A 144,179-nucleotide genomic window follows, 5' to 3' on the forward strand; every position below is an offset into this window, starting at 1 on the left:
TGGCTCTCCACTGGTTTTTATTATATAATTGGTGGATAATCAAACAAAGCAGGTGAAGCAACTGACCATAGTGTGTAAGGCCAGTGTTGAAATGCAAGTGTTCTATATTTATCATGAAAAATCTCTATAGGAACTGGACTTATGGAATGTTTTGGTCCTACTATGTAGAAGTTGCTTGTGGATCATTTAAATTTCTACAGCATCTAACTAAATTTGAGATATAGTGTGTCATTTATTGCATAGGACAAATATATTCAATTCCAGCTCAGTAGAATAACTGACTTAGTGTCATGGTATTTGTAATATGTTGGTTTTATTCTATTTAAAGACAAATTTTAGAGAATGATATTACTAGTAGAATGTCAGTAGCTAACTAATATCTCAACAACCCAGGTTGCAAATGGAAGGCTCAGAGTTGAGGGTATTAGAAGGATAGCATTAGTGTTATGTTAGGGTTAGTGGGTATCAAAGCAACTTAGCTTGAAAATGGAAATGCTTTAGCAATTTGACAAATTTTAAATTTGACAATTTAAAAAAATAATCCTGTTACCAAGGAAGGTATGAATCACCTGTGAGTTGTTTGATCTTCCACTCACTCCTTTAGTCAAAATCCAACTTCCACTATTGAAATAATGTTCAGGGCTTGGGTGGAAAAGAAAGCTATAATAAATTTTTTATTTTTCTTTTGGAAAAATAGATTCAGTTCAATAAAAAAATGAGATGTTAAAACACAAGCAGTTTTTAAAATGAATTATGTGTCTGTATTTGGCAAACCACAGATTTTTACCTGTCTGATGATCATTGTTTAATACCTCAGGATCAAATTATTTCTTTCTATTTCGTATTTTCAAAAGTTACCTGTGGTGATGTAAAATTATCTCTTAGAAAACTAGAACTTTTGAACCTCACAGCCAAAGTTAATAATGGTTTACCTTGAGGTCACTTAAACTTGAGATTGCCAGCATTCTGTGTACTTAGCCTTCTTATTTTACCTGCCTTAAAGAGAAAAAGAAAAGTAATATCCAACCTTACATGCCTTGGACTTCCTATGTAATTAGCTTTTATAGCCAAAGCTATTGCATTTCTGTAATCTTAAGTTATGCACTCTTCCATGCTGCTGACCCACAGTAATGCTTATGTATCAGCATAAAATACAGAAGATGAAAACAATGTACTCAAATCTACCATGAAGGCCGAAAGCAACCATTTAACAATATTGGTTGATAAACAATGATTGTTTTTTTTTTGGTTGAGTCACTTGGAATCTGTTGGAGCTAGTAACTAATCCCTTGTGAAATTTTGTTAAAAATGTCTATTAAATATCCCCTCTCATCTCCATGTGATGCTTTCAATGCTGTTCAGTATATACATAGTAAAGCCCTTTGATAGGGCCTGATAGTACCACATATGCACAAGCAAAGACACAAACAGACACATACAGTTCATAGTTCATAGAGCAGTTAGGACAGAAACAGACACATATTCTCGGACACACCCATATCACATACAGAAGAGACACCATATCACACACAATCATACAAAAGACAGGCATACAAACAGTCATTGAGACATATATACTATATACTCAGATTAAACTACAACAGACATATCAGACAAAGTGACAAGCACATCCCTCGGGCAGGCAGAGACAGATGCATAGAGCAGACTGAGGATAGAAGACACAGGGAATATGAAGTAAATAATTCAAAGTTGGACTCACTCTTGGTTAAATGGCTATAAAGGAGAAGTGCTGTTTTTTCTTTCTGTACTGTTAAACCAACACAGTATTGGTGACTAAGTTAATCACTAATTTGTATAATCTATACACATACCATGTTACAGCTTGTTACAGATGTCTGCATCTATCTTTAATGTAGTATTTAAGTATTAAATTCATTTACTTATTCAAGACAGATTCTTGAATGCTACTTTAAACACATTCATAGCCATGTGGGAGAAATCAAAATAATTAGATACACATCCTGTCACTGTCCTTATAAACCTTACAAATTTTCATGTGGAGAGATGAGGAGAACTGTCATTTTCCTCAACACAGCCTTACAAATTAAGCCAGTGGTTAGTTATATATATTTTTAAAAAAACCCTAAAAACTGTATTAATGTTGATCTAAACTGTTGTAAGAGAATACCTGGAGCAGGGGACTTTATAAAGAACAGAAATCTGGGACAGGGGACATGGCTCAGAGGGAAAGAGCACACACCGAGCTTGCAGAGCACTTCTAGACTTCCACACTCACACTTGCCCAAACACTCCCACAAAGATGCAAATGTTGATCATATCTCTGTTTTTTCAGACATGACATTTTATTATGCCCCTTTGATTATGTTTCCCCAGAAAATTCTGCTCTACAAAAAAATGTAATGAGGTCAATGCCAAAATGCCTTTATAGTAATGAGTTAACATTATCTGTTTGGTACCCAAAATGATAGAGAAAAAATTGGAATTCCTTCTTAGTGTCTTTAGGGATGATTGTGTTTCTGTTCCTGCAAAAGCTTAGGCTATGCTCCCAAAGTGTGACATAAGATTCTTGGTATTGTAGACATTCCAAAACACTTTCATGATGTTCTCAGATAGAAATTATAGAAATTACACAATTTAGTGAGGAAACATAAGGAAAAATATATTGAAAATTATGTATAGACTATTCCATTGCAGCAGAGTATCTAATTCTCCTCTAGAATTATGTGGCTATAAACACAACTTTTGGAAAGTTCATCAATGAATGACTATAATGTCCTATTTTCCAACATTAACATTCGTGAGACAGGTATATAAAAGAAAGACAATAAGAAAAGATAAAATATTGAAATCATAAATAATTTCCTACTTTCTGTAAGTTTTAATATGTTTTATCATTTCTGTCTCTTGTTATAACTTTATTCTTTAGGAACTAAACTAGAAAAATATCCCATTACACAAACAATGAGTTGAACAAGACTATTTAATTGCCTTTCTTTTGTTTCAGCTGTGTTTGCTACAGCTTTGGGATTCAAAGATATAGTTTCATCCTTTCAAAAAAAGAAGGTCATGTTTCTTACAGAGAACTCGTATGACTTTGCTGTTCTATCCCTCTATCTGTAATACATTTCACCTTGTACTGATGCATAATTGCAAGAAAAACTTTCAGAAGAGCAAGATGGGACAGGAAATTGGCAGGAATATGGATTTATATTGGCAATTTAAATTGTATTTATTACAATACAATTATTGTATTAATGAAAACACAAATGTTTGTATCTATCTAAAACCATCTTTGACTAAATAAAAAAAAAGTACTTACAATATTAGTCCATGATGTAGAGGCTTCTATGAAAAGCAGGTAAGATGCTAATTGACCATCTCATTGTTTTTTAAATTGTACCTCAATAGTACTTGACATGTTTCCTAATATCCTAATATGTTTACTTATAACAGTGCTAAATGTATATATTTATTTATATAAAATTTTACATAGATAGATAGATAGATAGATAGATAGATAGATAGATAGATAGATAGATATAGATATATATTAGTGAGGGCTCTCTAGAGGAACAAAATAGAATGAATATATATGCATATATATATATGCATGTGTATATATATATTCAACATATATATTCAACAATCATTCTCTTCCAATGGGTACATAGAAGATCTATTAATTCAGTAGTTCTTCAGCCTGTGAGGTTGGGTGTCTCAGCTGGTCTTCAGACCAGCATACATCAAAACCTTAAAAAAGTGGGCTCTCATCCCAGGGAGGGAATGAACTAGTCAATGAAGGTGAGATCAAGCAGGCAAAGTGCAAGCATTTGCCTATTCCTTTTCCATTATGTAAGCTGCCCCCAGATTTAAGGTGGATCTACTCATAACAAAAATCTGTATTTAGCACAGGTCTTCTTATGTCAAATGAGTTCATTTAAAAGTCTCCTACAGGTATCCTCAACTACCCAGGCTTTAGTTAATTCCTACTGTATTTAAGTAGACAGGAAAGAATAGCCATCACAACATATAAATTTATGTATATTTATACAATCAACTTTTCTATACAGGAATTATAAGGGAAATATGTATGGGTAGACAATTGGATGATGAATTCTTGAGGATACACTGATAAGTAGATATGTAGATTCACAACCATACAAGTATTTAGGCTGATGATAGCCAGGAGTAGGTAAAACATGATAAAATTTAATCAATATCATTTAGTGGCATGTCAGCTGTATTGGAGATTTGAGAATGATTTAAACACTGTGACTAAGTGGTCTGTTTCAACTGAGGGTTTACATTTGCATACTATCTTTTGGAAAATTCTGGGGGAAAAAAAGAAAACACCTAACATTACTGAGTTGTACAATTAATCTGATGAATCTGAATGTCATGTAAAAGTTTAGAGGAAGGAAAAAGTCATCATTCATATATAAATATGTACTATCACATATGTGACTGGAATCCTAGCATACATAAATACATACTACATAAATAGCAAGGGGAAACTGAACAGTTTTCATTCCTCACTGCTCCATTCTGGTTATGTGGATGCAAACAGTTGCTTCAAGGTCCTGCCACCTTCTCTTTCTTACTGTGATAGGATCTAGCATTAACTGTGAGTGAAAACAAACAAAAAATCAAAGTGAACAAAAATCTTCTCTTCTTAATTTGCTTTTGTCAGAGCATGTTTTCATAGAAACCAAAAAATGAAGCCAAGACAACATCTTAATAAAAGATAAATAAGATTCTTCCAAAATCATAATAAATTATTTACATATTAGGAATGTTAATATGACTCTACACAGTAAAAATAGAGCATTGGTTTAGGAATGTTTGAAACATATCACTTCTCCCAAATATTCTTTATTGTTTTACCCAGTGCAGATAAAGTTTATTTGCTCCCAGTACTGAGAACTTGACCAAACAACCATTTAATTTATACAGAATAACAATCATGACAGGACAGTCACCTTCCAAATGAACTTCTCAGAACTTAGCACAGATATAATAAAGTGATGACCAGTGAAGTAAACCAGCATACTTATAAGGAAATTTGTGCATAAATAAAAGCATAGAAAAGGAATGAGCACTGAAATGGAAATTCAGAAATTGATGTCCATGAAAGGAAAAAATAATATTTATTTCATAAAATATTTTCCAAAAACTACAATATGAAATATATGAATCAAAAGCTGATATTAAAGATAAATGAATATCTATCATGCCTGGACAGAAAAGTATTTTATAAACAGGACCACAATGTCAAAAACCTTCCACTAAATTTGATTCTATTAAAATTTAAAATAATTATTCACCAAGATAAACAATGCAGACCTTTAAACATTCAACGAAATGTATTTATGTAAAAATGATTATCTAAAAATGTATAATATGTCATATATAAGAATATTCTGTAAAATGTGAAAAAGGAATACAATATAAGTAAATTATATAAAAATGAATGTAATATATAACTTACAAACTTTTTATAATGCCATAATTGCTTTAGGCTACTATCAATTGTTATCTTCTGCACAATCAAATTCAACAGCAAGTAATTTGAAAAATGAGTTTTTCAGCCTTTAGGATATATCAGGTATATATATTACACATTTTTGATAGATCTAGATTTTTACACATAATAGAAACAATTATTCAGAAGCCAATTTCTTACATTGTACACTTTTATGAAAGGTCTAAGTAATCTGGCTTTTCATTTGATCATATGAACATAACTTCAAGGTAATGTGCTAATCTTTTGTGGACAACTCCTTGTGATAAAAAAAAAAAAAACCTCTAAAAACTAAAGCATAGGAGGTGATGCACTTATTAGGAAAATGAAAAATGAGAAGTAGAAAAGGGACCAACACTAGATTCAGATCTTCAAAATCTGGTGTCTCAATCCTGGAATGATTCAGTTGGATGTTAATTGATTTTCTAAGTAATAAACCAGCTAATCTGCATATAGCTTTAAGGAAAGAAAAACAAATACTCATGATCCACAGATAATTTCCCAGGATACTATAGCTGGTTTTTCAAATCGTGAGTTAATACTTTGATTTACAGAAAACCAATTATTTAACCAGGTTATTATTCCTAAACAAGAGAATCAAGTTGAACAAATATAATGAAATGTTTATTAGGAATTTGGTGATCTGGTTGTGACTTCTCCCCTGGCTGTTGGTGATGCAGAACGGACATATGCCCAACATTCAACCATTATAAAAATCCTTCAAAAGTATTCTGATTTTTTGACTGAAAATAGCAAATGCTCTTAAAAATAAACTCTGTGAGGCAAGAATCAAATAGATTTTTAAAAACAGGTGTTTAATGTGGAGGGATGGGGTTACCACCCCACTGTCAAAAACTCTGACCCAGAGTTGTTCCTGTCTAAAAGACTACAAGAACAAAACTGGAGAGGTGACTGAGGGAAAGGCAGCCCAGTGACCAGCCCAACTTGGGATTCATCTCAAGGTGAGGTTCCAATAATTACTATTATTGATGGTATAGTGTGCTTACAGTCAGGAGCCTAGCATGGCTGTCCTCTGAGAGGCCCAACAAGCAGCTGACTAAGATAGATGCAGATACGTATGCTCAACCAGTGGACTGAAGTCAGGGACTGCTGTGGTTGAATTAGGGAAAGGCTGAAAGAAGCTGATGAGGAGGATGACCCCATAGGAAGACCAGAAATCTCAATTAACCTGGGCCCCTGAGATCTTTCAGACAGTGAGCTACCAACCAGGCAGCACACAGGAGCTGGTCCAAGACCCCTGACACTTATATAACAGAGGACTGCCTGGTTTGGTCTCAATGGGAGAAGATGCCTCTAATCCTCAAGAGACTTGAGGCCCTAGGAAGTGGGGAGGCCTGGCAGGAGGTGGGGACATCCTCTTAGAGACAGGGAGGAGGAGAGTAATGACTAGACTGTAAAAAAAGGAAAATAATAACAAAAGTAATTAAAAATAGGTAGCAAATAGGTCAACCTGTTGGAAGATAATGGGACTTTAATCAGGAGGAAGTCAGAAGAAACAACAAGAAATGGATTATAGAGAGGATCAATAATATGCTTTTGTTGAGTTGAATGTGAGACACAAATGAGAAGAAAAAGATAGTCTCAAACCTTTTGACAAAAAGATGAATGGAGGTGTTGCCTCTGACTCTGTGCCAGCCTAGAACAAGGGGAATTTGCCTTAATGAGACTGGAATTGATCCGTGACTCTCTGCCTTTTGTCAAACACATTTTGGAAAAAATATTTAATATTATCTGTGCCTTGACTCCCTTGATATCAAACCAAGTTAGTGATATTATCCTATGAAGTTGTGGAACAATGTAATGGTATGCCCATATGATTTCGTACAGGACATGGTCCGTGGTAACTATTTAATAAATGATCTTCTTTAATAGATTCCTAGATCCATCCTTAGATCAGAGTGCTTAAGGTCCCTTTACAGAGGACATGGTTTTATTGTCAAATGTGGAATTCTGATCTTATAGTTAACAGACCATGGATCACTAAAAGTTAGCAAAATGAAACCACTAAGAACACTTCCTGCTTAATCAAACTGTATTTTGGCTCAGGCAATGCAGTAACTGGTTGCCATGAGGTTTATTTCTAAATGAACTGTGACTAATTGACATGAAAATTGATGGGTTAGTGGCAGACTTTAGAATTCATAGGCATTATGTAGAAGAGAAACTTCTGAGTCTCCCATTCTTGTGTTTTCTAGCCAAAATAGTTAAGAACAGCTGTCCAGCTCAGGCTCAGGCAGGACTGCTTTCCATGAATCCCTTCATAATTGTGGTGTGAAACAGTTCCTTACTTCACAAATGGACACAAAGATGCTCACGCATGAGATTTTCCAGTGCATTAATTAAAATGAAGAGTCTAAAGCTCTTCACATGATTCTGGGGATATGATACAGTGATTGCTCAGTAAATGCAGGCTGTCATTGTCATGATGTAAGAAATTTAGATGATGGTTAGATCGTTAACAGAATCATGACACGTGATCTGATCATCATAAATTGATAAATGAAGAAAATCACATCAAAATCATTTTCTATGCCATCCATTTGTTTATGCTATAGCAGCTTCGAAAAGTTCAATAAGTGAAGCAAATTTTCCACATGGGTTTAATTGTGAAATTAGTCTCCGAAATCCCCACAGTACCAAAATATATTACATTTTTATTTGGCCCCCAAACAACACACCTCCACTTTCTTTCTCTATTCTCTTTCTAAGAAGAATAACATATTCAGGTTTATGTATATGTTCACAGTCCGTTAGGAGTCTTTAATCTCTTTTTGAAGCACCATAACAAGTAATGAGATCCCCAAAGTAACCCTGAAGGGCCTCTAAATAACCAGAAAGGAAGAGCTCATCTCACTCAACCAAGCCTTGTAAAAAAGCAATTTGTTAGTTAATGATATAAATACAACATCCTCACTTGAGGATGTGTGCCATAAAACAAAATCACCTTCCACATACGTCAGAAAACATGCAGAGACTAAGCTGGAGTTAGTGGAGTCAGCCTTGTGTAATGCATCATCCTTAATAGTGCTGTTAAAATTATTTTAAAAAAATAAAAAGGAAAGAAATAAGAAAAATCTCATTAGCACCTTATCACATGTAGCACTTAAAGGTAATCAGCAAGGGAAGGGGGTCTCACAGTGCAATTAGTGGCCGTTAAATTTAGACAAAACTAGAGGGGCTATTCTCTACCAGGTTCCTAGTCAACTGTGAATCACTGGGCTGAGCATTATAAGGGCTGGTTCATTAAGGAGCAATCACAGCAGGTGTGGTTTTCCAAGTTAAAGAAAGAGGCAGCATATTTCATCTCTCTAGTCAAGACAGTGGGGCTCTAAGGGGCCGCTTCCTAACCCTGCACATTTATTTGAATTTTTTGTTATTGTGTTTACTTCTGAGATCCAGGAGGATTCAGTTCCTGACATATTACATATTTGTATCACACTTTGTGCTTGATTTGTAATTTGTTCTTATCTCACATAATATACCATGTTGTTGCCACACAATTTTACTTATAGGGTAACATAAAATCACTTATTTATACTATGGTAGCATTCTAATGAAAATGAGACATCACCTATTTTAAAGACAACTTTGGCCAGCTCCCTTTAATTTTTCTGTCTGTTATCTCTCAATGTATCAATCTATCATGTATTCATCTGAGTATCACCTGTATATGTGTTACAAGTGACATTTAAATTACATGTAAACCTACTTTATATAAATATAACTAAGCTCACAGAAAAAAAATGACTAAAGTAAAATATTGAGCTTCATTCTCTAAAACAGTTTCCTTCCTTTCATGATTGCCCTGACATTTTTAATTTTTAATAATTGTAGACAGACATACTTCATTCTATATTCAGATTTGTGTTCATTCTCTCTTACTGTGTGTGTTGTTATTGTTGTGAGTTTTCTTTTTCTTTTTAGATTTACTGACTGGTATAATTATGAGGCAGCCTCATCATGAGTTTGCGATGTTTCTGCCTCAGCCTCCCAAGTGTTGCAATCATAAGCATGCCCAACCATGCCCTTTCTGCCTCCCAATGTGACACATCATAATGAGTTTCCAGCTCAAGATAAATCTTCAATAATCTAAAATATACATGTACAAAATTACACAAAATAGCTGAATCTACATGGAGACAATTAGCCCAAAGGCTGTAAGGGGTGTAGTTGTACATCTGGAGATTATAATTTATAGAGGAGTTTTAATCCAGCAACATGGATGCTGTGACAAGGGATAATATCCAAAGACCTTCTAGGTCTGCGCAATGCAGCTGGAATGACACAGGTTTAATTGCCCTGGCTGGAATACAGACACAACCTACTACACATCTTTCATCCCAAACAGTGAAGGTAGGTTTTCAAGTCAAGTCTAAATGATGGACAAAGTGATGAATTAGAAAAAGATTTCAAAGAATGAATCAGAGATAGGATACACCTAACTCTCATGAAAAGAGACAGGGAAAAGAGGCTAGTTAAGAGAAGTGAAAAAAAAGAAAGAAAGAAAGAAAGAAAGAAAGAAAGAAAGAAAGAAAGAAAGAAAGAAAGAAAGAAAGAAAGAAAGAAAGAAAGAAAGAAAGAAAGAAAGAAAGAAAAAAAAAAGAAAGAAAGGTGGTTTGGTGTGCTATGAATATATGGCAGTTTTACAGAGACAGGTTTCATAGAGAACAAGGTAGACACAGATGATGGCAGAATGAGTCACAGAATGAGAAGAAGCCAGAGGATTAGAACATAATGCCAAAGTTAGTATGAGGACAGACAGAGCAATTTAGTCAGAAGCCAAGAGAAGGTTGATTTAACGACTCAGTTTGGAAGATTAGATTGTAATCTTAGAGGCTAGAAGATCCCAGGCCTCTACTAAAAGATAGAGAAAGAAATGCTCTTGGCTCAGCCCAAGCTGTCTTATAACTTGGGTATGGCTCTCATCTCATCCTATCATCTGAGGGAATAAAAATATCATTTATGTCTGCAACCCAACATGGTTGGAAGAAAAATCCAACATGATTGGAAAAGAAGAAAGCCCACCAACCTTGAAGAAAGTAGATGATACCTGACACAAATATCACAGAGGACAGAAAATATTTGACAGAAAGCCACAGAGCAGAAATTTACCTGGGATTATCTCCAGATGGAGCATCAGGTATGATGAGTTTGCCTGGATACCCAGAGAGACTTGGGAGATTCCAAAATGATGGGACCCTGGAGCACAGAGCAAGGAAAAGACAAAGGAAATTCTGAGATATTGAATCAGAGTAAATTATCCCAAAAGACAATTTTAATTATATAGACAGACTTTTCCTGAAATAGAAAAAAATGGGAAATGCCATTTCAGACCCCTTAACACCAAGAGTAGTGGTTGACGTGATAGAAAAGTTACCTAAAAATCCATAGAATTAATTATTGCAACTGTGAGCACTGTAGTAAACACTTCACTCATTTCAATTACAGTGTTTATACATTTTCTCTCAAAATGAGTGAAAATAATAACTGTACAACAAGATAAAACCTCAAAAGCACTGAAAAACTAAGTGTATAACAACCAAAATAGTTGTACAAGAAAACATGGTTATGATAGAACAAAGGCTTGAGAGACAAAAGACAAAGGGAGTAAGGGGACAGGAGTGGCCTAATTGTGAACCTATTGTACCTGAGGACATTATGGATCAAGACGGATGGCCCACTGAGCCCGGAGCGCCACCTCTTAATGCAACTGAGGAGAGGTGACAATCCCCTCTAGCTTTCCCACTTACCAGGAAACAAATGCCCCAGATGGTGAAAATTCACAAAATGAACAACTAGACTGGAATCCTGTTAAAATAGAAGTTGTATTAAACATGTTAAAGAATCAATAGTACTTTCTGAAAGACACTCACCCTATGAAGACAGATGCTAAATAACCAGGCTACCCAAAATGGGATTATCCCCCCAAAATGGAAAGATTAAGCAGCAGCTTAATGGAAGACATTTCTCAAATACAGTGGCTGACATGGTGGCAAGAAGAAGACGCTGCAATTCATTGAGATAGGTCTAAAGGTATTAATATTGGGAAAGACCAGTTCAGTTGTTATGTGACAGTAAATTTCATGATTTATGATAGCAGATGCATTTTGATGACTCTATTATTATACAGTGTTCTGTAGTAGCTTTAAGAGCCTAGGATAAGGCAGAGAAATAAGGAAAAAGGTCTGTGTTATTCACAAAGATTTTGCAAAGCCCCAGAGGGTATTTTACTGACTTCTTACATAGATTAATGTCTGCTATAAACAGAGAAATGTCAGATCCAGATGCAAAAACAAGTACTAATTAAAATTTTAGATTTGAATTTGCAAATACAGAGTGTAAAAAAGTTCTTAGACCTTTAAAAGGTCAATCAGCACCCATGGATGAATGGATTAGAATTACTGCTGTTATTAACCCTAATGACTATCTAATTGGACAAGCAATGGCCAATAACCTATCAAAATGCTGGTTGCTTTGTCTGTGGGAAACAGGTCATTTGAAATTTGATTCTAGATAAGGCACCCATAAAGGCTTCTGTAGAAGACCTCAATCTTCTAGGTTTGTAGAAGGAGTGATAAGGTTAGGCATTGGACTAATAAATGCAGATCTGCAAGGGATATTTGAGGCAATCCTTTACTGAGAGGAAACTCTGTGAGAGGTTAGCTAATACCCTGCCAACAAACAATACATGCCAGGCATTTTCTGTCAGTAATTCACAGAGAAAACAGAAAACTAAACTAGGTATTAGAGAATTAACATCTTCTGTAATGTGGCATGATTGCTTCAATGTTTAAATGGGTGAGATATTCAGCATGGCGGCCTGGAACCAGGCATGGAATGTCAGTGACTACATGTTTAGTTCATATGAGGATTCATAAAGATATAATTGTACGTTGATAAGCAGAAAGGGGTAATAATATAAGTTGAAAGATAATGGATTGCAGACAAAACTGCTGGGTGAGACTAACCTGTCTATTTTAAAGATGATTTGGCATCAGAATGGAAGTCAGGGAATATGTTGCATTGGGGAAGAAGTCTTATCTATATTTCCACAGCTGATGACAGACTGGATTCCATCAAAACTGATAAAAGATACAATCAGATTCAGACAAGCTTCCACATGAAAGGCATGACCCAAGGAAGGAAGAGAAAGACAGCAACACAGATGACATAGACTACTGACCCCACCTGCAAGGGGACAGTTCAACAAAATGTCTTAAAAGGGAGAGATCAGTCATCAGACTGGCAGATTGGAAAACCTTTGTGCTTGAATGCACATTTGCTGAAGAACTGATGATCCTGACCATAGTTGTGAAGGACCATTGCATCAAAGGATCTTCATTAGAACATTTGGACAGCTAAGATTATGAGATTGATGATAATTGTTTCTCTTGTAATTGTTAAACTATGTACTTTGTTTATTGGTAAATTTTAATCTAACAACATGACTGTTCTGGAAAGGTTGCATATCCAAAGACCTTTTATGTTTGTGTGATCCAGTTGGAATGACACATCTCTAACCCCTCCAGCTACAGACATGCCCTTAGTACACACCGTTTAATCCCAACCAATGAAGGTAAAGTTAGTTTGTAGAGGAAGCAGCCTCATGTGCAAAGTGATGTCTAATTGAGTGGCACAAAAAAGTGAGGAATCAGAGAAAGATTTGACAGAATAAATCAGAGATAGGATAAGCCCAACTCTCATGAGAACAGACAGGAAAGGAGGATGCTTAAAGACAGCATAGAGGATTCTCCTGGCACCTCTTCTCCTCCCTTCATCAGACCTGAGACTCCTGAACCATACAGGTTAATTTCCCCTTTCCCACCTATGTTAGCGGCTCTCTGAGTCCTCTGGGCCAGGCAAAATTGCCCTAAGCATCCTGCTAGACCAGAGACTCCATTCCCGTATCCCCTCTCTGGCCCCCTTTATCAGATCTGAAACAGAGAAAACAACACAAAGAATCATAGAAACCAAGAGCTGATTCTTCGAGGAATTAACAAGATAGAAAAACCCTTAGCCAAACTAACCAAGAGACTTTTGCTTTAACTTTAAGTAGCTTGTAGTCTTTTTAACAGAATTAGAAGTAGGAAAATAATGATTTTTTTATTTACTTGCTCTCCACATCCTGTCTTATTATACAACTTACCATCTGCTGCCATTAGCTTTCTGCCTGCAGACTATCCTTTAGCACTTCTTGTAGTGCATTGTGTTAACAATTAATTCTGTGAACATTTGCTAATCTCAGATTGTCTTTTTCCCCTCATTATTATTGCTGATTATAGTTGGAGCTACAATTTTGTTTTTCTTTCTTGTATCTAAGTTTCTCCATAAATTTCTTCTAGTTTATCTATGATGAGAGGTTAGATATGATATTTGAATGTTTCTCCACAAATAGGACGTGCCTTTTCTCTCATTTCTCCTTTAAGATTTTGTTTTCAACTGAGTCACTTGAAATTTTTCTATGAAGGATAGCTGTAAATATAATTTCATGACTTTTCCTATCCCTTGATTTCCTAGGTGTGGCTCTTCCTGTACTTATAAAACTTTCTATGTGTTTTGGTTTATACTATATTAAGTGATCTTTGAAAGTCCTAGATATTCCCTAAACTTTAGACTTAATGTCTGATTTCTCTCTTGTGGGACTTGTAGAGGCCTACTTTTGGCTTGTTAGGAATGATCTAAAGGAGATATTACTTGGAAGCCCTGGCTTTCTCTCTCTCCAGTACATTCTTTCTGCTCTCTCAGATGGATGCTTACTACATATGGGGTAGTTTAAGATGTTGCCTGTGCTTTGGGTAGATTGGAGGATTTTATTTTTAATACGGTTTATTATGTGTCTGTGCATTGAAACACACACATGAACAGAGCTGTTCAGAACAGAAACACTGGATCTTTCTGAAGCTGGAGATGCAGATGTTGTGAACTTCCTGATTTGTGGGCTCAGAACCAAACTTGGATCTTCTGCTAAAACAGCCAGGAGACATTCTCAACAGCTGAACAGTCTCTCCAGACTGTTCAAAGTCTTTAGTGATGTTCATTTTCTAGTTTTTGTCTCAGAATATTTGATCAAGCTTTATGTCATTTTACCTGCAGATAGACAACTAAAATTTCTTCTGGAAAGAACTCATGGGTTTAGGACAGGGACACCAGAGCATGTTCTCAATGCATCTCTCTTTGTCCCTCCATTTTAGACTCTGTCTTCCACAGTCTAACATTATATACTGTCCTAAACTATGATAACTGCCTCATAAAACTTTTTTCTTTATACTCTAGATCAATACCAACATAGTCAAGAAATTGTTCTAGACTAAGGTAAATACATGAGATATAAATCTTATCTATTCATCTATTTCTATGATATATATATATATCATCTAATCTATATCATCTATAGCTATCTATATCTACATATCTTGTACACTGTGTCTTTCAAAAACTCCCATTAGCCCACTTTCTGAATTTGAAAATTTAAGATTGTGCAGTTTATTTTTGGCAGTACGTTTCTATATTCTCCATATTAACTCCAATTGTCTCCAATGAGAGACAAATTTTCTCTCATTCTATAAGTTTGGTCTCCACTCTGCTGATTGTTACCTTTACGGTGCACAAGATTTTAAACATCATGAAATCCCCTTTAGCAGATCTTGGGATTATTCCCTAAAATATAGAGACTTTCTCAGAAACTCCATGAGTATGTCTGTGCCTTGAATTCTTTTCACTGTTTTTCTCTAGAGGCTTCAGGTTTTATATCAGAAGCATTAAACAATTTGGATTGATTTTAGAATTTCAATTATCTGCTTATGAATACCCAGGTTTCTCAGCAGCATTTACTGAAAAGCCTGTGTGCTATTTATATATTTGCCAAAATAATAGGTGGCATAGCTGTGGAGAGGCATTTTTGGATCTTTATTGATCTATGTGTCTTTTTGGCAGTAGTAAATTGTTATTGTCACCACAACACTGTCATATCATGTGATGTGAGGTGTTATGACACCCTTAGCCTTCTTCTCATTGCTATTCTTTTGATCATTTGGGATTTATATTTGAATTTTAGTATTTTTATTCCAATCTAAAAATAGCACCATTAGACTTTTATCATAGCAATAATAATATTCTTGTTCCTAGGGCTAGTGACCAGTCTAATCACAGTTTCTTAGCCATGATAACTGTGCTGAGTATAAGTGTTAACTTGAAGAGCAGACTTAAATCCAATAACGTAGTGATTGTGTAAATTTTTGTGACATGTTTGCCCCTTGCGCATCGGTAGGCATGTCTTGCCAGCTTGACTTAGCTTGCAGGACTCAGCTGAATAAGACTGGTGATTCTGGTTGTTCTCTATGATCATTCATAGCACTAACAGACCTAGTTAGTAAGGATGATGTTTGCAGGAAAGTATCAGCTTGACACCTCTGTGTTCAATGAGTCATAGATGTAGTGTCTTCAGTAATAGGTTCTCACCAAGAAGTACTAAAGGGAACCAAGAGCACTGACAATATCTGTACTAGCTGGTTGTGTGTGTCAACTTGACACAGGTTGGAGTTATCACTGAGAAAGGAGTTTCAGTTGGGGACATGCCTCCATGAGATCCAGCTGTGGGGCATTTTCTCAATTAGTGATCAAGATGGGAGGGCCCCTTGTGGGTGGTACCATCTCTGGGCTGGTATTCTTGGGTTCTATAAGAGAGCAGGCTGAGCAAGCCAGTAAGAAACATCCCTCCATGGCCTCTGCATCAGCTCCTGCTTCCTGACCTGCTTGAGTTCCAGTCCTGACTTCCTTTAGTGATGAACAGCATCACAGAAGTTTAAGCTCAATAAACCCTTTCCTCCTCCCCAATTTGCTTCTTGGTCATGATGTATGTGCAGGAATAGAAACCCTGACTAAGACAATATCTTACAATGTTTGGGCATCACATACATGACTTAACTTGATAACGATTCCAAAATAGGCATCCAGTTTTGAGCTCTGTTATTTTTATTTGTTCTCCTATGGGGTCTAGTTGGTTATTGTTGCTTATGTTATCATAAAAATCAATTTAAACTCATTACATAAGTTTATATATAAACTATATAGTTTAGGAACATTCCACACTAGGAAATTTCCATGTGATTTTTTTAAAAATGGCTTTAGTTTTATTTATCCATTGTTACATAATCTCATCCCTCCTGCCCTCCAGTTTGTCTTCATTTAAATGTTTTATATAAATATTTCCCATTAGCCCTTTTTATGAATGAATTTTTTTATCCTTTCTGAAAGTCCCTCTCCAATAGTCCCTTTCTAGTTAACTAATCTCTATGGATATATCAAATGGAACACATACATCCAAAGATTCTTGGATAATCATGATAAGTGAGAGAGAGACTATCTTGAAATCTGTGAACTGTTTTCTGTAACCCAGCAATGAATTCTGCCATTCCATAAACAGAGAATTTCTATGTGCCTAGTGTCTCCTTAAAGGTTTTCATAATGTACAAAAATCTTCATTTGAGAAGTCAGCCAACTTCTTGATTAGATCTATTTCAAAGTATTTTTCAACTATTATGCATATAGCATTTCACAGAATTTTTCCTGGATTTTAAAATTGTACATAAAAAATTCTACTTATCATAAGATGTATTTTTTTTCCTTTAGTTGTGACTGAGAGTTTTTCTGGTTATAGTAGTTTGGGTTGGCATCTGTGATCTTTTAGTGTTTAAGCTATCCAGGCCTTTTGGCTTTTCTAATCTCCATTAGAATGGTAAGTGTTACTCCAGTAGGCCTGTGTTTATATATGAATTGGTCTTTTCCCATTGTGGCTTTCAGTGTCTCCTCTGTTCTATAATTTGGTATTTTGATTATTATGTGTCTTAAATTTTTTATCTGACCTGTCTATCTGGTATTCTGCATTCTTCTTGCACCTTGATAGACATTTCCTTCTTCAGATTTTGAAAACTTTCTTTGATTTTGTTAAAATAATTTTCTATGCTTTTGACTTGGGTTTCTTCTTCTTCCTCCATATTTATTATCCATTAGTTTGGTCTTTGTATAGTTCCCCTCATTTCCTGGATGTTTCTTGCTGGCATCTTTTGTTGTTGTTATTGTTTTGAGGTTTAATATTTTCTTTGGTTATTGATCCATATCTACTTTGTCTGCAAGATCTGAAATTCTTTCTTCCATATTTTCTTACTTGTTTTTGCTCGAAACCCTTAGATTTTCAGTTCAAGTTTTATTGCACTAAGGTTTTTCTATAGTGATTCTATTTCTCTGTTAAATTCTACTTTTATGTCTTGAATTGGTTTCACTATTTTTTCAACTGTTTGTGTTTGAGTGGTCTTTGTATGTATTCACAACTGCTATTTGGTTTTTTTTATTTATTTTTATTTCATTCGATATATTTTTTATTTACATTTCAAATGATTTCCCCTTTTCTGGTCCCCCACTTCCCAAAAGTCACATAAGCCCCCTTCCCTCTCTCTTATTCTCCCACCCACTCCTTCCCACTTCCCTGTTCGGGTTTTGCCTTATACTGCTATAGTGAGTCTTTCCATAACCAGGGTCCACTCCTCCGTTCTGCTATTTGTAAAGCGTTTTGTCTTGTGTCTTATACTCCAATTAAATTGATTTACTTGGGGAATTTTACAGTAGTTTTTTGCTTCCAGAAGATGTATATTGTCTCCGTTTGTGATTTTCGTTCTTGCAATGGGATCTAGCCATCTGAAGTCACAATGTTTGTGTTACTTCTTGTGGCTATCTGGCTGAGGCTGTTCAAATCTTTGCTGCTACCCCAATGTGTCAGATTGTGGATCAGTGGAATGGTGCTTAGTTTTTAGTCTTGAGCTCACCCTGAGTTTCAGGGTTCATATACCAAGTGGTCCCATTTGGTGCAGTGTGTAAAGTGGCTCAAGTTCTAGGTTTGGGAGATAAACAACTCCATATTGATGTAGTGGGAGGGATGGGGAGTAACCTATAATTTTTGTATTCTGACTTTACACTTTGTTCCTTTGATAAATTTTGTTTGTATCAAATCTTAAGAGAATTATGGTGGGATTTTAGGCCCTTTCAAGACAAAATAGTGTCTTCTGCAAATGGGGATTATTTGATATCTTTCTTTTATGTATACATTTTTACTTCTCATATTGCTCTAGATAAGATGTCAATCATTACGTCGAAAAATAGTAGCGACTGGACACCTTGACTCATTTAATATTTAGAAGAAATGCTTTAAATTTCCCCCATTTAGAATAGTGTTGAGTATAAGTTTGTAATATATACTATTACTTGTGCTGCTATGCTATTTATATTACTAGATTCTTGAGAATTTTCTGAGGAAAAGATAATGAATATTACCAAAAGCATTTCTTTATCTATTGAAACTGTTATCATAATTATATACTTAAATTATTTATACCTTGTATAATTATTTTTGTGTATATATGTATATATATATTTGACCCTTATATTGTATCTGTGGATAAGACCAAATTAAATGTGATATATGACCTTCACCATTTGTTGTCAAAATTAATATTCAAGTATTTTGTTGAGATTTTTGCTTCTAATAACATATATAAAAACTCCTTGCTAATAATCATTTTACTTAATAAATTTGTATGAAGTCACATGTTTCATACTTGAAATTTAAAATACTAATGTTTACTTTGAAAAGGAAAAACAGATAAAATTAACCCAATACATGTAGGGGAAAATTCAATAAAAGGGGGTAAAAGGAGAACAAAATTAAATAAAATGCCCACTTAATTTTTTCATATGTATGGCAATATAAAGCTCTAAGCATACAGATTTTTCTTTAAATTTGTTATATTTTGGTTTGGAATTGCAGATATATTACCATCCTTTATCATGGGGAACTTGGAAAGAGTCCACCTTTGTCCTGTGGGATGAATGAATTACACTGAATGGAAGAAACCCACACTATTTCAAATTTTCTCTCAGGGAGTGAGAATAAGCTGCAGCTGCATTTCCTTGTCATAATTAATTCCTGTTGGAAAACTTGATTACTGGGAGTTGGAAGGCTAATGTACCAGGCTTGGCTTCTTGAGGCCAAATTTTATCTGGAGCATATGCAGCTGTGGAATTCCAGGAAGTATGGAGGGTGTTCAGGAAATGATGAAGCAAACTCACAGAACACCAGAGAGAACTCTTTGGCAGTTTAGCAGAGCACTCTATAGTCTCCAATTTGAGCTATTGGCGCGGGGAGGAGGGGTAGGCGGGGGGGGGGCAGGAGGAGGGAGAGAAGAGTAGATCCCACTCCTCAGGCTTTGACAATTTTTTGGCTGCTTATGAGGTGAGATGGATAGCACATTGCTGTTCTTGTTGATCAGTAGACACCAGTGTTCAGAATCTAAAGTTTTACTGCAATAAGAAATTAAAGAAGATTGACTTTTCCATACTAAAAAGCATTTCAAACATAATGCCTCCCAAAAATATTCTGATGAAAAACATCAGAAGGAATACACGGGAGGAGGTGTCAGGTCAGTCATTCTGTAGTGAATGCCAGCTTATAGACTATGCGCCATGAACTTCTCTTAGTCTTTCTGTGAACTCAAACTACAGTGTTCATGCCAAGAACTAAGTCAGGCTCAGTATGATGACCAATTTGGAACTCCAATTCTTATGCACCATTACAGTTGTAGTATCTCATGCTTAAAAAAAAAGCAAAGAATTAAGGTTGAAATCTATCATTGCCTTCCATCCAAGATGGTGCTATTATGAGGTAAGTTTTCCAAGTGATCCTTAGAGAAAGAAAGAAAGAAAGAAAGAAAGAAAGAAAGAAAGAAAGAAAGAAAGAAAGAAAGAAAGAAAGAAAGAAAGAAAGAAAGACACAAAGGCTGCATAAATACACTGAGAGACTTTTAGAGATACAAGCGGGCCTTATTTTCAAAATTAAATTGAAAAGTAGGCTGAGAAAATCGCCCTGGGAGAAGGCCCTTGCCATAAATTCTTAGGGCCTTAAGTTCAGTTCTCAGTTCCACGAAGTGAAAAAGAATTAGAAAATCCATAGCTATGACAAACAATTCTTGCAAACAAAATTGAAAAGCAGAGAATGCACAAAAATATGCATAAGATCAAATTCTGTGGCATTTAAAGTAGACAACACTAGCTATTATTAAGGGAAGACTGCAGGAAATATTCAAAAAAGAACCTGCCGGCTCCCCTGTTTGTGCCTCTGCCCAGGCTGCCTGGCTGGCCATGCACTGGCATGCAATGGCCGACCTGTTTTCTCTGGTGGAGACTCTCTGGCCCGCAGCTCTTGCAGTTTCCACCCAGCTCACTAGGTTCCCAGGGGCGGGTATCACCACCATACCAACTCTGGGCTTCAAATTCCCCACAGCCTTTGGGGAGCACTCAGGCAAACTCACACTTTGCTGCACCTTTCTCTCTTGAACCCAGATGAAGGGTTCAAGAGAGAAAGGTGAAGGAGAGAAAGGAGAAGGTTCAAGTCACGTGAAGGAAAACACAAGCAGTTCAGAAATGACTGTAACTCAATCACTGAGCGTGTGAACTGAAATCCTAATCTTGTAAACCTTATTAAATGTAAATCCTCCAGTGGAGAATCCTAATATATCCACCATATATGAAACCAGGAAGCACTTGAAGCTACATCTTGTCCTTAAGGTATCCCTGTCCAAAAGGACCACTCTCCTGCTTCCTCTCTTCCCCTCTCCAACTAGGAAGTCCCACCTACTCGCCCAATGATTGGCTCCTTTATTCATTAGGGGATTGGTTCACAAGAATCACCTGAGCATGACTTACTTCTTGTCTCCCCAACCCCTGCAAGAAGAGTGGAATTAGCATCAACCTACAAACAGTACCAGGCCCATCCACATCAGGAAGACAACAAACTTGATAAAATAAAAATAATAGAAAATGACTCACAGTGTGAAAATCAGGAATGGTTTATTCAGACGTTAAGAACAATATTTTGCAAGCATGCAGACCTGGGTTTGAATCTTCAGCAGTCATGTAAAATGCCATCCGTGGATGCATGTGCCTAAATCTCAGCATTGAAAAGGAGGAGATAGACAGTTACTGGCAGCTCCCACCCAACTGACCTTAGCCCAAAGACTGTTTGACTAACAAACCCTGTCTCAGAAGACTTAGAGAGGAAGCAGTAGAGAAAGACACTCGACTTCCTACTTTTGCTTCCATAGGTGCATCTTGTGTATCCGCATACTCATATGCATATAACACACATGCACATACAACCACACACACAGACACACACACACATAGAAACACCATTTTAATAGTGTTAAATAAATACTCAAATATGTATACCTTCTTTAATAATTGATTCAGAATCAATTAGAAATAAGAATAAATGGGAGGGGTAGGATAAAGAATGAAAATCAGACAGAAATGATTTTCCCCGGTAGTGCTAGGATGGAAAAATAGGGTTTTCATATAGTAGTTAAACATGATAGTTTTGAGCAACATTCCCAGCTCTGATACCAATGACTGTGTTAATATCTATATAAAATTGGGATATGTGCCAGATAATATGTTCTAAAAAGTAAGTATTGCTTTATAAAACTAGAAGAAACCATAATACATTGCATATGATACATCATATAACACAAAATGAATAAATTCCTTTGAAAATACTGACCTTTCTAAACCGTTATAAGATTTTCAGGAACATATGCTCTCAATTTTAAAAGGTGAACACATGATAAAAATGAATTGGTCAACTACATGTATACAATATGAAATTAATTTAAAGTATTCATATTAATTTCTATATTTGTTGTTAAGGGCAGATTTCCACTGTGTAGTTTAATTCACATTGAATTTGCCATCTCCTTGTCTTAGCCTTCTTAGTGCTAATATATAGACATATATTTCTGTGCCCAATTACTGTTTTAAAGTTTTACCAGGTGTATTTCTAAAACATTCAAGACTATGGTGTTCAGTAGGTGATTCTCATTTGTCATTGAATTACTTTATAGTTTTTCACAGAGGTACTGCTGTGTTCTTTCAGAATAGGTGCCAAATATTCAGCCTCTGTTTGTATTTTTTTTTGTAATACACAATTCTATGTTTTGACAAGATGGAAATTACTTTGAATAAATCATAAATATGCTACATTGCTGAGAAAGGAAATAAATGGTTTGGTTTCATCATGACTATATAAATTAAAAAGGGTTGAATATGCCTTTAACAAAGTTCAATATTTCTATAAATGTTACTCAATATGTATATAGACATAAGTATATATAAGAGATACATATATAAATATTTTATATTTCCCTTATACAAACATGTGTACCAATAATAATAGAAATTATTCACACAATCCCAGTGCCTCTAGCAATAGCAGAAGGTTGAGATTTTTACAATAAATTTGAAAAATTTGAAAAATACACCTTACCATGAAAATTATATTTATTGGTCTATAGATATTACATTTTAATCTGTCGTTTGCTTTGTATTGTATGATTCATTTGTATTACATGGCTCATTAATTTAGTATTATAATCCTATTATGAAGATTCTTCTATCTCATTTCTTTCCTTTTTAATGTATTGGCCATGAGAGTTCTCAATGCTAATTCTTCAATTGTAGTTATTTAATTCTCACTGGGTTATAGCTTTTTAGAAATCATACAGCCCTTGAGAAAAAGATTCTTAGTTTTGCAACCAATTACACCTTTTTCAATTGGACTATTATATCAACCTCATGTATTAATATGTCAACATATTTCAAATAACTATTCCTTTATGCCATAAGCTGTTTCTAATGTTTATTCCATGAGCCACTCAATGCCTATGCCTATTTTGTTTCTTCAGTATGTGAAACTACCTCCTAATCAACAAGGTAAGCATATTTATCGATTTTCTTGGTTCTGAGTTACCAGGCATATGTAGATTAAGTCATGAGAATAAATAGCTGAAACATGCAAATTTTAATCTGAGTTCTTGAATCTTCAGTAATTGATTCTGGGCCTATAGTTTCTATTCACCTTATTAAATTATTTCCCTAAATCATTCATATTCTGTATAATTTGATTATTTTCTAAAATATGGAACCATTACCCTTTGTGTTCTTTCATCTCTTAACAATTTTAACTGGGGGATAGTTTTAGGCTATATTTTCTATTTCTGTTAGGGATTTTAAAGATGGATTTACACTACTCTATCAGTTATTGGGAAATACAAAATTATTATCTTAAGAACTACTAAACACTGGTATATATTCTTAAATATGGTTCTCAGATTAATGAAGAAAAAAGTCTGCTACAACTTTTAACAATTATTTAAGACTATACACAGAATGTGTGAATTTTACTCTAATAGTACTCTCTATAACTTTATTAAATAAAAGATAATTGTGTGAATATTCAGAGAAATAGTGTAAATACCAGTGTTAGGTTTGTTCAAACCACACACTATTTTGTACCTCCTTTAAGAATAACAACAGTAGCAACAATAACAACAAGAAGAAGAATAAACTAGAAGACAGGATACTGGCCAGAGAAACAATAGAATATATTTACTATGTCATGTTAAATGACAAAAGCAAGCTCTGAACATTTGTGTGGAAGATGTAAAGCTCACTCACACTTCAGAAGGGTGAATAGAGTGGCATTTATCAGTGACTGAAGATGTGGAATATGGAAAGATGGTAGTTAAAGAAAAAAAATAAATATTATACAGAGGGGTAAGGTAGCCATAGTTACCAAAACTTCAATGACTATTAAAAATCTACAGAGAGAGGAAATTAAAGGCTCATATTCTAAAATAGAGAACTATGTGTGGAGTGGTCGCATAGTATCTTTATGGTAGAAATAAAATCTTCAATGAATACACTCATGCTAAAATATCATTTCTCTGTCTTAAATGTAGATTATATTTGTTTGTACTATATTTTTCAATGTAGTTGGAAAAATAATAGCACCTAACTTGTCATTCAAGCTTATCTCTTAATCTCTAGCTGCTGCATTTATGTTAAAAATTATAGGGATGGGGCTAGAAAAATTACCCCCAACCTCAGTAAGGCGTTTGATAAATATTAAGGCAAGAGACATCTAGGTTTTACAAACTTTAACTCAAAATATTTTCTATGGGTAGTGTGATATAATTACAAATAATTTTTACTATTTCCTAATGCTTGGCAGGAATCTAGATGTTTAGTCAGAAATTAGGGGTTTGCAGGGGCTGAGGATATGCTTGAGTCAATAAAGGCCTTGTAGCACAAGAGTGAAAACTAGAGTTGCTTTCTCTGAACCCACCCAAATGCCAGATGAGCATAGCCTCCTGCTTGAAATTTCAGCACTTGGGAGGAGGAAGCAGATTCTCTAGAGCAATCTAGGTAGCTAAATTATCTGGTCAGTGAACTCTGGGTTCAAGTGAGAGATTCTTCTCAAGGATATGGAAGTGAGAAGTTGAAGTTTCCTAATGTCCACTTCCAGCCTTCACATGCATGGACATATACATGCATATGCATGGATGCAAACCTGCTACATGCATGGTCATATACATGCACATGAACTCCCCTCAAAAAAGATACACATACAATTCTTTTAAAAAGAGGTTAATGAATATAACACTTTTGGAAATGTTTGTTTTAGTAATACTATATTATCCCAGGATAAAAATTATAAATGCTTTTAATTATTTTCTTTCAATTTACCAAGGCTGAGCAAGCAATCCTCATGTGAGTATTTAATACAAATACAACAACTTCTCATTTTCTCAATAAAAGTTTTCATATTTTATTTCCTGTATCATCTCTGACATAGTCTTTCCACAATATGGGGCCATAACAGTGACAAGGTCTGAGAAATGCATCAGTAAGTGTTTTATCATTGTGAAGAAAGCATATGGTGTTTTAGACATAAGTAGATACTGCAGATCAACCATCCTATATCACATTAAGATACAATCAAAAGATTAAGTAGCCGTAAGTTGAGGCTTCTGAATGTGCTAATGTTCCTCTTTTTATAGTATAACCTGTTTATTAGCACCAAAATTAACATTTCAAACAACTGTAGAGCTAGGGTATTGGCTTAGCAGGTCTGAAAATTTTATGTTGAAGCATCAGAATTAAAGTTCAAAGCCCTAGTTTTTGAGCACAAAGTCAAGCTTGGTTCTTTACTTGTGACAAGTCAAGCTTGGTTGTTTACTTGTGACCCAACCATCATGAGATTGAGGAAGACCAATCACAAGAGTCTGATTGCTAAAACCACAAGCCAAAATTAAATCACATAGCAATTAGTGACTGTGTCAGAAAATAATGTGGAGGGTCTGTGTGGTGGCTTAACTAAAACTTGTCACCATGGGCCCACAGGGAGTGGCTTTGAGTTTGTGTCTCCTAGAAATGTCAGGAAAGCAACACTTATGAAGTCTCACCAATAGGGCTACTGAAATAAGACTAGAATAAGCAAGGAATATACCAGCAGACATCTTAACATAGAAGAGGAAAACTCAGAGGCCCAAACCTAGACAAAGAACTGCTTGGGGGGATTGAGAAGACTCAGAGGAGCCTAAATAGGCTTCCTCAGTGTGATGGCTTGTATATGCTTGCTCCGGGGGTGGCACATTAGGAGGTGTGGCCTTATATTTTTGGTGTGAGAATAGCCTTTAACAGCTGGGCCACCTCTCTAGCCCAATGGCTTAGTGGTTAAGAGCACTGTCTGCTCTTCAAGAAGTCCTGAGTTTAATTCCCAGCAACCACTTGGTGGCTCATAATCATCTAATGCCCTCTTCTGGTGTCTAAAGCCAGGTAGAGTTTACTCATGTACATATAATAAATAAATCTTTATAAAACAAAAGATGTGGCCTTGTTGGAGTAGGTGTGTCACTGGGTGGGTGGGGGAGCTTTATTAACCTCATTCTAGCTGCCTCGATGTCAGTATTCTGATAGCAGCCTTCAGAGGAAGGCATAGAACTCTCAGTGCCTCCTGCACCATGCCTACATGAATGTCACCATGTTCCTACCTTGATGATAATGGACTGAACCTCTGAACCTGTAGCCCAGCCCCAATTAAACTTTCTCCTTGTAAGAGTTGCCTAAGATTGCATTGATGGATTTCTGTATATTGAACCAACCCTGCATCCCTGGGATAAAGCCTACTTGATCATGGTGGATGATCGTTTTTATGTGTTCTTGGATTTGGTTGGCAAGAATTTTATTGAGTATTTTTGCATTGATGTTCATAAGGGATATTGTTCTGAAGTTTTCTTTCTTTGTTGGATCTTTGTGTGGTTTTGGTATCAGCGGAATTGTGGCTTCATAGAAGGAGTTGGGTAGTGTTCCTTCTGTTTCTATTTTGTGGAATAGTTTGAAGAATATTGGTGTTAAGTCTTCTTTGAAGGTCTGATAGAATTATGCACCCAAACCATCTGGTCCTGTCCTTTTTTGGTTGGAAGACTTTCTAGGTCAGCATGCAGAAGAATGCGAATTGATCCATCCTTGTCTCCTTGTACTAAGCTCAACTCCAAATGGATCAAGGACCTCCAAATAAAGCCAGACACACTGAAGCTAATAGAAAAGACACTGGGGAAGACCCTTGAGGACATCAGTACAGGGGGAAAGTTCCTGAACAGAACACCAAAAGCTTATGCTCTAAGATCAAGAATTGACAAATGGGACCTCATAAAATTACAAAGTTTCTGTAAGGTAAAGACACCATCAAAAGGACAAATCGCCAACCAACAAATTGGGAAAAGATCTTCACCAACCCTACATCAGAGAGAGGTCTAATATCCAATATATACAAAGAACTCAAGAAGTTAGACCCCAGAAAACCAAATAACCCTATTTAAAAATGGGGTACAGAGCTAAAGAAATCATTTTCTCCTGAAGAACTTTGGATGGCTGAGAAGCATCTTAAAAATGCTCAACTTCATTAGTCATTAGTGAAATGCAAATCAAAACAATCCTGAGATTTCACCTTACACCAGTCAGAATGGCTAAGATTAAAAATTCAGGAGACAGGAGGTGTTGGTGAGGTTGTGGAGAAAGAGCAACATTCCTCCACTGCTGGCAGGGTTGCAAACTGTTACAACCACTCTGGAAATCAGTCTGGCGGTTCCTCAGAAAACTGGGCACCTCATTTCCAGAGGATCCTGCTATACCACTCCTGGGCTTATACCCAGAGGATTCCACAGCAGGTAATAAGGATATGTGTTACACTATGTTCATAGCAGCCCTATTTATAATAGCCAGACACTGGAAAGAACCCAGATATTCCTCAACAGAAGAATGGATGCAAAAAATGTCATATATATACACAATGGAGTACTATTAAGCCATTAGAAACAATGAATTCGACTCGGCTTCCCGCCAGTCAGGAGAGACTCACCTCCATCTTGATTCCGGGCTCCAGAGATCGGACAGACTGAGGTACACAAACATAATCCTAGGCCCAACACCGCAGGGGTCTGAGCCTGACGGGTGTTGGCCTGCACCCAGGCCCTGGGCTGTTCGAGTGGCCATCGGGGCGCCAACCCAGCCAGGAGTTTTTTTTTGCCCTGGCTGGCGCACAAGCCGCCATTTTGCCTACAGGACCCAGAGTGCTCGGGAGGGCAGAGACTGCTAACAAGTGTAGCCTGAGGCTAACAAAACGGGGGTCTAGGCCCCAAAAGGCACAGGACTGACCCCAAGAACTGGGCGGCTTGGTAGGCCATCTGTGTGTCAACCCGCCCAGGAGGTTATTAGCACAACAGACTCTCCCGGTGCTTTCAGGGAGCGCGGACGCACACGCCCGCCATCCGGATCACCTGGCAGACCCAATTAACAGTCATAGCCCTAGGGGAACTTTGCTCGGACCTTGGCCTCCCAGGCTTTTTCCTGGACTCAGGGCCTGGGTGACAAGGCTAACCTAGTGTGCGCCAGCACGGTTGGGGAAATCGGCTGCCCAGCGGAGTGAGCAGAACACAGGGGAGGTCACAGCAGCATACACCTTCGGAGCTCCCTGGGGGTGCACACGGGTTCCATCTGGTCCACAGACACAATCTGGGGCAAGGCCTCAGGCAGAAGCCCTCAGGTCAACTCTCTCCACTTCAGATCAGCCTGGGCGGCCACACCACATCTCCAGGTCCCTCAAGAGGCTAGTGGGGGCTTCCGGGCGGCCAGCTGGGAGAAGTCGGTGTGCTCCAATAAATCCTGCGGGCCCCAGCGGGAGCCTTCAGGTGCCTGCTTCGGATCTGAACAGCCTGGACAGCAGCACCCTGTCTACAGGCAGTGCAGGGTGTAAGCTGTGCACCAGAGGCCAACGGGGAAGGGGCAGCTTGCACTGGTGAGTCCAGCACTGACAAGACCAAGTAACACCAGTGAGAGCTAGATGGCAAAAGGCAAACGCAGGAACGTCACTAACAGAAATCAAGGCAATATGGCAACATCTGAACCCAATTCTCCTCTACCAGCATGTCATGGATACCCCATCACACCAGTAAAACAAGATTTGGATTTAAAATCACTAGTCATGATGCTGGTACAGGAACACATGAAGGACATACATAAAGAAATTCAGGAGAAAATGGATCAAAAGTTAGAAGCCCTTGCAAGGGAAACACAAAAATCATTGAAAGAAATCCAGGAGAATACAAAAGCCAACAAGGAGGAAATGCAAAAAACACTTAAAGAAATACAGGAGAACTTTGGTCAACAGGCTGAGGTCATGAAAGAAAAAACACAAAAATCTCTTAAAGAATTACAGGAAAGCACAAACAAGCAAGTGAAGGAGCTAAGCAAAACCATCCAGGATCTAAAATCAGAAGTAGAAACAACTAAGAAAACTCAAAAGGAGACAACTTTGGAGATAGAAAGCCTTGGGAAGAAATCAGGGGACAGAGATGCAAATATCAACAACAGAATACAAGAAATAGAAGAAAGAATCTCAGATGCTGAAGATTCCATAGAAACCATGGACTCAACAGTTAAAGAAAATGCAAAATGCAAAAAGCTTGTAACCCAAAATATCCAGGAAATCCAGGACACAATGAGAAGACCAAACCTAAGGATTATAGGCATAGATGAGAGTGAAGATTTACAACTTAAAGGGCCAGCAAATATCTTCAATAAAATTATGGAAGAAAACTTCCCTAACCTAAAGAGAGAGATGCCCATGAATATACAAGAAGCCTACAGAACTCCAAACAGACTGGACCAGAACAGAAATACTTCCCGTCACATAATAATCAAAACACCAAATGTTCTAAACAAAGAAAGAATATTAAAGGCAGTAAGAGAAAAAGGCCAAGTAACATATAAAGGAAGACCTATCAGAATCACAGCAGACTTTTCACCTGAGACTATGAAGGCTAGAAGGTCCTGGGCAGATCTCATGCAGACTCTAAGAGAACACAAATGCCAACCAAAACTACTATATCCAGCAAAACTCTCAATCACCATAGATGGAGAAACTAAGATATTTCACGACAAAACCAAGTTAACCCAATATCTATCCACAAACCCAGCCCTAAAAAGGATAATAGGAGGACAACACCAATACAAGGAGGGAAACTTCACCCTGAAAAAAGCAAGAAAGTAACCTTTCATCAAACCCAAAAGAAGTTAAGCAATCAAATTTAAAAAATAACGTCAAAAATGACAGGAAGTAACAATCACTATTCCTTAATATCTCTTAACATCAATGGACTCAATGCCCCAATAAAAAGACACAGACTAACTGAATGGATACGTTAACAGGACCCTACATTTTGCTGCTTACAGGAAACACACCTCAGGGTCAAAGACAAACACTACCTTAGAGTAAAAGGCTGGAAGACAATTTTACAAGCAAATGGTCTCAGGAAACAAGCTGGAGTAGCCATTTTAATATCAGATAAAATTGACTTTCAACCCAAAGTCATCAAAAGAGACTCTGAGGGACACTTCTTGCTGGTCAAAGGAAAAATACAACAAGAAGAACTCTCAATCCTGAACATCTATGCTCCAAATGCAAGGGCACCCTCTTACATAAAAGAAACTTTATTAAAACTCAAAGCACACATTGCACCTAACACAATAATTGTGGGTGACTTCAACACTGCACTTTCCTCAATGGACCGATCAGGAAAACAGAAACTAAACAAGGACACAATGAAACTAATTGAAGCTTTGGACCAATTAGACTTAACTGATATATATAGAACATTCTATCCTAAAACAAAAGAATATACCTTTTTTTCAGCACCTCATGGTACCTTCTCCAAAATCGACCATATAATTGGTCACAAGACAGACCTCAACAAATATAAGAAGATCGAACTAATCCCATGCCTCCTATCTGATCACTATGGAGTAAAAGTGGTCTTCAATAGCAACAGAAACAATAGAAAAGCCACATACACGTGGAAATTGAACAATACTCTACTCAATGATACCTTGGTCAAGGAAGAAATAAAGAAAGAAATTAAAGACTTTTTAGAACACAATGAAAATGAAAACACAACATACCCAAATCTATGGGACACAATGAAAGCAGTGCTAAGAGGAAAACTCATAGCCCTGAGTGCCTCCAAAAAGAAAATGGAGAGAGCATACATTACCAACTTAATGACACACCTGAAAGCCCTGGAACAAAAAGAAGCTATTTCACCCAGGAGGAGTAGAAGGCAGGAAATCATCAAACTCAGGGCCGAAATCAATCAAGTAGAAGCAAAGAGAACCATACAAAAAATCAACAAAACCAGGAGCTGGTTCTTTGAGAAAATCAACAAGATAGATAAACCCTTAGCCAGACTGACCAAAGGGCACAGAGAAAGTATCCAAATTAACAAACTTAGAAATGAAATGGGAGACATAACAACGGAAACTGAGGAAATCCAAAAAATCATCAGATCCTACTACAAGAGCCTGTACTCAACACAACTGGAGAATCTGGAGGAAATGGACAATTTCCTTGACAGATACCAAATACCAAAATTAAATCAGGACCAACTAGACCATCTGAACAGTCCCATAAAGCCTAAAGAAATAGAAGGAGTCATAGAAAGTCTTCCAACCAAAAAAAGCACAGGACCAGATGGTTTCAGTGCAGAATTCTACCAGACCTTCAAAGAAGAGTTAACACCAATACTCTTCAAACTATTCCACAAAATAGAAACAGAAGGAACACTACCCAATTCCTTCTACGAAGCCACAATTACGCTGATACCAAAGCCACACAAAGATCCAACAAAGAAAGAGAACTTCAGACCAATTTCCCTTATGAACATCGATGCAAAAATACTCAATAAAATTCTTGCCAACCGAATCCAAGAACACATCAAAACGATCATCCACCATGATCAAGTAGGCTTTTTCCCGGGAATGCAGGGTTGGTTCAATATACGGAAATCCATCAATACAATCCACTACATAAACAAACTCAAAGAACAAAACCACATGGTCATTTCATTGGATGCTGAAAAAGCATTTGACAAAATTCAGCATCCTTTCATGCTTAAAGTCTTGGAGAGAACAGGAATTCAAGGCCCATACCTAAACATACTAAAAGCAATATACAGCAAACCGGTAGCCAGCATCAAACTAAATGGAGAGAAACTTGAAGCAATCCCACTGAAATCAGGGACCAGACAAGGCTGCCCCCTTTCTCCTTATCTTTTCAATATTGTACTTGAGGTACTAGCTTGGGCAATTCGACAACATAAGGAGGTCAAAGGGATACAAATTGGAAAGGAGGAAGTCAAACTATCATTATTTGCAGACGACATGATAGTCTACCTAAGTGACCCAAAAAACTCCACTAGAGAGCTCCTACAGCTGATAAACAACTTCAGCAAAGTGGCAGGTTATAAAATCAACTCAAGCAAATCAGTGGACTTCCTATACTCAAAGGATAAGCAGGCTGAGAAAGAAATTAGGGAAATGACCCCCTTCACAATAGCCACAAACAGTATAAAGTATCTTGGGGTGACTCTTACCAAACATGTGAAAGATCTGTATGACAAGAACTTCAAGACTCTGAAGAAGGAAATGGAAGAAGACCTCAAAAAATGGGAAAACCTCCCATGCTCATGGATCGGTAGAATCAATATAGTTAAAATGGCCATTTTGCCTAAAGCACTATACAGATTCAATGCAATACCCATCAAAATCCCAACTCAATTCTTCACAGAGTTAGAAAGAGCAATTATCAAATTCATCTGGAACAACAAAAAACCCAGGATAGCTAAAACTATTCTCAGCAACAAAAGAAAATCTGGGGGAATCAGTATCCCTGACCTCAAGCAATACTACAGAGCAATAGTGTTAAAAACTGCATGGTATTGGTACAGTGACAGGCAGGAGGATCAATGGAACAGGATTGAAGATCCAGAAATGAACCCACACACCTATGGCCACTTGATCCTCGACAAAGAGGCTGAAAACATCCAATGGAAAAAAGATAGCCCTTTCAACAAATGGTGCTGGTTCAACTGGAGGTCAGCATGCAGAAGAATGCGAATTGATCCATCCTTGTCTCCTTGTACTAAGCTCAAATCCAAATGGATCAAGGACCTCCACATAAAGCCAGACACTCTGAAGCTAATAGAAAAGAAACTGGGGAAGACCCTTGAGGACATCGGTACAGGGAGAAAGTTTCTGAACAGAACACCAATAGCGTATGCTCTAAGAGCAAAAATTGACAAATGGGACCTCATAAGGTTACAGAGTTTCTGTAAGGCAAAGGACACCATCAAGAGGACAGATCGGCAACCAACAAATTGGGAAAAGATCTTCACCAATCCTACATCAGATAGAGGGCTAATATCCAATATATATAAAGAACTCAAGAAGTTAGACTCCAGAAAACCGAACAACCCTATTAAAAAATGGGGTACAGAGTTAAACAAGGAATTCTCACCTGAAGAACTTCGGATGGTGGAGAAGCATCTTAAAAAATGCTCAACTTCATTAGTCACTAGGGAAATGCAAATCAAAACAACCCTAAGATTTCATCTTACACCAGTCAGAATGGCTAAGATTAAAAATTCAGGAGACAGCAGGTGTTGGAGAGGGTGCGGAGAAAGAGGAACACTCCTCCACTGCTGGTGGGGTTGCAAATTGGTACAACCACTCTGGAAAGCAGTCTGGCGGTTCCTCCGAAAACTGGGCACCTCACTTCCAGAAGATCCTGCTATACCACTCCTGGGCATATACCCAGAAGACTTCCCACCATGTAATAAGGATACATGTTCTACTATGTTCATAGCAGCCCTATTTATAATTGCCAGATGCTGGAAAGAACCCAGGTATCCCTCAACAGAAGAGTAGATGCAAAAAATGTGGTATATCTACACAATGGAGTACTATTCAGCCATTAGAAACAATGAATTCATGAAATTCTTAGGCAAATGGATGGAGCTAGAGAACATCATACTAAGTGAGGTAACCCAGACTCAAAAGGTGAATCATGGTATGCACTCACTAATAAGTGGTTATTAACCTAGAAAACTGGAATACCCACAACATAATCCACACATCAAATAAGATACAAGAAGAAAGCAGGAGTGGTCCCTGGTTCTGGAAAGACTCAGTGAAACAGTATTTGGCAAAACCAGAACGGGGAACTGGGAAGGGGTGGGAGGGAGGACAGGGGAAGAGAAGGGGGCTTACGGGTCTTTCGGGGAGTGGGGGGGGGGGGCTAGAAAAGGGGAAATCATTTGAAATGTAAATAAATTATATCGAATAAAAAAAAAAGAAAAGAAAAATAAAACCAGAATTTGATCATGTCAAAAAAAAAAAAAAAAAAGAAAAAGAAACAATGAATTCATGAAATTCTTAGACAAATGGATGGAGTTGGAGAACATCATATTAAGTGAGGTAACCCAGTCTCAAAAGATCAATCATGGTAATTGGTTTTCTCATTTTGATATAGAGAAAACTCACTAATAAGTGGATATTAACCTAGAAAATTGGAATACCCAAAACATAATCCACACATCAAATGAGGCTCAAGAAGAACGGAGGAGTGGCCCCTTGTTATGGAAAGATTCAGTGTTGTAGTATAGGGCAAAACCAGAACAGGGAAGTGGGAAGGGCTGGATGGGAGAACAGGGGGAGAGAAGGGGGCTTATGTGACTTTCAGGGAGTGGGGGGCTGGAAAAGGGGAAATTGTTTGAAATGTAAATAAAAATACATTGAATAAAAACAAAGAGTTGCCTTAGGGAGAACTAAGAGCAGAACCCAGGAGCAGCAGAACAGCTGTGTCCATCCAGGCTGTGCCTGCATCCAGGGGCTGGGTGGCCACACAGTTCTCTGTGTACTGATCCTGCCACAGGAGAACGGCTCTGCAGGGAGTGATTTGACTTCAGGCTTGGAGGTCAGGCCACCACCATCTTCTCCCCAATGACTGGGTGGGAAGGTTCAGCTAGGAGTGCAGGGAACATTGGAGTGGCAAAGCAACTGGGACAGAGTCAGTCCAGGCTCCACCTGCACCCAGGAGCTGGGCAGTGCCACATCACTTTGTGCCAGGGGAGAGCTGGTCACCCAGGGTTGCTGAGATAGGCTTGCAGACCCACAGGAAGGACAAGCACCCACCAGAGACAGCAGGACCAACTAACACCAGATATAACCACATGGCAAAAGGCAAACATAGGAATGTTACCAACAGAAATCAAGGCAACATGGCACCATTTGAACCTAATTCTCCTACAACAGCAAGTCCTGGATACCCCAACACACCTGAAAAGCAAGATTTGCATTTGAAATCACAGCTCATGATGCTGATAGAGGACATCAAGAAGGTCATAAATTACTCACTTAAAGAAATACAGGAGAACACAAGTAAACAAGGAGAAGCCCTAATAGAACTACAGGAAAGCACAACAAAACAGGTGAAGGAATTGAACAAAACCATGCAGGATCTAAAAATGGAGGTAGAAACAATAAAGAAATCACAAAGGAAAACAGAAGTAAAAGAAAACAACAACAAAAAAAAATGCAAAAAGCACCTAACCCAGAACATCCAGGAAATCCAGGACAAAATGAGAAAACCAAACCTAAGGATTATAAGTATAGAAGAGAGTGAAGATTTCCAACTTAAAGGGCCAGTAAGTATCTTCAACAAAATTATAGAAGAAAACTTCATTAACCTAAAGAAAGAGATGCCCATGAACACACAAGAAGCCTACAGAACTCCAAATAGATTGGACCAGAAAAGAAATACCTCCCAAAACATAATCATTAAAACACCAAATGCACTGTAAATGAAAGAATATTAAAAGCAGTAAGGGGAAATTGTCAAGTAACATATAAAGGTAGACCTATCAGAATTACACAAGACTTCTCACCAGACACTATGAAAGCCAGAGATCATGGGTAGATGTCATACAAACCGTAAGGGAACACAAATGCCAACCCAGGCTACTATACACAGCAAAATTCTCAATCACCATAGATGAAGACACCAAGTTTTGTTATTCTGCTATAAAAACAAATTTACACAATATCTGTCCACAGATCCAGTACTTCAAAGGATAATGAATGAAAAACACCAACAAAAGTTGGGAAAGTACACACTAGAAAAAGCAAGAAATTAATCTTCTTTTAACAAACCAAAAAGAAGAGAACCACACAAACATAACTCCACATCTAATAGCAAAAGTAACAGGAAGCAACAATCACTTTTCCTCAATATTTCTTAATATCAATGGACTCAATTCTCCAAAAAAAAAAAAAAAAGGACAGACTAACAGACTGGATACATAAACAGGACCCAACATTTTTCTGCATACAGGAAACATACCTCAGGCACAAAGACAGACATTACATCAGAGTAAAAGGTTAGAAAGCAATTTTCCAAGCAAATTGTCCCCCAAAACAAGCTGATATAGCCATTCTAATATCGAATAAAATCAAATTTAACCTAAAGTAGTCAAAAAAAATTAAGGAAATTTCATATTCATCAGAGGAAAAATCTACCAAGATGAACTCTCAGTTCTGAACATGTATGCTCCAAGTACAAGGGGGCCCACATTCATAGAAGAAAATTTACTAAAGCTTAAAGGACACATTGCACCTCACACAATAATAGAGATTTCAACACCCCACTCTCAACAATGGTCAGATCAGGGAAGCACAACCTAAACAGAGGAACAGTGAAACTAACAGAAGTTATGAACCAAATGGATTTGACAGGTTGATGACTGATCTTTTAAGACATTTTATCCTAAAACAAAAGAATATTCCTTCTTCTCAGCACCTCATGGTACCTTCTTCAAAATTGACCATTCACTCCATCACAAAACATACCTCAGCAGAAGATTGAAATAATTCCACTTACCCTGTCAGATCACCACTGACTAAGGTTGGTCTTGAATAACAACAAAAACAACAGAAAGCCCACATACACATGGAAACTGAACAATATTCTACTCAATTATAACTTGGTCAAGGAAGAAATAAAGAAATTAAAGACGTTTTAGAATTTAATTAAAACAAAGGCACAACATACCCAAACTTATGGGACACAATGAAAGCAGTGCTAAGAGGGAAACTTACAGCTCTGAGTGCCTCCAAAAATAAACTGGAAAGAGCATACACTAATTGCTTAACAGCACAGATGAAGGCTCTACAACAAAAAGAAGCAAATACACCCAAGATAAGTGGGCAGAAGGAAATCCTCAAATTCAAGGCTGAAATCAGCCAAGTAGAAACTATACAAAGAACCAACCAAACCATGATCTGATTCTTGAAAAAAACAAGATAGATAAATTCTTAGCCAAACTAACCTGAGGGTACAGAGAGACTATCCATGTCAGCAAAATCAGAAATGAAAAGGGGGGCATAACAACAGATATTGAGGAAATTCAAAAAAATCATCAGATCCTACTACCAAAACTCATACTTGACAAAAGTGGAAAATCCTGAGGAAAAGGACAATTTTCTATACAGTTACCAGGTACCAAAGTTAAATCAGGATCAGATAAATGATCTAAACAATCCCATAACCCCTTAAGAAATAGAAGCAGTCATTAATAATCTCCCAAGTAAAATAAGCCCAGATCCAGATGGGTTCAATGAAGAGTTCTATTAGACCTTCTAAAAAGACCTGATAACAATATTCTTCAACCTATTCCACAAAATAGAAACAGATGGAACACTACCCAATTCGTTTTATGAAGCCACAACTACTCTGAGACCTAAACCACACAAAGATCCAAAAAGAAATAGAACTTTAGGCTAATTTCCCTTATGAATATTGATGTAAAAATACTCAATAAAATTCTTGCCAAGAACACATCAAAAAGATCATTGACCATAATCAAATAGGCTTCATCCCAGGTATGCAGGAATGGTTCAATATACAGAAATCCATCAGCGTAATCCACTATATAAACAAACCCAAAGAAAAAACCCACATGATCATTTCATTAGATGTTGAGGAAGCATTTGACAAAATTCAACATCTCTTCATGATAAATGTCTTGGAAATATCAGGAAGTCAAGGCCCATACCTAAACAGTAAAAGTGATATACAGCAAACCAGTAGCCAATATCAAACTAAATGGAGAGAAACTTGAAGCAATCTCATGGAATCAGGGGATTTCACTCTCTCCCTACCTGTTTAATATAGTACTCAAATTCCAAGGCAGAGAAATTAGACAACAAAATGATGTCAAAAGGATTCACATTGGAAAGTAAGAAGTCAAAGTATCACTATTTGAAGATAATATGGTAGTATACTTAAGTGACCCCAAAAATTCCAACAGAGAACTTCTAAACCTGATAAACCACTTCAGCAAAGTGGCTGGATATAAAATTAACTCAAACACATCAGTAGCTTTCCTATACTCAAATGATAAAGAGGATGAGAAAGAAATTAGTGAAATGACACCTTTCAAAATAGCCACAAATAATATAAAATACCTTGGCATGACTCTAACCAATCAAGTCAGAAATCTGTATGACAAAAACTTCAAGTCTCTGAAAAAAGAAATCGAAGATCTCAGAAGATGGAAAGAGCTCCCATGCTCATGGATTGACAGAGTTAATATAATAAAAATGGCCATCTTGCCTAAAGCAATCTACAGATTCAATGCAATCCCCATTAAAATGCCAACTCAATTCTTCATAGAATTAGAAAAAGCAATTTTCAAATTTGGAATTTCAAATCTTGAATAATAAAAAACCCAGGATAGCAAAAACTATTCTCAACAATAAAAACACTTCTGGCAGAATCACCATCCATGACCTCAAACATTACTACAGAGCAATAGTGATAAAAACTTCATGGTATTGGTTCAGGGACAGGCAGGTAGATCAATGGAATAGAATTGAAGACCCAGAAATGAACCCTTACACTTATGGTCACTTGATCTTTGACAAAGGGGCTAAAGCCATCCAGTGGAAAAAAGACAGCATTTTCAACAAATGGTGCTGGGTTATCTGGCAGTCAGCGTGTAGAAGGAGGCAAATTGATCCATTCTTATTTCCCTGTACAAAGCTCACTTCCAAGTGGATCAAAGACCTCCACGTAAAACCAGACACACTGAATCTAATAGGAGAGAAATTGGGGAAAAACCTGGAGCACCTGGGCACAGGGAAAATTTTCCTATATAGAACACCAATAGCTTATGTTCTAAGATCAAGAACTGAGAAATGGGACATCATAAAATTGCAAAGCTTTTGTAAGGCAAAGGACACTGTCAATAGGACAAAGGCAACCAAAAGATTGGGAAAAGATCTTTACAAATCCTATATCTAATAGAGATCTAATATCCAATATATACAAAGAATCAAGAAGTTAGACTCCAGAGACCAAATAATACTATCAAAAAATGGGGTAAGGAGCTAAACAAAGAATTCTCAACTGAGGATTACTGGATGGCTGAGAAACACCTAAAGAAATATTCAACATCCTTAAACATCAGGGAAATGCAAATCAAAACAACCCTGAGATTCCACCTCATGCCAGTCAAAATGACTAAGATCAAAAGCTTAGCATCACATGCTAAGCAAATGCTGGATTGGATGTGGGGAAAGAAGAATGCTCCTCTATTGCTGCTGGGTTTGCAAGCTAGTAAAACCCCTCTGGAAATCATTTTGGCGGCTTCTCAGAAAACTGGATCCAGCTATAACTCTTCTGGGCATATACCCAGAAGATACTCCAACATGTAATAAGGACACATGCTCCACTATGTTCATAGAATCCTTATTTATAATAGCCAGAAACTGGAAAGAACCCAGATATTCCTCAACAGAAGAATGGATACAGAAAATGTGGTACATATACACAATAGAGTACTACTCATCTATTAAAACCAATGAATTCATGAATTCATCCAAACAGATGGAGCTAGAAACTATCATCCTGAGTAAGGTAACCCAATCACTAAAGAACACACAGGTTATGAAATTGCTGATAAGTGGATATTAGCCCAAAAGCTTGGAATACCCAAGATACAACTCACAGACCATGTGAAGCTCAAGATGAAGGAAGACTAAATTGTGAAACTTTGATCCTTATTGGAAAGTGGATGAAAACACCCAGGTCTCACAGCTGACCAATAGAATGACAGTAGGGTCCCCAATGGAGTAGCTAGAGAGAGGACCCAAGGGCTGAAGAGGTTTTCATCTCTGCAGGAAGAACAATAATATGTACCAACTAGTACCCCCAGAGTTGGAACAAAACCACCAACCAAAGAGTGCACATGGAGGGTTCCATGGCTCCAGTTACATATTTGTCAGAAGATGACCATTTCAGATATCATTGAAAGGAGAGGCCATTGGTCTTGTGAATGTTCGATTCCCTAGAATAGGGGAATGCAAGTCAGGAAATTGGGGAGGGGGACAGGGGAAGGAGGTATGGGATAGTGGGTTTTCTGTGGGGTAATGTAGAATGGCGTTAACATTTGAAATGTAAATAAAACAAATATCTAATAAAAAAGAAATAAATAAAAAATAAGAGTTGCCTTGATCATGGTGTCTGTTCACAGCAATAAAACCCTAAGACACCCACGGAAGAGCCTTTAAATTATGTACAAACAGGTAATATTAAATGTATCTGCAACACTACTTGAACGAAAGAGGCAGAAGCCATGAATCTGAGAAAGAATGGGGAAAGTGGTTGGAGGGAATAAATGGGAAAAATGATACAATAACATTTTAATTTGAAATAAATAAAGATAAATAAACAGATGATACAGTAGAAGGATCCTTCACTAGTTGGCTCAACATGCAAAGATACTTGGCCACAACCTAATGACCTGAGTTCAGCACCCAGGAAGAACATGGGGTGAGAAGGAAACAAACTTCTCCAAGTTGTTATCTGATTTTCACATGGGTCTGAAAGTGATCGAACCTGGGCACATGGTTCCCCCCTACACACACACACACACACACACACACACACACACACACACACACACACACACATACACACACGGGGGGGAGAGAGAGAGGGCGTGGAGAAAAGAACATGAGTAAATATATTTTTCAGTTACAAAAAAAGATAAAATATAATTGAAGATGATGTCTGGACATCTCCATCTGACCTCCAAATAAATACCTAAACAGAAATACTTAGCACAGTTGTATGCTGTACCCAGTTGTATGAACTATCCCTTTGCGAAGGGGAACAATGTTCTCCTTCAGCATTGCCATAGGGATATGACTGTGTGACATGAAAGGACTGTGACACTGTGACCATCAAGATGGTCTATTGCTCACTGAATTGCTAGACAGTAGGAATAAAGTCATTCTTTAACATCTGTGAGAGAAAAATATAAACAGACCATGCATGCCTAAGTAATCTGTAGAAGCTGTCTCTTCACCTAGAACACATGTACTATTAACACACTTATCATTCACTGAATATTACTTCTACGGTAGCGTTTCTGCCTTCTGACAATTATTCATGCTCTTTGCAAAGCTGTTAATAGAAATTAGAGAATGCTATTTGTTTTAAACACTATATTTCATATTTAATAAAACTGTTAGGGATTGAACAGCTTACAGAACACTATATAATTTCATATTTATTTTCTCAAAATAATGTATAGTTTCCCACCTATTTTGAAAATTCTTTTTGTAAAACATGTGATCTACACATCATGTGGTACACATCATCTTCATACAACACTATGAATTTGGCAAGTGGGAAGCCATAGCACTGTTACTTGAAAACCCTTAAAATACTTAAATGTCTACAAAAGCAATAAAATGGTCACAGGATTCTATGGTGATATTTAATTTTTTGTACAAGTTAAATATCACTGATAATTAACTGTTAGGAGTTTACTTTGAAGTGACATTTTCTTGGAATATCAGACCTTTATAGCATAATTAATGGTTTTCTCATTGTAATGGTGTCCTATTGCTTATCTAAAAGTTCTTTAAGCTTGGGTTTTCTCCTTATAAAATATCATACATGCACAAAAAACCATGCAATTTGTTGCACTCTCATGAAATGCTTCTCTCCAGAGATTAAGAAATAATGTTTCCATTTCTTGGACTGCATTAGAGAAGCCTGCGGCAGGGGTGTGATTTAACAAAGTATCCTGAGCAAATCTGTGTATTTAAAAAATGAGCATGCCACTCATTTCTCCATAGGGACACTAATCATTTGCCAGGAAAACACTTTGTTAAATTTTATTGCAGTGTGTACATATCAACTATGGATATGCCATGAAAATCATATGGAGGTCAGAGGAAATTGTGTGGGGGTTGCTTTTCTACTTCCAGGAGAAGAAACTGAACTCAGATGATCAGTCTTGGTAACACGAGTCTCTATCTACTGGGCTCTCTTGTAAGGCCCTGTTTTAAGACCTGACCAACCAAAGGATATCTCTACTGTAGCAGACTGTGGCCTATAGAAGAATTCTTTCTATCTTATCAACAAACATGATAATATCTAAAAAGAACCTCTAATTAGTCACTTTGATACATTGCTGAAAATTCTTTATTAGCTATCAACTTTGAATTAGGGGCATAACTTAAGACTAAAAGAAAAAATATGGCACAGAATTAAGGCTGTATCATAATGACTGAAGCTGACTTCCAGCTCTATGATAAACGTGCACCATTGATCATACAATCATAAGAGTCTGAGGTCAAATATCAGAACATCCACTTAAAGCCAGATGCAGTTGCACTCGTCATAATGCAATTGGTCCTAAGGCAAGTAAAAGGTAGGGACAGGAAAGTCTCATTATTTCATGGGCTAGTTAGCCTGGGGTACACAGACACAAACAGGAAAACCTGCTTCAAAGTGAAACATGACAGCTGACATCAGTCATTCAATGACCTCTACAAGTGTGCCATGTGCTCACATTCACAAACAAATAATCATGCACACATATGTATGTATCACTACATGTATACAAAGCTAAACATACAAAGATTAACCAGGGCAGTGGCCACACAGACCTTTATATATCCCGCACTCAGGAGGCAGAGGTAGGCACATCTCTGAATTTAAGACCAGCATAGCCTACAGAGTGAGAACCAGGACAGTCAGGGTTATAAAAAGAAATCATGTCTTCAAAAATGAAAACATGCTGACCACCAGCTGAACCAGAACCATTTGTTGAAAATGCTGTCATTTTTCCACTGAATGGTTTTAGCTCCTTTGTCAAAGATCAAGTGACCATAGGTGTGTGAGTTCATTTCAGGGTCTTCAATTCTATTCCATTGATCTACCTGCCTGTCTCTGTACCAGTACTGAGCTGTTTTGATCACTATTGCTCTGTAATACAGCTTGGGGTCAGGGATGGTGATTCCCCCAGAAGATTGTTTATTGTTGAGAATAGTTTTTGCTATCCTGGGTTTTTGTTATTCCAAATAAATTTGCAAATTGCTCTTTCTAACTTTATGAAGAATTGAGTTGGAATTTTATTGGGGATTGCATTGAATCTGTAGATTGCTTTCAGCAAGATGACCATTTTTACTATATTAATCCTGCCAATCAGCATGGGTGATCTTTCTATCTTCTGAGATCTTCGATTTCTTTCTTCAGAGACTTGAAGTTTTTGTTATACAGATTTTTGACTTGATCCATTAGAGTCACACCAAAGTATGTAATATTATTTGTGAAGGGTGTCATTTCCCTAATTTCTTTCTCAGCTTGTTTATCCTTTGAGTAGAGGAAGTTTTCTGATTTGCTTGAGTTAATTTTATATCCAGCCACTTTGCTGAAGTTGTTTATCAGGTTTAGGAGTTCTCAGATGAAATTTTTGGGGTCACTTAAGTACACTATCATATCATCTACAAATTGTGATATATTTTTTTAAAGATTTATTTATTTCACTTATATGAGTATACTGTCGCTATCCACCACACATCAGACAAGGGCATAGGATCCCATTACAGATGTTTGTGAGCCACCATGTGGTTGCTGGGAATTGAACTCAGGAGCTCTGGACCAGCAGTCAGTACTTACCCGCTGAGCCTTCTCTCCAGCCCAGGTCAAATTGTGATATTTTGTCTTTTTCCTTTCCTATTTGTATCTCTTTGACATCCTTTTAGGTTGCCTAATTGATATGGCTAGGACTTTGAGTACTATATCGAATAGGTATGAAGTGAGTGGGCAGCCTTTTGTAGTCCTTGATTTTAGTGGGATTGCTTACAGATTCTCTCTACTTAGGTTGATGTTGGATATTGATTTGCTCTATATTGCTTTTATTATGTTTAGGTATGGGTCTTAAATTCCTGCTCTTTCCAAGCCTTCTATCATGAAGGGGTGCTGGATTTTTTCAAATGCTTTCTCAGCATCTAATGAAATGATCATGTGTTTTTTATCTTTTAGTTTATTTATAAGTGGATTACATTGATGGATTTTTGTATATTAAACCATTCCTGCATCCCTGGGGCGAAGCCTACCTTATCATTGTGTTCTCCCCACAGCACTCGAGCAGGAAATTCAAATTTCAGTGTTGGCCACCATCACTCACCTAGGGTGGAGCTCTAGGACCTAGAAGAATTTTATTGTTCTTCCAGATCTGCAGCTTCCAACACTGAGCCATCTACCCATTGAGCAGCTGTTTTCCTGACCAGGCCCTGGCATTTTGGTGGAAGGGTTTCCCCCAAACTTTAAATTTGAAGCTACCCATTAAACATCGAGCCTTGATCAGAAAACTTGTCTTGACTTCATTATTTCTCCCACCCGACCATTCTCCTTTCAGCGCCAGCTGTCCTTCCAGATGAATCTGGTTCTCCATGGTAGAAGGACAGCTACAGATGATGATGGATGATCTTTTTTTTAATAGATTAATACTTTTATTATTACTGTGTTTATCGCCATTCATGACTGAGCAGATCTCCATGGTCCCCTTTTTAAGTATTTCTTTTTTTTCTGGATAATTTTTTTTACTTGATATATTTTTTATTTACATTTCTAATGATTTCCCCTTTTCTGGATTCCCACTCCCCAAAAGTCCCATAAGCCCCCTTCCCTCCCGCTGTTCCTCAATCCACCCCTTCCACTTTCCTGTACTGGCATTGCCCTATACTGCTGCACTGAGCCATTCCAGAACCAGGGGCCACTCCTCAGGTCTTCTTGGACATCATTTAATATGTGGATTATGACTTGGGTAATCCAAGTTTCTAGGCTAATATCCACTTATCAGTGAGTGCATACCATGGTTGATCTTTTGAGACTGGGTTACCTCACTTAGAATGAAGTTCTCCAGCTCCATCCATTTGTCAAACAATTTCATGAGTTCAGTGTTTCTAATGGCTGAATAGTACTCCATTGTATAGATATACCACATTTTTTTGTATCCATTCCTCTGTTGAGGGACACCTGGGTTCTTTCCAGCTTCTGGCTATTATAAATAGGGCTGATATGAACATAGAAGAGCATATATCCTTATTACATGCTGGGGAATCCTCTGGGTATATGCCCAGGAGTGGTATAGCAGGATCTTCTGGAAGTGACCTGCTCAGTTTTCTGAGGAACCACCAGACTGATTTTCAGAGTAGTTGTACCAATTTGCAACCCCACCAGCAGTGGAGGAGTGTTCCTCTTTCTTCACATCCTCCCCAACACCTCCAGTCTCCTGAGTTTTTAATCTTGGCCATTCTGACTGGTGTAAGGTGAAATCTCAGGGTTGTTTTGATTTGCATTTCCCTAATAACTAACGATGTTGAGCATTTTTTAAGATGCTTCTCAGCCATCCGAAGTTCTTCAGGTGAGAATTCTTTGTTTAGCTCTGTACCACATTTTTTAATACGGTTATTTTGTAATTTTATGAGGTCCCATTTGTCAATTCTTGATCTTAGAGCATACAGTATTGGTGTTCTGTTCAGAAAATTTCTCCCTGTACCAATATCCTCAAGGGTCTTCCCCAGTTTCTTTTCTATTAGCTTCAGTGTGTCTGGCTTTATGTGGAGATCCTTGATCCATTTGGAGTTGAGCTTAGTAAAAGGAGATAAAGATGGATCAATTTGCGTTCTTCTGCATGCTCACCTCCAGATGAACCAGCACCATTTGGTGGAAAGGCTATCTTTTTACCACTGAATGTTTTCAGCCCCTTTGTCGAAGATCAAGTGGCCATAGGTGTGCGGGTTCATTTCTGGATCTTCAATCCTATTCCATTGATCCACCTGCCTGTCACTGTACCAATACCATGCAGTTTTTAACACTATTGCTCTGTAGTATAAGTCAGGGATATTGATTCCCCCAGAAGTTCTTTTGTTGTTGAGAATAGTTTTAGCTATCTTAGGTTTTTTGTTATCCCAGATGAATTAGAGAAATGCTCTTTCTAACTCTATGAAGAACTGAGTTGGGATTTTGATGAGTATTGCATAGAATCTGTATATTGCTTTTGCCAAGATGGCCATTTTAACTTATTTATTAATCCTGCCAATCCACAAGCATGGCAGATTTTTCCATTTTTTCTGAGGACTTCTTCCATTTCCTTCTTCAGAAACTGAAGTTCTTGTCATACAAATCTTTCACTTGTTTGGTCAGAGTCACACCAAGGTACTTTATATTGCTTGTGGTTATTGTGAAGGGTGTCATTTCCCTTACTTTTTTCTAAGCCTGCTTATCATTTGAGTAGAGGAAGGCTACTGATTTGCTTGAGTTGATTTTATAACCTGACACTTTGCTGAAGTTCTTTATCTTTGAAGTTGAAGCTGTAGGAGTTATCTGGTGGAGTTTTTTGGGTCACTTAAGTAGACTATCATATCATCTGCAAATGGTGATAGTTTGAATTCTTCCTTTCCAATTTGTCTCCCCTTGACCTCCTTATGTTGTCTAATTGCTCTAGCTAGAACTTCAAGTACTATATTGATAAGATAAGAAGAGAGGGGGCAGCTTGGTCTAGTCCCTGATTTTAGTGGGATTGCTTCAAGTTTCTCTCCATTTAGTTTGATGTTGGCTACCGGCTTGCTGTATATTGCTTTTACTAAGTTTAGGTATGGGCCTTGAATTCCTGTTCTTTCCAAGACTTTAAGCATGAAAGGATGCTGAATTTTGTTAGATATTTATTCATCATCGAATGAAATGACCATGTGGTTTTTTTCTTTGAGTTTGTTTATGTAGTGGGTTGCAGTAATGGATTTCCTTATATTTAACCATCCCTGCATCCATAGGATGAAGCCTACTTGATCATGATGGATGATCATTTTGATATGTTCTTGGATTCCATTGGCAAGAAGTTTATTGAATATGTATGCATCAATGTTCATAAGGGAAATTGGTCTGAAATTCTCTTTCTTTGTTGGATCTTTGTGTAGTTTTGGTATCAATGTAATTGTGGCTTTGTAGAAGGAGTGGGGTAGTGTTCCTTCTGTTTGTATTTTGTGGAATAGTTTGAAGAGTATTGGTGTAGGTTGGAAGAATTTCTATGACACCTTCTATTTCTTTAGGGGTTATGGGACTGTTTAGATGATCTATTTGATCCTGATTTAATTATAGTATTTGGTATCTGTCTAGAAAATTGTCCATTTCCTCCAGATTCTTCAATTGTGTTGAGTATAGGCTCTTGTAGTAGGATCTGATGATTTTCTGAATTTCCTCAGTTTCTGTTGTTATATCCCCCTTTTCATTTCTAAGTTTGTTAATTGGGATACTGTCTCTGTGTCATTTGGTTAGTCTGGCTAAGGGTTTATCTATCTTGTTGATTTTCTCAAAGAACCAGTTCCTGGTTTTGTTGATTCTTTGTATGGTACTCTTTGTTTCCCCTTGGTTGATTTCAGCCCTGAGTTTTATGATTTCCTATCTTCTACTGCTCCTGGGTGAATTAGCTTCTTTTTGTTCCAGAACTTTCCCATTTGCCATTAAGCTGCTACTGTATGCTCTCTCCCATTTCTTTTTGGAGGCACTCAGGGCTATGAGTTTTCCTCTTAGCACTGCTTTCATTGTGTACCAAAGATTTGGGTATGTTGTGCCTTCATTTTTGGTAAATTCTAAAAAGTCTTTGATTTCTTTCTTTATTTTTTCTTTGGCCAAGGGATCATTGAGTAGAGTATTGTTCAACTTCCATGTGTATGTGGGCTTTCTGTTGTTTTTGTTGCTATTGAAGACCACTCTTACTCCATAGTGACCTGATAGGAGGCGTGGGATTAGTTGGATCTTCTTATATTTGCTGAGTTCTGTCTTGTGACCAATTATATGATTGATTTTGGAGAAGGTACCATGAGGTGCTGAGAAAAAGGTATATTATTTTGCTTTAGGGTGAAATGTTCTATAAATATCAGTTAAATCTAATTGGTCCAAAACTTCAATTAGTTTTACTGTGTCCCTGTTTAGTTTCTGTTTTCCTGATTGGTGCATTGAGGAGAGTGGAGTGTTGAAATCACCCACAATTATTGTGTTAGGTGCAATGTGTGCTTTGAGCTTTAGTAAAGTTTCTTTTATGAATGAGGGTGCCCTTGCATTTGGTGCAAAGATGTTCAGAATTGAGAGTTCTTTTTTTTTTTTTTTTACATTTTTTTATTCGATATATTTTTTATTTACATTTCAAATGATTTCCCCTTTTCTAGCCCCCCACTCACCGAAAGTCCCGCAAGCCCCCATCTCTCCCCCTGTCCTCCCACCCACCCCTTCCCACTTCCCCGTTCTGGTTTTGCCAAATACTGCTTCACTGAGTCTTTCCAGAACAGGGGGCCACTCTTCCTTTCTTCTTGTACCTCATTTCATGTGTGGATTATATTTTGGGTATTCCAGTTTTCTAGGTTAATATCCACTTTTTAGTGAGTGCATACCACGATTCACCTTTTGAGTCAGGGTTACCTCACTTAGTATGATGTTCTCTAGCTCCATCCATTTGCCTAAGAATTTCATGAATTCATTGTTTCTAATGGCTGAATAGTACTCCATTGTGTAGATTTACCACATTTTTTGCATCCACTCTTCTGTTGAGGGATACCTGGGTTCTTTCCAGCTTCTGGCAATTATAAATAGGGCTGCTATGAACATAGTAGAGCATGTATCCTTGTTACATGGTGGGGAATCCTCTGGGTATATGCCCAGGAGTGGTATAGCAGGATCTTCTGGAAGTGAGGTGCCCAGTTTTCAGAGGAACCGCCAGACTGATTTCCAGAGTGGCTGTATCAATTTGCAACCCCACCAGCACTGGAGGAATGTTCCTCTTTCTCCACACCCTCTCCAACACCTGCTGTTTCCTGAATTTTTAATCTTAGCCATTTTGACTGGTGTAAGGTGAAATCTCAGGGTTGTTTTGATTTGCATTTCCCTAATGACTAATGAAGTTGAGCATTTTTTAAGATGCTTCTCCACCATCCGAAGTTCTTCAGGTGAGAATTCTTTGTTTAACTCTGTACCCCATTTTTTAAAAGGGTTGTTTGTTTTTCTGGAGTCTAACTTCTTGAGTTCTTTATATATATTGGATATTAGCCCTCTATCTGATGTAGGATTGGTGAAGATCTTTTCCCAATATGTTGGTTGCCGATTTGTCCTATTGATGGTGTTCTTTGTCTTACAGAAACTTTTTAATTAATTTTATGAGGTCCCATTTTTCAATTCTTGATCTTAGAGCATACACTATTGGTGTTCTGTTCAGAAACGTTCTCCCTGTACCGATGTCCTCAAGGGTCTTCCCCAGTTTCTTTTCTATTAGCTTCAGAGTGTCTGGCTTTATGTGGAGGTCCTTGATCCATTTGGATTTGAGCTTAGTACAAGGAGACAAGGATGGATCAATTCGCATTCTTCTGCATGCTGACCTCCAGTTGAACCAGCACCATTTGTTGAAAAGGCTATCTTTTTTCCATTGGATGTTTTCAGCCTCTTTGTGGAGGATCAAGTGGCCATAGGTGTGTGGGTTCATTTCTGGATCTTCAATCCTGTTCCATTGATCCTTCTGCCTGTCACTGTACCAATACCATGCAGTTTTTAACACTATTGCTCTGTAGTATTGCTTGAGGTCAGGGATACTGATTCCCCCAGACTTTCTTTTGTTGCTGAGAATAGTTTTAGCTATCCTGGGTTTTTTGTTGTTCCAGATGAATTTGATAATTGCTCTTTCTAACTTTGTGAAGAATTGAGTTGGGATTTTGATGGGTATTGCATTGAATCTGTATATTGCTTTTGGCAAAATGGCCATTTTAACTATATTGATTCTACCGATCCATGAGCATGAGAGGTTTTCTCATTTTTTGAGGTCTTCTTCCATTTCCTTCTTCAGAGTCTTGAAGTTCTTGTCATACAGATCTTTCACATGTTTGGTAAGAGTCACCCCAAGATACTTTATACTGTTTGTGGCTATTGTGAAGGGGGTCGTTTCCCTAATTTCTTTCTCAGCCTGCTTATCCTTTGAGTATAGGAAGGCCACTGATTTGCTTGAGTTGATTTTATAACCTGCCACTTTGCTGAAGTTGTTTATCAGCTGTAGGAGTTCTCTAGTGGAGTTTTTTGGTTCACTTAGGTAGACTATTATGTCATCTGCAAATAATGATGGTTTGACTTCTTCCTTTCAAATTTGTATCCCTTTGACCTGCTTATGTTGTCGAATTGCCTGAGCTAGTACCTCAAGTACAATATTGAAAAGATAAGGAGAAAGGGGGAAGCCCTGTCTAGTCCCTGATTTTAGTGGGATTGCTTCAAGTTTCTCTCCATTTAGTTTGATGCTGGCTACCGGTTAGAACACAATGAAAATGAAGACACAACATACCCAAATCTATGGGACACAATGAAAGCAGTGCTAAGAGGAAAACTCATAGCCCTGAGTGCCTCCAAAAAGAAAATGGAGAGAGCATACATTACCAGCTTAATGACACACCTGAAAGTCCTGGAACAAAAAGAAGCTATTTCACCCAGGAGGAGTAGAAGGCAGGAAATCATCAAACTCAGGGCCGAAATCAATCAAGTAGAAACAAAGAGAACCATACAAAGAATCAACAAAACCAGGAGCTGGTTCTTTGAGAAAATCAACAAGATAGATAAACCCTTAGCCAGACTGACCAAAGGGCACAGAGAAAGTATCCAAATTAACAGACTTAGAAATGAAAAGGGAGATATAACAACGGAAACTGAGGAAATCCAAAAAATCATCAGATCCTACTACAAGAGCCTGTACTCAACACAACTGGAGAATCTGGAGGAAATGGACAATTTCCTTGACAGATACCAAATACTAAAATTAAATCAGGACCAAATAGATCATCTAAACAGTCCCATAATGCCTAAAGAAATAGAAGGAGTCATAGAAAATCTTCCAACCAAAAAAAGCACAGGACCAGATGGTTTCAGTGCAGAATTCTATCAGACCTTCAAAGAAGAGTTAACACCAATACTCTTTAAACTATTCCACAAAATAGAAACAGAAGGAACACTACCCAATTCCTTCTACGAAGCCACAATTACACTGATACCAAAACCACACAAAGATCCAACAAAGAAAGAGAACTTCAGACCAATCTCTCTTATGAACATCGATGCAAAAATACTCAATAAAATTTTTGACAACCGAATCCAAGAACACATCAAAACGATCATCCACCATGATCAAGTAGGCTTTATCCCAGGAATGCAGGGTTGGTTCAATATATGGAAATCCATCAATGCAATCCACTACATAAACAAACTCAAAGAAAAAAACCACATGGTCATTTCATTGGATGCTGAAAAAGCATTTGACAAAATTCAGCATACTTTCATGCTTAAAGTCTTGGAAAGAACAGGAATTCTAGAGTTCTTCTTGATGGATTTTTGCTTTGACCAGCAAGAAGTGTCCTTCCGAGTATACTTGGTTGACTTTAGGTTGAAAGTCAATCTTATTTGATATTAGACTGGCAACTCCGGCTCGTTTCCTGTGACCAGTTGCTTGTAAAAATGTCTTCCAGCCTTTTCCTCTAAGGTAGTTTTTGTCTTTGACAATGAGGTGTGTTTCCTGTATGCAGCAAAATGTAGGGTCCTGTTTCTTTATCCAGTCTGTTATTCTATGTCTTTTTATTGGGGATTGAGTCCATTGATGTTAAGAGATATTAAGGAATAGTGATTATTACTTCCTTTCTTTTTTGATGTTATTTTTATATTTGAGTGGTTATTTTCTTTTGGGATTGATAAAAGAAGGTTACTATCTTGCTTTTTCCAGGGTGTTGTTCCCTTCTTTTATTGGAGTTTTCCTCCTGTTATTCTTTATAGGGCTGGGTTTGTGGAAAGATATTGTGTAAATTTGGTTTTGTCATGGAATATCTTGGTTTCTCCATCTATGGTGTTTGAAATTGGTCTTAGAGTCTGCATGAGATCTGCCCAGGATCTTCTTGCTTTCATGGTCTCTGGTGAGAAGTCTGGTGTAATTCTGATAGGTCTTCCTTTATATGTTACTTGGCCTTTTTCTCTTACTCCCTTTAATATTCTTTCTTTGTTTAGTAAATTTGGGGTTTTTATTATTATGTGACGGGAGGTATTTCTGCTCTGGTCTAGTCTGTTTGGAGTTCTCTAGGCTTCTTGTATATTCATGGTCATCTCTCTCTTTAGTTTAGTGAAGTTTTCTTCCATAATTTTGTTGAAGATATTCGCTGGCACTTTCAGTTGTAAATCTTCACTCTTATCTATACCTATAATCCTTAGGTTTTCTCATTGTGTCTTGGATTTCCTTGATGATCTGGGTTACAAGCTTTTTGCATTTTGCATTTTCTTTGACTGTTGAGTCAGTGGTTTCTATAGTATCTTTGGCATCTGAGATTCTTTCTTCTATCTCTTGTAGTCTGTTGTTGATATTTGAATCAATGGTCCCTGATTTCTTCCCAAGGTTTTCTATCTCCAAAGTTGTCTCCCTTTGTGATTTCTTAGTTTTTTTTTCTACTTCTGTTTTTAAATCTAGGATGGTTTTGCTCAGTTTCTTCATTTGTTTGTTTGTGTTTTCCTTTAATTCTTTAAGAGATTTTTGTGTTTCCTCTTTCATGATTTCTGCCTGTTGACTCAATTTCTCCTGCATTCCTTTAAGTTTGAAGTTTGTTTGTTTTTTTTTTTTATTTCTTCTTTATTGGCTTCTATCTCTTGACCCTTATTCTCCTGAATTTCTTTAAGTAATTTTTGTGTTTCCATTGTAAGGGCTTCTAACTTATTCATGTTTCCCTGTATTTCTTTAAGAGATTTATTTATGTCCTTTTTTTGTTCCTCTAGCAGTATCATGACCAGTGATTTTTAAATCCAAATCTTGTTTTTCTTGTGTGTTGGGGTATCCAGGACTTGCTGTTATTGGAGCATTGGGTTCAGATGCTGCCATATTGCCTAGAGATCTGTTAGTAATGTTCCTACGTTTGCTTTTGCCATCTTGTTATCTCTGGCATTAGTTTGTCTTGTTGTCACTGGCTGGTGTTTGAACCTCCTGTGAGCCTGTAAGGCTATTTCCACAACACTGATTGACTGGGTTTCCCCTGGAACAGATTGCTGATGTGCTACCCTCCTCTTGGCATAGCCAAGATGGTGGAGCATGCCCCTGCAAGTGCTGGGCAGTCTGCAGGGCAAACGACCTCCTGGCCATGTTGGCACACAGATGGCCCACTGAGCTGCCCAGGGCCTGGGTACAGGCCAGATCCCGACAGGTTTAGACCCAAGCAATGTTAGCCTCAGACTATGTCTGCATACCTGTCACTGTCAGATCGCCCTGGCGTCTGGGAGACAAAATGGTGAAGTACCTCTCATAACTGGCTAGCAGGCGGCAAAGGTCTAATGTGGCTCCAGTGAGGTAAAAAGTGATGTAACTCAGCCACCGCTCATGGCCCGGCTGGCCGGTGGTGGTCAGTGGTATTCTGGATGATCGTTTTGATGTGTTCTTTGATTTGGTTTTCGATAATTTTATTGAGTATTTTTACATCGATACTCATAAGGGAAATTGGTCTGAAGTTCTTCTCTTTCTTTCTTGGGTCTTGTGGTTTAGGTATGAGCATCATTGTGGCTTCATCATCTCCTAGTACAAAGCTCAAGTCCATGTGGATCAAGGTCCTACACATAAAACCAGATATACTAAAGCCAATAGAAGAGAAAGTAGGGAAGAGCCTCAAGCACATGGGCACAGGGGAAAATTTCCTGAACAGAACACCAATACTATATGCTCTCAGATCAAGAATTGACAAATGGGATGTCATAAAATTCCAAAGCTTCTGTAAGGCAAAGGACACTGTCAATAAGACAAAATGGTAACCAACAGATTGGGAAAAGATCTTTACCAAGCCTAGATCCAATAGAGGGCTAATATCCAATATATGCAAAGAACTCAAGAAGTTCGACTCTAGAAAATCAAATAACCCTATTTAAAAATTGGGTTTAGAGCTAACCTAAGAATTTTCAACTGAGGAATACCAAATGGCTGAGAAGCACCTAAAGAAATGTTCAACATCCTTAGTCATCAGGGAAATGCAAATCAAAACAACCCTGAGTTTCCACCTCACACCAGTCAGAATGGCTAAGATAAAAAAAATGCAAGTGACAGAAGATACACTTCAGAGGAATACTCCTCCATTGCTGGTAGGATTGCCAGCTGGTACAACTACTGTGGAAATCAGTCTGGAAGTTCCTCAGAAAATTGGACATAGTGCTACCAGAGGACCCAGTTATACCATTCCTGGGCATATACCAGAAGATGCTCCAACATGTAATCAGGACACATCCTCCACTATGTTCATTAGCAGCCTTATTTATAATAGCCAGAAGCTGGAAAGAATCCAGATTTCCTTCAATAGAGAAATGGATACAGAACATGTGGTACATTTACACAATGTACCACAATAAAGTACTTCTCAGTTGTTAAAAACAATGAATTCATGAAATTCTTAGGCAAATTGATGGAACTAGAAACTATCATTCTGAGCGAGGTAACCCAACCACAAAAGAACACACATGGTATGCACTCACTGATAAGTGGATATTAGGCCAAAAGCTCAGAATACCTAAGACACAATTCGCAGACCAATTGAAGCTCAAGAAGAATGAAGACCAAAATGTGGATGCTTCGGTAGAAGGGAGAACAAAATACCCAAGGTAGGAGCTACATAGACAAAGTATGGAGCAGTGACTGAAAGAAAGGCTGTCTGTCTAGGGACTGCTCCACCTGGGGATTCATCCCATATACAGTTACTAAACCCAGATACTATGGTGGATGCCAAGAACTGCTTGCTGACAAGAGCCTGATATATCTATCTCCTGAGAGGCTCTGGCAGAGCCTGACAAATACAGAGGTGGATGCTCACAGCCAACCATTGGACTGAGCTCTGGATCCCCACTGGAGGAGTGAGTGAAAGGACTGAAGAAGCTAAAGGGGTTTGCAGCCCCATAGGAAGAACAACAGCATGAACCAACCAGACCACCCCAGAACTCCCAGGAGTCCATCCAACAAAAAGTACACCTGGAGGGACTCAGGGTTTCAGTCTCATATGTGACAGAGGATGGCCTTGTGGGACATCAGTGGGAGGAGAGGCCCTTGGTCCTTGATGTCCCAGTGTTGGGTAATGCCAGACCAGGGAAGCAGAAATGGGTGGGTGGGTGGGTGGAGGAAACACCCTCATAAAAGCAGGGAGAATGGAGATGGGATATGGGGTTTTCAGAGTGTAAACCAGAAAAGGGGATAACATTTGAAATATAAATAAAGAAAATATGTAATAAAAAATTTTTAAAAAGAAAAAAAAAACTAAAATAAAGAGGAGAGAGTGAATCGATGGGTCAGCTGTTAAGAGTAGTGACTTGCAGAGATTTTTACCATTACCAGAATCCAAACGGCAACTCCAAACTGTCAATTCCATATTCAGGGTATCTAGCACTCTCTTTTGCTCTTTATGGGTACCAGGCATGCACTGAGAACATGTTACATACATGCCAGCAGATCATTCATTCATGTTAAGTTAAATAAAATAAATAAATCTTTAGAAAGGAAACAAGAAGCCATTGCTGTCTTCCAATGTGGGGCATCTAGATGTCTTGTCTGTCTGTTTGTCTGTCTGTCTGTCTGTCTGTCTGTCTCTCTCTCTCTCTCTCTCTCTCTCTCTCTCTCTCTCTCACATACTGTTTCTAGTGTTCTTCCTGTTTCTGTTGAATGTGCACACTTTTCAGGTTGTTACTGTGTACGGTGCTTTTCTGCATAATTGACTGGATGCTTTTCACTCTTTCTTCTGTTTTTGAAAGCCAAACTACTAAAAAGAAAGATCAAAATAAAGCTTCCAGGTTGTCACAGTGTATGTTGAAGGACAAAGTTCTGATAATTAGTTATGTGGATGCCCCAAGAGCTCCAGATGAGTTGCCAGAGTATAGAAGCTTTATTTTTGTATTCTAACTGTTACTGTTATCACTTCTAGCTATGTGTGTGTCTCCAGTGCTGTACTCAGATGTGGGGCCCATCAGCTCCCATTGGTTTACAATAAACACTTGGCTCTCACGCTGCACCTCTCTCTATAGCACTTTATAAATGTCAGCTAAAATCTCACCCCCTCAGGAATTATTTGGCATTGTCATTTGAATCATATGTATTAAAATACCAATATTCAGTGTGGTTAAAAAGCCTCAATAAACACCTCACAGAAGTTGGTATCAGAGAGCAAACCAAAAATCCCTCTGGGCTTCATTTCTTAGCACAATATTTGAAAACTAGTATCTCTTTGATGAGCCTATAAAAAAGATCATTTGGATTTACTTTTTCATAGAGTCTTTGGACATTGGCAATGAAGCATCTTATTGATTGATACCGTTGCATTCGTGTTGCCACTGGGGGATACACAGAGTTCATGTAGTTCATCTGGAAGGAAATCCTCACATCCAACAGTTGACTGCACTGATACCATCATGTTGTTTTCCTACAGTCCTATCGCCTTCGTCAATAGGACTGCATTCTATTGATTCTCAAGACCAATTGTTATTCACATACATGACTTGAAGGCCTGTACCTGAATATAAGAATGACCTTCTTGGTAACCTGTCTATCAAAGTGTGGTCTTAGGTCTTGGAACAAACTGTTTCAGTCTGCTATAAGAATTTATCTACAGTCTCCGGGGAACAGAAAAAGAACCATAGTTATTATAAGTCAGGGCTCTGGGACATTCCTTTGAAGCAAAGCAAACACACTAAAAATGTATTTAGGGGTTCTCAGAAAGATCTTCATCCAGAAATTGTGGATGGAATATCACATTTCTTTATGTTTTATGCTCTGTCATTGTAACTGAAAGCTTGCCCTTCCCAACCTTTTTTGTTTATTTTAGCAAAGAAATTTCAAAGTAACTAGCTACATTTACTTGGGATTTTGGCAACTGTTTCAAAGGCTTTGTTTTGGAGGCCCATTATCAATTCACACATTTCTGTAACCCAGTAACATCATTGCTAATATAATGAGAATAAATACTTATTAACACTCAAAGCAGTAATTGCTGTGAATTTTGCATGCATAGTGATTCCAATCCACCAATATAAGAAGGTCAGCTAATATAATAAGGGGGAAAGAGAGTATAAAATTACAATATGAACACACTGAGAACAACATATTAAGAACCCAACACAAAATTATATGTTACAAATAAATTCACAATGAAACTGTAAAGGTTACTGTAACATTCACATTCTGAGACAAAATGGTGTATGGATATGTTGCAAGTCTGAAGTGCTTTTAGAATCGTAAGACCTAGCCATGGTTTGAATGTTTTCCAACCAGAGGTCTACACATGAAGGACTTGGAACAAAAGTTGGCATCTTGGAGATGCTGTGGTCCTTAGTAGGTGAAGTGTCACTACAAGCCATTAGTTGACCCAGAACATCCTCTCTCTGGTTATGAAAATATCTTCATCTTTTTCTCTCTTGTTTTGCTTTCTGGTTTATGTGGTAATCAGTTTATACCCCTCTGAGCTCTTTCTAATGTAGTCTCAAATGTCAGAGAAGAAATCTATGAGAGAAATTAACCAGGGCTTACACCTTCACTTCTAAAGTGTGAGCTAAAGTTTTATATAATAGTTGATTCAGGTGTTTCATTTACACCAGGTAACTGATCAACATAAATCTCATTCTTTGTAAAATGTGTTAGCATCTGCATGTGCTCTGGTGAGTCCGGTAATACCTCATGTTTTTTCTTGTAATTGAGTATATCAACAAGTTAAAACTATGAGTTTTATAAGGAGAAAAGTTTGACACTGAAAGTGCCTTAAAATCCAAACTAATTGTCAGAATGACATATTGTTTTTCATTTTATTTCTCCTCTTGTCTTTTATAAATGCCACTTATAGCACTAGGTAGACACACTGGACAGATCAAATATTTCTGCCCCATCTTCATCACCGCCAATCATTATACTGACTGTAGGTCCCCATCCAACAGCATACTAAGTCCCAAGGGAATATGTGCAAGGAAAGAAACAAACAAACAAACAAAAGAACAAAACACTACTCCTTCGCTCGAAAATTTTAAATAGTGAAGTTCAAGTTTACACAAATGAACAAGGAAGAGCTGGGTGATGTCTCCTGCATAATGTTCAAAAAGTACAAAGCACAATGGAAATTTGACTTTGGACCTCTTCTTTCTGAAATAGTGAGATTATAAATGCTTATTGTTCTAACTTTTCTTATCTAGGGTACTTAAAATAAGCAACTAAAATACTATTTAGAATCTGTGACTACTAAATATTTAAGGAGAAAATGTTAATCTGCATGTGTGACCCCTACAATAGCAGTGAAACAATGTGTGGTAAGCAAATAGAAAATTAATATATTAATGCCACATATTGAAAGGTACAATAGTAAAATAAAACCCTGCTGTTGACAGCTCTTTCTATCAGAACTGGAGCAGACTCTGTTTTTTACCATTTTTAAAAATCAGCAGTTTGATTTTCAGTGAACATTGGAGTTCAAATGAGTAGCAACAGAAAACCTTTTAAAACAATGGAGATAGGAAGTTTGTCCTAGCCAATGTCAAGGTTTCCTATAGAGTTAATTTGTACATAATGAATACCACAGTATGAATAATAATATAGATGATTTGCTTAGTGGAATAGATGATTTAGAAATGGCTTTAATAGATACTTGATATTTCAAAAACTTCACAGTAATAGTTGACTTTTGATATTTATGAAAAACATTGAGAGAGAAAACTAATGGAGAAAATAATTATTTTAGCCTTGTAATTTCAGACTTTGTAGTTTTGTTCTTGATATTTTTTTTTATCACAGTCAGGGTCTTGCTGTGCTGCCCACACTGCCTTCGAAAGCATTCTGTAGTCTACCAAGCTGGCTTCCATCTCAGCATCTCTACCTCATCTTCCCAAGTGCTCTGGTTTCAAAGATGGGCCTCATTGCTGCATATGTGAGGCCAGATTGAACATCACAAGCAAGTAGAAGACCAAAACAAAGTAGACAAACGTTAGAGTGAAAGGGATGTGCCAAAATATGAGGGAAGCCATGTGAATTTTCCTTTGGTACCTTGTTAGGCGTTATTTCCAAAAGATTGTATCATTTTCAGTAATACGTCCATTACTATAAATCCATTGTTTATGTCAGAGCTTTACTGATATAATCATGTCTCAGTAACTGGACAATATCAAACTGTAGCTTTGGGGGGGGGCATCTAATTGTCATACCATAACTAGTCTCTATGGGATTATTTAAGGAAATATAAACATGTTAACTAGTGGTGTTGGAAAATTGAATTTTCACAGAAAATAAAAGTAACCAAACCAACTTTTTATCTAAAAATGTAATTGAATTGAGGTAGACTTTACATGAAACTAGAATTCTAAAACACATAGAAAAATATTAAAGAAACCTCTACGCCACTGGATTATGTGAGAAAAATTGTGACAAAGCAAAAGGTAAGACTTCTAAAAGTAAAGTCATAACTGTGACATTATCAACTTTATATCTTCTGAAGAAATTTTAAAAGCAGATGTAATAAGCAGAGAAAAAATGAGTCATAAAAATCATAGGTTTTGTGCCAATTATATCTCTAAATACTAGCATTGTCAAGAAGTCTGAATGATACTTTTCATAAGACAATAGATGCACAGGGATTTCAAAGGGAAAAGACTTAACATTATCCTTCATTACAAAAATGCAAATTCAAAGCCATCATGAGGTACTCCACATACTTAATAGAGAGACAGAAATGAAAATGCTCAAAATACCCAGTGGTGGGAAGAATGTCAAAACCACAGACAGTTCCTGAATCATAGTGTGGATGCAAACTCTAACAATCTCTCTGGGAGACAATTAAAGCTCTATAACATTAGATATGCATCCTTTTCATACAGGAAAGCAGCGCTGCCAAGGGAGGAAATACGCCTTAAGTCCATACAAGGACTCACTCATGGATAAGAAATGGCACTTGTAACAGCTGCTAAATGAGTATTTTCAAATGTCCATCAACCGGTAAGTAGAATTTTAAAACTGCTACATGCATACAGTCATATCCATAAAAAGGAAAGTGTAATGCTGCTGCATCGCATAATCCAGATTAATCTTGCAGATAAATCAAGTAAATAAACAGACAACGAACATGAGACAATTATTGCTCTAACGAAGTGAAGACAGCAGGGTCCGGATGTTAAATTTTGTCATCTTCTAAGCACAGAGAAAAGGTCTGAGCCTCAGATGGTAAAGAGGATGTTGTGGGCTATAAATATGCCCAGTATTGTGCCTGGGATGAACAGTGTGAGACCATACAACTGTCAAAATTCACTTAAAGCTTAAAAAATAAAACACTCACACTTTGTAAGTATATACTTCTGAGGTTTATGACAGGGTCAAGTATTAGAACACTAGTCTTCTGCTGTCGGTGATGTATTCAGACATTGTGGACACTTCAGGAGGTGGAGCCTTTCTGGTGGCAACAAATCACAGGGAGGGCCATGTAAACTTTTATGGTCTGGATCTACTTCCTGTCAACTTTTTGCTACTTATACTAAGATATGAGATGAAGCATCCTAGCTACACTACTGACATCATGAAGGTTCCTTTTGACAAACATCCCTGACAAGATACATTATACCTCCTCAAAAGATAAGCTGAATATACCTTTCATCTTATTATAAATAGCTTCTTGTCAGGTGTTTTGTCACAGCAATAAAAGCAGCTAATATGATACTTCAATGAAGTTGACCGGAATAATTAAAAATCAAAGTGTATTATTTATATCCCCATTTAAAACAAATATTCATTTTCTATCACTTCTATTAATATTTAGTACTCACTATTTTTATTTACCTAATTAAATTATCTCCCCCACCACATTTTGTACTTGCTCTTAAAGATGACCTCCTTAATGAATAATATAAAAAATATTAAGCATTTGTTTAGCACCAAACAAACTAAAGTTATTGCTCTGCCCTTATCATGGTATTATAGAATAGTATATATTCTATATATGATAAAATTTATATGTAATAAAAATCATTCACGCAAGATTTAAGGACAGTAAAACCCCACACATTTGTGAACCTCACTAGCAATGGAGACTGACTATATGGACAGTCTGTGCGCTGTGCCTTTTTCAATGAACACATTTTTTTTTGTAATTTCCACAATTATTACTAACAAAGCAGTATTTTCAGAAGGAAATGGTTGATCATTTTCAATAATTAGAAAATTAAAGCTGCAACAAGTTTACTGACAAAAACACTTTAAAATAAATGTGCTTTTGAAAATTTTTGTTTGCAAAAAAATATCATTCATATGATCCATAATGCATACATATTACATATACTAAATAGCTATTAAATATAGTCTACTATATATCACATACTTGTATTCTAGCATATACATATGCTATATATCTATTTACTATGTATACATACTACATGTGCTATATTTTTGTCATATATATTATACTTCACATCATACATCAAAAATACATAAACAAAAGACTGTGGAAGGTGATTGTTAAGGGTGACCACCCTCAGCTTCAGGATCTATTTCAAGGATATTTTACATAATATTTGCTGATGACCTAAATGTCATGTGTGACTGGAAGAAAGCACCTCAAAAAAATCTAATGTTTGTGCTGATTGTGTGGAAGAGTTACCTGTGTGTCTACTCACAGCTTTTAGAATAATCTGACTTAAAGTATCATTATGTTCTCAATTAAAGTATACTATTTTCTGATTTCTTGTTTCTCCCCAAAATTTGGGTGCAGAAATCCAATGACTGAGGTGATGATATTAGGGGTAAGAATATTTGAAAAGCAATTAGATCATGAGTGCAGAGTCCTCATGAACAGTAATAGTCCCCTCTCCACGGAAGCATCAGAGTTTGAATAGCACTATCATCTCTTGAAGATACAGGAAGAAAGCATCACAGATGCACAGATGCATGGCCTCTTTATCTGAGAAAAATCAATTTTGGCTGCCTCTTGTCATTCAACTGAAGGCATTTTGTTGTGGTTACCTACAAGGAATTGTGCAAATGTAGTTTACATAGTCAATGAGTATAAAAATTAGGATATCTCTTAAAGAATTGAATATAACATAAGAGAATAATGTTATTGGGGAAAAAAAGCCCAAAGGGGGAGAAAGTGATATGAAGGAAAGGATGGAAGGAAAACAAAATGAAAGGAAAGAAAAGAAATGAGCATGTACAGCCTTTGTGGAAATACAACGATGGACCATAGTGCCCTTGAAAGGAAAAAACAGGAATTAACTCAGCTTACGCTGAGTGCTGCTTATTCACTATTAGAGATTTTTGAAACTTTACCATGAAGATAGGCACATAATTTAAAAAATAGCTTCATCATCCAAGTGTAAAATGATGTTCATGTGCCTGAAATATAAGCTGTACCTGTCTTAAGACCCTGTAGCATTCAGGATATAGATGTAGATGTAAGTGTAGATGTAGATGTAAGTGTAGATGTAGATATAGACAGGTAGATAGATATGATGATATAGATATAGATATAGTTATATAGATATAGGTATAGGTATAGGTATAGGTATAGGTATAGGTATAGGTATAGGTATAGGTATAGGTATAGATATAGATATAGATATAGATATAGATATAGATATAGATATAGATATAGATATAGATGCAGATACTAAATACATATAGTTTTCTTGGTTGGTATTTTAGACTGGTATCTCTATATCGTCCTGGTTGGCCTGGAATTCTCTATGTAGAACAAGTTAGCCAGTCACAGGTAGATATCTGCTGACCTCTGCCTGCTAAGTGCTGGGATAAAAAACAAGTGCCACCTCCCTCAGCATCAGGATCTGTATTGAGGATAGCTTTCATAATATTTAATGATAACCTAATGTCATAGATTATGAAAGAAGAGCAATACCAAGTACTCTTGATGGTCTCTGATCCCAATAGCAGCAAAGACAAAACAAAGACACCCTTCTATGAACACAAAGACTACCTTATTTTCAGATCTCCTCCAGCACCTATTTCTTCTTGATGTAAGTTTAAACTCCCTTCTAATCTAAAACCTTATCCTTAGAACAAAATATTTAATATAAAGCATGCTTTCAGCCTCACAGGAAAAGAAGCATTCCTTATACTTCCTTGACTTCCGGAAATGCTTTCTGCACTTATTTTATGCTTGTTTTTTTTTTCTTTTCCCCCCTTCTTTTCAATTTTAAATGCGAACATGTTCACTTAAGTCTGTGCCTAACTGAATCACCCCTTCTAAATTATTGAGAGAGAATCTCAAAATTTCCATAGCTTTTCAGTTTGGTAATATGTGATATTTAAGGCTTTGAAATGTTTTCAAAAAAGTAGCCCAAGAGAAGCAAACCATATGTTCTTCAAATCATTAAACTTGTACCTGCAGCCTTCCACTTCGTGTTCTTTCAGTTTAGTTCAGGCTGACTCTTAGTTTTTGAGTAGGATGATCTGCCATTTATGTAGAACACATTGGTTGGTTTCACTTGAATATCAAATTTCAACTAAATAAAGCTCCTTAAAGCTCAGGTTACCTGGTTGACTCTGGTTTCACCCATGCTGTGCCATGAGACTTGTACGGGCAATGGATAAACTGTGTTCTACAAGTCGCTCTGTGGGAGAACTCAAAAAACAATTTCACTGGAGACAGCTGACATCATTTATTTTTTCTTTCTGTGTAATTCAGAAATACTCTGTTCTTCTCTCAAGTCAGCCAAAGCTGAAGACGTCCGTAGAGAACTCCAACCTCCTGTGCTTTCTTGAATTGTTTTTCAGTTATCTTCCAACAGTCCTATAAAAAGGGTCCAGCAGAATATTTCTAATTTCCATGAAAATTTTCTAGTTGTATCCTATTGATCAATAACTATGAAAGTAAATCATAGGACAATTAACATTACCTGAATTAAATGATATCCATTTCAAATTCATATCAACAAACTTCCAAATACTTACAAAATTCATTGTAATTCTCAACATAGTGAAAGCCAATTAGGGACAAATAAGAAAGGATTGATATCACGCAGGTTGTCCAATTTTCTTGACAATTTCCCTTTCATCAGAAAGCTTTCCTAAAAAAAAATTCATAAAAATTTCAGCAGTCAGAGGTACAGTAAAGTAAAGTCAAAACACAGAGAACAACTGACCTTGGGGTACCCACCGCAACAGATGAATCTTCAACACTACTCACTCACCTGAAGCTCATGGAACAGAAAGATTGCAAGAGCCAAAGGATAGCATAAGTTTGCTGTGAGGTTGTGTCTCCTAGAAATGACATGGAAATTTCAACAAAATGGGTATCTTTAATTCCTTAAAAAATGACAATATCAATAGATTTGGTAACATGGAAAGGGGGAAACTCATGGAGCCCCATGCCTAAACAATGAGTTACAAGAAATTAGAAAATGCTAAGAGGAGGAAAACCAGTCTTTCCCAGTTAGGAACCTTCTATTCCTATTGAGTACTGAGTGGCTGAGTGGTCATATAAGCAAAATTAAAGAGATCCACTAGGGTGTGTGTGTGTGTGTGTGTGTGTGTGTGTGTGTGTATGCTTGTGTGTATGCATATATATACATATAATGACATATTATAACATTAATAAGAATGAATCTGAGGGGTCACAACGTGGAAGGTTAGACGGAGAAGATGGAAGTAAAAATGATGTAGATTTATGTTAATTTTAATGTTTTCAAATAAAAAAAATAATATTTACAAGTAAATTTTTTCTATCATATTTTTGCATAGATTTATTCTTATTTTATTATAATATTACATTATATGTATATGTTTGTGCCAATATACATATGTGTACATATGTGTGCAAGTGCCTGCAAAGGCCAGAAGAGTACTTCAGATCCCACAGATCTGGAGTTATAGGTAGTAATGGCAATGTTCTAGAGTGGTTGCTAGAAACTGAACTTGAGTCCTCCTCGAGAGCAGCATGTGTTCTTAATTGATGAGTTATTTCTGCCGCCTACATAATTTCTTTTTATTTCAGTACTCTTGATATTTAAGTATCAGCTTATCTGTATCTGTATTTTCTGTAGAAATCATTTTATGTATATTTTTTCTGAGAATCATGACTATTCTCATGTCAGGGGGCTTAGGTCAAACAGGCAAAGAAACACAAATTTACAACTGGAATCTCACTTTAAATAATAATCACAGAATACCTTTCAGAAAGTTCTACATTAGGTTTTATATATAAAGGTTTCATATTTGAAAAGTATACTTAAGTTTTCAAGAGGATATTCAAAATTCCTCCCAGTAAAAATGGATGGATACTGATGTTTATCAAGAAATAATGTATTTGAAAACAGTTGGATTTAGTAATTTGCAACCATGCCTGAAACAATGTAGATTCACAAAAGATAATATCTGTTCAAAAGATTTCTAAATCCTCTTACAATGAACAAAGTTAATTTAATACTTGTTCAGTTACTTAATATTAATAACAATTTAAATAAAATAATTTCTTGTAGGCAACTGACTGTGCACCATTCACAGATCTGTCATGCTGAGATGGAAATAGGCTCTTGATAATTGATTATTGACTGTGCATATTTGCACACATGCATATGCATATTGCTGAGATTTATCTGCCTAAGACATCTCCTTGATCTCCGGGATTATGTATTTTGTTAGAGGACTGAAAAAATATAATAGCAGGATATGATTAGCTAGTTCAATATCTTAATGATATCATTTTATTTATATGCATGTGTGTGTGTGTGTGTGTGTGTGTGTGTGTGTGTGTGTGTGTGTATGTGTGTACATACTCACTTGTTTGCTAGTACCTGTACAGGCCACAAGAGCGCTTTGGATTCCCTGGAGTTCTGGGGAGTGGCAAGCTGTACAACATGGGTTCTGATGATAATGAAACTTGGATTCCTCACAAGAGCAATTATTCTTGACTATTGATCCTCTTCTTCAGTTCCTGCTTGTTCTGCTATAGGGCAGTGACCATAAGATGTCATTTTATGAGTTCTCAACAATAACTGTCTTCAATCCCATTCATACTTTGTTAATTAGTGGTTTTCTGGATTGTAGGATGAATGATAATTTACAATACCAGAGCAGAGTTTTAAATGCTATTATCTGAATTGGAACCTTCATGCTCCAGCTGTGAATCCTGAAAAGGGCATATCTCTGTCAGTGATAATACTTTCAGCCTAGCAGCTGAAATTCTATCTGTGTCATTTGTGTTCCAACACTTAAAATCCAGAGTACCCTGGGCTAGTTGACCACTAGCCCCATAGAGTGTTTTATTTACATTTCTACTGCTCCAATAACCATGTCCAAGTCAACATATAAAAAAAAGCCATTTGATTAGACATATGGTTCCAGGGAATTCGACTCTCTGAAAGCAGAGGAGAGACATGATGACAGGAACATCTAAGAGCTCACATCTTAAACCGTATGCAGGAGACACAGAGCACACTGTGGATGACAAGGACCATTTGAAACCTGAAAGCCCACACCTACTAATACATCTCCTCCAAAAAGGTCACATCTCCTTATCCTTGGCAAACATTTCCACTAGGTGGAAACCGAGTATTCAAGCATATGTGCATATGTGGCGGGTTAGAATCCAAACTATCACATGCACACAGCTAGAGAAAGTGGTTCACATATACAATCCCAGCACATTGCAAGAACCAGAGATAGGTTCCTAGACTAAGTCAGAATTATCTATGTGATGATGTGTATCTAGTAAAAAGATATCATTATAAACCCTTGAGATTTTGAGTTTTTATGAGCCTAGAGGCTTTGGAACACTGCTGATACAATAATAAAGAGGGGATACAGGTTTCTTATTGGCAGGAGAATTTCTTAAACAAATCTTGGAAATTTATAAGGAAGTGAAAACAAGTTTTGGCGGAAAGTTAGGCATTCACACAATGAAGGTGGGATGAGTGTCATAAAGAAATAAAAATTTAGCACATACCTTAGTTTGTTTTGTAGTGAAGAAAATTTCAAGTTTATGTTTCAATTATAAAAGGAGAGAGAAAGTGAGAGAGAGAGAGAGAGAGAGAGAGAGAGAGAGAGAGAGAGAACAGTAGTTGTTATGGGAACATACTGTTCTTGCAAAAGACCCTAGTTCAGTTCTCAGCACCTACATATGGTATTCAGAACCACCTATAACTTCAGCTCTATAAGTTTTGATGCTAAAGTAGATAGAAAATATTTAATTAAGTTAAGTGGCTGTGAAATAATTTGAATAAGAAATTTAATGTATTAATTTGATTTTGATGTGGTTACAAATATTTGTTTTAGAATAAAATTTTATTTTTGTTCCTCTCTCATAAAATGTCTTTTCTATCTCTCCCTTCCACTCTTCCTAGTTCTCTCTCTCTCTCTCTCTCTCTCTCTCTCTCTCTCTCTCTCTCTCTCTCTCGCTGTTTGTGTGTGTGTGTTGTTATAGATTTCATTTTAAATATTATGTACAGAGACAGAATAAAATCAGATATAACTGTAAATTCTTGGAAAAGTCCTATATTTATCTACAAGAAAACCCTTTATGTACAAGTATTACATTTAAGTCTCAAGAACCAGGAAACTTGGGAGCTTGTTTTTCAATGCAGAATAGTAATATAATGTAGTTGGAATGTAGTTCTGCCTGACCTGATGTCTAGGTAACTCCTAACAGTATTGTATGGAAGATTCCAAAGTAAGGTAATGATGTAGATAAGAAACAGGTTGGTTCTCTTGCTATGCTTCTAATCTCTACAACAGAAGCAAAGCCAGCTGTGTAACTTCATTTTGTAACTTCACTACTTTCCCTATGGTTTCCTGTACAACACTATAAGCCTTTCAGAGTTGCTTTGTTATGTTAAAAGTGGCCAGAATGAAAGAATCCTCAGCCCTTTCTTCTTTCTGGTATATACATTCGTTTCCCTTTAGAAGATAATTTGCCTTATTGCACTTTATTTTGAAGTTTCCTCCCAGCTTAATATTATCCAATTACTGATACATCAGTACAATTGAAAATCTATGACCAGATAAAAAGTAATTTCTCCAGTCCATGATTGTGCCTTTTAACCCTGATTCAGTATTACATAAGGATCTAGTTGTATATATGAAATTTAACTAAAATTGGGATTGGGTAAATAAAATCTAAAAATAAACAAAATAACAGAAATTTAAGCAATAAGATGCATTTTTGAAGGGAAAATGGAAACCAAAATCTATACTGCTAATGTTCAGAATTATCTTAGTATTGTTTCTAGGAGAGTGCTGGTCACAGAAGGGAATGCCTATGGAGTTGCAGAAGATGCACAGTCATTATCTGGGTGATAACGGACCATAGAGGGAGCTGTTGCTCAAGGCATGACAAGCCATGTACCTGAACAGTCAAATTTTCACTGAAACAGTATTTTCAAAGCCTCACTTCTAAAACCTAAATTCATAGCTGAAATGTGAAGTAAAATGTCAGCAAGGTTGGTATTTTTGGAAGGAAATTATAATAAAAATTATCTCTCACCTTTTTTGCTGAGAAAATTTTTCACGGGGAAGAAAAGTCTTATTATTCCAAACAAAAATATCTTTAAGAAGATGGAAATAATTCTGCATTGTTTTTGCTTGACATTGTACCCACTTTCATGCTGATGGGACTTATTGGAAAGAACATAATCTTTAAATTTTAATTAAATTATTTTCAGAGCACTGACTTTTAAAATCATTTGATGGTATCTGAAAATCACAAATTTATGAATTAAGTGATAGTAGGCAGAGGAAAAACATGTTGCAGCAGGTCAAAATCATGGTGATTTATAGTTCTATAATCGTCATAAAAATTCATTACACATATAAGACAAAGAAACATTTGGCTGGTGACAGAAACTGAAGACAAACAGCTTTCTGAAGTAATTGAACGTATAATCTGAATGTGTGCCACCTGGTTAGTTGAGAATTAGCCAACATGAATAATAACACTTCCTAAGAATGTACCCCATCAATTAGTATTAAAATGTGAGCTGTCACATGGATTGACATATTATGTGACAAAACTTGAAATAGCTTTTAAACTAGTCTTCTCATGAAAGACCTCACGAGTGCCCTGAGATAAACATAAATTCTATGATTGTCTGAGGCCACAACAAAGCGTCATTATTAATAGCCTTCTATTTTCTGTTGCAATTCAAAGGAGCATTTGAGAAGTACACACGAAGCTCCCTGAAGAGATGAATTTCAACTGCATATGGAGCCCTGGTGTCTTGACAGTTGAGGAACTTTGGAAGCATCATTCTTAAGCATTCTTCTTGTTTGTTTGTTTACTATAGGAATGCTAGCTGTGTCATCATTGACTGCTAGCTTCCCAGCACAAAAGCTCTGTGGTGTGGGCTCTTCCTCCTTGGGTATTAGTAGAGAAAGAGCAGGTTTAAGCTCCATTTATGATGTGCCATTTTGAATGAGTTTTGATTAGAGCTCCTTGAAGGCTATTATATACTCTTGTGCATGTGTGTGTGTATAATTATTGAAGATAATATTAAATAATAATATATTATCATATGATATATTCTTATTAAATGAGAATATATTTTCACATTATTAAATTTTTGTTTTTAAATTGTGGTTTTAATATCTGGATCATGATAATAATATAATGAGTATGATCATCTTATGGCCAAAGGTACAGTGTCTTAAATATTTTATTATATTATGATTTTTATAGCACTCCTATGTGGTAACAGAAAATATTCATGGTGGATGGTTTTAATAATATTGTCAAATAAGTGAAGGATATACTGAAATATATGGTCCAGTGTTCATTTATATTCTCTAATACAACTCTTTCAAAATGCATCAGATAAAACATATCATTTATTTTCATACTGATGGGAAATTTCCAGATGAAAAATGGAGAGAACATCCAAATTAGAACCACATTTTTAATTTTTACTAAATTCAAGATCTTCTGATATCAGAGGAAATGGTTAATGTACACCAAAACCACACAGATGTTCTCTGATTAGTATTTGCTGTTATGGATATAGACAGAGCAATTTAATGTAATTTTGAGAAGATGGAGGGTATTTTAACAGGTTGATAGGGTACATGTGAAATGAATGAATAAAGAGTACTATAATGATGATTGCAAAACAGAACATATTAAACAAGAAATACTACTTAATACTAGAATTCATAAAATTTGACTGAAAATAGTCTTCAGCAACATTAAAACACTTAAAAATGGTAAAAAAAAATAATCAAGGAAAAGGAAAAATGGTAGAGGAAACCCTCTATTCAGAGCTAAAGCATAGAGAGTTAAATAAATTAATACTTTGCAAACACAAAGATGAGATTTGTTTAGTAGGTGATTTTCAAAGAACATCTCTTGATAGAGATTGTTCAGTAAACACAGTAAACCAAACCCAAATGCAGTTCCACTTATTTATTATTATTAATCTGAATGAGGCCATTTCACATGAAGGAACCAGCAGTCACTATCATAATAATCGCTAAGTCATAGGCCCCATTTATCACCTACTGTGATACGCTGACGACACAGTATACACAACCTAGGGTTCTCCCTCAAATTTTCCCACTAGGAGTTGAATTATAAGAAAATAAGACAAACCTAGGCTCTGTGACACAGTTGAATAATGGCTCCCATTCATTGATTCATTGTCTTTACAGTTATGTATCAATCGCTATGTTTGGGGGACTGATTGTGTGAAGAGTGTGAAGACAGAGCTCATGCTTTAGGGTTGCTGATCACCTTACTGCCAAAATGTTACACATGCCGATGAGATGGTAAGAACATAATGTTTTAATCTTGACCATTGAGCCACAATTCCTGAAATAGCAAATAAGAAGTATCTAATGTAAAGGGCATGGAGCCATAAAGATCAAAAGAGAGCATCTTTGGCATACTGAGGGACTAGTCAAATGTCAACTTAATTGCAACAGACTCAAGAAAGTGAAAAACAGTTGAGTGTGGCTCCTAAGAACCAGGCCAGATACATCAGTCCAAATATAACAGGTATTAATGAGCTGTCTGTTATGACAACAAAATTCCAAAGGTAACCAATTCATAAAGAGAAAAGATTGTTTTGTTTTAAAGTTTTGGCTGTTGCCATGTGCAAGGAGATAGCCCTTTTGTATTGGGACTGTCATGAAGAAGTAGATCATAACAGGAGTATGGCAGAATAAAATGATATCTCATACTCAGGAAGCAAAAGAAGAGAGGCGGAGAGCAGGCCCTAACATGATTCAAGGCATGAGTCCAGTGACCTAAGGCTTTCCCACAGTCACATCCAGGGTCCTTTAGGAAATAGCCAGGGTCTAGACTATAGCAACGTGTTAGGGAATGTCAGATTAAGGAAAATTCAAGAAAAAAATTCCTGCACACAATAATTCATGTCATCTCATAATGATGTTCTGGTTTTACTGAGTAGGGGATATATGATACTACTGTCTCTTAGAACACGTGGACTATGTAGGTAAACATCTCTAGTCAACTACTGCGTACTTTGAGAGTCATAAAGGAGTCTAGAAGAAAGGCAATCATTGCTCCAAAATACACTTAGTCACTGAGGCAAATTTATGTGTTCTAAAATTAAATATTATTTGTCACTAATTTCAATCTCCTGACTCATTACTTATATTCTATCAGAAATAAAATATTCCATCTGAGTCATCTTCTATGTCAGTAATTATTAAGGGTTTTTTTTTGTTTTGTATTTTTTATAAATTCAAATTTTCTCATAGAAGAAGAAAAGTCTGTGAAACATTGAGTAAAATTAAATAAATAGCAACTGTCCCTTGGAGGGAAGAAAAAGGGTAGCAGATCTTCAAAGGCCATATTTTACCAGGTTCCCCATTTGCTGGGGTAGGCTTTTGGGAGCTGCTGGCAGGGGAGGAATAGAAAATTCTCTGAAAATACTTAATTTCATTTTCAATTTAAGTAGCCAGAGTCGACTCAAAGAAATAGTCCCTGGAGTGAAATTTTGCAGCTGAGAAATTCCTTCAAGTCTTTTCCATTCTGCTGCTAACGTTCCTTAAAGCAAGAAAGTGGCAGCTAGGTTCTTTTCTTGTTTTAGTCACAACTGAAGGAAGAAAGAAAATCCCCCTGATGTTTCCCCTTGCTGTCTTTAATAACAACTTTATTGAGGGTCCTAATGGTGTTCTCAAAACCAGATGGACATGCTCTTCTGTTTGTGAAGTGATCTTACAGTCAACACCTCCCTCAGTTGTCCAGTGAGATTTTCCATGGAAGCTAAGGGGGACTCAACAACTAGAGCAAGATGGGAGATATGTCCTCATGAGTTCACTACAAATTCAAAATCTTTGAAAAGAAACATGAAAAACAAACAAACAGAAAAACATGGAGGGGGGGAATAGCATGCAATGCTCCCAGCTGAAAACTGGATAAGAGTTAAGATACCATATGCCATTACCAGGGTATGCCCTTCTATTTTAGAAGATGTGAAGATGTGTCTAAGTTAATAAATGTAGTTACGTGTGGAAATAAGAACAGCCAGAAATATCATTACAGAACAAAACAGAAAACCCTCCAGAAATAAAATTTGAAAAGGTTTAATATCTAGATAGATGAGATAGTTTACTTAGTCAATTTTATAATTGTGGAATAGCTCAGATATATTTTTAAAGCATTCATTGTTGCTGTATGTTAGAAATGAAAAATGGTGGGCTATACTGATATTTTTTTCTGAAACTGTTCTATGAATAATAGTAGAAATTCTTAGTTACATCCATAAAGTTCTGGGCTTTTCATTTACCTTGTAAATCTAAGAAGCTGATTTTTTATCCTGGAAAGGGATATCGGTTATCTATTTTGACTGCTGCATACTAAGTTTATCTTGGTTGTTGCATTGTTTCGAGCTCTCTTGAAATTGTTGTCTGAAAGCTGTGTGTGAAGTACTCTTAGTCCTCTGACTGGTAAGTTCTCTAAGTGAAGGTTGTTACTGCTTTTGGAAAGCATGAGTTCTTCACAATGTCATGGTCATACAATTGCAGTCATTATAAGAGTATTAAATCTTGAGAAAGAAAAATACAGTATGCAGAAGACCCTAGACTTCACCCTTAGCATTTCATAAAATTGTGTTTAGCACAAATACCAGTAGTACCAACATTTTGGAGTTGGTAGCAGGAGGAACAAGAGTTCAAGATCATATCCTCTCCATAGAAAATTGGATGACATCTTTAGATAACTGAGATGTTGTCTCAAAAACAAATATGTAAATGAAATGACCATTGACTTCTGGTTGTTGATGTGAGATATTGCTTATTTTTTTTCTTAAGGGCAAAATTTGATTCCAAAGGCATAAAACCAAAGGTAAACAAATAATTTTAATTATATTAAGAATTCAAAATTGGGGCCTGCATTATATGTTGGTGGTACGGTGATTACTTAGCATGTACCTGACCCTGGTCATGGTCTTTAGCACTGGAAAACAAAGAAACATAAAATGTTAAAGAACTAAATGAAAAGTAAATGAAGGTAGATGTAACAGTGCATATCTGTAATCCCAACTTTCAGCAACAGGGTAGCTAAGGTAGGATGCTTTTTCATTTGGAACCAGTCTGATCTATTAAGTGAGTTGTAGGCCAGCTTTAGATACATAGTAAGACTCTGTCTAAGAGAGGAAAGGTGGGGCTCAAGAAATGGCTCATTTGGCACCTTGGTAAAGCCAGGCAAAGCACCCGAAGTATCAACAACTCATGTGAAAATCTGGGCATGCTAGCACATGCTTGTGACTCCTGCACTGGGAACACAGAAACGGGAGGTACCTGGAGCTCTCGACAAAGGAAGTCCAGACAAATCATATTCCCCAGGACCTTACAAAACTGTGTAACAAAACAAGGTGGTTGACCTGAGGTTGAAATCTGGTTTTCACATGAAAGTGCACTGCCAAACACAGAGAGTAAGTACAGTCAGGAGAAATGCACACACACACACACACACACACACACACACACACACAGAGAGAGAGAGAGAGAGAGAGAGAGAGAGAGAGAGAGAGAGAGAGAGAGAGAGCCAAATTTATTGCTTTCTTCCCAGTTTATCATACATTTGTGGACTACTGGCAATGATTTCATTTAAGATCTGATAATAAGGCTAATAGGAGAACCAAATCATCCACACTTTGGTCTTCCTTCTTTTTGAGCTTCATGTGGTCTGTGAATTGTATCTTGGGTATTCAGAGCTTTTTGGACTAATATCCACTTATTAGTGAGTTCATACCATGTGTGTTCTTATGTGATAAGGTTACCTCATTCAGGATGACACTTTCTAGTTCCATCCATTTGCCTAAGAATTTTATGAATTCATTATTCTTAATAGCTAAATAGTACTCCATTGTGTAAATATATCACATTTTCTATATCCATTCCTCTGTTGAAATTTTCAGACCATATGAAGCTCAAGAAGAAGGAAGACCAAAGTGTGGGTGATTTGGTTCTTCTGAGAAGAGGAACAAAATACTCATAGGAGCATATATGTAGATAAAGTGTAGAGCAGAGACTGAAGGAAAGGCCATCCAGAGACTGTACCACAAGGGTACATCCCATATACAGTTACCAATCCCTGACACTATTGTGGATGTCAAGAAACACTTGCTGAAAGGAGCCTGATATGGCTGTCTCCTGAGGGGCCCTGCCAGAGCCTTATAAATACAGAGGCAGATGTTCACAGCCAAGCATTGGACTGAGAGTGGGAGGAGTTAGAGAAAGGACTAAAGGAGATGAAGGGGTTTGTAACCTCATAGGAAGAACAATAATATCAACCAACCAGACCCCCTGAGTTCTCAGGGACTAAGCCATCAACGAAGGAGTACCCATGGCTCCAGCTGCATATGTAGCAGAGGATTGCCTTTTTAGGCATCAATGTGAGGAGAGGTCCTTGGTCCTATGAAGGCTCAATAGATGCCCCATTGTAGGTGAATTGAGGGTGGGGAGGTGGGTGGAGGAACACCCTCATAGAAGTAGGGGGAGGTAGGATAGGATAAAGGCTATCCAGGACGGGGAGAAACTGGGGAAGGGGATAACATTTGAAATGTAAATGAAAAATATATCTAATAAAAAAAGATAATAAGATAACGTATTTTTCAATTATCAACCTGTGCTAAAAAATACATATTTTTGCCAGTACTGGAGCAGAACATGGCCAATAAAGACTCATTGAATGGCAGTGAGGATTAAAGTAAGTCGTAGGTCCTCAAACCAGTTGCATTGACACTGTGCGTGCTTTCCAACAGCTTAACATCCTCATCTTAATAGGCCTTTTCAAACGATTTGATATGATGTTTGAAATGCCACGCTGTAATTCATCTCCCATAGGCAGATTTTTTTTTCATTCTCCAATGAGATCTTTATTAAAATGAAGATATGGAAGGAAAACTAATACTTAAAGGTTTATTCCTTTTTTTCTTTTTTTTAAATTAAGATTTATTTGTTTATATGTTAGTACACTGTTGCTGTCTTCAGGTACACCAGAAGATGGCATCTGATCTAATTATAGATGGTTTTAAGGCACCCTGTGGATGCTGGGAATTGAACTCAGGACCTCTGGAAGAGCAGTTAGTGCTCTTATCTTATTTAAGAAATAAACCAACTCTCTAGCCTCAAAGGTTTATTTCTTAAAGTTAACAGTTTGGGAAATCCAGAGCAAGATTTGGCAAGTATGGAACAAAGAAAAGGGGATTTAATAATAATAATAATAATAATAATAATAATAATAAATAGCAGAAACATTAGAGAAAGAAAGAAAATTGGAGGTAGAGGACACAAAAGACAGTTAATATGCTACATGGTAGAATACCACAGTGGAATAGGACCAACACTAAGAAGGGAGAACATAGAGTTTTAAATTCCTACCTATTGTGCTTGTCTTAGCTCTGAAATAAATAAGATTTCTTGTGGAAGTAAAGATGAGACACCAGCATGTTATATTTCCTTACCTTCTTGGTGTATCCTGTATATGCTAAGTACTCTGGTCTCCACAGGTGTTTACTATAGTTCTCTTAAAGTTCTCTACAACTGTGGTAGGTGAATAATGCAGAAACTCATAACTAGTCAAAGTGCTGAGGTAAGTGATTGCTGCATGTTTGACCATAAAGGTCTCTGTATCACTTACCCTGAGTTTATGGAACACGGCTGAAGAGGAGGTAGAAAGGATGTTATGGGTAAAAGGATGGAAAGAAACTGCAGGAGATGTGTTCCTTAAGTGAAGTGGTCACCACCTTCCTGGACTCACGGCAGCTCTAAGTACCTGTACCAGACTTGCACAGAAGTATGCCTATTACCACTCCATCATGGATGAGGGAGGGGTTTATTAGACCCTGCCTCAACCAGAGAACCATGCCTGTTTCATCAATTCTAAAGGAGGGGAGACATTTTTCTCAGTATAGCAGCTGGTAAGTTGCACATACTCCATTAAATAAACCCAAACCCGTGCTTATGTCTCAAAGAGTCATGAAAAAACTATGAAAGAGACTCTGTTGAAAGAAGAATATGCTTAGTGAAGTGGGAATAAGGAAGAATATTCCTTGGGAAGGAAAATGAGAAAATCATTCACAAATGAAATTGTGAAAACAAGTACATTCAAAATGTTTAATAAAATCAGTTGTTTATTAGCAGAAACTTTTCTTTTAAGAAGTATAAGAGAATTTATACCATATTAAGACTCCCTTAATGTGACAAACATCTATATAGTAAATGAACAAGAACCTTGTGGAATCAAAAGAACTATTGTTAAGCTCTGATTGTGTCACCTCATGCAAAGGTGACTTATCCAAGCTCAGGAAAAGAAAATGAAGTTTTCCTCAGACTTCTTTTCTAATTGCTCTGAGCATTCAGGAAAATACTTTCCCTGAAAACACATGGGTACAGCCTGCTTTTTAACAATTAGCACTGAACAGTGTAGAGCTAAAACAATAGACCAAAGAAGAATTGACAAACAAAAGGAAAACATTTTTTATTAAAATACATTCTTGAAAATGAATAAATTAATTGAAAAGAATGCAATTTCTTTCATTATCAACAGAATATGTTTGTACTCCCTGTTCAGTATTTCTATACTAAAAGCCTCCAGTTCAATTAATGGTATCAGGAGAAGAGACTTTCAGAAAGTAATTAAATTTAAGGAAAGGGAACAGAATGATTACTAATCTTGACTGTCAACTAACTGTATTAAGAAATGCCCAAGATATCAATAAAGTAAACTGGGTGTGTCTATAATGATGAGTCCATGAAGAATTATACCCTGAGGGCTCTGATATAATCAACGAGTTAATGTATTAATGGGTTCCTAATACAATGGCATTATTAGGAGATTGTGATGAAAGTGAATCCTGATTTATATGAATCTCAGGGGGCATGTATTGGAATTTTTATCTAACCCTAGTCTTTGAGTGTCTCCATGTTTCCTTGTGAAATAATCTGCTTTACCATGCTCTACTTGGTAAGATAGACTCTGAAACTAAGATCTTAAAATAAGCCCTGCCACCTACACCGAATTCTTCTCTCTAATGTGCACACAGTTATGCAAAGTAAATAAAATAGTTGGCAATGTAATAACATCCCAGATCTAACATCCTTTTCAATGCTGAACTGCATGGTCTTCCTTCAAGACACGAAGTGAAGTAAGAATGTGTTTTCTCTATACTTCCATTCATTACCATATTTAAATCTATACAATAAATTTTAATAATAATAGAAAAGAAAAGCTTTACATATTAATAAATTCCCTACTTCTAACAAACACGATCACATGTGAAGAAACCACCGAAGAACCATTGTAAAACTACTAAATGCCTGTGGCATGGTTTCTAGGTAAATGTTCATTACATAAAAATTTAAGTTTAATTTATAAACTAGCAACAACAGCCCAAAAATAAACTCAATAAATTCTTATTTATGATAGAGTAAAAAGAAAATATATAAAAACAATTATAGACAAATACCCTAAAGACATTGAAGACAAAAAATTCTTCAGCATATCAAAATGGCCTGCACCACCAAAACCAGCAAGACAAATAAATCTTAACTACTATAGAGTAATGTTAAAACTTTTCTAAAAATGTAGATTAGCATCTCATTTATTTTTAATTTAAAGACTAGTTATGCAGTCTGTATTTCATAAATTGACCTAGAGACTCAATGTAATTCCTATCAAAATCCAAATTTTGTTTGTAGAACTGGGAGTTCATAGAAAATTTTAAATTTTATGAAAATTAAAATATGAAAAACCAATGAAATCTTTAAAAAGAGCAAAGATGGTGACTGCTATTTAGTGAATATGTGAAGTAATTAAGAACGTATGATGGTGGAATACGTTAGAATTAAAGCTCAAAGCAATAGAACTTAATTTTTAGAAAATTGGCTTTTAATTAATTATCAAGTGACTTTGGAAGAGATTATTAAGAAAATTCAACTGAAAAGAGCAGTTCTTTCAATAGACAAAGCTGTAAAAATTGACTACCATATATGGAAGAATAGTTTGTCTTCCTTAAGCATCTCATCATACAGAAAAATAAGCTCAAAATGATTCAGAGACCAAAATTTAAGTTTGAACTAAACATCTTAAAATGGAGTATGTTTTTTCATCCCTGCAATGAAGTTATTTTTTAGATATATTATCAAAACCCAAATAGTAAAAGGAAACAGGTCCATTGTAATGATTCCAACAAAATTATAAAATTTTCTGCTTCAAGATCATTACTAAGATAATGCAAAGAGATCCCATTTGTCAATTCTTTATATTAGAGCATAAGTTATTGGTGTTCTATTCAGGAAATTTTTCCCTGTGCCCATGTGCTCAAGGCTCTTCCCCAGTTTCTTTTCAATTATTTTCAGTGTGTCTGGTTTTATGTGGAGGTCCTTTATCCACTTGGAGTTGAGCTTAGTACAAGGAGATAAGAATGGACTGATTTGCATTCTTCTGCATGGTAGCTGCCAGTTGATCCAGCACCATTTGTTGAAAAGGCTATCTTTTTTCCACAGGATGGTTTTATCTCCTTTGTCAAAGAGAAAGTGACCATAGGTGTGCGGGTTCATTTCTGGGTCTTCAATTCTATTCCATTGATTTACCTGCCTGGCACTGTACCAATACCATGCAGTTTTTAACACTATTGCTCAGAGTATTGCTTGAGGTCTGGGATACTGACTCCTCAAGAAGTTCTTTTACTGTTGAGAATAGTTTTAGCTCTCCTGGGTTTTTTGTTATTCCAGATGAATTTGAGAGTTGCTCTTTCTCACTCTATGAAGAATTGAGTTGGAATTTTGATGGGGATTGCATTGAATATGTAGATAGCTTTTGGCAAGATGGTCATTTTTACTATATTAATTCTGCCAATCCCACCAGCATGGGAGATCTCCATCTTCTGAGGTCTTCTACTCTTTCTTTCTTCAGAGAATTGAAGTTCTTTTTTTTCTGTTTATATTTTCTTTTTTTTTTTATTTTCTAAATTATTTGTTTACATTCCAAATGCTTTCCCCTTTCCCAGTTGCCTCCAACCTATATGTCCCATAAGTCTTGTGTACACCCATTCTCCAATCACCTCCCTCCTTTTTTGTCTGTCCTGGTACTCCCCTACAATGCTGGATCAGGTCTTTTCAGGATCAGGGCCCTCTCCTTACTTCTTCATGGGAGTAATTTGATATGCTACTTGTGTTTTGTCATACAGATCTTTCACTTGTTTGGTTAGAATCACACCAAGATACTTTATATTGTTTGTGACAATTGTGAAGGGTGTTATTTCCCTAATTTCTTTCTCAGCCTGTTTATCCTTTGAGTACAGGAAGGCTACTGATTTGGTTGAGTTAATTTTATATCTGGCCACTTTGCTGAAGTTGTTTATCAGCAAAGGACACTGTCAATAGGACAAAAAGGCACCAACAAATTGGGGAAAGATCTTTACCAAGCCTACAATGGACAGAGGGTTAATATCCAATATATATACAAAGAACTCAAGAAGTTAGACTCCAGAGAACCAAATAACACTGTTAAAAATGAGGTACAGAGCTAAACAATTTTCACCTGAGGAATAACAAATGACTGAGAAGCACCTAAAGAAATGTTCAACATCCTTAGTCATCACAAAAACAGAACAAACAAACAAAAAAAATCCAACCCCCCCCCCCTGAGATTTCATGTCATACCAGTCAGAATGATTAAGATCAAAAACTCAGGAGACAGCAGGTGTTGGTGAGGATGTGGAGAAAGAGGAACACTCCTCCACTGCTGGTGGGATTGCAAGCTGATACTACCACTCTGGAAATCAGTCTGGTGGTTCCTCAGAAAACTGGGCATAATACTACCAGAGGACCCTTTCATACCACTCATGGGCATATACCCAGAGGATTCTCCTGCATGTAATAAGGACATATGCTCCACTATGTTCATAGCTGCCCTGTTTATAAAAGCCAGAAGCTGGAAAAAACCCAGATGTTCCTCAATGGAGGAATGGATACAGAAAATGTGCTATAATGGAATACTACTCAGCTATTAAAAACAAAGAATTCATTAAATTCTTAGGCAAATGGGTAGAACTGAAAAATATCATCCTGAGTGAAGTAATCCAAACACAAAAAAACACACATGGTATGTACTCACCGATAAGTGGATATTAGCCCAAAAGCTTGGAATATCCAAGATACTATTCACATATCAAATGATTCCCAAGAAGAAGGAAGAACTAAGTATGAAATCTTTGGTTGGTCCTTCTTAGAAAGGGAAACAAAATACTCACGGAAGGAGATACAAAGACAAAGTGTGGAGCAGAGTCTGAGGGAAAGACCATCCAGAGACTACCACACCTAGTGATTCATCCCATATATAGTTACAAAACCCAGACACTATTATCGATGCCCACAAGGGCTTGCTCACTGGAGCCAGATATAGCTGTCACCTGGGAGACTCTACTAGTGCATGACAAATACAGAGGGGGGACACTCTCAGACAGCCATTGAACTGAGCACAGGGTCCCCAATGGAGAAACTAGAGAAAGGACCCAAGTAGCTGAAGGGGTGTGCAGTGCTATAGGAGGAACAACAATATGAGCCACCAAGTACTCCTAGAGCTCTCAGGGACAAAACTATCAACCAAAGAGTACACATGGACGCACCCATGGCTCCAGACTCATAGGCGGCCGAGGATGGTCTTGTTGGACATCAAAGAGAGGAGAGGTCCTCGGTCTTGGAAATGCTCGATGCCGCAGTGTAGGGGAATACCAGGACAGGGAAACGGGAGAGGGTTGGTTGGGGAACAAGGGGAGTGGAGATGGCTTATGTAATTTTTTTGGGGGGGGTGGACCAGGAAAGGGAACAGCATACAAAATGTAAATAAAGAATATATCTAATAAAAAAGATAATGTAAAGAACTCGCTGAGTAGGTATGTATAATCAACTACCTTATGTCTGTAGAAGAAAATAGTGCACAGGTTATATGCCGACATTAAGATAGCTCAAGTTGAAAAATGTATACAAGAGCTTCATAGTACTCATGGAGAGAGGAAATGTAGACAAAAGTAGGAAATAGAAAGAAGCTGATTAGCTCTGGGTATGTGGCAGAGCACCAGATTTGGTAATAATTGACTCTCGCTGAGGGCCTTGGAACTAACCACCCTATGGACATTTTGAACCTGGGTTGCCAACCTCCCAGACTGTTAAGTCAATAATGTTCTGTTGATTAAGACATGTAGTCGGTGGTACTCTGTTAAGACAGTCCTAGAAAACAAATGGATGCACTTACAAACAAGTAAACTATGTCACTAATAAGTGTCATGAATAGCTACTCATTTATTACCATTCATCTTTCAGCCGGTGGCACTAATGGGAAAAATTGTTCTTAAGAGAAACTGCACAAAGCTTCCATACAAGGTTATCAGGGATAAATGATCATGGTTGACTTATTGCCTGAAGATACTGACTATGTTAGTTAAGTATTTCTTGCCCCCCAATCTGTCTTATCGTAAGGAATCATTCCAAAGTAAGTTGACAATAGCCTCAGGAGCTTGCAAATATATTGTTATGATTCATAGCAGGATCAAACTAGGAACAAATGCCACTTTCTGGGGAAATTCGCTTAGACTTTATGACTGACTGTGGCAACAAACAACTTTCATGGTGGGAAATGGCAAAAGGAAAGAGAACCATTTTATAAGTTTTTATCCACATACATAAAGTATTTCACTCTTGACTAAGAGTCCGTGTCCACGAAGAGAGAGACTGAATCAAAGTTAGAGGCGATCATGCTTCTTCTCATTGACAGGCTAAATATATTCTACACTGAGCAGAAGCAAGGCTCCAGATGCTGGATTTGTTTATACAGTGTCAGAGGTGGTTTGCTTTTATAAAATGATTCATGGAAATTTTTATGTCTCATTATATAAAAATTCTGTAGATGATAATCTTTGTATTTTCTTGCAATAGCCAGAATTATAACATACTTGAAATAATTTCTATGACCCTGATTTTTGTTTTTCTAAATTGGTCTTGAATTTAACAATAGACAGCACCTTTCCTATCCCCAAACTATTTGCCTTTGCAATTTAGAATAGTTATTAAAATACATATTTGAAATTTATAGCAGAAACATATTAGGAAATACATATTTATAGTCTAATGATTGGGAACCTGTTCTAGGGCCAGATACATATCTCACTCCTGCCTCTAATATACATATATTTCAGTTATGCTGATAAAGGAATTATCATGTATTCATTGAATAGTTAGTTATTCTAATGGTTAATATATAAATTTACATTAAATTATCATACTACATTTATGAAAGTACAGTATCACTAGACCATTTTGTGAATAAGACAATTAATTTAGACTGGTGTGCACTTATTGAATTTTCAAATGGCATAACCTAATTAAGATTATGAACAGAATTATATTTCCCTAACTTTTTAAAATTATTATTAATGTTATCATTTTATACTCCAGTTGCTACTCCTTCCGGCCCACCCACCCTTCCACAGTTCCACATTCCATTGCTCCTCCACTATGACTCCCAAGAGGGTGTCCCCACTCCACCCCATATTCCTTCCAGGCCTCCCCAGTCCCTGTTTCAGGAGGCCATGTACCAGCTAGGATATGCGGCCTGGTTGGTGGCTCGGTGTCTGAGAGATCTCAGGAGTCCGGGTTAGTTGAGACATCTTGATATACCACATTCTACACTGTCTAATTAAACGTGAAGATGAAACAAGATGCTATGGTCATCAGGGAGGCATGCATGTTGAAGAGATTTTTGCCTCTTAAGTTTTGTATATGAGAAGTCATTCTATACTTGAAATAACATCCTAGTGTACTCTTAGCATATTCTGTCTAGAAGTCGAAGGCATGTATTTTAGCAATGGGTGTCCTGGGGCCTGGACACTTCACAACAGACTTTGCATCATCCTCTCACTACTAATTTGATTTAATCCGACAGAGTTTAGAAGTAGGAGTTGTTTCTCCAGGCTTGATCTTAAGGACAGCTCATGGAAAGATTTCCAGTTCATACTTTTTGAAGAACAGTTTTTGGTTCAGTTTTATGAGAGAGACTTTAGAGCAGTGGTTCTCAACCTTCCTAATGCTGTGACCCTTTAATACAGTTTCTGATGATTTGGTGATCTCAAATCATGAAATTATTTTTGTTGCTACTTCATAGCTGTATTTTTAATGTAAAGATTGTAATTGATAGTATGAAAAATTATTGACTTACATTTTTGAGGACAGTAAATAAAACTGTACTCCTTTGATGTTGTTATCTTTAAATTAAAAGCAGTTTCAAAATGTAGAATATTAAATCTAAAAATATGAACAAATCTCATGATCCAAACTCTGCTCTCTGTAAAAGTTTTCAATATCAGTCACAATGAGGTGACTTGTGTCAAAAGCTACAGAAGAAAGAACCATGCTTTCATGGTTGAAGAGATGAACTGTACGTAAAAATCTCACTGTCAGAATCATTGCAGATCTACAGACCTCATCTGGTTCCTCATGCTGGTAAGCCCAATGTTTAGCATGCTGAGACAAAAAGATGATTTTTTTAAAAGAATGTAGGATATAATTCGGTTAAAGAAAAAAGAGAATAGATGTTTCCTAAGATGAAATGGCTGCCTGTCCCACAGTAAGAAAGTGAACATTTAGGGCAATGTCTGAATGCATAGCCAGTGTGTATTCTCATGAGGTCAAAGGAGGGGACTAAGATTGGATGGATTTATTCATAAAGATTTATTTATTTTTCAGAGAGAATAATCAATAGTTTATTCTGAAGTCAAATATGAAGCATCACAGCCTTGGAACACAGATTTGGATGGTGTCAAGTTCCATGTTCCAATAATTTCTACAAAGATTTATAGTAATAGACTCAGGACTAATAATAAATTAAGAAATTTCCCAAATATATATTGCATATGGCTTACATCAATTAATGGAAATATGCGATATGTATTTTAGATACTATCATAATTTTAGAGCCATTTAAATGGTTGAAATTAGGTGTCTGTTTGCAGATTCTAAATGATTTACCTAATAGCCACAAGGATTTGGTAACACATAGAGGTGGGCAGTAAGTGGGTGCCAAAGGCTAGGGACTGCCCAAGATAATTGGGCTCTGTGCTTGCCGCAGTCCAATCTCTCCCACATCATTGAAGTGCTGATATCTCAAACAGCCTCTGCAGTCTCAGCTTTACAGCTTCATTCCAGGAACTCCAGTTCAAAGGGAGGTAACAGCTCTTGAGATAGTTCTTGAGATAGTCTTGTTGTTTGGGACCCACATGAAGACGCACACGAAAATGCACATATACTACATATGTGCGAGGAGACCTAGGTCTAGCTGGTGACTGTTGGGTTTCAGTCTCTGAGAGCCCCAAGGTTCCAAGTTAGTTGATGCTGCTGGTCTTATTGTGGAGTTCCTATCCACTTAGGGGCTGCAATCCTTCCTCCTATTCTTCCATAAGGGTCCCCAACTTCTATCCACATTCTGGCTGTGGGTGTCGGGCCTCTGTCTGAGTCAGCTGCTGGGTGGAGCTTCTCAGAGGACAGGCATGCTAGACTCTGTGAGCATAACAGAGTATCATTAATAGTGTTATGTTGGTCAAGGAAGAAATAAAGAAAGAAATTAAAGACGTTTTAGAACATAATGAAAATGAAAACACAACATATCCAAATCTATGGGACACAATGAAAGCAGTGCTAAGAGGAAAACTCATAGCCCTGAGTGCCTCCAAAAAGAAAATGGAGAGAGCATACATTACCAGCTTAATGACACACCTGAAAGCCCTAGAACAAAAAGAAGCTATTTCGCCCAGGAGGAGTAGAAGGCAGGAAATCATCAAACTCAGGGCCGAAATCAATCAAGTAGAAACAAAGAGAACCATACAAAAAATCAACAAAACCAGGAGCTGGTTCTTTGAGAAAATCAACAAGATAGATAAACCCTTGGCCAGACTGACCAAAGGACACAGAGAAAGTATCCAAATTAACAAACTTAGAAATGAAAAGGGAGATATAACAACGGAAACTGAGGAAATCCAAAAAATCATCAGATCCTACTACAAGAGCCTGTACTCAACACAACTGGAGAATCTGGAGGAAATGGACAATTTCCTTGACAGATACCAAATACCAAAATTAAATCAGGACCAACTAGACCATCTAAACAGTCCCATAATGCCTAAAGAAAGAGAAGGAGTCATAGAAAGTCTTCCAACCAAAAAAAGCACAGGACCAGATGGCTTCAGTGCAGAATTCTACCAGACCTTCAAAGAAGAGTTAACACCAATACTTTTCAAACTATTCCACAAAATAGAAACAGAAGGAACACTACCCAATTCCTTCTACGAAGCCACAATTGCACTGATACCAAAGCCACACAAAGATCCAACAAAGAAAGAGAACTTCAGACCAATTTCCCTTATGAACATAGATGCAAAAATACTCAATAAAATTCTTGCCAACCGAATCCAAGAACACATCAAAACGATCATCCACCATGATCAAGTAGGCTTTATCCCGGGAATGCAGGGTTGGTTCAACATACGGAAATCCATCAATACAATCCACTACATAAACAAACTCAAAGAACAAAACCACATGGTCATTTCATTGAATGCTGAAAAAGCATTTGACAAAATTCAGCATCCCTTCATGCTTAAAGTCTTGGAGAGAACAGGAATTCAAGGCCCATACCTAAACATAGTAAAAGCAACATACAGCAAACCGGTAGCCAGCATCAAACTAAATGGAGAGAAACTTGAAGCAATCCCACTGAAATCAGGGACCAGACAAGGCTGCCCCCTCTCTCCTTATCTTTTCAATATTGTACTTGAGGTACTAGCTCGGGCAATTCGACAACATAAGGAGGTCAAAGGGATACAAATTGGAAAGGAAGAAGTCAAACTATCATTATTTGCAGACGACATGATCGTCTACCTAAGTGACCCAAAGAACTCCACTAGAGAGCTCCTACAGCTGATAAACAACTTCAGCAAAGTGGCAGGTTATAAAATCAACTCCAGCAAATCAGTGGCCTTCCTATACTCAAAGGATAAGCAGGCTGAGAAAGAAATTAGGGAAATGACACCCTTCATAATAGCCAGAAACAGTATAAAGTATCTTGGGGTGACTCTTACCAAACATGTGAAAGATCTGTATGACAAGAACTTCAAGACTCTGAAGAAGGAAATGGAAGAAGACCTCAAAAAATGGGAAAACCTCCCATGCTCATGGATCTGTAGAATCAATATAGTTAAAATGGCCATTTTGCCTAAAGCACTATACAGATTCAATGCAATACCCATCAAAATCCCAACTCAATTCTTCACAGAGTTAGAAAGAGCAATTATCAAATTCATCTGGAACAACAAAAAACCCAGGATAGCTAAAACTATTCTCAGCAACAAAAGAAAATCTGGGGAAATCAGTATCCCTGACCTCAAGCAATACTACAGAGCAATAGTGTTAAAAACTGCATGGTATTGGTACAGTGACAGGCAGGAGGATCAATGGAACATGACTGAAGATCCAGAAATGAACCCACACACCTATGGCCACTTGATCCTCGACAAAGAGGCTGAAAACATCCAATGGAAAAAAGATAGCCTTTTCAACAAATGGTGCTGCTTCAACTGGAGGTCAGCATGCAGAAGAATGCGAATTGATCCATCCTTGTCTTCTTGTACTAAGCTCAAATCCAAATGGATCAAGGACCTCCACATAAAGCCAGACACTCTGAAGCTAATAGAAAAGAAACTGGGGAAGACCCTTGAGGACATCGGTACAGGGAGAAAGTTTCTGAACAGAACACCAATAGCGTATGCTCTAAGAGCAAGAATTGACAAATGGGACCTCATAAGGTTACAGAGTTTCTGTAAGGCAAAGGACACCATCAAGAGGACAGATCGGCAACCAACAAATTGGGAAAAGATCTTCACCAATCCTACATCAGATAGAGGGCTAATATCCAATATATATATAAAGAACTCAAGAAGTTAGACTCCAGAAAACCGAACAACCCTATTAAAAAATGGGGTACAGAGTTAAACAAAGAATTCTCACCTGAAGAACTTCGGATGGCGGAGAAGCATCTTAAAAAATGCTCAACTTCATTAGTCATTAGGGAAATGCAAATCAAAACAACCCTAAGATTTCATCTTACACCAGTCAGAATGGCTAAGATTAAAAATTCAGGAGACAGCAGGTGTTGGAGAGGGTGTGGAGAAAGAGGAACACTCCTCCATTGCTGGTGGGGGTGCAAATTGGTACAACCACTCTGGAAATCAGTCTGGCGGTTCCTCCGAAAACTGGGCACCTCACTTCCAGAAGATCCTGTCATACCACTCCTGGGCATATATCCAGAGGATTCCCCACCATGTAATAAGGATACATGCTCTACTATGTTCATAGCAGCCCTATTTATAATTGCCAGATGCTGGAAAGAACCCAGGTATCCCTCAACAGAAGAGTGGATGCAAAAAATGTGGTATATCTACACAATGGAGTACTATTCAGCCATTAGAAACAATGAATTCATGAAATTCTTAGGCAAATGGATGGACCTAGAGAACATCATACTAAGTGAGGTAACCCAGACTCAAAAGGTGAATCATGGTATGCACTCACTAATAAGTGGTTATTAACCTAGAAAACTGGAATACCCAAAACATAATCCACACATCAAATGAGATACAAGAAGAAAGGTGGAGTGGCCCCTGGTTCTGGAAAGACTCAGTGAAACAGTATTCGGCAAAACCAGAACGGGGAAGTGGGAAGGGGTGGGAGGGAGGACAGGGGAAGAGAAGGGGGCTTACGGGACTATCGGGGAGTGGGGGGGCTAGAAAAGGGGAAATCATTTGAAATGTAAATAAATTATATCGAATAAAAAAAATACAAAAAAAAATAGTGTTATGGATTGGCACTTGCTCGTGGGCCTAATCTCAAGTAGGCCATTTCCTCAGTCTTTCTTCCATCCCCACGTCCTGCATTTCTTTTAGAGAGGGTAAGTTTTAGCTTGAAAATTTTGTGGTTGGTTTGGTGTTCCTCTCATTCCACTGAGGTTCCTCTCTGGCTACAGGATGCAGGCTCCCCAGGCTCCATAACCCCAATGCTTTGAGCCACAGCTGAGGTCACGTCTGTTGATTCTTGGGCACCTCCCCTATCCCAGGTCCCAGTTTCTTCCTGGAAATGTTCCTTAGCTCCCCTTGCCTCTCAGTTTCAGATTTCCATTTATTTTCATGTAATTTTAAGAGTAACCTGGAGTACTCAGTGGGATATATCCAGTCTTACCTATATAATGAGACCCTATTTCAAAATGAAAAGAATAGCAACCCAAAAAGACTGTGTGAGCATCCCTTTTATACCTATGTCTGAAGTAATAACTTGATGCATGACTCATAAAGACAGCTGGTATGAGGTTATTTGTTGTATACACTATTTCTACCATTGAATAGATGTCAAGATGTCAAGAGGTCCTGCCACCAGTGATGGTTTTTCCAAACAAATTACATGGGATTCTCCTTTTAGATTAGAACTGTTCTCTTTGAGTCCTAATAGAATGCACATATGAAAAGATATGCTCTGTTATTCACAGAAAAGATCACATTCCTTAGCAATTCTCACTTTGCTATTTAGATGGATAGTTGATACAATAAAATGGCTAAAAAGATGGACTACTAATTGAAGAACACTTACCCCAGGAGTAAGTATGATGTTTAAGCAATCACAATCTCCTTCATAATTTTGTGGGCAAACAATGTCTGTAAATCATAGAATTTTTTGTTGGTGACAATACTTACATCCACTGATTTACTCTCTGCAAAAGTATTCTTACATTGAGTTGTACTCAGAAATAGAAGAATATTAGGAAAAATGAAAAATTCTTTTGTATATTAAAACTCCTTCAATAATTGAGATTATTAAAAAAGAATACTCATTTTTGTGTGTTTCTTTCTTTAGAAACAATATGATACAGAAAAATGAACTTTCAGATATATAAGATAACATAATGTTCTAGTTATGTATCATGACTATAAGAATAAGAAAACAACATGGTAATAACGTTTAAATAGAAAACACTCCAGCACTTCAACGTTTTCAGACTTTCATTACTGTGTAGTAAGTTATACAACTCATAAATTAGAAAGTAAACAATCATCACAAGTTTCAGGAAGCTCCTATAACATACAAGATTCACAGCTCCAACTCCATCCCTCCACAATGCTATACAAAAACAGTAACAATTGCTGTCGAACGAGATTCTTTGAGAGCTAATTGTTTTTAATATATGCAGAGAACCCAGGGAAACAGCAGCTTTTGAGGATTTTCACCCAAGCCAGGTTGAGCTATAGGTAACAGGTAGAAGATTGTCTTTGCATTATGCATTTGTAAGTAAGCCCTCACCTATACTGCTCTAAGTAAGCCCAATAAACTCAAACTTTAAGGTGCTAGATTTGGTCAGTATTATTAATTCAGCTGATTGTCAGTAGTTTCCTACCTGGGGTGAATTTTTCCCCAGGGAAAATCAGCTTATCCATTTAATTTAAAAATCTTTTATTGGATATTTTATTTATTTACATTTCAAATGTTATCCCCTTTCCTGATTCTCTTCCCAAGAAACCCCCTATCATCTCCCCCCTCCTCCTGCTTCTATGAGAGTGTGTCCCTTCCATCCACCCACTCCAGCCTCCCCACCCTCACATTCCCCTAACACTGGGGCATATTGCCTTCCAACAGGACCAAGGGGCCAACAAGATCATCCTCTTCTATATATATGGTTGGAGCCATGGTTCCATCCATGTGTGCTCCTTGGTTAGTGGTTTAGACACTGGGAGCTTAATATTGTTGTTCTTCCTATAGGGTTGTAAACCCCTTCAGTTCCTTCAGTCCTTCCTCTAATTTCTCCCTTGGAGACCCTGTGATCAGATCAAAGGTTGGTTGAGAGCATCCTCCTCTGTATATGTCAGGCTCTGGTAGAGCCTCTCAGGAAACAGCTATATCAGGATCCTGTCAGCATGCACTTCTTGACATCCACAATTTTGTGTCATCATCATCAAATACCTTATCTGTCATAAACAAAGGATTCTATTTACTTTTATTCAATCAAAAAATGGAACAATCATTACTTTTATGCCTTCTAATCAATGTAATAAAAACCTTTGGTGGATTTTTTTATTATAATTTAGTGTGCTATTGGATGAGTCATTTCATTGAATCCAATGCACACTTAGAAGAACCTCCAGAAGAGATTGTACCATCGTACCTAATAGGTTTTGCTTCCTGTGAACATAGCATAGTTGAGCAAATAACGTCATCGTTGATGGGAACAGAGAGAAATAAGCTGTGGTGGGAAACAGTGTAACAACTACTCAGCTTCCTATAACGTTAATGGCACTGATAGAAAGTGCAAGGTGGTTGTGTTTCTTCACTTTCACTATCAAAGGTAATAGAGCTTTGCTGCCGTGGAAGATGCCCTATAACATCCTGCAGAATGGGACTGATAACTGAATAAGCCTCAAGGGAACCAGCTATGTACCGGGTCCTTATGCAGAAAGGACCTCAGTTGAGTACATTTTCCAGTTCCTTTTAGTTATTTAGATATATGTCCTATGTCATATTCTGTTCTGTATTTGAAGGGTATGTTTGTGTAAGTGTTGTGGAGGATGTTCTGTGAGTACATATGTAAGCATGTGTGTGTTTGTGTGTGTGTGTGTGTGTTTATCAGCAATGAACTGAAAGCATCATTTCTCTTCAACCATCCATCTTAGTATTTCGTGACAATGTCTCTCATTGTCCAGGAATTCATCAACTTGTCTTGGTATTATGGTCTATTAACCCACCAAATATACCTGTCTCTGACTTCCAAGTTTCACATTACAAACATACAATACCATATCTGGGTTTTGTGCATGGCTTCAAGGCTCACCCTCAGAGTTTTAGGTTTGATTGACTTTTACCAGTTATTTCCTGAGTGTCTCATTTCTCAGTAATTCTTTCAATAAGGACTGATAGAAATTTCTCAGATATGTGCTTACTAGCATGAAATAATCATTCTTTAGGTATTCAACTATACAGTCATGTAATGATCTTATCATATGTGACCCAGCCATGAAATAGCCAGATGCCTGAAATCTTCACTTTGACATAGTTTCTAGATTTATTCATTTCAGTTCATCTTCTTTAACATGATATCAAGATTGCTATGAAACCATAGCTACTTTGATTTTGTTTTTGTTTTCAATCTCCCATAAGTCACCCTCTGGTAGGGTGCTAATGAACCACAAAGTGAGTACTTAGGGGAGACTAGAAGAAATTAAATTAAATTAAATTGTAGATAATTGATTGATTGGTTAATTTCTGCTGCTCCATTATTTTTTCTAGAAGTGACTGACAAATCTTCATAGTAGAAAGGACTACAGCATGCGAATGAGTGTCCAGAAGAGCCTAGTTGTAAATGAGATACTTTTACAAAGTTTTCATTTATTCTACATGTGTATAGGGGATCTAGGTCTAATCTATGCATGCTATTTTATTGATGGTTCAGTCTCTGTGAGCACCTATGGGCCCAGATTAATTAGTTCTGTAGGTCTTCTTAGGATATCCTTGACTCTTCTGACTCCCTCGAAGGTTACTTGCACTCTTCCACAACACTTCGTGAGCTTTGCTTAATGGTTAGTTGTGATAATCCTCATCTTTTTTCATCAGGTGCTAGAAGAAATCTCTCAGAGGTCAGTTGTCCTAGGCTCATGTCTGCAAGCACAGCAGAGTATCATGAATAGTGTCCGGGGTTGTCTGTCTCCCATGGGGTGGGTTTCTAGTTGAGCTAGTCATTGGTTACACATTCCCTCAGACTCTGCTCCATCATTATCCCTGCACATCTTGTAGGCAGGGCAAATTTTAGGTTAAAGATTTTTGTGAGTGGGTTGAAATCCCCCTCACTCCACTGGAAGTCCTTCTTGGCTGCAGGAGGTGGCTAATTTAGGTTCCATGTCCTGTTGCTAGGAGTCTCAACTAGGGTCACCCCCCATATCCTCCCAGGAGCCTCCCCTAAGCTGGGCTACATTGTCTGGCCTCAGTGGGAGAAGATGCACTTAGTCTTGATGAGACTCGATGTGTCAGGACAGGTTGGTACCCAGTGGGTGGGTGGGTGCTTCCCCCTCTAAGGAGATGGAGAGGTTGGAACTGGAGAAGACACATGGGAGGATGGGGCTTAGAGGAGAGGCTGGAAAGGGGCTGTGAAGAGGATGTAAAGTAAATGAATGGATGAACAAACGAATGAATGAATGAATGAATGAATGAATGAAAAATCATACAAATGAGTAATTTAAGCAAAGGGATATAAATTTTTTTATTTCAAGAGTACATGTGAAGAAGTCAGAGCATCAGCCTGGTAGATGATTTACAGTGACCTGATACATTGAGAACACGCAACACCAAATTATTCACTTGTCTTGAATTCCCAGAAGACTAGATCATTGAAAGCTAATGCCTGAATCAGAATGTCTTCCCTAATCCCAACGTCAGTCATTGAACTTAAACCCAAAACACAATTTTTGAGACAGAACACTGGTTGTTTAGATACTCTCTTTCCTAAAGAGTATTCATTCCTTACCTGGCAATAATGTTTGTGCTTAAGAACAAATGCTCTGTGATTTAATAGAATAGAACTTCCCTTCTCAAGTAAGCAGATTTATGATACATTGAGCTATTCAAGAAAAATAAAACCATCACCTCTACATTATTCATGATTACACTATTTTTATCCAAAGCATATAACATCTACAGTGGTACTGTACTCCACCTACAAAAAAGAGTATACCAGAGACAATTAATCTTCAAATGACCAAGTTTATCTTCTAAGAGCTTAGAAAGCCTTTAGATTTTCTTACAAAAACTATGTCTAGTGTGCCCTTTAAAGAAAGTAGTTTCTTTTTGGATATTTGAAAATTGTTCCATTACCATGGAATAGCACTTAGAAAACTAGACTGAACTTCAGTTATGCTTTCTGATGACAGCACTGAACATCAGTGAGCTGTTGAATGATAGAATAAAGTCTACAGGAGAGGAACTGGAGGCTAAATGGAGCAGTATGCAGCTCCTGGAAGTGTGCCATTCAGAGCTGCACAAAGTGGAAAGGGCATCACGGTGACACACTCTCTCTGAGCTTGGGAAATGCACATTTACTGTGATTGCATTGTCTTTTAGTGTGTGTCTGGCTTCACTTCCAATCTGTGATGAGTGCATTGCGTGCTGCAAATGCGTGTGTTGTGTTCATCTTGTGGGACCTACATGTGCAAGTCTCATTTGAATTCAGGCAAGTCTTTATAATTCTTTAGTTTTCAAGTTACGTTAAGGAACAGACAAGGGTTGGGGAATATGGTTCTGTGGATAAAGTGTTTTCAGCACAAGCATGCAGACTGCTTTGGATCCTCAAAGCCCATGTGACTTTTGAGTAGGCAAAGGCATTTTTTTCCAATTCTGACACTAGGAAAGTAAGACAAGGACCTTCCCAGACAAGTTGGCACTAGACTAGTCATACCAGCAGCTCTAAACTTATCTGAGTGACTTGTGCTCATACCTTCATGAACACAGCATGCATATATACACACAAAAGTTATAAGTGCAATGATATTACCACTACCAGGGATATTTAAATGATTATTTTATTGGCAGGACATTTTTTTCAAAGGCAATTCTGAAAAATAATCACATTCTAAATACAAGAGTCGAGCCACTCTCATTACACACACATCACACACACGCACACGCACGCGCACACACACACACACACACACACACACACACACACCATGGTATTTCTCTTTTCCACAAGCTTCCTCACAGATGAAAAGGACCCCCAGGTCACTGCTTAAGAACGCTAGTGTCATTCTTCATTTATATGCTTTACAAGTGCCTCCTACTTTGTCTCAGTGCCTACCAACTCAGAGAAATCACTACTGCGATGATGCCATTCTGGTTAGCAGCGATTTTGAGTTTTTAATGTTGTCACTTATTCTAAGTCACAATATACTTTCTGGGAAGCTGACTTATTTTACCAAGTATGAGTGATTGCTACACAAGTGTGAAGACCAGAGATTTGATCTCCAGGACCTGCCTTTCTTAACCACTGATACCTATAGGCAAAGTGCTGTGACCCATAGGGGAAAACAGTATTGCTAGAGTTTGCAATTGGTGTTTAGCCAGCTGCAGATTCTGTGATAGAGTCTATCTTAAGCCAATAAGACACAGACATATAGAAGGTCACCTAGAATTTAGTCTACTTATTTCATGTGCACACATGGACAGTAGCAACTACACATCTTTGAGGATACACTTCACACATGCACGTGCACATACACACACACATACACACACATTTCATTGATTTCCTTACACTTTCTCTCATTGTCATGCATATCAGTTCCATCAACTCCTTGTTGGACATCAAATCGAGGAGAGGCCCTTAGTCCAGAGAAGGCTCAATGCCCCCGTATAGGGGAATGCCAGGGCAGGGAAGCAGGAGTGGGTGGATTGGTGAGCAGGGGGCGTAGGGATGGGATAGGGTATTTTTGGAGGGGAAACCAGGAAAGGGGATATCATTTGAAATGTAAACAGAAAAAATATCTAATAAAAAAATTACAGATCCTAACTAAGAAACTTGATGACTTTCAGAATACAATTGTAAGTTTTATATTTTCCCCTCTTAAAAAAAATTCTAACAGCTAGAATGATGGCTGATAATACACTTTTTGAACATAACTTTTAAACACATTTGAGAAATTATAGAAACTACTAGTATGTGATAGGTCACATTCATTTTATTGACATATGCCTGGTCAATATATTTTGTATATTGTAGCCCATAAATATATGATGAATAGATGATACTATTTATGGTTTAAGGAATACAGAAGCCAAGTAAATCCACCACATTTATACATTAAGTAGAGAAAAGCAGATACATTGTTTTTGCTTTTAAAATCAAAATTATCTCATTTTAATTTGTATATAGTTAAATGTATCCATTTTAATTATTCATTTGATGCTATTGCACATATGTGCATATGTTTATAGAACTGATATCTAGTTTTTTCACATGTATCATGCTTTACAGTTAGTTCTCATACTCAATATTCTCTAAGCAAACATTCAAATGTCTTAATTTTTGTATATTATATATATGTAATTAATGTATGCTTATCTTAATGCATTTAGTATTTCTGTAATAGAACAACACACTAGGTAATTGAAAATGGAAAGCGTTTTATGTTGTGTTGAAATATCATACAGGACCTCATTAGCATGTACAATTAATGCATGCTAATTAAAAAGTTATGTTTCTGACATTTCATGCAATGAAAGATACTTTTTAAAATGTTATTTTAAAATGTAAATGAACATGTTTCAGTTTAATACTTTCAGCAATGTGTTTTAAAATAGGTTTGAAATCTAATGCTTCTCTGAAAGGAAACAGGAAAAATCTATAGTACCTTTTCTACATGTACATGCATTACTATATGTATATTTAGTAATGGTGCTTGCATCTGATATATACATAATAAAATGACTGTGATGTTGAATAACAGCTAATAATAAATTAATTTTTTCTATTTATGAAGCAGAAAAGTTTAAATATAAGGTGAAGTTTTTGGTGGAACTTTTGCTCTATCCTAGCATGGTGGAGGCCGCTATAGATCTAGAAAAGGGATTTACTAGATTTTATCAGAACCCCAGTCCTATCATCACTAAGCTAAGAATAGAACTATTCTCAAGATGTCCTTAACACTTCTGTGAGAGAAGACTCCTCATGACACTATACTTCTACAAATGACTACACTGTAGGTCACTTATTTCCTATCTTCAGAAAGATGTTGTGTGTGTGTGTGTGTGTGTGTGTATGTGTGATGTATGTGTGTGTATGTGTGTGTATGTGTGCGTGTGTGTGTATGTGTGATGTGTGTGTCTGTGTGTGTGTCTGTGTGCATGTGTGTGTGTGTGTGTGTGTGTGTGTGTGTGTGTGTGTAAAAATCTGTGTCTGTGAGCATGTAAACTGTATGTGTGTGGAGGCCACAGGTTGGCATTAGTTTTCTTTCTCTATTGTGCTCTACTTTGTTGTTTCAAGACCTCTCCCTCACTGTTGTTCAGATAGCCTGGCTGATTAGCAGACCTTTTAAAATCTCCCTGTCACTGCCTTACCATTGCTGGGATTACATTTGCACACCATCACACTTGGCTATTATAAGGGTGTTAGGGAACCAAACTCAAGGCTCTATTTCTTGGGCATTAAATATTTTATCCAATGAGCCATCTGCCCATATCCTGAATTTTAATTTTAAATTCTTTTTACTAATGAATTTGAATTTATGATCATATTGGTATTTTCTTATCTTGTCTATGAATTCTTGCTCACATATTAGCTCATTTTTTTCTGAGATCTTTATATATAGAAATAGTAATACCTATTTTTGCTGGGTAAAAATGTATTGTCTCTGTAAGCTTAAAGAGGCTTATCACATCTTTGTTGTGCAAATGTTTCTTCCCTGTATGAGCATCGCTTTTTTTTATTTTCACTATAAATAAGTGGTTTCTCTTTCTTTTAATCCCAACTTATATTTTCATTTCATTCCCAAGCCTACTATTTATTTTAGCTTTTGAAGTAAAAGTGTTAGCTCATACATTTAGAACCTGAAGCCTGTCATAACTCATCCCTTTTGTGAGATAATACTATTGTCCTTTCTTATTTGACTTTAACCAGATAGAGTACCATGAATTCAAACACAATTTATTGATAATACTATCTTTTACTCATCAAATTGGTTTTGCACATACTTTTTTGAGAACATTTTTATATATAGGGATCAGTGTTTTCATTCTGTTTGTTTCACTAAATTATGTTTAGTCATAAGATAGGTTATTTTAACTATGTGTTTATTTTATTGTTAGGATTTGTCTTGAATTCAGGACATATGAGTCTTCCAATATTCTTTCATGTTTTATAGCTAGGAGTTGGAGTTTATAAACTAAAATAAAGTTGCCAAATTCTGAAATCAATTGAGCAGGAAATTGATTGAGATATAAATATAAATATATAGACCAGTTTAGTCTTCTAATCCATAAAATAATGTATGTATCCTTATGCTATATATAGCTTTGATTTTACTTAATGTTTCCTGAGATTCTGTGTACTAATCCTGCATATATGGGTTAAGTTCATTCCTATGACCCCGCCCTTTGATATTAAAACTAGTGTATCACATATTGTAAGCAAGGAAGACCCCTCAGAGTTCTATTCCCAGCCTATGTACCTCATTTATTTTGAAATAATTATAAACTATATTTTTGAAATGTCCATATCTGATTGCTTATTTTTACTGTATAGTCATTTAAAGCTTGATATTATGTCCCTGTGGATCTTTACTGCATATCTATTCTGCCATTGGTAGATCTATTTTGAGAAGTGGTAGTTGTTTTAGGAGGCAGGGCGTTGTTGGAGGAAGGCAGTCATTTTCTTATGAAGTTATTCTTGCTCACTCTCTACTCTGTGTCCACTAAGAAGTGCATAGTGGACTCATCCATAGAGTCCTCCTCCCATGATTCTGTCTCACCACAAATCCAAAACCTAAGTCACCAAGTAACCCTGTAGTTCAGCAAGCTCTGAAACCATTGGCTAGATATTTTCAAATATCCTTTCTGACAGGTATTTTATATCCCTCTACACAAAAGTGGCTGCTAAAGATATATGATTGGTTTGCATCCATTGCCTTTGATTTTTGAAACCTAATTGATCATTAGAAAGCCTTTTCTAATTTAGTTAACTATCATGGCTGAAAAATGCACAAACTGATAGCCCAGCTGGAGCTTTGCTTGATTAAAGTCTGTATCTTGATTCACCTTCCTCTTCTCGTGTTTTATTATAAACCCCAAAAGAAGTGTACCTGGGAGACTTTGGCATTGACTAGGTCATCAAATGATTCAGTCACATACTCTATCTTCCACTATTGTCAGAAACAGCTTTGATAAACTTTCTGTTTCTATAAGATAAGACTTCCCTAGCTATTAAGGGCTAATAAGACTTATATCTTGCTTACCTCCAAGTCTCCATCACTAAAATCATCAAATTACAAATTCTATAGTAAATTTTATATGTTTTACTTTTCATGAGAGGATGCCTCATACTTTGCTGAGTCCCATGCCAAGCCATTCAGAACTTTCAGACACTTAAAACTGTCAATGGTACAGGACTTACATCCAACAACCTAGCTTCAAGATGATCCCAGCCACTGATAATTTTATAGATCTTGAAACACTAAAAGAGTAACTATGAACTCTTCTCATATTTTCTTTTATTCTTTTTTATTTATTTGATATACTTTTATTTACATTTCAAATTATTTCCTATTTTCGAGACCCCCCACTCCCCGAAAGTCCCATCAGCCCCCTTCCCTCCCCCTGTTTTCCCACCCAACCGTTCCTACTTCCCTGTTCTGGTTTTGGCCTATACTGCTTCACTGAGACTTTCCAGAACAAGGGGCCACTCCTCCGTTCTTCTTGTACCTCATTTGATGTGTGGATTATGTTTTGGGTATTCCAGTTTTCTAGGTTAATATCCACTTATTAGTGAGTGCATACCATGATTCATCTTTTGAGTCTGGGTTACCTCACTTAGTATGATGTTCTCCAGCTCCATCCATTTGCCTAAGAATTTCATGAATTCATTGTTTCTAAAGGCTGAATAGTACTCCATTGTGTAGATATACAACATTTTTTGCATCCACTCTTCTGTTGAGGGATACCTGGGTTCTTTCCAGCTTCTGGCTATTATAAATAGGGCTATGAACATAGTGGAACATGTATCCTTATTACATGCTGGGGAATCTTCTGGGTAGGCCAGGAGAACTATAGCCCAGGAGAACTATAGCAGGATCTTCTGGAAGTGAGGTGCCCAGTTTTCTGAGGAACCGCCAGACTGATTTCCAGAGTGATTGTATCAATTTGCAACCCCACCAGCAGTGGAGGAGTGTTCCTCTTTCTCCACATCCTCGCCAACACCTGCTGTCTCCTGAATTTTTAATCTTAGCCATTCTGACTGGTGTAAGGTGAAATCTCAGGGTTTTGATTTGCATTTCCCTAATGACTAATGAAGTTGAGCATTTTTTAAGATGCTTCTCTGCCATCCAATGTTCTTCAGGTGAGAATTCTTTGTTTAACTCTGTACTCCATTTTTTAATAGGGTTATTTGGTTTTCTGGAGTCTAACTTCTTGAGTTCTTTATATATATTGGATATTAGCCCTCTATCTGATGTAGGATTGGTGAAGATCTTCTCCCAATTTGTTGGTTGCCGATTTGTCCTTTTGATGGTATCCTTTGCCTTACAGAAACTTTGTAATTTTATGAGGTCCCATTTGTCAATTCTTGCTCTTAGAGCATACGCTATTGGTGATCTGTTCAGAAACTTTCTCCCTGTACCGATGTCCTCAAGGGTCTTCCCCAGTTTCTTTTCTATTAGCTTCAGAGTGTCTGGCTTTATGTGGAGGTCCTTGATCCATTTGGAGTTGAGCTTAGTACAAGGAGACAAGGATGGATCAATTCGCATTCTTCTGCATGCTGACCTCCAGTTGAAGCAGCACCATTTGTTGAAAAGGCTATCTTTTTTCCATTGGATGTTTTCAGCCTCTTTGTCAAGGATCAAGTGGCCATAGGTGTGTGGGTTCATTTCTGGATCTTCAATCCTGTTCCATTGATCCTCCTGCTGTCATTGTACTGATACCATGATGTTTTTAACACTATTGCTCTGTAGTATTGCTTGAGGTCAGGGATACTGATACCCCCAGAATTTATTGTATTGTTGAGAATAGTTTTAGCTATTCTGGGTTTTTTGTTATTCCAGATGAATTTGAGGATTGCTCTTTCTAACTCTGTGAAGAATTGAGCTGGGATTTTGATCTGTATTGCATTAAATCTGTATATTGCTTTTGGGAAAATGGCCATTTTAACTATATTAATCCTGCTGATCCATGAGCATGGCAGGATTTTCCATTTTTTGAGGTCTTCTTCCATTTCCTTCTTCAGAGTCTTGAAGTTCTTGTCATACAGATCTTTCACATGTTTGGTAAGAGTCACCCCAAGGTACATTATACTGTTTGTGGCTATTGTGAAGGGGGTCATTTCCCTAATTTCTTTCACAGCCTGCTTATCATTTGAGTATAGGAAGGCTACTGATTCACTTGAGTTGATTTTATAACCTGCCACTTTGCTGAAGTTGTTTATCAGCTGTAGTGGAGTTTTTTGGGTCACTTAGGTAGACTATCATATCATCTGCAAATAATGATAGTTTGACTTCTTCCTTTCCAATTTGTATCCCTTTGACCTCCTTATGTTGTCTAATTGACCAAGCTAGTACCTCAAGTACAATATTGAAAAGATATGGAGGAAGTGGGCAGCCCTGTCTAGTCCCTGATTTTAGTGGGGTTGCTTCAAGTTTCTCTCCATTTAGTTTGATGCTGGCTACTGGTTTGCTGTATATTACTTCTACTATGTTTACGTATGGGCCTTGAATTTCTCTTCTTTACAAGATTTAAAGCATGAAAGGATGATGAATTTTGTCAAATGCTTTTTCAGCATCCAATGAAATGACCATGTGTTTTTTTTTTTCTTTGAGTTTGTTTTATGTAGTGGATAGCATTTATGGATTTCCATATATTGAACCAACCCTGCATCCCTGGCATAAAGCCTACTTGTTTATTGTGGATGATTGTTTTGATGTGTTCTTGAATTCGGTGGGCAAGAATTTTATTGAGTATTTTTGCATTGACGTTCATAAGGGAAATTGGCCTTAAGTTCTCTTTCTTTGTTGGATCTTTGTGTGATTTTGGTATCAGCGTAATTGTGGCTTTGTAGAAAGAATTGGGTAGTGTTCCTTCTGTTTCTGTTTTGTGGAATAGTTGGAAGAGTATTGGTGTTAGGTCTTCTTTGAAGGTCTGATAGAATTCTGCTCGGAAACCATCTGGTCCTGTGCTCTTTTTGGTTGGAAGACTTTCTATGACCCCTTTCTATTTCTTTAGAGGTTATGGGACTGTTTAGATAATTGATTTGGTCCTGATTTAATTTTGGTATTTGGTATCTGTCAAGGAAAGTTTGACATTTCCTCCAGATTTTCCAGTTGTGTTGAGTATAGGCTTTTGTAGTAGGATCTAATGATTTTTTGGATTTCCTCAATTTCTGTTGTTATATCCCCCTTTTCATTTCTAATTTTGCTAATTTGGATACTGTCTCTGTGCCCTTTGGTCATTCTGGCTTAGGGTTTATCTATCTTGTTGATTTTCTCAAAGAATCAGCTCCTAGATTCATTCATTCTTTGTATGGTTCTCTTTGTCTCCACTTGATTGATTTCAGCCCTGAGTTTGATGATTTCCTGTCTTCTACTCCTCTTGGGGGAATTGGCTTCTTTTTGTTCCAGGGCTTTCAGGTGTGTTGTTAAGCTGCTAGTATATGCTCTCTCCATTTTCTTTTTGGAGGGACTCAGGGCTATGAGTTTTCCTCTTAGCACTGCTTTCATTGTGTCCCAAAGATTTGGGTATGTTGTGCCTTCATTTTCATTAAATTTTAAAAAGTCTCTGATTTCTTTCTTTATTTCTTCTTTGGCCAAAGTGTCATTGAGTAGAGTATTGTTCAGCCTCCATGTGTATGTGGGCTTTCTGTTGTTTTTGTTGCTATTGAAAACCACTCTTACACCATAGTGATCTGATAGGAGGCATGGGATTAGTTTGATCTTCTTATATTTGTTGAGGTCTGTCTTGTGACCAATTATATAGTCGATTTTGGAGAAGGTACCATGAGGTGCTGAGAAAAAGGTATATTATTTTGCTTTAGGGTGAAATGTTCTATAAATATCAGTCAAATCCAATTGGTCCAAAGCTTCAATTAGTTTTACTGTGTCCCTGTTTAGTTTCTATTTTCCTGATCGGTCCATTGAGGAGAGTGGAGTGTTGAAGTCTCCCACAATTATTGTGTTAGGTGCAATGTGTGCTTTGAGCTTTAGTAAAGTTTCTTTTACGAATGAGGGTGCCCTTGCATTTGGTGCATAGATGTTCAGAATTGAAAGTTCTTCTTGGTGGATTTTTCCTTTGACCAGCAAGAAGTGTCCCTCAGTGTCTCTTTTGATGACTTTAGGTTGAAAGTCAATTTTATCTGATATTAGAATGGCTACTCTGGCTCGTTTCCTGAGACTATTGGCTTGTAAAATTGTCTTCCAACCTTTTACTCTAAGGTAGTTTTTGTCTTTGACATTTAGGTGTGTTTCCTTTATGCAGCAAAATGTAGGGTCCTCTTTCCTTATCCAGTCTGGTAGTCTATGTCTTTTTATTGGGGAATTGAGTCCACTGATGTTAAGAGATATTAAGGAATAGTGATTATTACTTCCTGTCATTTTTGATGTTATTTTTATATTTGAGTGGTTATCTTCTTTTGGGTTTGATGAAGGAAGGTTACTATATTGCTTTTTCCAGGGTGTAGTTTCCCCCCTTGTATTGGAGTTTTCCTCCTATTATTCTTTGCAGAGCTCAGTTTGTGGAAATATATTGTGTAAATTTGGTTTTGTCATGGAATCTCTTGGATTCTCCATCTATTGTGATTGAGAGTTTTGCTGGGTATAGTAGTCTTGGCTGACATTTGTGTTCTCTTAGAGTCTGCATGAGATCTGCCCAGGATCTTCTAGCTTTCATGGTCTCTGGTGAGAAGTCTGGTGTAATTCTGATAGGTCTTCCTTTATATGTTGCTTGGTCTTTTTCTCTTACTGCCTTTAATATTCTTTCTTTGTTTAGTGCATTTGGGGTTTTAATTATTATGTGTTGAGAGGCATTTCTGCTCAGGAACAGTCTGTTTGAAGTTCTGTAGGCTTCCTGTATATTCATAGGCATCTCTCTCTTTAAGTTGGGAAAGTTTTCTTCCATAAGTTTGTTGAAGATATTTGCTGGCCCTTTCTGTTGTAAATCTTCACTCTCATCTATACCTATAATCCTTAGGTTTGGTCTTCTCATTGTATCCTGGTTTTCTTGGATGTTCTGGAATACAAACTTTTTGCATTTTGCATTTTCTTTGACTGTTGAGTCAATGGTTTCTATGGTATCTTCGGCATCTGACATTCTTTCTTCCATCTCTTGTATTCTGTTGTTTATATTTGCATCTATGGCCCCTGATTTCTTCTCAAGGTTTTCTATCTCCAAAGTTGTCTCCCTTTGTGATTTCTTAGTTGTTTCTACTTCTGTTTTTAGATCCAGGATGGTTTTCCTTAGTTCCATCATTTGTTTGTTTGTGTTTTCCTGTAATTCTTTAAGAGATTTTTGTGTTTCCTCTTTCATGACTTCTGCCTGTTGACTCAAGTTCTCCTGCATTACTTTAAGTTTTTTTTGTGTGTGTGTGTGTGTGTGTGTGTGTGTTTCTTCTTTATTAGCTTCTATCTCCTGCATTTCTTTAAGTCACTTTTGTGTTTCCATTATACCGGTTTATAGCTTATCCATGTTCCCCTGTATTTCTTTAAGAGATTCATTTATGTCCTTTTTGTGTTCTTCTAGCAGCATTATGACCAGTGATTTTAAATCCAAATCTTGTTTCTCTGGTGTGTTGGCATAACCAGGACTTGCTGATGTTGGAGAGTTTGGTTCAGATGCTGCCATATTGCCTAGATTTCTGTTAGTAGTGTTCCTGTGTTTGCCCTTTGCCATCTTGTTCTCTGGAGTTAGTGGGTCTTGTCTCTTGCTGGTGTTTTAGCCTCCTGAGGGGCTCTGGGGCTATTTCTGCAACACTGGATGGCTGGGTTTCCCCTGTAGCAGGTTGCTGATGTGCTGTCCTCCTCTTGGGTGCCCTTGCAGCCCTAGTGGGCTTTGCCCCAGATTGTGTCTGTGAACCAGACGGTGCCCGTTTGCTCCTTCAGAGAGTACTGAAGGGTGTATGCTGCGGGGACCTTTTCCTCATGCTGATCACTCTGCTGGGCAGCCGATCTCCCAACCGGGTTGGTGCACACAAGGCTAGCCTAGCTGCTCAGGCCCTGAGTCTAGGCAAAAGCCTGGGAGGCCAAGGTCAGAGCAAATTTCCCCTCGGGCTATGACTGTTAATTGGTTCTGTCAGGTGGCCAGGATGGCGGGCATGTGCCCCCTCCTGAAAGTTCCTGGAGAGTCTGTTGGGCTAACAACCTCCTGGCCGGGTTGACACACTGATGGCCCACCGGGCAGCCCAGTTCTTGGGATCAGTCCAGGGCCTGTCGGGGCCTAGACCCCTGCTATGTTAGTCGCGGGCTATGCCTGTTAGCGGGCTATGCCTGTTAGCGGGCTTTGCCTGCTAGAGTTCTCTGGCGTCCGGTAGGCAAAATGGCGGTGCATGCTCTAAGCCCAGGCAAAAAACCTCCTGGCTGGGTTGGCACTCCGATGCTCCCCCCAACAGCCCAGGGCCTGGGTGCAGGTCAATGCCCATCGGGCTTAGACCCCCACGATGTTGGCCTCGGGTTATGTTTGCATACCTCAGTCTGTCTGATCTCTCTGGAGTCCGAGAACCAAGATGGAGGCAAGTCTCTAGTGACTGGCAGGAGGCAGAGTTCTGAAGTGGCTTTTGTGCTGTGAAAGGCACCGTAAATCCGCAGGTGCTTGCAGCCCGGCTGGCCAGCAATGGCCAGTGGTCGTGGGTGCAGGGCCTGCCTGGACCCTGTCACCTTGGTTCCACTGCTGATGGCTCTTCAGCTGGACCAGCTGCTTCCTCTGCTGCCGCTGCCGCCACAACCGCCGCCTACTCCCCTCTTCTCATATTTTCTATGAGTCAGAGATTCAGATAGAACTTAATTACCTTCATCTTGTGATTGCAATAAACCTACAATATTGTATCGGCTATGAAGTCTTCACTAGACATAAAAAAAAAATCAAATAATTTATGTATTTCTTAAATGTATAGAGTAGCCTCAGCATGTCTGCTATTATCCCCAGACAAGATAGAGGAAAGAAGAAAAGGATCACACTTTTTAAGCATGCCCAGAACATACAGGAAACATTGTATCTTAAATTGGAAAAGTTTTCTTTTTTTTTTTTTAAATCTTTCTGTCCTCCTACTGTCCAGATAGACGAAGGCAGGAATTGGATATTCAGGGATCTTAGGTGGCTCTGTCACTCATAGGTCATGGAAGCAGTCATCTTCCATATCTCACTAATTATATATGCCTTCAGCTGTCTCTCTTTCCTCTGGGCCTCACCCTAGTGTAGGCTCTGGACAGTGGTTTCATTATCCTTGACCTTGCTCTCCTAAGGGTTCTCTCTCATATCATTGTCTTTATAAAAGCTTTCTGTCTAAGACAGGAAGCTTGCTGGAGCATCCTTAGAACGTTATATGGAGAAACTCATGCCCCTGAATATTTTGGACTTTGTGTACCCATGGAGACAGGATTGCTATGGCTTACCACTTTAGCCTACCAGAATCTTGCTGAGTTGAGCCACCACTGTACTGATCAAGGAGTGTCTATCATGATGTAGAGAGGCAGATATGAGACTGCTTCAGGCAGAAAACATTAGGGTCCTATAAATATCTGAGTCATGTCTTTTGAGATATTATTATCTTCTAGTCACCAGAACCTTCAGTTTGGAATGAAACATTATCAAAATTCTGCCTATCTAAATCAAAGGATAAGTGAGCTGTATCTTTGTTCTTTTCTGAGGATGTGTTTTCTTTCTTAACAACATGACCCCGAAAGGAAATTTCTGAATCCTCAAGTTGTGCTTCTCATTTATTAAAAACCCAATCATTAGTTTATTTATATCTGATTAATTACTGTAAGGCAATCAAGAGAAACCATGCCACAGCTTCTATATTTTGTTGATAGGTTGAGTCTGACTATCCTGTGTGAGATTTGTAGTTCATTTTTTTCTAAGCTCCCCCTTTCATGGACAAGTAGCCCATGAACACAATTCAGCCACGTTCTTTGCCATTTTATAACAAGGATGACCTTTCTTCAAGTTTCTAATAACACATTTCCTATACCAAAAGGGATGTAGTTTTAACAAGGTGACATTTGAGCAGAATTTGAAGGTAGTTATAGTCAGCCATGTGGACACTTGTGGGAACAGAGGTCCCTACAGAGGATAGTCCAGGAGCTTGCATCTGGTTTGAAAAATACCAAGAATTTTTTGTAATCACAATAGAGGGAGAGCAGAAGGACAGTTGAAGACAGGAAGAAGGCAATGAAAGCCAGACCTCGAGTTAGTGTTATGACATCACTTTTCATCTAAATGACACAGAGGTCATTCAAAAGACTTGAATCAAGAAATCTCCACGAAGCAACTCACACTTAAATGTCAAACTGCTTCTGTCATGTTGACAGAATTCAGATTATGGAAATTATTTTCCATCAGAGAGCTGGGTGAATTCAGTAAAAGAAATAAATTAGACATATAAGAAAGCAAAAAGGAAAGATATCTTGGAGATGGCTGACTTAAAAATCTTCACTAAGGAGCAGTCAACATCTAAGCTGAAGAAAGTGATCACAGAGGAATAAAAGAAAAAAACCTGATGGAAGTGTAAACTGACCAAGTCCAAAGAGAATTAGAGGATAATCAACTGTTTCATGTTTATTATGTGTAGATGCTGCTGAAAGTGTACCTGTGTTTCTCTCATTCTCCCTCTGTCTGTCTTTATCTCTGTCTCTCTCTTTGTCTCTTTCTGTCTCTGTCTCTCCGTGTCTCTTCTCTGTCTTTCTCTGACTCTCTTTCTCCCTCTCTCTCTGTCTCTGTGTCTCTGTGTCTCTTTCTCTCTTGTGCTCTGTGAGTGTGTGTGTATGTGTGTTTCAGATGATTGGATTGTAATCAACATCATATGGAAATCTGCACTAACTGAGTCAACTAAAGAGGAAAGAGAAGACAGCAGAGACAAAGGCACTGAGGAGTCATTGGAAGTGTTTCCTGTGAAGAAAAGTGAGAAAGGGGAGAATGAAATGAGGGTACTGTAGAGAGTCCTTGGAAAGGTGACATAAAAAGAATGTAAAGTCAGAAGTGGAGAGCAGAGCTTTCAGTTCCAGCCTGCTCCAGTGAAACCTTCTCTCACTCTAGCAGAAGGGACAACAAGTGTGTGGGCAGGTGGCACTTGTGCTACAGCACTTGTGGGTATTTTTAGATGTCAGCTCTCATCTGCTGATTCTGTTTGCTTGAAGAAGTATGCCGAGAAGTCATTAGCTGAGGATGAAGGCAAATGTGCTAGAAGTATGAAAGATGCATGCTAGAGTCAATAAGTGGACTTGCCAACCCACAGTACTGCACAGTGTAGTGTCCAAACTGATGCCAGTGTTCAAAATTTGTCTGATTTAATTTTCTATTCTGAAAAGAATCTACATATTATGAGGTATTTTTCTTGCAATTTTTTCCTATGCATCCATAAAGAAAAAAAATGAGTAGTTTGTTTTTACATGGAAGATGATTTTGTCAGGAACTCAGAAAGATGTTATATAAATATATAAAATATTCTGGAAGGTATATTTTAATGAAACACAAATGATCATCTACTTCATAAAATGACCTACAAAAGAGCAATGGATTTTAGAATATTTGTTCTTGATTAAGTTGGAGGACCACTGAAGGAAAGGCATTATTATCAGTGAATTAAAGAAAAGAAACTTGGTATTTTGGGGGTAGGTTATTTGAATTGATTGGCAACCTGAGTTGGAAATAGATTTTTATAAAAAGATAACACTGATCTGAGGAGAAGCATGTCATAAACATGCCATTGATCCAGATGGTCACACTTCAGCCACTCTCAGGAGGAAGAGGGAAACACAAATTGACTACCGGTACCCACCCAGCTCAACTTCTCCTTATGCAATCTCAGGATGCAACATGTGGAATGATGAGCTGATATCTACCAGTTATAGCAGCAGTAGTATTGGAAGAGATGATATGCTCAATGAATGGAGAAATGTTCTCAGAAGAATGACAGGTGACAATATAACCAGGGAAGAAAGGTAAAGTGTGGCAGCTTAGAAGACAAGGGAATGGAGGGTTTTAGAGAATGAGAAGGTGATTTTGAATCAGTTTTGGAAAATGAAGAGCAAATAGTTCTCACAAAAGACTTGGCCCACGAGCCATAGATATAGACACATAGGGAATCAGCTAGGTTGGAATACAAGTTTGATTGATCTTATCAGGGAACAGAGGTCAAAGGCCCTGTGCTTGTGTAAGTTAGGTGATAAAACATCAAGACATTGGAGGAAGACACACTGAAGGAGGGGCAACTGTAACATATAGATAAAATAGCAAACATAGGCAGCACAAAGATTCAGATAGGAAAATGATTTGTAGATGGAGAAATTATACTAGAAGAAGACTTAATCAAAGTGAAGGGCACATGAAAAAGTTCTCAGAAAACCATGGCATTTAAACATAATTAAAAGCTACAACCAGAACGCCAGAGCACAAGTGAGTTGAAATAACTGGGCATTTACTTTCGGCTGAAGTTTGTTAGGATGGGGAAGCGAGGTAAGGTATAGAGGGGAGGCTGGCATAGAGGATAGGTAAACTTAAGTCACAAATGTATGAGGAAGCCATGTACAAAACTGCTAGTTAGTTAAGAATATAATGTATAGAAAGAGAATACTTTGAACAGTGGTGCCTTGCATGGGTAAATAATGCTTCTTCCAGAAGACAAGCAGGAGCATGAGGCGGCTGTTCATTTTGCATCCAAAGTCAGACACGGAGGGGTGGGGGAAGGAGGAAAAGAACAGAAAGAGGTAAGGGATATGAATATAGATTTTAAAAAAAGAGAGGGAGAAAGAAAGAAAAAGGGATTATTTTCTAGATAACATTTTTTATGCATTTTGAAATTCTTTTTTTTTTTTTTGCGGAGAAACATCTTTTTTTCGATATAATTTATTTACATTTCAAATGATTTCCCCTTTTCTAGCCCCCCACTCCCCGATAGTCCCTTAAGCCCCTTCTCTTCCCCTGTCCTCCCACCCACCCCTTCCCACTTCCCCGTTCTGGTTTTGCCGAATACTGTTTCACTGAGTCTTTCCAGAACCAGGGGCCACTCCTCCTTTCTTCTTGTACCTCATTTGATGTGTGGATTATGTTTTGGGTATTCCAGTTTTCTAGGTTAATAACCACTTATTAGTGAGTGCAGACCATGATTCACCTTTTGAGTCTGGGTTACCTCACTTAGTATGATGTTCTCTAGCTCCATCCATTTGCCTAAGAATTTCATGAATTCATTGTTTCTAATGGCTGAATAGTACTCCATTGTGTAGATATACCACATTTTTTGCATCCACTCTTCTGTTGAGGGATACCTGGGTTCTTTCCAGCATCTGGCAATTATAAATAGGGCTGCTATGAACAGAGTAGAGCATGTATCCTTATTACATGGTGGGGCATCCTCTGGGTATATGCCCAGGAGTGGTATAGCAGGATCTTCTGGAAGTGAGGTGCCCAGTTTTTCAGAGGAACCGCCAGACTGATTTCCAGAGTGGTTGTACCAATTTGCAACCCCACCAGCAGTGGAGGAGTGTTCCTCTTTCTCCACACCCTCTCCAACACCTGCTGTCTCCTGAATTTTTAATCTTATCCATTCTGACTGGTGTAAGATGCATTTTGAAATTCTAACACATGAAATCATACATATATCAACATTTAGGGTGGGTCACACCCTTGTGACAATATCAGGTATTTTTATCTTCACTGATTCTCAGACCGATCATGTTTACAATCAATATTAGATACCTCATCCCCTCAAAGAAGCAACAAAAAGGACAAAAGGCAAAGTTCAAAGCCTCTTCTGAGAGTCAAAGCCAACCTTTTACTTACAACGTTTTGAGATCTTACAAAAACAAACAAAAAAAGGCAACAATCTAAGAAGCCAGTAGCAATGAGCATAAAGAATGTTACTGCAAAATATGAATGGATGCAAAGATGGTAGAAATGAGGTCAAAACAATAGTAAAATCCAAAAGAAAACCATATCATTCCTATAGAGCCACGAGGGCGCATGATAGTACGATTTGAGTTTCCAAACACTTGTGATGGAGAACACATGCTAACGCATACACACATAATTATAGATACAAATATATTTAGGGTTATTCTCTTACTGCTCACTCTACTTTGGCTTGGCATCCTCTAAAAGAAACAAACTCAACACTGAGTTAGTGATGAGTTACATATTAATTTTTCTTTCTCTTTTTTTTTTACATTTTATTAGGTATTTTCTTTATTTACATTTTAAATATTATCCCCTTTTCTGGTTTACCCTCCAAAATCCCCTTATTGTATCCCCCTGCCCCCTGCCTCTATGAGAGTATCCCCTTACCCACCCACCCATCCACTCCCGCCTCCCCACCCTGGCATTTGCCTATACTGGGGCATCCAGCTTTCACAGGAGCAAGGGCCTCTCCTTACTGGTGTCCAACAAGGGTGATTTGGCTCTTCTTAGAAGGGAGAATAAATATGCATGGAAGGAAATACAGAGGCAATATGTGGAGCAGAGACTGAAGAAAATGCTATCCAGAGACTGTCCCACCTGGGGATCCATCCCATATATAGTTTCCAAATCCAGACCATATTTTAGATGCCAACAAGTGCTTGCTGACAGGAACCTGATAGAGCTGTCTCCTGAAAGGCTCTGCCAGATCTTGACAAATATAAAGGTGGATGCTCACAGTCAACCATTAGACTGAGCAAAGGGTCTCCAATTGAGTTAGAGAAAGGATAGAAGGAGCTGAAGGTGTTTGCAACCCATAAGAAGATCAGCAATATGAACCAACCAGAACCGCCTGAACTCCCAGGAACTAAACCACCAACCAAAGAGTACACATGGAGCGACCCATGGCCTAGTTGCATATGTAACATATTAACTTTTCTTGATAACTTAAATTGCTTTGTCATTGAATCTTCTTAGAAAATGAATTAGTTTTCTAAATGGATGAGCATACTGATAGAACAGAACAAGAAGGGCCAAACCTGACCTTCGAAATGGGAATACAACCAATTTCAGGTTCACGGGTCATCTGTGAAGTTTACATAATTCTCAATTTGCTATTGATAGTGTTGCCATCATAGAATTACCTACACTGTCCATTCTTCAAATACTAAGTCATTATAAAATTTAAATAGTAATTACACACATATGTGTATACAGTTTCTTCAGAGGTAGCATAAAAATTGGAAAATTGGAAATAGAGTAGGGGATCTGTGATATTTTATCTAGCATTTACTAGAAAAGATAAATTAAAACTATTTTTAAATTGAATTATTTACAATACAGAAGTTTCAAAAATTATACACCAATGTAAAATATTCTATTTTTTAAGGCTTTAAAAATATATATCCTTCTATTATTTTTTATTTGATATATTTTTTATTTACATTTCAAATGATTTCCTCTTTTCTGGCTCCCCACTCCCTGAAAATATTCTATTTTTAAGGGATTATTATTCACACTTTTAAGCATTTAGTAAGTCTTTGACAATAATTTATTCCTTCAATTAATAGATTAACTTTAAAAAGAGCCTAATACTTAAAGAATATGGTGTAATTGAGGAGCTATGTTCAAAGTATCTTTAAGAATTTCATTAAGTTTTTTTTTCTCTCTCTTTTTAATTTCTTCCTTTTTGATCCCTAAGTTCTTAAAAGTGCAAATAACGTGCTTCCTTCCCTGACTCGTTGACGCATTTTATCTGGTGATTTGAATTTCCAGCATCCTTGAAGAAGCATTGTTTGCTCTTGCTTGCCTGCCATTTTACCTCATGCATCTAATCAGAATCTCTAAGACAAGTATAAATAAAACAAAATGTCACTATTTCTCTCTTCATGGTGGTAGAGAAAAGCTATTGGTACTTATGCAGAGAAAAATTATAGCTGGCATTAGTAATATACAATATTATAGGCCAACTTTTTTTATTTAATAGCTAGTAGATTTTCTTTGACATTCCAGTGTTTATTTATCAGTAACAGGAAAGAAACTTTTTGAAACCATACTTCAGTAAAGAATTTTCAAATGAAAAGTACACACATGCATGCATAAAATAAAATATCATTTCAGTAGTTCCAAATGTATACTTTAGAAGTAGAACCTTCTCATTATGTGACCATCACCACCCTCTATTTCTATAATCAACGGGTTAATCCACTGACAGATTTGTGATAGGGTGACAACATCAACACTTGTATAGAACTGTGAAAGTCAGGCTTTTCTAGAGGTGGCCAACACTGGAGTTTGTCATTGCACTCCATGCCTGACTCTAGCAGGAAAGACCTACTGGATTTGTTCCTGCTTGTCAAAGACTGGAAACCATTATTCCCTATTTTTTTTCTACTTGAAAGCAGCAGGATCATTTCCACATGCATGTAGCTATTCTATATCCTGATGGAATAATCTATATCCTTCTATACATGCATGGTAGGAGGATATTCCAACAGGTCTTTTTTTGTTGTTTTGTTTTTTTACTATGTTTCCACAATTAAAATTAGATTCAGTTTAAACTTTGGAATGACCATTGTTTTCTACTTAGACCTTATTTTTTCTAACATTACATAGAGCTAAAAACATAGTTTGTTTGCATGTTCCCATCAGGAAACCTGAGCTCTCCACATTGTTTTTCTTATTACTGGGACCATAACGTCTACATAGGTATGAAATTATGGTTTATTGCTTTGGATTTAGTAAAAGCAAATAGAAATATCCATGATATTTTATCGAGGGGGTATATTTTCTAGACCTTTCTCATTCTCAATGTCTTGTTTTATAAGAAAAAACATTAGCCTTTGTCATTCATCTCCAGTCAGAAATGTCATTACAAATAGGGAGTAAAATATGATTTGGAAATGCATGAAATACAATTCACTGACCACTTGGGATACCTGATAAAGTTTTGGATAGATTGGTTTCTGGTGATTTAAAAATTCTATAACAGAGAACAAATCATTAAACTGATATGAAAGAGATACTGATCCAATACCTGTTACCATTTGTACATACATCATTATATTTACCTTTTGGTTAATAGTCTATGCAGAGTACATTGAAGTCAATGACAGAATCATCCTCATAGGGAATGCTAGGAGAGAATTTTTTCAAAAGAATACGTTTATCTACTTAATTTTTAGGAAACTACCAAAGCCTATCTTTGTCTTACAACAGCCTAATAGCTCCAGTACTGTCATATCTTAAGGAAGGAAGTATATACTCCCTTGGTATAATTCATACTTGACAAATGTAGGCTATTTATGAACTGTTGGTGATAAAAATTTTAGAGTGAGGGCTGGAGAGGTGTCTCTGTGGGAACAGGATTTGTAATGCACATATGAGTATCTGATCTCAGATTTTTAGGAATCATCTAAAAGAACTCATGCCTAGTGGGGTATGCCTGTAGTCCCACTACTATAAACCAGAGCAAGTAGGCAGATCTCACACTCAGTGAGACATGTGTGTTAATAAATAAGATAGAGAGGGACTTAGGCAAACACTTTATGTTGACCTCTGACCACTGTGCACACAGATGTGTACATGCACAAAGCAACAAATAGAAAGAAAAAGTCAATCCATAGCAACTCTTATATGCATTAAAAACTCATAAGAAAATAGTATGCCTTGGACTAGTAGTCAGTCTAATAGTACGTGATAAGTATCTGCACAATGCTTTCTGGTGTGTACTATTGAGCTTAGAGTTAAATGACTCAGGAGAAGAGGACCCAGAGGGCATCCCTAGCATAGATCCCTGCCACATAATTGTCTCTCGCACCTCGCCTGTGCTTCCTTTTGCTCAATCTGTCATCATTCCTCATTAAAACAGCGACACAAGCTATAATAAGAACAAGAAGACTGTTTGATGGCTTCTCGTTTTATTCTAAGCATTTCCACGTTGTCAAAGCTTTCACGTTTTTTTAGAACAAATACTTAAAGGCACTTTCAAATATTTCGTGGACTGAAAATATAAAGACATACAGTGGTTATCTGACCCCAATTTAATTTCCCCTTCTGTCTTTAATAAAGAAGAGATTGTTTGAAATCTATGACTCTGGATGTTTTAAATGCTTAACTCAAGGCCTGACACATTGATTTTTCTCAGAGCCAATAATCTACTAAAAAGTCATTCTTTATTTTGATTTGACAGAGAATATACTTTCATGTTATAACCAGCTTATGTGATCCACATCAGTCATAATCTTTATGCTGATTCTATCCTGCAGGACATCTGAAAATGGAAGGACATCACAGTCCACAGGGCACAAAGCCCTTGATTCATGGCGTAGAAACGTCAAGGTGTTATTGGTTGCTATCTATAACTTGCCTCTTCGAGTCTATTGACAGGAGGAATTCATCGAAGTTGGCATCTTGAATAACGGTTCTTTATCAGTATACTGGGCAACTTTGAAAATGTCACTGTCAATCTGTTAGAAGTTGTCTAATTCTTCTGGAAATACCTGTGTCTACACAACATTATTTGGGTTTCTCCCAACAGAGAAAATATATGCTATGTAGAAAAAAAGAAATCCATTCTGTAACTCCTGTCCACCTTTCATTAAAGATTCGATCTTTTTCTTCACATAACGGCTCCCACCTGAGCACTAAAACAATCCGCAGCTTAGAGGCTTTTTGTAACACTTCTCTTCCCTGCCTTCCCAGAAGTCCTATGCATAATTCTCATAAACAGGAGGAAAAAGTTTTCTCTGCTACATCTTAAGCTGTGTTACTTAAATTAGTTAATTTATGATAATAAAATTTATGATGACATTAAAGTTACTTCTGTGTGTCCCAGTCTCCAGTTAAAAAAGAAGTTGAGAACTGAGTTGCTGTCAGATTTTTATTCAAGAATGTATTATTTTTGTCTTGCATATTCTTACTCTAGTTTTGTTGCAGGAAAAATCCAAACTGAGCCGTTTTCCTTGAGAAAGCCTTTCCCCAAAGTTCCACAGCTACATTGCCATAACATGCAGCTCCTCCCCAGCTTGCGGTGCATTTCACTCCAGTCACTGCAGAAAGTGGGGACTCTAATTGGTATGTCAGTCATTTTGCTATTTCAGTCCTCAACAAAACATCTCAAGAATGGCAAATGTTCAACAGAATGAATTAATATAAACCCCATCTAGATAACACGTATACGATCTTATTTTAGGGAAATGTCCAAAAAATTTAAATAATTCGATTCAATCATACACTATGGAAATAAGTAAATTCCCTAATCAAACAAGTATTTGTATCATTCTAGTTTGTTGTCTTTATTTAATACTTTGTGATGACAATAATTAATGATGAATCACCTTATTGCTGCTCTCACAGTCTGGGTACCTCATTCTTAAATCAATTTTATGATGGAGGGTTCATCGAGTCATTTGTGAATTTGTATGAATTTTAACTCATAGGTTTTTCTGCATAAATATTAACTCAGTTTGCATTCTAGTTCTTTATGTGCGTGTGTAGTGATAAGGATCAAAGCACCAGCCTTTCATAAGCTAGGCATGTGCTATACCACTGAAACTCATACCAGAGCTGTAAACTGAAGTAGGGTGTTAGTGAATGGCTCAGGCTACCCTTGAATTGTTCAGCCCAAGAAGTCCTATGGAGGTTCCTCTACTCCCACCTCCAATTGCTTGATTTACTGATGTGCATAATCATATTGAGTCTAATTGTATGTCAATATCATATATTATTTGAAAATTCCATACATACACACATTCGATGTATTTTGATCATATTCATCCTCTACTCCTTCACTTATTGCCAACTTCGTCAATATCCACACTTCCCCATTCACCTCCAACTTAGTATCTTCTTTTTGATAATGTCATTAATAACCCACCAAATTCAATTTGTGCTGCCAGTATACTCTTGGATGAGTGATTATCCATGAGAATATTGGGGGATCTACCTGGGGACACACCCTTAAGGAAAACTCACCCTCTCGAATCCAGAAGGCATTAATTGTAAATAGCTCCTAATTTTTTGTTATTTATTTATTTATTTATTTATTTATTTATTTATTTATTTATTTATTTAATCTATCTCTCCAGAGTTTATTCCCCCTTCCCAGTCCACTCTCTGACTGTTCCACAACCCATACCTCCTCCCCATGCCCCTGATTCTACGAAGATGTCCCCAACCCCACCCTCACCCAACCAGACCTCTAAACTCCCTGAGACCTCCAGTCTCTTGAGAGTTAGGTGCATCTTCTCTGTCTGAACCTAGACCTGGTAGTTCTCTGGTCTATATGGGTTTGGGGACCTCATATCAGTTGGTGTATGCTGCCTGGTTGGTGGTCCAGTGTTTGAGAAATTTCAGGGTCCAGGTTAATTGAGATTACTGGTTCTCCTACAGGGCTGCCCTCCTCCTCAGTTTCTTTCAGCCTTTCCCTAATTCAACCACAGGGGTCAGCAGCTTCTGTCCACTGGTTGGGTGCAAATATCTACATCTGACTCTTCCAGCTGCTTTTTGGTTCTTCTGGAGTCTGGTCATGATAGGTCCCTTTTTGTGAGCTCTCTAAAACCTCAGTAATAGTGTCAGGTCTTGGGACCTCCCCTTGAGCTGGATCCCACTTTGGGCCTATTACTGGACCTTCTTTTCCTCAGCAGCCTCACCATTTCTGTCCCTGCAGGAAAAAATATAGATCAGAGTTTTGACTGTGGGATGTCAACTCCTTCCTCGCTTGATCCTCTGTCTTCTTGCTGGAGGTGGGCTCTATAACTTCCCTCTTTTTACTGTCTGATATTTCATCTAAAGTCCCTCCCTTTGAGTCGTGAGAGACTCTTACCTCCCAGGTCTCTGGTGCATTCTGGGGACACCCTCCAGTAATAGCTCCTAATTTAATTTAAAGCCTCTAGAGTAATTCCATCTTCCATTCTAGAATGCTGACTGTCTTAATCTTATGCAGTCAACCCAACTGCTATAATTTCACAAATGAAGTGCTCTTGTCATGCCCAGAGGACAAATTTTCAGTCAGTTCTTCCCCAACAGCTGAATCCTATGATCTTTCTGGCCTCCACTTCTGCAATGACTCCATAGCCTTGGGAAGAAGGGAGTGATGTGGTTGTTCCACTTGTGACTGAACACTCAACTGGCACTTATTTTCTGCACATGGACCAGTTGCTAGTTTCCTTATTAACTGATACCCACAGCATGAAAAGCTTCTCTTCCAAGGCCTGAAACCTGTACTGATCTACAAATGGAGAGATACAAATTGACAGCATGGTTTGAGACTTTGTCCATTTAGCAAAATAATAGCAGTGGGCTAAATCCTGGGGCCTCTGAGCTTTGGGCCTTGCATTATTGACCAGATTTACAGCATCAGGAATGTTTTTCCCCTTCCTGTAGAGGACCTTAGAAAAAGTGATTGGTTACCCCACAATATTTGTACCACTATTGTACCAAGGTCATATCTTGCTATTACAAAGTCACTTTTATTATAGCTTGTAAGGCTCACATCTGTATAAGACTGATGAACAATGAAAGTTCAGCAAGTAGACAGGAAACTTCCTTGACAGGTTTCTTTTCTCCTGCCCCGTGTTCAAAGATTATATAATAGGGTTTTACTATTGAATTGCTTTAGGGAACCAACAGCAATGTCAGTAGTCCAGACTCTTTTAACAGTCATCAAGACACCCCTGATCAATAACTTTGGGACAAGTACCTCATATGCTTTTTGTTTGGCAGCATGTGATCTCTAATAGAAACATTATCCACTGTGAAAACTCTCTCTCTCTCTCTCTCTCTCTCTCTCTCTCTCTCTCTCTCTCTCTCTCTCTCTCTCTCTCTCTCTCTCTCCCATGCATGCATATACACATATACACACATTATATCTATATATATATATATCAGAATTATAAAAGTGTTTGCCATGTGGCCAGTGATCGAGTTAAAGTAAAATGATTAGTGCTTTGGCAAGCTTGAGAGTACAGAGTGCAATGAAGCTCCAGAAACTGTGTTGAGATAAAACTCACTTCATGAATTAGTTTTAGAGACCTCCACATAGCCTCAAAATTGTGTTTAAAGCACTGTGAGATAGTTTCCAAGAGATTATCACAAAATTTCAAGAACTGCTGCCACGACAGAAAATAACTTTACCATTTTTCTATCCTATACTCCCAGAGGCACCTACAGATGATGTTTTATAATTACCATGTGGTCTCATCATATGAAGAGAAGACTCTTTGTTAAACATGGTTGACATGTTAAATTTATTACAATTGAACTAACATAATCTGTTCTTTCTGCAACAAGGAAAGAGTGCTTCCTCAGAACATTCTATCTAGTTGTATGCAGTGTACAGAAATGCCCATGGTAGATATACGTGGAGATTATGAAAGAATACCATGATGCTTCTTATACAAATTTGAAAAGTATAGCAAGACAAAAGGAATCTTTTTTCCTATTTAAAGTTTTGCACCATTTTACAAAGTCAGTAGGTCTGTTATTCCTTTCCATAGACCTGTTTGTTTTAATATCCACGCATTAATTGTCTTGCATTATGTAGTGTGATTACAAATTCTTGAATGCAATTCATTTTAATCATTTTGTGATTTTTTTCTCTAGGCAATGTCTATTGCACTTATTTTTTCATTAATTAATTAATTTATTCACTTTACATCCTGATAGCATTCTTTCCTTCCAGTCCCACCCTCGCACTGTCCTTCTCCCATTCTACCCACTCTACTCATCAAAGAAGGGGAGCCTCCAACCCTGGGTAACAACCTGCCCTGGCACAGCAATTCTCATCAGAGCTAAGCACGTCTTCTCACACTGAAATCAGACAAGGCAGCCCAGACTGGGGAAAGGGATTCAGATGTAGACAAGAGAGTCTGAGTGAGAGACAGCTGCTGCTCCAGCTGTTGGGAGGTCCACATGAAGAACAACCTGCACCTTTGCTACATATATGTAGGGGGCTACTTCTATTTCTTTTTACTACAATGTTTGTAAATGAGTATTTTGAATGTTGGAATCTGTTAGTAGAGACTATCTTCATTATATGGTGGTTGAAATTTAGTGTTCATACTTTATCAATACAGCCATTTAGAAGCTTTGTACCACATTTATTTTTAGTGTGTGTGGGGGGAGGTGAAGGGGGAGGAAAAGGGGCAGGGTAGGGAGAAAGAAAGAGAGAGGGAGAGAGGGAGAGAGGGAGAGAGGGAGAGAGGAAGAGAGGGAGAGAGGGAGGGAAGGAAAGAGGGAGAGAGGGAGAGAGGGAGGGAGGGAAAGAGGGAGAGAGGGAGAGAGGGAGGGAGGGAGAACACGTATACATGCATAAGGATATACATGGAGGCCTGAGGAAAATGCCCATTACCATTCATTCCTATGTGTCATGATCCTTACATTTTGAGACAATCTCTTACTCGCCTGAAGCTAGCTGAGTACTTTAGATTGGCTGCCCAATAAGTCAAAGAGATCCATCTCTGTCTGTTTCCCCATCACTGGGACTGAAACTTGTGTCACGTTGGTATTTTTGGGGGGAGTTCTGTGGATCAAAATTTGATCCTCATTTTCCCAATCTTGTTATTTAGTTTTTTAAAAATCTTAGTCAATTTGTTTTACATTTCTTATTTGTATTTGTTTACATTTCAAATGTTATCCCCCTTCCTGGTTTCCCATCCAAAATCACCCTATCCCATCCCCCCCTCCGCCTACTCACCAATCCACCCACTCCCACTTCCCTATCCTGGTATTCCCCCACACCGGGGCATCGAGGCTTCTCAGGGCCAAGGGCCTCTCCTCCTTTTGATGTCCAACAAGGTCATCCTCTGCTACATATGCAGCTGGAGCCATGGGTCCCTCCTTGTGTACTCTTTGATGGGGTACAAAGCTAAACAAAGAATTCTCAACTGAGGAATATTGAATGGCTGAGAAACACTGTAAAGAAATGTTCAACATCCTTAGTTAAATGCAAATCAAACAACCCTGAGATTCTACCTCACACCAATCAGAATGGCTAGGAACAAAAATTCAGATGACAGCAGGTACTGGCAAGGATGTTGAGAAAGAGGGACATCTCTCCACCGCTGGTAGGGTTGTAAACTGGCACAAACACTCTGGAAATCAGTTTGGCGGTTCCTCAGAAACTGGTTATACTACTTCCTCAGACCCAGGTATATTACTCCTGGGCATATACCCAGAAGATTCTCCAATATGCATTAAGGACACATGCTCCACTATGTTCATAGCAGCCTTATTTATAATAACCTGAAGCTGGAAAGAACACAGGTGTCTCTCAGCAGAGGAATGGATACAAAAATTGTGGTACATTTATACATAGTTGACTTTTAAAGTCTTATATATATTTGTTAGTAATACCAAATATTTCATGATATCTGACATCATGAAATGCCATTTTAAAATTTTTATTTCCTGTTATTGCTAATATGCAAAAACATAATGAATTTCTATGGACTTATAATGTAGCCTTATTAAATTCTTGCTGCAGGGTCTTTTTTCATAGAATTCTTAAATTGATTATATGTAATTTTTGTCTGTGAATATAAATGTTTACTTTGTTTTTAAAAACTTTGAATATGTACACATCAAACTTTCTTTCTCCCTTATTATTGGAGTTAGGTAGGTGATCTAGTCCTTTGCTGAAAAAAAATATTAAATGTTTGTCTTAGCCTTATGTTTGACCTTAAAGTACATTACTTGTGAAAATGTACATGCTTTTAAGCAGCTGTAGAAAATATCCATCTGTGTCTAGCTTTCTGTGTTTTTTTATGATAAATCAGGTCAGTGCTGCTCTTAAATGTTGAATCATTTTAGATAGTTATTTAGAACATTCAGATGTTCTAATGGTTGTTCCTCATTACTTTGTCAACCTGAATAATAATACTGATCAGTTATAAAATCTTAAACTAAACTTTGCATTTCTTTTATGATAGTCAGCTAACCTTTTCTTTTGTCAGTACAGATCATTCCAGATATTATCAAACCAAAAAACTTCAATAGCAGGCGTATCTTTCAGGTTTTCTTCCATCAAGGAAGACATAAACTCCAAACAGTGCATGCACACAGAGGAAGAATCCTTATGGATACATAGGAATATAGAGGAAGGTCTAAATAATGGCCTCCCTAAGTCTGGCCAGATTAGTATTACTTGTCTTTTATCTGGGATTTTATTGTAACTTCAAATTATCAAAAAGCATTTACTTAGATTGAGAGAGGTGGGAGTTATTTCAGCTCATGTCTTTAGAGATCTCCCTCAAGGGATAATTCATTTCTCATTTGGGACCTGTGGTAAGGGAGAACATCATGGCCAGGAGTAGATGTTATGGGTACTTAGTCCCTGCTTGCCAGGAAACAAAGAAACAGGTATTCTTGTTTAATGTTGGGATTCAAGTCATCAAATCCACACTAATTTTTATTTAGTGTGGATTTTTATATAGTGTAATAGAAATATTGAAGTATTCTGTTTAAAATTTAATGGTATTTCTATTACCCATTTTAGTTCATTCACTTAACTCCCTCTTGCAGGACTTCATCTTTTCAAGGGTCGATCTCTTTCCCTTAGTTCTATAGGCTACCGAACAGGTCATAAATACATGGCCTTGGGAAGACATCAAAGATCTAAAGAACAATGTCATGAAATCATAGGTTTTTCCTCCCTCAGTCATATTAATTTATGATTATAAATAAGAATATTGTTTCCTAAAATTTCTTAGTCTTATTTTTCTTATGAAGTTTCTGATGTCACATCAAACTTACATCAAAGCCTTATATGCTTTTCTCTTTATAGTCTATTATGTTTACAAGTATCCCAACCATGAAACTTGTGACGGGTAAGAAGCCCTTCATTGCCTTTGTCAACATGAGCTATCTATCCATTTTGGACAGTGTTAAAATTATTTTCTTTCTTATTTTTAACGAAGTGGGTATTTGCGTTCCCAAATGATATTTTATTATAGTTGATATTATGCAATTTATGCTACTGTAAAATTTGTGGTTACTATTGATCTCAGAATGCCATATTCTCTTGCTCTTTCTTTTCAATTTTAGGGGAGTGACCTTTAACAACTCATGATTATTAATATGTATGTACTTATGTATAATGTGCAAAGGAGCAAGTATATCACAGAGGTTAGGAAAGAACATTTAGGAGTTGATTCTTTCCTTCCACTATGAGTCCTGGTTGCTAAACTTAGGTACTTGTGTGGCAAGTACGTCAACCCAATAAGCTATCTTACTGATCCCTGTGTCCTTTATTTTCTGAAAAAAGTTAACTTGAAGCAGTAGCATTATTTATTTAATCATTTGACAGTTTATAATAAAACTACACATTTACAAAATTTTCTTTGTTCAGAGATTACAAATTGTAAGTACAAATTCTTCCATGTGCTTTACATCATTTAAGAAATGTGTCCATTTTATTTGTTTTTATATTAATTGACATACAGGTTGATATTTTTAGTACTGTACAAATGAGCACAAAATCTGTAATTGTTTTCACTTGCCCTACTCATACTGTAGGTAATTTGTGTCTTTATTCTTGGTAATTCTAAATAGAGATTTGTTAACTTCATTGATATTTTAAATGTTAATTTCTGTCAAGGTGATGGGAATGTCATTAGGTCTTCTGGAAGAACAGCAAGCAATATTCATTACTCAATCATCTCTCCAGTCTTGCATTATAACTTGTTTACTAAGCATACCATCTATAGACCTTTAAAAGACATTTTTTCCTAATTACCTAGCTCTTCTTAACTAAAGAAATAGAGACTATAATGTCATGGCATATTACACAAATATGTAGAAATGAAATCATTCTCTGCTTTCTAACCATGATGATGAAAGGCCAGCTAAACAATAGAAACCAATGCTACTGTCAAGGAAATGCACACATATCATAATTTAGGTTATATTGACATAAACTTGGTGCTACTAACAAAAGGAATGAAATTGGGCAGCTGAGGAATTCAGTATTTGCTCATCTGATTAAGAGTATATCTTAAAGAACATCCCCAAGTGATAACACATTATTGTACTCTAGGCTGACATGTACTATCTCAGCAAGAGAGCTACTATGGATGCTTGGTGCTTTAGGTGGCAAGTAACAATGAAAGACAGAAAAATCACTCTTGATTGTCTTACGGAGAAAAAATAAAACTAATCTGATAAGTGGCATACAGAGATTTCAGGAAAACAAATGTATTTGATGAATTGCTTATTTAATTATACAATTGAAAAATTTTCCTTAATTGCAGATAAAAAGAAAATAATGTAATGGAAATCCCCAATGTTCTTATAATTTAGGTAGCAAAACCAAATACAGTTGATGCTATTTAGAGTATCCATAAATTGCTGTCATAATGTTGCATAATTAACAGATATATTCACATTAAAAAAATGACACAAGTTGGAAAAATTATAGCTTCCTTCTTAATCCATGATTTCAGTCAATTTACACATGAAAATACAGCATGTACATTTCTAGAAATAAAACCATTCATAACATTTTACATGCACATTTTTCTTAGTTGCATGATGAAATCTTATGATATACCCAAGCACCCATGGTGATAAATCATTCCTTAGACTAGCAGGTATACTCCAAATAGACTGACTGCCTCCTAATACTTAAAGGAGACCTGGGGTGTCCCTGTAAAGCTCTTGTTTTCAAATCATTATTTAGCTTTATAAGTGCCCCCAAATGAAAGATCAACTATGCTGATAATTTTCATACAACAAAGAGAAATTATAAAGTGCTTTCTTTAAGAGAAAATATGTAAAGGTAACGCCTATTATCCAAAAGTAATTGTTATCTCCTAGGTTTACTACTGAATGAGCTTACTGATGAACAAACTCACCCTTTCTACCTTTTCCAAACTTTGGCTGTCTGGTTCATTACAGCTCTTCTGAAACTCTTCTCCAAGCTGACTAATTCAAACTGGCTCCTCATAGCTGCAGACTGAATTGCTCAGTGTGACCTCAAAGTAACTCTAAATCTGTTTTCATCTTCTGGCATCCTACTAGTCTCTGGCTTCTGCTGATCTACATTGATCTGCTGAACCCACCAAGGAACTTAATTTTACTGCACTGCACTCATTTCATTGGCTCTCTTCTTCCAAACTAAAAAGAACTGACTTTCAACTCAGAGATCTGCATGCCTCTTTCTCCTGAGTGTTGGGCTTAATGGCACCTACCGCCATAACTGGGCTTAATCTTTTTTTTTCCAAACCTTGCTATGTAACTGGCTGGTCTTGAACACAGAAATCTTCTTGCCTCTGTCTTCTAGGATTAAAGATGTATCTGCATTCCAGTAAGAGTAATCATGTTGCTAGATTAAAATTCCTCTACCAAAATGAAAATGTTCAGAAAATTTTAGCACAGAGAGACATTTCATTATGTTTATTATTATTGTTGCTACTACTACTACTACTACTACTACTATATTACATGCTGCTGTAACTGTTCTTTCTCATTGTCCATTATTTTCACCTTCTTATTGATGCTAATTTGCAATTTAAATGTTACCATGGCTATCTATGCATGGAGGGAAGAAAGAAGGGTTCTATACTATTTATGGACCACGTATTCTCATGGATTCTTGGATCAGACTTTTCATTAATAGAGGGACACTTCCTTTTATAATCTTTAAATTTAATTTAAACAACATTACATCCTTCCTAATTTTCCTCCCTCTGGTTACTCTCATCCATCTTCATACTAACTTTTCACATTGTCACATTAAAGCTTTAGTATTTTTAAATTTATAGTGTTTTACAGACACACACACAGATACTCATACACACAGAGAGACACACATACTCATACACATATACATACACACACATGAGTTTATGCATAAATACATATAAATAAATCTACTGAGACAATTTGTGTTTTTGTGTTTATATGATTTTAGGGTTGAGCACTCTAAATTGTGCACTCAATGAATGTTAATTCATAGAACACACTAATTCTCTTCCCAGTAGTTACTAGTTCACTTTAGTCCCCTTTCTAGTGTTAAAGTCTAGAAATCCAACCTCCTATTCATGTTAGCACATGCATTGATATTGCTATTATTTTAGTCTTGCAGCCATTGAGTTTAGGAGAAACTGTTTACAGATGATTTCCTGCTATTCTGGCTTTTGCAATCTAGCTTCTCCCTCTTTTGCTATGTTCCCTGAGACATAGATATAGGCCCTATGATATATATGTAGCCAGTTGTCTTAGTTAGGGTTTTACTGCTCTGAACAGATACCATGACCAAGACAACTCTTATAAATACATTTCTTTGGGGCTGGCTTATAGCTTCATAGATTTAGTCCAGTATCATCAAGGCAGGAACTTGGCCACATCCAGGTAGGCACAGTATCAGCTGAGCTGAGAGTTCTACAGCTTCATCTGAAGGCTTCTAGTAGGATACTGGCTTCCAGGCAGCTAGGATGAGGCTCTTAAAGCCTACATCTATAGTGACACACCTACTCTAACAGGGCCATGACTACTCCACAGGAAGACAACACCTTCTAATAGTGTCACCCTCTGGGACAAGCATATACAAACCATCACACCAGTAGAGCTGGGCTCCTTGTGATCTGTTGATCTCTGCATTTTATCCAGTTTTGGTTTTCTGTGATGCTCTCCATGCTCCCCACAAAAACCACAGACTAACACACACACACACACACACACACACACACAGTGTCAATGGAACAAATCTTCTTGGTTTGTTCTATTAGCTATTTTTAAAGTGATATATGTTATAGATATAGCCATTGGTTGACCCTAAGGTGTTGGAGTGAGACCACCATGCAGAATACATGGCATACTCAGGACAGAGAACTGAAATGACTGAAGCTAGATCTGACCTGAAAACTGCTTTCTAACAGTCTATTTTTCAAGGTTTCAGAAAATACTATTCAAGCTGCCAAGGGATGAAATTATATTCAGCTATACCCTATGAACTATAGTTTCCATGATGGTAGGGTATATATAAAGGTGCAATAGGTTGCACTCACATGTCTTTCACAAGAAAGAGCTGTGTTAATGGACTTAAAGCCCACTCTACAGAAAGGAAATCATGCCGAGTATTAGAAACCTAACCTGCTTTCTGGGCTGTCCCAACCCATAGGACAGTCACCAGGGTCCCTGGACCACCTAGGTGAGAATGGGGGACAAGAGATGCAAGAGAAGGACAGCAAGACAGTATTCTGATCAAGCTGTCAAATTTTATTGTTTTACAGACCGCAATATAAGGGAAAGCATGCAGGATGTAGGGACGGGGTATGAGGGGGAAAATATTGTCTCCAGGGAACTGTGTCTCAGGGGGCAAACACTGTCTCTAAACGTTGTCTCTAGGAAGTAGTCTCTCAGAATCATCTCTCAGAATCTCATAACAAAGCTGGTTTGGGCTTCAAGAAAGCTGTCAAACTAAAATGATCACGAGGAGGTGAAGTGGAAAGAGATTGCTATAGTAACCTAACTGCAGGTGAGCTCTGTTTGTTCTAACCAACATGAGCTCTATATGTGCTGACCAACTTGCTATTTGGCAAACCTGAAAGCGAATACTTTTCCTTCTAAAAGCAGGCTTGAGCATGTAAGTTGGCTGAAAAGAGAAGGTTTTGAGATCTATGTGAGAATGGCTCCTGGCACTGGGCCTAGTGATGTCCAGGTCTAGTGTGATCAAGGACATTAGAAAATGATTTATTACTACTTTGCTAAAACAGGAAAATTCCATTCTACAGTCTAGATTGTATCCTTAGACCCATGGAAAAGTGCAGCTGCCACCCCCACAAAGGAAAGACTCTCCCTATTTCTGCCATCTAAGTCAAAACAGAAATGAGATACCAAAGTGGATTGGGACAAGAAAAGGAAAAAAAAGAAAAGAAAAAGAAAAGAAAAGGAGTAGCTGTCAGTGGAAGAAATTAAAACAAAAAAATTGTGTAGAATTTTTTATAGTAATCGATAACTATGGAGACAGATGAGAATACAATTAAGAAAAGGGAAAAATGGGCGGCCGCAGCAGCGGCTGAGGCGGCAGAAGCTCATCCATCAGAGAGGGCCACCACCAGCGGAACTAAGGCAACAGAGACCAAGCATGTTCTGCGACCGCTACCACTGGCCACCGCCGGCCAGCTGGACTGCCAGCTGCGGTGGAGTTACAGCACTTTTTACCACACTGAAGCCACATTAAACCTCTTTCTCCTGCCAGCCAGTTACAAGAGGCGCTCCACCATCTTTGCTCCCAGAAGCCAGAGCGATGTGACAGTGCCAGGTACACAGACATAGTCCAAGGCTAACATCGCTTGGGTCTAAACCTGTCAAGTTCTGGCCTGTACCCAGGCCCTGGGCAGCTCGGTCAGTCATCTGTGTGTCAACCCAGTCAGGAGGCTGTGTGCCCTGCAGACTGCCCAGCATTTGCAGGAGCCCACCCACCACCATCAGGGCTACCAGACACCAGAGAGATCTAATAAACAAAGCCAGCAAGCAGACATAGCCCAAGGCTAACATCCCTAGGGTCTAAGCCTAGCAGGCTTTTGCCAGCATGCAGGCCCTGGGAAGTTTGGTGGGCCATCTGTGTGTCATCCCAGCCAGAAGATCATTTGCCCAGCACACTGCCCAGCACTTGCAGGGGCGCGCACCACATTCTTGACTACCTGACAGAACCAGCTAGCAGACATAACCCGAGGCGAACATTGCTCAGGCCTAAGCCTGTCAGGGTTATACCTGATGTCAGGGCCTGGGCAGCTAGGCCAGCCGTGTGTGCACCAACCTGGTTGGGTGATCTGTGGCCCTGCACAGGGATGAGTACTCGGAAAAGGTCCCCCGCAGCATTTACCATCATCACTCCCTGAAGGAGCAAACGGGAAATACCAGGTTCACAGAGACAACTTGGGGCAGGGCACATTAGGGCTCAAAGGGCACTCAAGAGGAGGGCAACACATCAGCAATCTCTGCCAGAGGAAACCCAGTCATCCAGTGTGGTGAAAATAGCCTTACAGGTTCATAGGAGGTTCAAACACCAGCCAGTGACAAGACCACCTAACACCAGAGATAACAAGATGGCAAAAGGCAAACATAGGAATGTTACTAACAGAAAACTAGGCAATATGGCAGCATCTAAGCCTAATTCTCCAATAACAGAAAGTCCTGGATACCCCAACACACCAGAAAAACAAGATTTGGATTTAAAAATCACTGGTCATGATGCTGCTAGAGGAACACAAAAAGGACATAAATAAATCTCTTCAAGAATTACAGGGGAACATGGATAAGCTAGAAGCCCTTACAATGGAATCACAAAATTCACTTAAAGAAATTCAGGAGAATAAGGGTCAAGAGATAGAAGCCAACAAAGAAGAAACACAAAAATAACTTAAAGAAATCGAGGAGAAATTGAGTCAACAGGCAGAAGTCATGAAAGAGGAAACACAAAAATCTCTTAAAGAATTAAAGGAAAACACAAACAAACAAATGAAGGAGCTGAGCAAAACCATCCTGGATCTAAAAACAGAACTAGAAACAACTAAGAAATCACAAAGGAGACAACTTTGGAGATAGAAAACCTTGGGAAGAAATCAGGAGCCATTGATGCAAATATCAACAACAGACTACAAGAGATGGAAAAAAGAATCTCAGATGCCAAAGATACCATAGAAACCATTGATTCAACAGTCAAAGAAAATGCAAAATGCAAAAAGCTTGTAACCCAGAACATCCAGGAAATCCAGGACACAATGAGAAGACCAAACTTAAGGATTATAAGTATAGATGAGAGTGAAGATCTACAACTGAAAGGTCCAGCAAATATCTTCACCAAAATTATGGAAGAAAACTTCCCTAAACTAAAGAGATGCCCATATGCAAGAAGCCTATAGAACTCTAAACAGACTGGACAAGAGCAGAAATACCTCCCGTCACATAATAATGAAAACCCCAAATGTACTAAACAAAGACAGAATATTAAAGGCAGTAAGAGAAAAAGGCCAAGTAACATATAAAGGAAGACCTATCATAATTACACCAGACTTCTCACCAAAGACCATGAAAGCTAGAAGATCCTGGGCAGATCTCATGCAGACTCTAAGAGAACACAAATGTCAGCCAACACTACTATACCCAGGAAAATTTTCAAACACCATAGATGGAGAAACCAAGATATTCCATGACAAAACCAAATTTACACAATATCTTTCCACAAACCCAGCCCTATAAAGAATAACAGGAGGAAAACTCCAATACAAGAAGGGAACTACACCCTGGAAAAAGCAAGATAGTAACCTTCTTTCATCAAGCCCAAAAGAAGATAACCACTCAAATACAAAAATAACATCGAAAAAGACAGGAAGTAATAATCACTATTCCTTAATATCTTAATATCAATGGTTTCAATTGCCCAATAAAAAGACATAGACTAACAGAGTGGATAAGGAAACAGGACCCTATATTTACCTGCATACAGGAAACACACCTTAGAGTCAAAGACAAAAACTACCTTAGAGTAAAAGGCTGGATGGTCTCAGGAAACGAGCCGGAATAATATCAGATAAAATTGACTTTCTAATATCAGATAAAACTGACTTTCAACTTAAGGTCATCAAAAGAGACTTGGAAGGACACTTCTTGCTGGTCAAAGGAAAAATCCATTAAGAAGAACTTTCAATTCTGAACATCTATGTGCCAAATGCAAGGGCATCCTCATTCATAAAAGAAACTTTACTAATGCTCAAAGCACACATTGCACCTAACACAATATTTGGGGGTGACTTCAACACTCCACTCTCAATGGACTGATCAGGAAAACAGAAACTAAACAGGGACACAGTAAAACTAATTGAAACTTTGGACCAATTAGATTTAACTGATATTTATAGAACATTTCATCCTAAAGCAAAAGAATATACCTTTTTCACAGCACCTCATGGTACCTTCTCCAAAATTGACCATATAATTGTTCACAAAACAGACCTCAACAAATATAAGAAGATTGAACTAATCCCATGCTTCCTTTCTTACACTATGGAATAAGAGTGGTCTTCAATAGCAACAAAAACAACAGAAAGCCCACATACACATGGAGGCTGAACAATACTATACTTAATGGTACCTTGGCCAAAGAAGAAATAAAGAAAGAAATCAAAGACTTTTTAGAATTTAACGAAAATGAAGGCACAACATACCCAAATCTTTGGGACACAATGAAAGCAGTGCTAAGAGGAAAACTCATAGCCCTGAGTGCCTCCAAAAAGAAATGGGAGAGAGCATACAGTAGCAGCTTAATGGCACATGGGAAAGCTCTGGAACAAAAAGAAGCTAATTCACCCAGAAGCAGTAGAAGACAGGAAATCATAAAATTCAGGGCTGAAATCAATCAAGGGGAAACAAAGAGTACCATACAAAGAATCAACAAAACCAGGAGCTGGTTCTTTGAAAAAATCAACAACAGAGATAAACCCTTAGCCAGACTAACCAAATGACACAGAGACAGTATCTGAATTTACAAAATTAGAAATGAAAAGAGGGATATAACAACAGAAACTGAGGAAATTCAGAAAATCATCAGATCCTACTACAAAAGCCTATACTCAACACAACTGAAGAACCTGGAGGAAATGGACAATTTCCTAGACAGATACCAAATACCAAATGTAATCAGTATCAAATAGATCATCTAACAAGTCCCATAACCCCTAAAGAAATAGAAGGGGTCATAGAAAGTCTTCCAACCAAAAAAAAGCACAGGACCAGATGGGTTCAGTGCAGAATTCTATCAGACCTTCAAAGAAGACCTAACACCAATACTCTCCAAACTATTCCACAAAATAGAAACAAAAGGAATACTACCCAATTCCTTCTATGAAACCACAATTACGCTGATACCAAAACCACACAAAGATCCAACAAAGAAAGAGAACTTCAGATCAATTTCCCTTACGAACATAGATGCAAAAATACCCAATAATATTCTTGCCAACTGAATCCAAGAACATATCAAAACGATCATCCACCATGATCAAGTAGGCTTCATCTCAGGGATGCAGGGATGTTTCAATATACACAAATCCATCAATGCAATCTACTACATAAACAAACTCAAAGAAAACACATGGTCATTTCATTGGATGCTGAAACACATTTGACAAAATTTAGCATCCTTTCATGCTTAAAGTCTTGGAAAGAACAGAAATTCAAGGCCCATACCTAAACATAGTTAAAGCAATATACAGCAAGCCAGTAGCCAACATCAAACTAAATGGAGAGAAACTAGAAGCAATCCCACTAAAATCAGGACTAGACAAGGCTGCCCTTTCTCTCCTTATCTTTTCAATATTGTACTTGAGCTACTAGCTAGGGCAATTAGACAACATAAGGGGATACAAATTGGAAAGGAAGAAGTCAAACTATCACTATTTGCAGATGATATGATAGTCTACCTAAGTGACCCAAAAAACTCCACCAGAGAACTCCTACAGCTGATGAACAACTTCAGCAAAGTGGCAGGTTATAAAATCAACTCAAGCAAATCAGTATCCTTCCTATACTCCAAGGATAAGCAGGCTGAGAAAAGAAATTAGGGAAATGGCACCCTTCACAATAGCCACAAACAATATAAGGTACCTTGGTGTGACTCTAACCAAACAAGTGAAAGATCTGTATGACAAGAACTTCATATCTCTGAAAAAGGAAATTCAAGAAGACCTCAGAAAATGGAAAACTCTGCCATGCTCGTGGATTGGCAGAATTAATATATTTAAAATGGCCATTTTGCCAAAAGCAATATACAGATTCAATGCAATACCCCATCAAAATTTCATCCCAGTTCTTCATAGAGTTAGAAAGAGCAGTACTCAAATTCATCTGGAATAAAAAAAAAAAAAAACCAGGATAGCTAAAACTATTCTCAACCATAAAAGAAATTCTGGGGGGAATCAGTATCCCTGACTTCAAGCAATACTACAGAGCAATAGTTTTAAAAAACTGTATGGTATTGATACAGTGACAGGCAGGTGGATCAATGGAACAGGATTGAAGATCCAAAAATGAACCCACACACCTATGGCCTTCAACAAAGGGGCTGAAAATATCCAGTGGAAAAAAGAGAGCCTTTCCAACAAATGGTGCTGGTTCAACTGGAGGTCAGCATGCAGAAGAATGTGAATTGATCCATCCTTATCTCCTTGTACTAAGCTCAACTCCAAATGGATCAAGGAACTCCACATAAAACCAGACACACTGAAGCTAATAGAAAAGAAACTGGGGAAGACCCTTGAGGACATCAGTACAGGGAGAAAGTTTCTGAACAGAACACCAATAGCTTATGTTCTAAGATCAAGAATTGACAAATGGGATCTCATAAAATTACAAACTTTTTGTAAGGCAAAGGACACCATCAAAAGGACAAATTGGCAACCAACAAATTGGGAAAAAAAATCTTCATCAACCCTATATCTGACACAGAGCTAATATCCAATATTTACAAAGAACACAAGAAGTTAGACCCAAGTAAATCAAATAACTCTATTAAAAATAGGGTACAGTGATAATCAAAGAATTTTCACCGGAAGAACTTTGGATGGCTTAGAAGCATCTTAAAAAATGCTCAACATCATTAGTCATTAGGGAAATCAAATCAAAACAACCCTGAAATTTCACCTTACACCAGTCAGAATGGCCAAGATTAAAAAATGCAGGAGACTGGAGGTGTTGGGGAAGATGTGGAGAAAGAGGAACACTCCTCCACTGCTGGTGGGAATGCAAATTGGTGCAACCACTCTGGAAATCAGTCTGGCGGTTCCTCAGAAAACTGGGCACCTCACTTCCAGAGGACCCTGCTATACCATTCTAGGCATATACCCAGAGGATTCCCCAGCATGTAATAAGGACACATGCTCCACTATGTTCATAGCAGCCCTATTTATAATAGCTAGAAGCTGGAAAGAACCCAGGTGTCCCTCAACGGAGGAATGGATACAAAAAATGTGGTATATATACACAATGGAGTACTATTTAATCATCAGAAACAATAAATTCATGAAATTCTTAGACAAATTGATGGAGCTGGAGAACATCATACTAAGCGAGGTAACCCAGTCTCATTAGATCAATCATGGTATGCACTCATTGATAAGTGGATATTAGCCTAGAAACTTGGAATACCCAAGACATAATCCACATATCAAATGATGTCCAATAAGACCAGAGGAATAGCCCCTGGTTCTGGAAAGGCTCAGTGCAGCAGTATAGGGCAATACCAGAACAGGAAAGTGGGAAGAGGTAGATGGGGGAACAGGGTAGGGAAGAGGGCTTATGGGCCTTTAGGGGAGTGGAGAGCTAGAAAAGGGGAAATCATTTGAAATGTAAATAAAAAGATACCAAATAAAAATCAAACAAACAAACAAAAAGAAAATGGAAAAATATTGCAATTTCTGAAGTATTGCATGCACTTGGCATCTACATATGAATTTGAAAAACAGAAATAGTATGAACCAATAATAAGTTGTTGCTGCTTTGAGTTCCAAAGTAGTTATGAAGTTAGTGTTGTTATTAGTATTGTTATATTTTTCACCTATTTTGTAATTCCATTCATCTAGTGGAGATTTTGAGAGGATGAATAAGACTAGTTAAAATGCCACTTTACCTTTGAAAAGACAGTATGGACTTCTTCCAGAGCAATAGGCACAGAATTTCCAACCAAGTACTGATGAATGGAGCTATGTGTTCAAACACAGCACAGTGTCTCTCTTATTGTCAAAATGCATAACCTGGTGTTTGGAGCAAGAAAAATAAGAAATCCCTAGAGCACCCTGTGTGAGGTATTTGTGTGTTTGTGTTTTTGGTGTTTTGTTTTGTTTTGTTTTGTTTTATTAGACTTGTGCTTTTATATTCTCAAGGTATTATACCTTGGTTAGAATGTAAGGACATGGTTTTTATGATAAAAATGAAAGAGAAATGGAGAGGGAAAAAAGAGAAAGAGCATCAAGTGTAATAACTTAGGATGATTCAAAATCTGAATCAGAAGCCAGATGCCTCGTTAACAAACGGAAGCCCAGCACCACTGCTTCTGCTTGAATACCATTTAGTTAAACATCCAGTTGGTTAGAGGTAGTAGTGGGAATGAGCTATTGGGAAAAACAAAAAGAAATAAACAACTCTCTGTGCTGTGGGGTATGGCAGATCTGTTGCTAACAGGAGGTGAGAAAGCAGGTGATAGTAGCATATCTTGGAACTGACTTCCCCATTCCCTTTCCCTTAGCTCAATTCTATATTTGGAAGTGTATGGAGAAGAGTTCCTTTTGAGTATCATCTTACAGTTATGAACATCTAAAAATAGAACTGCTTAAAACATTTCTCTCTATACTTACTTATCTTGAGATATTATTTACATTTACTTTCTATTTACATTTACTTTCTTACATGGACATTCTCCAATGATCAGAAAAAAAATATAGTAGTATTGTAAAAATGGTCTCACCTGAGTTCATTGACTCCCGGTTTTGGAAATGAGACCACCATTCTTGTTCCAGTGATTGTGCAGGCAGGTGTGGCCAGGAGCACAGGAAACAGGATTGGGAGAGCAGCTGACACAGGGTCCTTCCAGGCTCTATCTGCACCCAGGAGCTGGACTGATCTATAGTCATCTGTGCACCAGTCCTGCCAGGGGAGGATGGGTCTCCAGGCAGTGCTTTGACTCACAAGTTTGGAGGTGTGACCACCATTTTCTCTCCAGTGACAGGGAAGGCAGGTGCAGCCAGGAACACAGAGAACACAGGAGTGGCAGGACAGCTGGACAGGGTCCTTCTGGGCTCTATCTAAACCTAGGAGCCGGGCTGAATCACAGCCCTCTGTGCCAGGGGAGAGATAGTCTCCCAGGGTTGCTGAGACAGGCTTCCAGGCACACAGGAGAGTAAAGCTCTAACCAGAGACAACAGGACCAACTAAACCAGAGATAACCAGATGGAGGAAGGCAAATGCAAAATCTAAACCATCCAAGGCAACATGACACCATCCAAACCCTATTCTCCCAAAACAGCAAGTCCTGGATACCTCAAAACATTGGAAAAGTACAATCTGGATTTAAAATTACATCTCATGATGCTGATAGAGGGCTTCAAGAAGGACATAAATAACTCCCTTAAATACAGGAGAACATGGGTCAACAGGCAGAAGCCCTTAAAGAGGAAACACAAAAATCCCTTAAAGAAATGCAGGAGACCATGGATCAGCAGGTAGAAGCCCTTAAAGAAGAAACACAAACATCCCTTAAAGAATTACAGGAAAACACACACACACACACACACACACACACACACACACAGAGAGAGAGAGAGAGAGAGAGAGAGAGAGAGACAAACTTACAAACAAACAAAAAACAACTGAAGGAACTGAACAAAATCATCCAAGAGGTAAAAATGGAAGTAGAAACAATAAAGAAATCACAAAGGAAAGCAACTCTGGATATAGAAAACCTTAGAAAGAAATCAAGAGTCATAGATTCAAGCATCAACAACAGAATACAAGAGATAGAAGAGACAATGTCAGGTGCTGAAGATACCATAGAAAGCATTGACTCAACAGTCAAAAAAAAAAAAAGGCAAAAGGCAAAAAGTCTGTAACCCAAAATATCCAGGAAATCCAGGACAAAATGAGAAGGCCAAACCTAGTGATTATAGGTATAAAAGAGAGCAAGGATTTACAACTTAAAGGGCCAGTAAATATCTTCAATAAATTTATAGAAGAAAACTTTCCTAACCTAAAGAAGGAAATGCACTTGAACATACAAGAAGCCTACAGAACTCCAAACAGACTGGACTAGAACAGAAATTCCTCCCATTACAAAATAATCAAAACACCGAATGCACTAAACAAAGAAAGAATATTAAAAGAAGTAAGTGGAAAAGGTCAGGTAACATATAAAGGCAGGCCTATCAGAATTACACCAGACTTCTCATCAGAGACCATGAAAGCCAGAAGATCCTGGGTAGATCTTATACAGATGCTAAGAGAACACAAATACTAGCCCCAACTACTATACCCAGCAAAACTGTCAATTACCGTAGATGGCAAAACCAAGGTATTCCTTGATAAAGCAAATTTGCACATTATCTTTCCAAAAAAATCAGCCCTACAAAGGATAAGATGGAAAATGCCAAAACAAAGAGGGAAAATACACCTTAGAAAAAGCAAGAAAGTAATCTTCTTTCAACAAACCCAAAAGAAGGTAACCACGCAAACATAAAAATGACATAAAAAATAATAGGTCGCAACAGTCACTATTCCTTAATTCTCTTAATATCAATAGATTCAATTCCCCAATAAAAAGACAGGAACTAACAGACTGGATTTATAAACAGGACCAAGTATTTTGCTGCATACAGAAAATATACCTCAGTATCAAAGACAAAAACTACCTCAGAGTAAAATGGTGGAAAACAATTTTCCAAGCACATAGTCCTAAGAAACAAGTGGGCAGCCATTCAAATATTTGATAAAATCGACTTTCAACCAAAAGTCATTAAGAAACATAAGGAAGGACACTTCATACTCATCAAAGGAAAACTCTACTAAGAAGAACACTCAATTCTGAACATCTATGCTCCAAATGCAATAGCACCCACATTCATAAAAGAAACTTTACTAAAACTCAAATCACACACATCAGGGAAATATGAACTAAACAGAGACACAGTGAAACTCACAGTAGTTATGGACCAAATGGATTTAACAGATATCTATAGAAAATTTCACCCTAAATCAAAAGAATAAACCTTCTTCTCAGCACCTAATGGTATCTTTTCCAAAATTTACCATATAATTGGTCATGAAACAGACCTTGACTGATTTAAGAAGATTGAAATAATCCCATGCTTCCTATCAGATCACTATGGATTAAGGCTGGTCTTCAATAGCAACACAAATAGCAGAAAGCCCACATTCACATGGAAACTGAGCAATGCTCTACTCAATGATACATTGGTCAATTAAGAAATAAGGAAAGAAATCAAAGACTCATTAGAATTTAATGAAAATGAAAGCACAACATACCCAAACTTATGGGACACAATGAAACCAGTGCTAAGGGGAAACTCATGGCACTGAGTGCCGCCAAAAAGAAACTGGAGAGAGTATACACTAGCTGATTAACAGCACACCTGAAAGCTCTAGAACAAAAAGAAGCTAATATGCCCAAGAGAAATAGATGGCAGAAAATAATCAAACTCAGGGCTGAAATCAACCAAGTAGAAACAAAAATAACTATACAAAAAAATCAAGCGAACCAGGAGCTGCTGGTTCTTTGAAAAAACAACAAGATAGATAAACCCTTAGCCAAACTAATCAGAGGGCACATAGACAGTATCCAAATTAACAAAATCAGAAATGAAAAGGGAGCTATAACAACAGAAACTGAGGCAATTCTAAAAATTATCAAATCCTACTACAAAAGCCTAAACTCAACAGAACTGGAAAATCTGGATGAAATGGACAATATCCAAGACAGATACCAAATACTAAAGTTAAATAAGGATGAGAGAGACCATCTAAACAGTCCCATAAACACTAAAGAAATAGAAACAGTCATTGAAAGTCTCCCAACCAAAAAGAACACAGGACCAGATGGTTTTAGTGCAAAATTCTATCTGACCTTCAAAGAAGATCTAACAGCAATACTCTTCAAACTATTCCACAGAATAGAAACAGAAGGAACACTAACTAACTCATTCTATGAAGCCACAATTATGCTGATAGCAAAACCACACAAAGATCCAACAAAAAAAGAGAACTTCAGACCAACCTCCCTTATGAATAGCAATGTAAAAATTCTCAATAAAATTCTTGCCAACTGAATCCAAAAACACATCAAAATGACCATTCATCAAGAACAAGTAAGATTCATCCCAGGGATGCAAGAATGGCTTAATACACAGAAATCCATCAATGTAATCCACTACATAAACAAACTCAAAGAAAAAAAAAACATGGTCATTTCATTAGATGCTGAAAAAGCATTTGACAAAATTCAGCATCCCTTCATCTTAAAAGTCTTGGAAAGATCAGGAATCAAATGCCCATACCTAAACATAGTAAAAGCAATATACAGCAAACCAGTAGCCAACATCAAACTAAATGGAGAGAAACTTGAAGCAATTCCACTAAAATCAGGGACTAGACAAGTTTGCCCTCGCTCCCATTATCTATTCTATTTAGTACTTATAGTTCTAGTTAGAGCAATTAGACAACAAAGGGAGCTTGAAGGGATACAAATTGGAAAGGAAGAAGTCAAACTATCACTATTTGCAGATGATATGATAGTATCATTAAGCAACCCCAAAAACTCCACCAGAGAATTCCTATAGCTGATAAACAACTTCAGCAAAGTGGCTGGATATAAAATTAACTCGAACAAATCAGTAGCCTTCTTATACTCAAAGGATAAACAGGCTGAGAAAGAAATTAGGGAAATGACACCCTTCACAATTTTCACAAATTATATAAAGTATCTTGGTGTGAGCCTAACCAAACAATTGAAAGATGTATATGACAAGAACTGTTTTTAAATCTCTGGCAAAAGAAATTGAAGTTGGTTGCCATTTTGTCCTATTGACAGTGCCCTTTGCTGATAAACAACTTCAGCAAAGTAGCTGGACATAAAATTAACTCAAACAAATCAGTAGCCTTCCTATACTCAAAGGATAAACAGGCTGAGAAAGAAATTATGGAAATAACACCCTTCACAATTGTCACAAACAATATAAAGTATTTCGGTGTGATTCTAACTAAACAAGTGAAAGATCTGTATGACAAGAACTTCAAGTTTCTGAAGAAAGAAATCAAAGAAGACATCAGAAGATGGAAGATCTCCCATGCTCGTGGATTGGCAGAACTAATATAGTAAAAATGGCCATCTTGCCAAAAGCAATCTACAGATTCAATGCAATCCCCATCAAAATTGCAACAAAATTTTTCATAAAGTTAGAAAAAGCAATTTTCAAATTCATCTGGAATAACAAAAAGCCAAGGATAGCTAAAACTATTCTCAACAGTAAAAGAATTTCTGGGGAAATCTGTGTCCTAGACCCCGAACAGTATTACAGAGCAATAGTGATTAAAAAGAAATGCATGGTATCTCCTTGTACAAAGCTGAAGTCCAAGTGGATCAACGACCTCCACATAAACCAGACACACTGAAACTAATAGAAAGGAAACTAATAGAAAGGAGCACATGGGCACAGGGGGAAATTTCCTGAACAGAATGTCAATAGCTTATGCTCTAAGATCAAGAATTGGCAAATGGGACCTCATAAATTACACAGTTTTTATAAGACAAAGGACACTCTTAATAGGACAAAATGGCAACCAACAAATTGGGAAAATATCTTTACCAACACTATGTCCCACAGAGGGCAAATATCCAATATATACAAAGAACTCAAGAAGTTAGACTCCAGAGAACCAAATAATTCTATTAAAAATGGGGTACATAGCTAAATAAATAATTCTCAACTAAGGAATACTGAATAGCAGAGAAGCACCTAAATAAATGTTCAACATCCTTAGTAATCATGGAAATGCAAATCAAAACAGCTCTGGATTCCACCTCACACCAGTCAAAATGGCTAGGATCAAAAATTCAGGTGACAGCAGGTACTGGCAATGATGTGGAGAAAGAGGAACACTCTTCCACTGCTGGTAGGGTTGCAAGCTGGTACAAACACTCTGGAAATCAGTTTGATGGCTCCTCAGAAAATTGGACAGAGTACTACAGGAGGACCCAGTTATACTACTCCTGGGTATATTCCCAGAAGATTCTTAAACATGCATTTTTGTTGTTGCTGTTGTTTGTTTTTTGTTTTTTGTTTGTCAAGACAGGGTTTCTCTGTGTAGCCCTGGCTGTCCTAGAAGTCACTCTATAGACCAGTCTGGCTTCGAACTCAGAAATCAGCCTGCCTTTGCCTCCCAGGGCTGAGATTAAAGGTGTGTGCCACCACCACCCGGATTCTTAAAAATGTAATAAGGACACATGCTCCACTATATTCATAGCAGCCTTATTTATAATAGCCAGAAGCTGGAAAGAACCCAGATTTCCCTCAACAGAGGAATGGATTCAGAAACTGTTGTACATTTACACAATGGAATACTACTCAGCTATTTTCACAAATGGGACCTCATAAAATTACAAAGTTTCTGCAAGGCAAAGGACACTGTCATTAGGACAAAATAGCAACCAACAAATTGGGAAATGATTTTTACCAACCCTACATCTGACAGAGGGCTAATATCCAATATATACAAAGAACTCAAGAAGTTAGACTCCAGAGAGTCAAATAACCCTATTAAAAAATGGGGTGCAGAGCTAAACAAAAAATTTTCACCTGAGGAATATCGAATGGCTGAGAAGCACCTAAAGAAATGTTCAACATCCTTAGTCATCAGGGAAATGCCAGTCAAAACAACCCTGAGATTTCACCTCACACTAGTTAGAATGGCTAAGATCAAAAACACAGGAGACAGCAGGTGCTGGCAAGGATCTGGAGAAAGAGGAACACTCCTCCACTGCTGGTATGATTGCAAGCTGGTGCAACCACTCTGGAAATCAGTCTGGTGGTTCCTCAGAAAACTTGGCATGATACTACTGAAGGATGCTGTTATACCATTCCTGGACATGTACCCAGAGGATTCTCCAGCATAGAATAAGGACACATGCTCCACTATGTTCATAGCAGCCCTATTTATAATCGTGGGAAGCTGGAAAGAACCCAGATATCCCTCAATGGAAGAATAGATACAGAAATTGTGGTATATTTACAAAATGGAATACTACTCAGCTATTAAAAACAATAAATTCATGAAATTCTTAGGCAAATGGGTGTAACTGAAAAATATCATCCTATGTGAGGTAATCCAATCACAAAAGAACACATATGGTATGCACTCACTGATAAGTAGATATTAGCCCAGAAGCTCAGAATACCCAAGATACAATTCACAGACCAATTGAAGCTCAAGAAGAAGGAAGACCAAAGTATGGATACTTTAGACCTTCTTAAAAGGGCAAAGAAAACAGCCATGGGAAGAGATATATAGACAAATAGTGGAGCAAGGACTCCAGAAAAGGTCATCCAGAGACTGCCCCACCTGGAGATCTACCCCATATACTGTCACCAAACCCAGACTTTAATGTAGATGCCAACAAGCACTTGCTGACAGGAGCCTGATATAGCTGTCTCCTGAGAGACTCTGCCAGCACCTGACAAATACAGAGGTGGGTGCTCCCAGCCATTCATTATGGTGAGCACAAGGTCCCCAATTGGGGAGCTAGAAAAAGGACCCAAGGAGCTGAAGGAGCTGTCAACCCAATAGGAGGAACAATATTTTGAGACAAGCAGTACCCCCACATCTCCCAGGGACTAAACTACCAACAAAAGAGTACACATGGAGGGATCCATGGCTCCAACTACATATGTATCAAAGGATGGCCTTGTTGGAAATGAAAGTGAGAAGAGGCTCTAGGCACTGAGAAAGCTTGATGCCCCAGTATAGGAGAATACCAGGACAGTGAAGCAGGAGTTGGAGAGTTGGATATCACAGGGATGTGGGGAATGGGATAGGGTATTTTCTGGGAAACCAGAAAGACGATAACATTTGAAATGTAAATAAAGAAAATATCTAATAAATAATGGTCTCACCTGAGAAGTTGGGTTGGGAATGTCACTATAAACTTTACTATTAAAGCTTGGTCCAAATCAGCAACATTAACATAAGCTGGGAACTTAGCTGTAATGGATTGTGGTCGATACACATCTTCAAGTTGAGAATCATTGTTTTACACCTAAGTTTGGGTTAATGCTCTGCTTGAGTTTCTTATCAGAGAAGAAATGTTTTTTTAAGAATGCGACCTCTCCCACACTAGACTATGAAAACTTAAGATCCTATTCGTGCATCCTTCATTCACTTAATGATAGAATTTTCAGGATGTTCCTCTTGCCTAAATTTCAGCATTGATAAGAAAGAATGGAATTCAAGGTATGTGTCTACCATTTATGGTTCTCAGAGCAAACCAATTTCAAGGTTGAAGACCCGTGAATATGATAGAATGTAAGGATACAGTAGAGATGGATGCAGTTGAAATGTCTGGGAGTCTTTCCTTATGTGGCTTTGTTTCACAGTATTATTCAGTCTCCTTAGTACAGCCTCTGCAAGACAATAACAATATACATATATTCCCATATTCTAAATCTGACACAAGTCATGCATAAACACTCACCCTAACACTTTCTCTCCAATGACATAACAAACTAAGGTCAAGAAGATTTGAGTTTGTTTTCCCCTGAACTATCAGAGAGGAACTGTTTTAAAAGGCAGCACAGCTTCAACATATGTCCATGCATTTATGCATGTGCATTAAATGTTTGGCAGCTCATCAAGTGTTCTCTTCAATATCTAATGGATTGGTTTTAAATGTGAATTTAAGGGTAATGGATTATAGGAATATTGCAATGGTCCTTCTGTTCTGGTTTTAATTGTTTCTTTTCTTGAGAATCCTTAAGCGTAAACTTCTTCAGTAATTCTTTGAATTTTAACTATTTATACAAAAATTTCCAAGACTCACATCTCACATCAAGTTTTTTATTGTGTAGACTTCATACCTTTCAAGGAAGCATTGTATGAGGTTCACACAAGTATGTCAGTAAGAAAATCCAGTCTCATTAGATCATAAGCCTGGTAGGATAGCTTAGGAGATCATACTATTTGCCACTAAGCATGACCACCAGAGTTCTGTCATGTTACTCTGCCATTTTGGAGTGAAAGATCTGACTCCCGAAAACTGTTCTCTAACTTCTGAAATGGGTATTTCTGGTTTGTATGGAGACTCTGTTGTGTCAGGTGATGTTTTTCTGGAAGTTGTCTTATAATAGGATGTTTGCTGACACTAGACATGCAATATTTTTGTGGAGGCTGCATGATGAAAGAACATGTGCTGTTTTGCTGGACCAGACACTGGAGAGGGTACGTGATAGTTGGAAAGAGTATAAGTATAACCCAACAGATAAAGGATGACACTCTGGCATTAGTTCATTTTGATGGTCTTTACTGATCAATGTGGTCATGACTTTGTAGAGAGAAACATTCCAAAGAACTTCTGGTGGTGTTCCTGTTAGTGAACTTATGCAGATCTGCAGAGCCAAGCAGTTTCTTCTGCATCAAGCCACTGCTGATTCCTGCTTAGTGTGTATTGGACTGCTGACAATTGAGATCAGAATAGCCTTAAATAAATACTTTTAAACAGATCCATGACCCCAGATTTGTCATATTAGCCATCTTCCTCCCCTAATGTTGCTCAATGGGCTATAAGGGAGGCTGAAGTATTTAATAACCCTTATTAAAGTAGAGTTTTGAAAAATACAAGCCTATAGTCTTCTATAATGTGGCACAATGACACTTATAATAATAAATAAAAGGGGGAATTTTTAAAACTAAAAGACATTTTTGAAGTCATAAAACTGCAGGGTTTGTAAAATTAAGCCAGAGTCATTTTAAGGTCCAGGGTCACAACAATACAGGGTTTGTGGCATGGCAGATGAAAGATAACTGTAAACATTGGTAGACTTTTGTTGAGT

This window comes from Apodemus sylvaticus, chromosome 14 (genome assembly GCF_947179515.1).
Source record: "Apodemus sylvaticus chromosome 14, mApoSyl1.1, whole genome shotgun sequence".
In the NCBI taxonomy this organism is placed as follows: Eukaryota; Metazoa; Chordata; class Mammalia; order Rodentia; family Muridae; genus Apodemus; species Apodemus sylvaticus.